The following is a 144179-nucleotide window of genomic DNA, read 5'->3' on the forward strand; positions in this document are numbered from 1 at the left end:
CAGCATATAATTATGCCAAAGATAAACCAATATATTAACAGTTAAATACATTAAAGTGTATTATGCTGTAATAAGTATTGCTGATCAATCCTGCCTAGCAGGGCCGTCTGTTTGTATGGGCTTAATGGGCACTTGCCCAGGCGACCCAGGCGTATAAGGGCTCTATGTTGATAGCTGAGGATCCCCTTTTTCCAGGTATACCAGAATTTTGAAAATCGGCCCTGGGGAACTGCAGATATCCAACTTCAAAGCAGCAGTCCACATCCGACCTGTTAATTACAATTTCCAGTCATATTTCTCAGGTTCTCTCTGACACTAGCGGCTTGTCTATATCATGCCCAGAACCAGAGATATCAGCCTTCAAGCAGCCGGTCCTTGCTCCAGCTCCAAACGTCTGGTGTAGTTTTATATTTTTGTCAATGGATTGCTCTGGCTCCTGATCTCTGATACCCAAGTTCCCAGCACCTCCTGAAAGTTGGGACTCTAGGTTTTTATACTAGGCTAAGAAATCTATTTCCAGATAATGGCGATATCTGCAGTCAAACAAGCTGCCCTTCCACCGGAAAATGCAGAATATTAAGCCCACTCCATTATCCAACCCTCCCCTGTGTATAAAACACCCCCTACCTCCCTGGAAGTAATTTACAAGGGACCCTTCATACAGCTCAGTGCCCCCTTCCACACGTTAGTGTTCACCCTCCCACCACCTGTGCAGTAAAGGAGTAATTAGCAGAAGTTACTGCTCCAGGTCCTACATGTTGAATGGAAGATAGAGCACCCCCTGCCACCCGTGGGACATCACAGCTGCTGCTGATAGCACCCCCCACCCCTAGGAGGGGAGAATGGGTAAGGGCCCCAGTGCATTGCTTTGCCCAGGTGCCCACACTGCTGTTAAGATGGTCCTGCTGCCTAGAAATGAACACAGTGATTGGCATATATGTACTGCTGGACACCACTCATAGAATGATTAACCTGTTATTTTTTGAATCAATGTTTTTGTTTTTTTTCCCCTAAACATTAGATGTATTTGTTTATTTATTTACAGTTTCTTATATAGCTCAGCAGATTCCGTTGCGCTTTACAATAGTAGACAGTGATAAAACAAACTGGGTAATGACAGACAGACTTGGGGGTTAGAGGGCCCTGCTGCAAGCTTACAATTTATTACATCATAATACACTTCAACGTATTTAACAGTTAATATATTGGCTTATCTTTGGCATAATTATATGCTGTAATGCAGCCCAATCATGTTCCCAGTATAGGGGATGCAACACTGTTTTTCTGTCAATAAACAGAAGTGATATGTAAAATTATACATTAGACAGTTTACACTGTTACTTGTAAAACTTATTGTAACAGTTACTGTTTTTCAATAACAGACTGCAACAGTTATTTCTTATTTATATACACAGGATTGTCTATCTTTGTATATGCACTGCAAAGAGAGCAGCATAAATCCAATTTCATGTAGTTCAGTGACACTGTGTGAAATATAACACTGCATAGTGGCCCTTAATCAGACCTGATCGCAGTACAAATTTGTTCTCAAGATGGGCAAAAAAAATGCTGCAGGTGGGGCAGATGTAACATGTGCAGAGAGATTTAAGGTGGCCATACATCTACAGATTTATTGTCCGATCTGTCTGGTTGGAACAAAATCCTGGTAAAAGATGAGAGCAAATGACAGTTGACCATTTGCTTTGAAATGCTGAAAAACTGTCATTCAGATATTACCAGCTGTTTGTTCCAACCGGCCCAATCTGACAATCGATCTGTAGATTTATGGCCACCTTTAGATTTGTGTGAGTTATTTTGTTTCTGTGCAAGGTAAATACCGGCTGCATTATTTTTACACTGTAATTTAGATTTCAGTTTCAACACACCCCACCCAAATTTAACTCTCTCAGCACGTTACATCTGCCCCACCTGCAATGCAGCATTTGTTTTGCCCATTTTGAGAACAAATTTGTACTGGGATCAGGTCTGATTAAGGGCCATTATGCAGTTATATTTCACACAGTGTCACCGAAATTCCATTTAAAGTATTTGTGCTTCTTCTATTATAAACACGTTCAGAGAAAACACACAATATTCACAATTGTGACCATGAAAATGGGTCAATTATTAGGGATTTTTTTCTCCAACCAAAGTCATTCACTTTGCACTAGGACAATCTCGTACTCTCTTTTACTATGCTAAAGTATATTAATGAACCACTCTAAGACATCCTGACATAATTTTACCAAGATCGGAGCATCTTCATAGTTTTCGTCATTTTCACCAAAAAAGTGAAACTTCAGGCCTCTTGCCAGAACAGAAGATATTGACTCAGATCAAAATGCTTTTGCACGTTTCTTATTCAAGTCAAGTCACAACTTTTCCACACTAGCCGATTTTGAATTTCTCAATTTCAGTTTTTCCACTCCGCCCTACTGATGATGTCTCCATCAGGCCCCGCCCCCAGAAGTGATGCTGACAGTCTCCTCTCCGGGGTTCTCCCGGAGAGGAGACTGTAAAAGTTGGCAACCCTGAATTGTTTACTGAAAATAATATACACGGGGGGTGATTCTGACCTGGCCCGAATTTGTGGGTCTGTGCATGCGTGAATATGCACCTGTGCAGACCCCCTGTGTGAATGCCGTCGGCGAGTATCACCTAGGCACTTTGTGAAGGGGGCGGGCAGGGGGCTAGAGATGTCCCCATAAAACTGTTCCCCTGTGAACACAATTGTGTCGATGCCTGTTTCAGGCGGGTGGCTGATATAACATGACGTCAGCACACGCCCCGAATTCGTCCACCTCCGTCGGAAATAAAAGTCAGTTAGACTTTTATTTGCGAACGGGAAAAAAAAAATGATTTGATGGATGACGACCATCTAATGATTTTTCACCCATACGGCCACATGCGAGGGGATATGCAAGTGAGTGTACACATCCCCTCGCATGCAAATGCAGAGAATTGCGCAGTGTGGGGGGTGGGGTTTACCTGTATTCTAGGCTGTGAACATACACAGCTGAGTGAACAGGTTTGAATCAGGCCCACAGTCTGTATCTCAGTACAATTAAGCTTCTAAAATGTCCTTTTTATGTGTATCCTGTTTGCAAAATAAAAACTGCACAAAACTCTTGGACGTTGCTGACTGTCATACATCTAGTAAGCAATTCCCTCCATGAGGAACAAAGGGTTTCAATTATTTTCCTTGTTATTTGTTTATGTCTATATTGAGATGGGTTTTTTGCCTGCTTTATAGATCACACAGCATGGCCGGCATGTACTAAAGTAATGCATGATAAAGGTAATTTTCGGACATTTATTTGCAGGGCCGTTTGATGACAGAATATGAGCTTCTCTCATCTCTATATAGGTTATTGCTGCTTGATATAGGCTCTCAGGCCTGCTCCCATTTGTTATGCCAGAGGATAAATTGTTACAGAAGTGCAAAGATGAAAGAAACTTTAATGAGAAATTATGTTTATTTCCATTAAGCATCAGTAGGACCCTTGCGGAACAGCCCAGACTTCCTAGATTACATACAGATATGAAACGGGATACATTCACTAGTTCTACCCTATGACGGTCAACATACATTCGGTCGACCACTGAAGGCCAAAAGGGTTTATAGGTCAACATGGCTAAGTTTGGCAGGGTCAGAAGGTCGACACAAGCATTAGGTCGACAATGAGAAGATCAACAGTCAAAAAGATTGAGTTTTTCACAATTATTTTAAGCCGATTTGTGCCGACAGGCGTTATTTCATACCCCTACCATTCACTAAGGCATGGTGGGAGAATATAATAGTGTGCCTAGTGCAGCGAGGCCCCATGCCCGAAGCATGGCAAGCGCAGCGAGCCATGCAAGGGGACGCGGTACACCCGGACGGTGTGCATGTCGACGATGTCAACACTCAGGACAAAAAATGTGAAAAACTCATGTCGACCTTTTGACTGTGAACCTTCCCATTGTGGACCTAATGCTTTGGTCGACTTTCTAACCCTGTTGACCTTAGCCATGTCAGCCTATTTCAGGTGTCAAACTAAGCCCTGTCGATCTCCAGTGGTCGATATTCATTGAGTCAACCCTATGACTAAGACCAACTCAATTTATTTATGGTCAAAGTGATAGGAAAACCCAGTGCTTGTAGCATCCAGTCATAAAATATGGGAACATACAGAAGCAAGAACGCTGGGCATTCCAATGCAAATTGCCTGGTGATGCGGGGGGTCGGCAGCTGTCGTAAACGGATGTCAGCTGCCCACCCTGTCCTCGCACAAGGTGCCCGCAGGTCCATAGAAGTGTCTCAGATCAGCGAGCGCTGAAGAAATCATTAAAATGATTTCTCCCCCGCACCCATAGGCGTGCGCACATTGAGTGTTAGGGGTGCACAGGCACCCCCTAATGCTGTGCCCACCAATTTGAACACCTCCCTGCCGCTAGCAATACCTGCAATACTTTTTTTTACCAAAGAATTGCTAATTAAAATCAGCACCCATCAATCAATTGTGTGTTTTGCATTGTTAATTGTACTAGACCATTGTCATATCTCTACATACCTGCGTCATCCATATATGTTTTTGACTTTATTTGCATTACTGTTACACAGATTAATTAGAATATTACAACTGAAATAGGCAGGAGATTATGGTGTGGCTGAGACGTTTTATATTGTAGTGAGTGCCAATAAATGATGGTAGACCAATCTGATGATCGGTGTTATACACACCCATTTGATGGTGCACCCTCAAATAAAATGTGCTGCGCACGCCTATGCCCGCACCCAAGGCTGCAAATGGATGATTATGCAAATCACCATTTGCATACCTGCGGGGGGCGGGCGGCCCTTGGTGGACTCGCAAGGCTGCCAAACTTGCAACCAGGATAAGGGCCATAGAGAATTGATTGTTCTGCTCCTGAAAGTATCCCTTGGTATTATTCACCTTCATCCCTAGTGACAAATAGTGTAGTGCAGTGGTTCCCAAACTTTTTTGCATCACGGCACATTATACTGTAGTATCAGAATTATATCCACGGCACCACTAGGCCAAAAGAAACTTATTGGGAAATTAAGAACAAAAATATTAATTAAATAAATTATGTTAAATGTCATCTTTAGGTTTAATTATGCAGTGAGGGATATGGCATGTTCACTTCTTTCCCCTGAAAAATTTGCGAGACTATCCACATAGTCATCCTGCCACGAGTACCGCCTTCATGACTTAAATAAGCCAAGGCCGTGTCTTTGTTGAATGTATTTGATAGATCTGGATAGATCTTTTCTCTGGACCACAGACCCTGAACACTGAGGTGCAGAATCATTACCTTCCCATGCCCTGAGACTGGCATTGGTCATGAGCGAAGAAACCGCCCCATTTTCATTTTCAGACTCCAGATCTGTCCCTCAGATCAATGAGCTCCTTGTCTCCTGAAACAGCAACAGAGTTCCCTGTTTCACGGTTTTCGGGTTCCCTGACCAACAGGTCAGAATGTTCCATGTAAAGGGCTTGAGAGAAAAACTCACCTACAGGCGAGTTTCCAAGGACGCTACCATATATCCTAACAGTTTTAAACCCTGCCAAATTTTTAGATTCGGCGAATGGAGAATCGACCGCACCAACCAGTGAAGTTTTTATTGTCTTGGACACCGTAAGGAACACACAATGAATATGTGTGTCCAAGATCACACCAAACAACAGAAATTTCTGAGAGGGTGTTACATTAGACTTTGCACCCGGCAGCCAGGAGGGGAGAGAGATGAAGAATCAACATCCACCCCTTATCTCTGAAAAACTGTGCCACCATTGTCAGATGAACCTGCAACTAATTCTGACCCAGAGGTCGTCCAATAAAGGAATAATCAGAATTTCTTTAGTCTATGAGCTGCTGTCATGACAGCCATCACTTTTGTGAAAAACTCTCGTAGCAGTGGCTAACCCCAAAGTTAGAGCCCCACACTGCAGATGAGTTTCTCCTATTGCGAAACTCAGAAAAAAATTGATCACCACTGTCTACAGGCCCAAGTAAATAAGCGTCCTGGACATCCACTGACGCTAGAAACCCTCGAGGCTCTGTGCTTACAAGCACCTACCTCAGAGATTCCATCCTAAAGAGAGAGTCATCCACAGAAGTAAGTTTAAAGACTTCAGGCTTAGAATGGGTCTGACGGAACCGTCCGGACTGGGGACTAAAGAAAGAGAATGGAATAAAATCCTTTCTTTCTTCCTCCTTGATGCACCGGGATCATCATCCCCTCTTGAAAAGCGACGTTGCCGCCCCCTAGATTCTGTAACTCTGAGAAACTGCAGGTGACCTCTCCTCCCCTGATTCCAAAACAGGGAGTCTCCACCCCATTCTGCTGAGGAATTAACCTCCTAATGGACGGGTGGTCCATTTTCCAGGTCCCAAAACATGATCTGGGAGCCTTTCCGGTACTCTTTACTTAGAAGGGCGCCCATCTCGGCCATCTCGGGCATTGAATGCACTAAAAAATCAGGTGCGATGCGACAGACGAGATGCCCGAGATTTCCCATAGGGAACAATGTTAAATGTCTCAATTGACCCGATTTTCCTGTTCAATGCCTCAATTGACCCAATTTTTCCATAGGAAACAATGTTAAATGGGCCACAGAGGCCAAATAGGCACCCTGAAGTGAATAATGGCCACCCGAATTGTTAACGCCACCCCACGATCAACGTCAACCCGAAGCGTGGCGAGCGCAGCGAGCCCACGAGGGGCGGCGGTACACGTCCTACGACCTTTTCATACCCCCACTATCCACGTCGGCGTGGAGTTGAGAATAGAAAGTGTGGCGAGCGCAGCGAGCCACCAAGCCCGAAGCGTGGCGAGCGCAGCGAGCCCCGCGAGGGGACGCGGATACCTTCACAGGTATCCGCGTCCCCTCGCGGGCTTCACAGCTGTCCGCGTACCCGCGCGGGGCTCGCTGCGCTCGCCACGCTTCGGGCTCGGTGGCTCGCTGCGCTTGCCACACTTTCTATTCTCAACTCCACGCCGACGTGGATAGTGGGGGTATGAAAAGGTCGTAGGACGCGTACCGCCGCCCCTCGCGGGCTCGCTGCGCTCGCCACGCATCGGGTTGACGTTGATCGTGGGGTGGCGTTAACAATTCGGGTGGCCATTATACACTTCAGGGTGCCTATTTGGCCTCTGTGGCCCATTTAACATTGTTTCCTATGGAAAAATCGGGTCAATTGAGGCATTGAACAGGAAAATTGGGTCAATTGAGACATTTAACATTGTTCCCTATGGGAAATCTCGGGCATCTCGTCGGTTGATCGCCCCCGATTTTTGAGTGCATTCAATGCCCGAGATGCCCGAGATTTTTTACTAACGATGCCCACGATCAAAATCGTGGGCGCCCTTCTAAGTAAAGAGTACCGCCTTTCCTATATTAGAAGGCATTTTTCCTTTACCTGTGTGTTCTTATTGGATGCACCCCTAAACACTGAATGCTTAGACATGGCCGGAAGGCAAGAGCTCTTTCCCCCTGTGGTCTGTATAAAGGTGGCCTAGAGTTCCACTCCAAACAGAATTGCTCCATAAAAGGCCAAAACCTCCAGAGACCTTTTGGCTTCACTGTCAGCTTTCCAAGCATCAAGCAGAGAGCTGGCAGCCCTTATGCCATATTGGCGCTTCTTTCGCAGCTATACAAAAGTACTCTGCAGCTCACTTTAACAGTTCGGTCAACACAAAAACTACTATGTGAGGCTGAAGTTGAGTACACCAGGCATAAGCCCACTGTATCATGGCTTTAGAATATCCAAGGAGATGTCTTGATAGGGTGTAAGGTAAAAAACCTACCCCTTTTCCCAGCCGTACGACAGCCTCCAATCTTTTTTTCTCTATAGGGTCCTTAAAAAACAGCACCCCCTTGTACAGATGAGGCAGTGAATAAACAATCGGGCCACAGGCTCCTCCACCAGAGGGGACTTTTCTCCCAAGTTTTTATGCTTTTATAGCACTATGGTATATAATTGCCACCTTTTGGGCATGAGAAACCTGATATCAGGCATCTTTTATGCTTTCCAAAGTGACACTACCATACTCTCATGTGAGGGCAAAGGTAACTGTATATCCCTGCGCAGTCTCTAAATTACTCTGCGCTGGCACTTATTTTTCTCCTCTGAGAGATTCAAAGCCTGCTTGGCTGCTAGAATCAAATACTCAATATCAGAGAAAGGATCACTTCCCTTAAGGTGTTCCCATGACACACACCTCATTATCAGAATTTAAATTCAGCAGGGGAGGTGTAAATAAGGGGTGCCTGGGGTAAATTACCCCAGGAGCCTTGCATACTGCTCCTTGAATGCAGTCATTTTAAGGACACACCAAGTAGTGTTCTGCATACCCTGCAATAAGCAGGAACTCCATGAAATGGAGTTTTAATAGAGGTCACCGAAGGATTGGGAGGAAAAAAGGCTGAGGAGATTTTTCTAAGTTATCTCTCTGCCTATTCCCAGCCTGTTTGTGTAAGGGGTTGCAATGGCAATCGTATCCTTCCTCAGGGCAAACATAGTGTAGGAAGAGACCCAGGGTAAGATTTAATAGGATGAGAGATTAAGAAAGTGAGAGATTTGGTAAGAAATGTCCAATTTTTTTAAAGCGGCAATCATTTACACAGCAAAACCCGTTTGATTTTGAAGTGTAAATGATTGCCGCTTTAAAAAAATCTGGCGATTTCTCACCAAATCTCTCACTTTCTGAATCTCTCATCCCATTAAATCTCACCCTAAGTCTCTGCTTCAGCAAGGAGGGAAACCTGTTGGCCCCCTTCCTCCATCAACCACTCCTACTAAGTGTTTCTCCTCACCTCCAGTGACTCCCCCAGACAGGGAACACTCTGAGTTGTCCAGCAGCGCTGGACTCCTGTAATAGATGATACCTCCCTAGTGGGATTTCAGTCTATAAGCCTTTCAAGATGGAAGCCGCTATCACGGGGGTCCATCCCCCACGATCCCCTTCTATGCAAGGACCCGGTTCAGGACACCCCCGGGGCCCAGGACAACCTCTCTGCAACGGAGGTTGAAGTGCCATGTAGGTAACGCAGCTGCGTCTAGACACAGCTGCGTCTCTCTTCACACAGAGCGCTGAAGCTTCTGTCAGCCTCTGCTGCGCTCTCAGTGTGTGTGAACTTCTAGTAGAAGTAACATGTGAACTTCTAGTAGCAGTAACACACTGGAAAGCCTGTACTAACTAGTGAATTAATAAAATAAAAAACACCTAGCTACTCTCACAAAATGGCTGCAGACAGCAGCCACTTCAGCACAGCACCCACTCCTGTGGGCACCTAAAACGAACTGAAGCATCATGGGATGCAGAAGGGAGGAGCCTGCTCTCAAAGAAGTCAGCATAGGTGCCTTGGCTCCTGCGGACCCTCCTACATCCCAAGGACAAGCTGTGTCACCAGGATGGACGAAAGAGAAATTTCAGTTATAATCGTCTAATTACTCTGTGGCAGGTACAGCATATTTCCTAATGAGGAGAATGTGGAAAATCCGGGTACTTCGGTTTCCTCCCACAATCCAAAAATATACAGGTAGGTTAATTGGCTTCCAACAAAATTAACCCTAGTAGAATGTCTGTGTGTGCGTGTACATGTGGTAGGGAATATAGATTGTAAGCTCCACTGGGGTAGGGACTGATGTGAGTGTTCAAATATTCTCTGTAAAGCGCTGCATAATATGTGTGCGCTATATAAGAAACTGCTAATAAATAAATAAAATCCAGACCAGATTTTAGAGCAGCAGCAGCAGGAAAACTACAGTAGATCCAGTTCAGGTTTCCTAACTTTCCTGTGACTTTCTTATATATTGTTTCCAGGGCAGGTGGTCATGGTGATGGTGGAATAGCTAGCCAAGTGATAGCTTGTGTGTGAGCCACTGGAACATACTAAGGAGTTTGTACTATGCTGTGACACCTGTATGCTGCAATGCTGTAACCGTCCCTGCCTATGCTGTTTACCTGCTCCAAAATAAAGACCAAGTTTTCATCTTATCCAGTGTATGTGATTCCTTGTCACAATGCAAATAAAGTCATAAACATATATGAATGACATAGGTATGTAGTGATATGGCAATGGTCTAGTATAATGCAAGAGGCTTCTTTGCGCTACCCCCGTCGGAGTACCGGCGATCGGGATTCCGATATTGGTATACTGACCTTCGGACTCCGGACTGTCGGACCGCCTTACCATACCCTTTCCACGCACTTGCCAGTTTATTGGGGCATATTTCATGGCACATATGTCAGCGTATGGAGAGAAGGGCACGCTCAGTGGCAAATTCCTTCTTAGATGGATAAAACCATGTGCGCTGCAGGTGGGGCAGATGTAACATGTGCAGAGAGAATTAGATTTGGGTGAGTTATTTTGTTTCTGTGCAGGGTAAATACTGGCTGCTTTATTTTTACACTGCAATATAGATCTCACTTTGAAGTAAAACCCACCCAAATCTAACTGTCTCTACACATGTCTCATCTGCCCCACCTGCAGTGCACATCGTATTGTCCAGCTAAGAAGGAATTTGCCAGAAGTAGTGAACCAAAATAAGGCCCTTAGTGTATGATGGCAGCATATTCCAGGGTACACATGTCAGTGTATATGGGGGGGATTTTCAGAGGCACACATCAGAGTTTGGGGAAGGCAGCATGGTACCAGACACACGTCAGTGTATGAAAAGCAGCTTATTCCCCTGCACACATGCAAGTGTGTAGGCCGGGGCTGGATGTACCAGGGCAAAAGTGTCTGTATGAGGGGATGCAGGACATACATATCAGTATATGTAGTGGCAAACATGTCAGTGGATGAGGGCAATTGTGTTCCCAGATACACATGAAACTGTATGCATGGTTTCTGGGCATGCATGCCAATGTATGAGGGGCAACATATTGTCCTGGCACATGTCAGTGTATGAGGAGCATTGAGTTCCTGGGCACTCATGTAGGGCAGCTGCAGCATATTCCTGGGGCACATGTCACTGTATGAAGGTCAGTGAGTTTCTGGGCATGCATGCCAATGTATGAGGGGCAACATATTGTCCTGCCACACGTCAGTGTATGAGGAGCAGTGAGTTCCTGGGCACTCATGTAGGGCAGCTGCAGCATATTCCAGGGCACATGCCAGTATATGAAGGTCATTGAGTTTCTGGGCATGCATGCCAATGTATGAGGGGCAACATACTGTATTGTCCTGGTACACATCAGTATATAAAAGGTTCATGGGTACACATGTTAGCATATGTAGGGCAGCATATTCCCCTGGCACACATACGTTTATGATGAGCAGTGAGTTCCTGGACACACGTCAGTGTATGTAGGGCAGCATATTCCCCTGGCACACATGTCAGGGCTTGAGGGGCAGCATATTGCCCTGCCACTAATATCAGTGTATAAGGGGCCCCTGGGAACACATCAGTGTATGAAGTGTAGCATATCCCCCTGGTACACAAGTCAGTGTATGTAGGGCACCATATTCCCTGGCACACATGTCAGTGTATGAGAAGCAGCATATTGCCTGGCACACATATACGTGAATAAGGGGTTCCTGGGTAAACATGTCAGTGTATGTAGGGCACCATATCCTGCCAAACATATCAGTGTATAAGGGGATCCTAGGTACACCTGTCAGTGTATGTGGGCAGTATCTTTTACTGGCACACAGACATCAGTATGTGAGGAGCAGTGAGTTCCTGGGCACACATGCCAGTGTATGAGCGACAGCATATTCCCTGGGAGGTGATGCCTATTCCAAGACACACATGTCAGTGTATGTAGGGCACAATATTCCCTGGCACACATGTCAGTGTATGAGAAGCAACATATTGCACTGGCACACATATTAGTGTATGTGGTAGGGAATATAGATTGTAAGCTCCACTGGGGAAGGGACTAATGTGAGTGTTTAAATATTCTCTCTGTAAAGCGCTGCGGAATATGTTTGCGCTATATATATAAGAAACTGCTAATAAATTAGTGTATTAGGGGTTCCTAGGTACACACGTCAGTGTATGTAGGGCACCATAATCCCTGGCACACATGTCAGTGTATGAGAAGCAACATATTGCACTGGCACACATATTAGTGTATAAGGGGTTCCTAGGTACACACGTCAGTGTATGTAGGGCACCATATTCCCTGGAACACATGTAAGCACATGGGGGGCAGCATACTGAACTGGCACACATTTCAGTGTATAAGGGGTTCCTAGGTGCACATGTCAGTGTATGTGGGCAGCATATTGCACTGGCACACAGACATCAGTACATGAGGAGCAGTGAGTTCCTGGGCACACATGCCAGTGTATGAGCGACAGCATATTCCCTGGGAGGTGATGCCTATTCCAAGACACACATGTCAGTGTATATAGGGCACCATATTCCCTGGCACACATGTCAGTGTACGTAGGGCACCATATTCCCTGGCACACATGTCAGTGTATGAGAAGCAGCGTATTGCACTGGCACACATATTAGTGTATAAGGGGTTCCTAGGTACACACGTCAGTGTATGTAGGGCACCATAATCCCTGGAACACATGTAAGCACATGGGGGGCAGCATACTGCACTGGCACACATATCAGTGTATAAGGGGTTCCTAGGTGCACATGTCATTGTATGTGGGCAGCATATTGCACTGGCACACAGACATCAGTATATGAGCAGCATTGAGTTCCTGGGCACACATGATGCCAGTGTATCAGCGACAGCATATTCCCCTTGGAGTGGTACACATGTCAGTGTATGAGGGGATGCCTATTCCAGGACACACATGTCAGTGTATGTAGGGCAGCATACTCCAGGGCACACATGCCAGTGTATGGGGGCAAGGTGTTCCCCAGGTGCCAGTAACAGGTGCAGTCCATGTTAGGATCAGGCGAGGCCTGTTTTCCCGCAGTGACCCGGGATAGCTCCAACTAGCTCAGCCCCATCCCGCAGTCTCAGCATGGACTCTCGGGGACGGGGACCCCGCGCTGCTGCCCCGTGTGAGTAAGAGCGGGCGGCGGGAGGCGGGGTGAGTGGGATGATGCTGGCGGGGCCGGCCTGGGATTGGCCGGGTGCTCGGTGCTGTGAGTGGGATGCGGGGGGTGTGCGTGCCGCGCCTGGACACGGGAGGATAGTGCATGCCGCCGCCGGCACACAGGAGCTGCTGCCCCGCTCGGAGAGTCACCTGCGCCGGCAGTGCCAGCCCTGACCCAGCTCCCCTGAATGACGGGCGGACGCTTCGACTTCGACGATGGCGGCACGTACTGCGGCGGCTGGGAGGACGGCAAGGCTCACGGGCACGGCATCTGTACGGGGCCCAAGGGGCAGGGGGAGTACTCGGGCTCCTGGTCGCACGGCTTCGAGGTAGTCGGGGTGTACACCTGGCCCAGCGGCAACACCTACCTGGGCTACTGGGCGCAGGGCAAGAGGCATGGGCTGGGCGTGGAGACCAAGGGCAGGTGGATGTACCGGGGAGAGTGGTCCCATGGCTTCAAGGGGCGCTATGGGGTCCGCCAGAGTCTGTGCACCCCGGCCGCCAGGTACGAGGGGACGTGGAGTAACGGGCTGCAGGACGGGTATGGCATCGAGACCTATGGAGATGGAGGTGAGCAGCATGGCAGCACTGTGTGTGGTTACCCTGTGCCAGTCTCACGGGCAGCACTGTGAAAGTCATTACTATGTATTCAATTGTGCCAGTCACCAGGGCAGTAGTATATTATATATGCTCCTGTGCCAGTCACCAGGGCAGTAGTATGTATGCTCCTGTGCCAGTCACCAGGGCAGTTGTATGTATGCTCCTGTGCCAGTCACCCGGGGGCAGTAGTATGTATGCTCCTGTGCCAGTCACCCGGGGCAGTAGTATGTATGCTCCTGTGCCAGTCACCCGGGGCAGTAGTATGTATGCTCCTGTGCCAGTCACCCGGGGCAGTAGTATGTATGCTCCTGTGCCAGTCACCTGGGGCAGAACTGTGTATGCTCCTGTGCCAGTCGCTCTGAGCAGAACAGTGTATGCTCCTGTGCCAGTCACCCGGGCCAGTAGTATGGATGCTCCTATGCCAGGCAGCCGGTCACCCTGGCACTATTTTTTTAACCCTTTGCCAGTTACCCTGGCACTACTTTGTATGACCCTCTGCAGTTAGTCTCACTACTTTAGTATGTCCCTTTTCTGGTTACCCAGACAGTCCCTAGGCAGTACTATGTAAACCTCTGCCAGTCACTCAGGCAGCTCTGAACCTGTGCCAGCCTCCGCCAGTCCCCCACCCTGCCTGGGGTCAATGTAAAACGCAGGGAGTATTATACACATTCTATCATCACTCCCTCTGACATTTAGTTAGGGGGTCACGACAATCGGTCCAAATATAAAACTTGGTAGGGACAATGTAGATGTTACATTGAAAAAGCAGCAGCGCAACCCCTCACAGAATTGTGCCCAGCACTGGAATGAGCATGGCCTACACAGATAGCAAACTGCAGGAGACCAGCCTCCCAAGTACAGCTGACACCTGTCACTGTGTTATTTCTTCCCACTCCCAGATAGGCAACCTATAGCCTTCCAACTATTTTTAACATTACAAGTGCCAGCATGCTCTGTCACCCCTTGCTTGCAGGCCATTATGAGACACCATGCACATTTTAAAGGAAGAGTTATGTTATTTGAATTTATTACATTAAATTTATATCTAGTCTTGAGACATTATGCTGTATATCACTTCCACAGAGAACCCTCCCTGATCCTATGATTTGTTTATGCTAATCTTTTTCAGATTGTGTTTCTCTGTGATTCAAATGATACAATTATGAATTTATTATAATGTCCTGAATGAATCTCTAAACTTAAAGTCTGTTGAAGCTGGTGCTATTATTACACAAGGATTGCGCATAAGTACATTTTCCTCATTAAAACTCCCGTCCCTACCAAAGCAATGCACAGCCGCTACTTCTGGTACTATAGTTGAAGATTTGCCCCCTCTTTCCTGAATTTACTGCTGTGGATTTGTGTGTGTGTGTTTGTATTCTCTGCCGGACAGTTGTGCTTCCTGGCAGCAAAGAGGTTACTTTCCATAATAAACTTGAATTTCTGGTATTTTTTGGGGTCTAGCAGGTGGCAAGTGATCAGGTTTCTGGAGACATGACACGGCTGAATGCTTAATCGCACATTTTACGCGTGTTCTAAACGTAAATAACCTATCCTTTCTATAATTTGTAAAATATAATTTGTGTAAATGAAAATATGTACTTGTAACTGATTTCATTGTGTGCAATTTATCTGCTGAGAGGCTGTACATAAGTGTTTATCAAGTGCAGTTGGCGTGTCGCTTTGTGAGATCATTGTATAAGTGCTGGTTTAGGTGGCGGTTATTTGCACAAATGTCTGTGTACGTATACAGCGAGAATTAATGTTATACAAGTGGACAACAATGTGCATTTCACATTCCTCACACTGACCTCCTTCTTCCTTTAGTAATACCTCTTTTACACCCGAGCCTCGACCCAGGTTATTACTGGCTGGGGCTTGGTGTAAATGGGGTAAAAAAAAAAAATACCCGGGTCCTGTTCTTTGTGTGTGTGACCCGGAAAATGCTCAGTCAGGGGTCGTGTAAATGGGTAACCCGGGTCATCCAACCCAGGTACCCATTCGCACCAGTTGGGGAGCCCATCCCACCGGTCCGCAGCGTCCTGCGGTCAGTCTGGAGGTTGGGCAGGGGCCGTGTACAGCCTCCGCTGCTGTCTGCGGTGTGTGTGCAGACAGCAGCAGAGGCTGGGAGGAGGTGAATGGATGTCGGTGTGCGGCAACCATTCACGTCACAGAACAAAGCTGGGGGCAGCCCAGCAGCTTTCCCGGATGCTGGGATTTTTCTAGAGGCCCTTTCACACAGCACAGTGAGAAGTGTGTGAGAAGTGAAAGGGGTAGCACTGATATAGTGGGACATTTATCAAAGCTTGGAGAGTGATAAAGTACTAACCAATCAGCTTCTAACTGTCATTTTACAGACTCTGGTGAAGTGATAAAGTGGCTGGTGATAACGCACCAAGTTAAATAATGAGTTTGAAAAATAACAGTTAGGGGCTGACTGGCTGCTGCATTATATCCTTCTACTTTAGCACTTCACCAGGCTTAATACATCTGCCCTTGAGTTTGAAAATTGTCAGTTAAGCCCCATACACCCTTATCCATATTTCAAACGATATTTCTCATTTTGGCCGGGTGACCTCACTGAACGATATTGTTCATGGTGTATGCACTGTATTGTGTGCCTGGGATTTCAAGGGAAATCACTGGCGATAACGTATGTAAACTATATCGTCTAGTGTTTATGGGGAGCTTATTGATTGCTACTTTTAGCTCTCTCCACATTATCTCGCTCCAAGCTTTGATAGATCTCACCCAGCGTTTTTTGGGGGTACCTTTAATAATAAAGTCTATGGGGTGGGACCAAGCAACCTAATGAGATTTATTGATTGTCCCTATCTCAGCTGACATTCTGGAATGGGAAATCTTTTTTTCCCTATCCTATACTCCAGAATCAGAGGACCCCTGGGACATATATTTACAGAGGTCTCATTAATGAGTACGATCAGGTCAATGAAAACTGAATGCGTTACATGGGATACTGCTTTATGAAAGTGGCTGTTGAAATGCACACCCTGAGTGGGGAGATTTATATATATATTTAATATATACAGTTTTCTACAATTTATATATTGTAGAAAACTGTTTATTTTTTTAAAGGAATATAAAAATAAGGGGTTAAGCCATTGCCTTTTATGTATGGATCTTGATTGTTTCAGACAATCAACTGGGGGGGGGGGATTCTGTGAATTCGCATCCTTATGAGTGAACCAGATCCCGGCTTGCAAATGGTGGTACGCCGGCCCACCAATCGCAAGGTGCGTACGTTCGCACTGGCTGTGAATGGACACCCACATCCTTCGATTGTCGTCGACCTTCGAATGATGTGGAATGTGCACGCAGATCTAAGGTTGCTCAGAGCAACCTTAGATCTACGTGCACATTCGGAGGGAAGTGGGTGTGCAGCTGACATCCGGTGATGTCAGCTGGCCGCCCCCCGCACCTGCGTCATGCCCAGCGCTCTCATGGAAACGCCCATAAAATGCTGGGCGTTCCCATTTGCTAATATACCACAGCACCTCTCCCGCCCTCCGTTTGCAAGAACAGTTTGTTCGCCGTGGTTGCACGCACCCAGCGCAAGCGCAGAAATGCGCAGTGCGAAAATATCGGCCCCGTCCGAACGCACACAGCCGTGCAAACGGACCAGAATAAGGTTCCAAAGGTCTTTGTATATGGACCTGGTTAGGATGTGTTAACATGTGGTGCATTCATGATTTATCATCAGTTTTGTTAAATATACCAATATTTCATTATTGGGTGAGGACTAACCACAGTTCTGTGTCCGGGCTAAATTAGGGTTGTCCAACGTTTGTTCCCAGAGACCAGGTGCAGCGCCGTTATTCCCTGATATCCTTCATAGTATATCGTTATTGCATATACTGTATACTGACATACTGGGCATGTCGTTATTGCATATACTGTATGCCGCCTTTCATTTATACATGGGCAGCACTAATTGGACCCAAGCACCGAACAAGATTTCAGAGTTTGGTAAATTTCCCAGACCGCAGTCCCCATCGGGAATAATTAAGATTGCACCGTTTGTTTGTCTTCACACAAGAGATCTCTTATATCTCCTGCATTAGGCTCTTCTTACATTGCCCTGGTCCTTATTCCAATTAAATGAATCCTGAAACAGGCCTAGATCCCTTAGTTTCCAAATGGATGGGTTGCCTAGGTTATATTCCCCTCTATGCTAAAAATGAAAGCTTAAGCTCCCTTTTATGTTTGTAAGGGTAGAAAATCATGGTATGACATCCGCTTGTTCTAATCTATGGTATTCCAGTTCATGCAGACTGAACACACGTCAAAGTAATAATCAGGAGAAATGTTGTCAATGGTCCTTGTAGCGTTTGATAAAATTGCTGTGCTATGAATGGCCATCTTGGCTGGGGCTCAAGCAGTGTGGTAACAAATGCCTGTGAACGTGTATTCTTAAATGCGTGACATCCCCTGTGTTTTATTAAAAAAATAAGTATTATTTAGCTTTTATTTAATTTTTTTAGGTGTTTCTTAAATTCCGCCTTGATTTCTGTACATGGAATGTTATGCGCTTCAAATCTATTGTCAAGATGATGCACATTACACTCAGGCTTGCTGCATTCAATTGTAGTGTACCATGCTTTTGAAATGTAAAAACTGGAATGCCAATTCATCCCAAAGTTTGTGCAGGTCTGAAAAGGAACATCATGGTTCATGTCAAATACATCATTTAGATTTCTCACCACTTTTTTTTAGCATTTTGTAGAAGCAGTTAATGCTAGTTTTTTGGGTGACCAGTATCAAGGCTCCAGAGGTGCGAGCAGATATCCGCTGGGTGTGCCTGAACTGCAGCACACTTAGCACAGGAGAAGCCACTTAACACTGCTAACCCCATGCATTTGGGGGCAAGAAAGCACCTGAAACAATTGAATAGCTCTCAGTCACTTTAGATGGGAGTGTCAAACGATTGAATCGCCCCCGAGTTAATGGATGTGAATACAATTAAGACTTCTAGGTGTAAAGTAGGTTACATGTAAGATATAGTTTAATATATTTTACGCAACATTAAGATTATATATAATGTAAATGCTCTTAAATAAAATGATTTTATTAAAAAAAAAAACTTTTAATTTGTTAATGAATGGTAAAGGCAGTGATAGGATGTCTGTTGCAGTAAACAATATGCTATATTATTAAGTAATTGATTTAAGTAACAGTGTATACATCAGGGGTGGCCAACCAATTATAGGCAATGAGCCAAAATATATGTTCTGGTGAGACTAAGAGCCGATACCATGCTGAAAATAAGTGCGGCCTATCTTCTACAAGGCTATGCCCCATTGTTGTATTCACAACTTTTATAATGACATTTGTTGGAGCATGACCCTATTGTTGTGTACACACGATCAGATGTGCCTTCAGATACTATCCACGATCCGATCAGATAGGATCGTGGATAGTATCTGAAGGCACATCCGATTTGCATACAAGTCTGACTATATAGTGCAGATCTGCACTATATAGTCAAGGCAGACAAGACTTTCTGCCTTGCAATACGTGAACGCGCATCGGAATTGGATCTGGAACTGAAGGGTTAAAACCCTTGCGATCTGCATCCGATTCCGATCCGATGTTGACTATATCGTCAACATCGGAAGGCAAAAAGTACCGTGTGTACACACCATAAGTCAAACTTCATCTTCCCAATATAAAACACTTTATTACCCTTTCACTTTGCTGTAATTTTTATTAGTGGAACTATTGACAATCCTTTTTAATAAAAAAAAAAAATCTGGCTTGTAAGAGAATCTACTCGCAGTTATTCTATGATGTGTATTTGTAAGAACAGATCAATGTTACGATTTAACTTATTTCAGTGTTACAGAGGTAATTAGACCGCCCCTACTCCCGCTCTGCTATGCAGCCACACTCCTGCTCTGATATCTGTACACCGCACCCACTCTGCCGTCTGGTCCTTGCACCCTTGGTCCTCGCTCACTACATTGTAGGGGTATATTCCATGGGGTCCTCAAACTATTTTGCTCTGGAACCCCATCAGACAATAAAATTAATGACAGGACCCCAGCAAGTGACTGCAGAAGGTCATCACATCATGTGTGTAGTCAGCAGGCAGCACATACATGACAGCATTGTGGAGACACAAAATGATGGGAGGAGTCTAATATAACAGACAATTCACCTGATCTTTCAGACTCCTTGAATCACTGACTGAGATTAGAAAAGTCATCAGCCTGATGATCAGCAGCATGGAGTCATGACCCCATGCTGAGAAGGTCGGAACCCACTTTGGGGTCAGTACACACAGTTTGAGAACCGCTGCACTATACCTTTACATGGGTAAAGGTATTTTATAAAGAGTACAATGTGCAGTGGACTATTGCGGAAACCTGGAAATCCCCCCTGAATAAATGTGTTGTGGGAAGTAAACCTTTCTTTAGTTCAGCTGTTTTGTTACCTCTGCATAAGAGTTATAAATCTGGCTTACTGCCCTAAATAAACAGATCAATCAACTCTTTTATAATTTCAAAGTGCCGTATTCAATTAGCGCATTAATTACTGCACACTAATTTATCTGCCGGGGCTATTCAATATTATTACGCAGCAACCTGTGATCTGCAGATTTGTGACCATACAGTAAATTTGTTATATAAAGTCAATTTGTTACTGCCCAATACACGCAGTTCAATTTGACTATTTTTCTATTTGATATATTTCTTTTGCCTGGAAAGTTGAAATCGAATCCAAATCGAATGATTTTCAAGCGCATTCCATCCCGATTCGATCCCAATATGCGGCATCTAAATTAGGCTGTGCAGGCAAGACTATATACAGGCAAGACTATATAGTACATGCATGCATTATACATCTGGTCAGTCATCACAGCGTTCTCTCTTTGTGACCGATTGCTCAGCACACATCGCTGGTACAGTACATCGCTGGTGCATTGCTGTATGTTGAGCAATCTGTGCTGAACTTGATTACACAGCACAAAGCTCTCGTCGCCCCGTATGTACAGGGCAATACATTTATTTTAGAAAAGTAAGGTTAAACAGAAATGTGTATAATGTAATGTGATTGCTGTGTTATACTGTACTTTGCCAGAATTGTAAGTCTCCTGGAAGAGAGAAGCAGCTGAGTGTGCACAGGATGAATGTTGTGTACTTAGTAAATAATTGCAGGGAAATGTTGTGTAAGTGTCCATGTGTAAACACACAGCAGCTGCGGATCACCTCTATTTCACTCTGTAAAGCAGCGATATGCATCCTATATACCTATACATAGGTATACATAGAAGCTGATTCTGCCTCTGGTCACTTGTTTGGAGAAAAAAAAAATGAAGCAGCAGCTTAAACTGTGGTACAAATAATGTAGAATCAGAACTGGCTCTCACTACACAAGCATGCACAAGTTATTTTCAAGCACAGCTGTGGGGAAGCGGCTGCTCAGTTCTGTACTAATAAAATACAAATACAGCAGGATACCTCTGCATACATCTGTGGGATCTGAGTAAACATCACTGGTCACAACTTCCGATATTTGCAGACTCGTTGTAGGATCCAGACCCCTAGGTCCTGGAAGTCTACACCCATTAACGAAGACCCTGGCACGACTACAAAACGTTGACATGCTGCAGCTAACAGTGACATGAATAAGGGCAAGACCCATTCTGTACATGTGCAGTATTGGTCTAGTGCTGGGGTAGCCAACTCCAGTCCTTGAGAGCTACCAACAGTGCATGTTTTCCAGATCTCCTCACAGAATCACAAGTGAAGTAATTAACTCCACCCGTGGATCATTTAAAATGTGTCAGTAAGTAGTGTTCATTCTAGCACCCGCTATCTTTGAAAACCCATGCAGTTCCTCTTACCTGCCTGGGGTGTTGCTGTGTACTGTGGTGTTTCTAGCACAGGTCTGGTTTGCCTTACAGCACTTATATGCAAACCAGACCTGTGCTAGAAGCACAACAGCAGACTGCGACACCCTAGGCTGGGAAGAGGAACTGCATGGGTTTTCAAAGATAGCGGGTGCTTACTGTAGGTAAGTAATGATTACACCTTTGCAGCAGCTAGGTTGTCTGGAAAATGTGAACTGTTGGTAGTTCTTGAGGACTGGAGTTGGCTACCACTGGTCTAGTGCCTGCATAGATTTCCAAACATTAGATTTATACATAAGCCATTGGGTTTGTGTACATATCCAAATCCGGCCCATAATGCAAGGTATCTGTGTGGTTGCCTACTTAGGCCTGTGTATTATGGACAGAATGTGCACGTGTTATTATAATACATGAAAAGTGTGTAGAAACTGTGAAGGGAAGATTTGTCATGCAATGAGACACATATATATGCCACTTTCACACCTCGGACCCGGGTATTGCCTTGTTGGTGAAGTATAGAAACGGATCGAGGTGTGGTTTGAAAGCACCACAGCTTCTAAAACTGGTAGACCATACAGTCGATTTGACCCGGGTTATAAAAAGGGTCAGACCCGGGTCGCCCTCTGTATAATGAAAGACTCAGGTTTAGGGAGTATTTAATCCCTGCCGCTATTTCCGATGCGGGAAATGGCAGCGGGAACCTATTCGCCTGTCATTTCCGACAGCATTGAAGAGGCATCTCGGCAGAACGGACCTGACTTTAAGAGCTGTCGGACCCATTTTGCTGAAAACGGTCATGGATTGTCGAGATCATGGCCGTATCTCGACAATACATGGCCGTTTACACAGCAATTCCCCCTTTTCCCCAATTGGAAGGCAGGACATTGACATACCTGCCGATAAACCAGCAAGTTGCTGAGAAAGGGACAGGGTCGTGACTGCCGGTATATCCTGAGATTGAATACCCCCCTTAATGTGAACTCCAGACCTGGGTCCGACCCAGCTTTACGATGTGAAAGGGGTAAAAGTCTGTGAGTATTAAACATCGTGTATTACAGTTTGCATTTTAAGACCTCTTCTACCTCAGTTGGTATAGCCTACAATCTACTGACAACCAAATAACTAAACCTGAAATTTTGATGACAGAATCGTATGTGGCCCACACTTTCTTACCATACAAACAGAAAAATTGGAACTAACAGACAATGGGGCGCAAAGTATACTTATGGAGGTCGTAAATTGTAGTCTTCCTTTATGACACAGTCTCTTTGGTGATGTTATGGTCCAGTCATGATGATCGGTTTCAAGTGAGATAAAGACATAAAAAATTCTTAGAACATGTGTGGATCAAAGTTGTATGTGCTTTTTTAATAAAGATGAGTGAGCGGTTTTGCGTACCGAACTCACGTTTATGTAAGTTGATACGAAGCTTATAAAGGTTTCTTTGGTGGGATCCTGGAATGTCCTGTTCCAAAGTGTGAAAAGCAGTTGAATCTTCTTACGTGAGCTCGGAAAAGGAAAACATACAAATCATGTGTAGACTTGTGATATAGGTTGTGTTGTTAGTATACGAGGTGCTGAAATTTACACAGCGCACCTCACTCACCAAGAGCACAAGAGTAACAAGTACATAAAGGTATCTTTACAGTATGGGCATACCCCAACTCACGGTAGTTTTTGTGGTATTCAAACTCATAAAGGTTTCTTTATGTATTCGTTATCTTCCAATATCCCACAGCCGTGCAATCTTCCCAGTGTTCTTGGTGAAAAATGAATATATCATGTGTCAGACAATTAAACCGTGATTATAGGGAGGAGGTTTTTCCACAATTTATGGTGTACCTCACGCACCCCGAAATATAATTTTTTTAGAAGTGCAAAGAAGGAGGGCGTACCCCAACTCACTCTTGGGTGTCAGGTGGTCCACACATCAAAGTTTCTTTTATAAAGGTGTCATAGGATGGCTTTATAGACTTCAGTTATTCGTGGTACATGTAAAAAAAAAAAGATGTGCCCAATGTGTAGGAGTGTTTAACTTTAATAAAGGTAGGCCGGAAATGATGGCGTACCTTACTCACCATTTATGGTGGAAGAGTAAAACTTATAACGGTTTCTTTAGTAACGAATCCCCAAAAAAACTTTCGGTACTTGTTTCCTAGCACGGCGCCTGTCGGGTTGATCGCATGCCTTAAGTTTAAGGTACTTAAGGCATGCGTTCGACGCGATGGACCCGATTTTCTGTCAATCACCAGTTTATTTGCCGGTAAAAGAGAAAATCGCGTATATAGTGTCCATCGCGGGACATTATAATGGGCCGCGATGCAATCAACGCGATTTTCCCATAGAGAATAATGTTAAATGATTTTTAAAGTTAAAATCGCATTATAATGGCCCACGATGCGATCAACGCGATTTTACATAGGGAAGAATGGGAAATGGGCCAACATGGCCAATTTCTCATTGTATATGGTTATAAAGTATGGTTAATGCCCCCCCATTGTTAACGCCACCCCACTATTGGCGCCAACCCGAAGCGTGGCAAGCGCAGCGAGGGGCGGCGGTACACGTCCTCCGACCTTTTCATACCCCCACTATCCACGTACAGACGCGTATACCTGTGAAGTTATGCTGCGCTCGCCACGCTTCGGGCTCGGTGGCTCGCTGCGCTCGCCACACTTTAGAAAATCAACTCCCATGCCGACGTGGATAGTGGGGGTTTCAAAAGGTCAGAGGACGCGTACCGCTGCGCTCGCCACGCTTCGGGTTGGCGTCAATAGTGGGGTGGCGTTAACAATGAAGGCCCATTTCAGCCATCAGGTGGGGTTTGCTATTAAAATACAGGGTTTGGCGGCTTTTTACATTGAAATCAATGTAAAATTGGGTCTCAGGGACCATTTTACATTGTCGTGTCCATCGCATGCGATTTGGTTGGCATGCGATGCGATCGACACAATTATTCCGACCCGATCAATACAATCAAAATTGCGGGCGCCGTGCTAGGAAAAAAGTACCAAACTTTCTCCTTAGCCAATATAAAAAATGTTCACAAACTTTTAACCCAGACAATTGATAAAACAATTGTCCGGTTTTAGGCACCCCCCACTATCCACGCCACCCCGAAGCGTGGCGAGCGCAGCGGAACGCATCCTCCGTCCTTTTCATTCCCCCACTATCCACGTTGGCATGGAGTTGATTTTATATAGTGTGGCGAGCGCAACAAGCCACCCAGCCCGAAGCGTGGCGAGGGGATGAGGATTACTTTACATGTATTCCTCGTCCCCTCGCAGGGCTCGCTGCGTTCGCCACACTATATAAAATCAACTCCACGCCGACGCGGATAGTGGGGGTATGAAAAGGTTGGAGGACACGTTCCGCCGCCCCTCGCGGGGCTCGCTGTGCTCCCCACACTTCGGGTGGCGTGGATAGTGGGGGGTGCCTAAAACCTCATTGTATGTCATACAATGATATTATTGTATAGCTAATGTAATGGCATCGTACACCCTATAAAATTGCATGCGATTTTGTGGGAGGTGCGATGCAATTCGATCCCCCAGGGCTAACAGAGCAGTGAATAAATAACATAGGAAAATTGCATCGCACGGCCCTTAAAATGGCCCATGCAATGTGATTTTCCTACGCAAAATAGCCCACTAAGCAAATTGCTTAGTGGGCGCCCATCTACTACATAAGTACCGTTTTGTTGCTTTTTAGTCCATTTTTAGTTTATTTTTACATTATTTTTTTTTTGTTCTATGAAGGGTGAAAAACAGATTTAGACCTTCAAATAGAAACCAAAGCACCACTGAAAGCAGAATGGACATAAATGATATAATAAGATTTGATTCCTTATTTGGAATAGAAACATTGTAGTTGATTTTTGTAGGGATGTTGGTTCTATTCTGATCGATTTTATAAGGGACTCAAAATGGACCTGCAGTAGATATTCCCCATAGTTACAAAGGCACGCACACCAATCAATCATACTCTCCTTTTTATATGATTTTATACATAAAGTCTTGTAAGATTAATTACCCAATTGATTCAAAAACATTTGTCTCTTATTTAGGTAATGTGCCTGTGTGAAAAATAAATTGCCAGCAATGCTCATTTGTTTCAGTGGTTTACACTATTCATTTAGCGAGATGCTTTGATTTTGTTCCAGATCCCTACTTCAGTACAGTTATCTTCCTTTACAACTAGATTTTTACTTTTAACAATTTTAAGAATACTTCAGGTGCACATATAAAGGCAAATTGTCTCCAGAGAATCTGCATATTTGATAAAAAGGAAATTGAACTTATTTTTAGGATTGGGTTTTCTCATTTGAATATATATGAAGTCTTTAAATATTGAGTGCCTTAGGTAAAATGTAAGGATTTTTTCATGAAATCTACATTTGACGATCTTCTGTCCTAAGGATATCTGTGGCAGAATGTTTCATTTTTATCTGTTTCAAGTAAATTTAAGTTTAAATATAAGATAATGCATTTGGCAGTGATACCATTTGGCGCGGAGTACCTTTGCGCCATGCAGGTCCACAACCCATGTAAAATCACTAACCAGAGGGTGAAGCATTATGGACCCAACAAGTAAAGGAATTTCAAATTGTCAATCCACAGTGACTGTGTGCCAAGCGAGTCTCCCCGCAGAGAATGTGCACTAAGCTATAAGACAACACAATGGTTTTAACACTTTATTTAGTGGCTCTGTTCCTGCGTGGACTTCCCCACTGGCTTTGTTCCTCTTTGCAAAGATCTGCAGCCAGAATTTGCAGAGGGACTTTTTGAATTCCCTGTATAAAGACCAGAGAGGCGGAACAGATGTATTCTCATGTGGGGAACATGTCTCATGCAAACCTGCAGTTAAGCGCTTTATGCCTGTTGATGATGTTGACTTGTCATCATCCACTGACCATGCAGATCTGTGTGCATCTCCAATATACATAGGAATTGTTGCAGAAATGTGCAATGTGTCCTAATTTTCCTACCAGCTCTGCATCTGGCACTGTGTGTGTAATAACTGCGGTAAAGTATTGTAAGCGAGTTAATTTTATTTTTTTCCCTAATTCTTAGAACGTGTTGTTCATTGAACACCTTTTGTGAGTGCATAATTCACTTCATTTCTTGGATAAGATTGATGTGTGTGGGTTGGTTGTTGCTTCAGAATCTTTGTGATCATGTGGAAGGGTTTCTATGGTAATGGCTCTTTTCATATTTGGTAAAAATCCAAACATATGAAGAGTCTTGAAGTGTCATTCATTAATGTAACATTTTAGAATTTACTAGCATCTGTTGTATAATGAATTGACGCAATAATCTGCCCATACACAAATGTGCTACTCATATTAACCTAAACTCTAGCTACCTGAGTGGCATGCCTTTTTTGTGTGTGTGGCATCGCAGCGCCGAGACCACAACTTTTTATCTAACTTCAGGCCTGATTCGGGGATGTACAGTAGTACATTGGTAACTGTGATCCTGTATGCACTGGATGGGCAAAAATATGCTTATACTGTAGCATTCAGTCCTCCTAAGGCTGCATCTCGGATCCAAGCAGCTGTGTACAAATGCGCAACTCCTGTCTCCGATCCTTTGATAATGTAGTCCTATGTGTAACCCTATGGTTGCACAAAATGAGGTGCTGGCGCCATGTTTGCGTATGGGATCGCATTTGTATTCTGCGAGACACCTTCAAAATGGTCACGATGTGCCTTTAGTTTTGCTGAAGCTTCCCGTTGGCTCCCCCAAAACAATCTCTGAATGTAAATCAGTTCCAGACTAAATCCGCAATGTGATGGACATCACTAAGGCACCATGTTACCTGCGCAGTCAGACGGTCGTTTCTGAACACAGTAATTATCCGCATTGCCTAAAATTCTTCATTTCCTTTATTTCGGCTGCAGAATTAAAGCTTATTCTAGGTGTCACTGCCGATAAGTGTTTAATTTACTCTGAGTGACAGAGTCTGCTGAAATAAAACATTGTAATAGATTTTTATTGAGCGTCCTGGATGCTTATCACGGCCTCTATGAAATCTGGCAGATTGGAGTGTTTAGACGCTGCACTGTTGTAGTGTGAAAAGGTCGCTGTTAGTATGCAGTCATATAGTGGAATTCAGTTGCTTAATGTAGTGTTCATTCTAGCACCCGCTATCTTTGAAAACCCATGCAGTTCATCTTCCCTGCCTGGGGTGTCACTGTCTGCTGTAGTGCTTCTAGCACCGTGTGGTCTGTATATTAGCACTGATATGCAAACAGACCTGTGCTAGAAACACCTCAGCAGACAGCGACACCCTAGGCAGGGAAGAGGAACTGCATCGTTTTTCAAAGATGGCGGGTTCTAGCAGGAGCACTAGCTTAATGGGTGTCCACCATCAGCAGTTCAAAACCTGACACTTCAGGATATGATAATAAACAATATGTAATTGCTCCCCCTGATCTGCCATCACTTTAGATGGGTCATGAGAGATATGCATAAACAATTGAATCCCACCATAATATTGACACTAACTTGGTGGTGTGATGTGGACCAAGGGCCCGATTCTGTTTTTGCAGGCTAGCGAGCAGGTAAATGCAGCCCTGCAGGGATGTGAACGCGTACACATCCATTTGCATGTGGCTGAACAGCTGAGAAATCATTTGATGATTTATTCTTCTCTGCCCAGCACTCGCTGCCGCCGCGTGACCCAGCAGTCACTCTATGTGATAAAGGCAACTAACTATCGTTAAGAATTTCCTTTGAACTCCCCAGAGCTACAGAATGAACAATATAGTGCAGGGGTGGCCAACCCGCGGCTCTCGAGCCGCATGCGGCTCGCCCCTTGCTGAGTTGCGGCTCTCTTGCAGCCCGCCGTCTGTCCCCAACGTCCCTAACTTCCCTTGTCCTGAGGGGAGGAGAGAGCGCATCGCGCATCTCTCCTACCCCTCACTGTGCATCCTTGTGACTGCGCCATCCGCCAATCAGAGCTCGCGGGCCGGCATCCAATCAGGAGCCGGCCCGCGAGCTTTGATTGACGGATGGCCCAGTCACAGGGAAGTGAGGGGGGAAGGGGACGCGCGGTGTGCTGTGCTCTCCTCCCCTCGTGGACAAGGCTGCAGGGGGACGCAAGTCTGTCCTCTCCCAGCCCGGCAGCAGCAGCAACAACGGTGAGTGCTGCTGCTGGTAAATTAGCACTGTGGGGGCATAGCATCTTTTTGGCACTGTGGGGGCAATGCAGATGGTGGCACTGTGGGGGCAATACAGATGGTGGCACTGTGGGGGCAAGGCAGATGGTGGCACTGTGGGGGCAAGGCAGATGGTGGCACTGTGGGGGCAAGGCAGATGGTGGCACTGTGGGGGCAAGGCAGATGGTGGCACTGTGGGGGCAAGGCAGATGGTGGCACTGTGGGGGCAAGGCAGATGGTGGCAGTGTGGGGGCAAGGCAGATGGTGGCACTGTGGGGGCAAGGCAGATGGTGGCACTGTGGGGGCAAGGCAGATGGTGGCACTGTGGGGGCAAGGCAGACGGTGGCACTGTGGGGGCAATGCAGACGGTGGCACTGTGGGGGCAATGCAGACGGTGGCACTGTGGGGGCATAGCATCTTTTTGGCACTGTGGGGGCAATGCAGATGGTGGCACTGTGGGGGCAATGCAGATGGTGGCACTGTGGGGGCAATGCAGATGGTGGCACTGTGGGGGCATAGCAGCTTTCTGGCACCGTGGGAGCATACTCGGCACCATGGGAGCATATGTGTATCTGGCACTATTGGAGGCATATGTGTATTACACCCACCGCAGGGGTCCAAATAGACCACTCCTATTTTTGGCGATGTTGTTGGCTCTTTAGCTTGACTAAAGATATTTTTCAGCTCTTTACCTCTGACCGGTTGGCCACCCCTGATATAGTGCATGCAAGCTGAACAATTTCAAACGGTAAAGCTAAAGCGTTTGCTTTACCACTGACCATCTATCTCTGTCTATCTTGTTTTTAAAAAAAGTACACAGTAACATCCATTCGCAGCCTAGGGGGATCCACCCACATCACTCGATGGTCAGCGATTATCGAATGATGGCGAAGGTGCACACATATAAAAGTGACTCTCAAGTAACTTACATATGAGTGGACGCTCAGGAGGAAGCCGCTCCCTGCACCCGCGTCATTTGTGCTATTGCATGAGAATGCCTAGCTGGGCATTCCCATATGTAAATGGGCCGGCCTGCCGCTCCACGCCCCCCACCCGCACACTTGGGTGCGTGCGCTCAGCGAACACCCTGTTCGCTGTGCCTGCACGCACCTTGCGTCTGTTTAAATAGACTGTCATCCTCTGCAGTATTCAGGTTTAATGAACAATTGTGTTCTACATTTCTTCTTGCATCTTTACTATGGTTTGATGATACAGCTCACTGCCACTAAACCCTCCAAAATGGATCGGCGGTGGCCACCCACATTGGAAAAGTAAATCTTTCAATGCTTCAGTGATGGCATTTGCACAGCAAAACAATACAGACTACATAGAACTATTTCCTGTTCTTAGCTTGTCCCCACATGTACTCTTTAGTGTGGATACATACTGTGTGCCACTAGTATGGAAGAAGGTTCCCAGCATTGCTTTCTCAGCATGAATCCCACTGCCCCTTTCACTGTCACTTGAAATAAATATTGATGCATGTGAATACTGTTAAGTTTATTTTTTAATATGTGTTTATTGTTTGTTTTTTTGGTAACTTTATTATTACTGATGTTTTGCATTGATTTGCAATGCTATATCCAATAAATAGACATACCCTCTGTGTGTGAAGAAGGAAAAGCTTGACCACTTTTTCTTTCTTTCCCCGTTTTTTATAAACCTTTTTATACTGTAATGTACTAGGATTATCAGTTGGAAGTTAGCATTACTTTGACAAGCAGAGGTCACAAGGGATAGGTATATTCTTAATGGGCAAGTATTGATACACACTTAAGTAGTGACTAGTGGCTGGTTGGTTTGGAAATGGCTAGGACTACAACTGTGTGTACTTAAAAAAAAAAAAAAAAAAAATCCGGTACTTGTGTATTATAGCGGCGCCCATCGCATCGCATACCATAAGGTATGCGATGCGATATCGCACAATGTCATACAATTTTAAAATTGTATGACATTGTGTATGGCATACAATGCGATGCGATTAAAAATTGTATAAGCACCCTAATGGGTGCTTACAATGTGAAATGCACCCCCCACGCCACCACCACCCCCCCCCCCCCCCCCACAATAAACGTGAACCCGAAGCGTGGCGAGCGCAGTGAGCCCTCCGACCTTTTCATACCCCCACTATCCACGTCGGCGTGGAGTTGAGAATAGAAGCCCGAAGCGTGGCGAGCCCGCGAGGGGATGCGGATACCTTCACAGGTATCGGCATCCCCTCGCAGGCTTCAAAGGTATCCGCGGGGCTCGGTGGCTCGCTACGCTCGCCACACTTTCTATTCTCAACTCCACGCCGACGTGGATAGTGGGGGGTATGAAAAGGTCGGAGGACGCGGGCTCGCTGCGCTCGCCACGCTTCGGGTTCACGTTTATAGTGGGGGTGCATTTCACATTGTAAGCACCCATTTGGGTGCTTATACAATGTTTCATCGCATAGGGGGCAAAAATCGCGTCGCATCGCATGCCATCGGGTGCATGGCATGTGATGCGATAAAAACATTGCGCGATGTACATCAGGGGCGCCACTATAATACACAAGTACCAAAAATCCTTATGTGGCCTTTTAATGGGTCTCTTGATGTGATGTTAAACTGGACGTAACCAATAGTGATATCTTTCTATTTGAAACGTTGGCTGCCCTTTTTATGACTACAAGTACCATGGAGTTGGTGTGACTGTCTGAGAATTTTCATGCATAAGTGTCAAGTAATGTTAGCTCCCACTTACTGAAATGTAACACAGAACGCTAAACTTTAACTGCTCTGTGCTGATGTGTGGTTTTTTTTTTGTTTGTTTTTTTGCTGTTCACTTACCAGATTTTAAAACTACAAATACTTACACGGATATAAACATGTACTGTAAGAACAGAAAATATATATTTTTTAAATATGCCATTCAGAAGAGTATGGCCATATACTGTATATTCCAGTCTGATAGTGATGCGTCACTGTAAGCCAGTTGGCCTCACACATGAAGACTAAAATCTTGCAAAACCAGTTGGATTCCATTTATCTGAAGCAATCCAATTTATATTGGCCACGCTAACCTCAAGATTATTAAATGTTGTGTGCTCATATTGAAAACTCCTTTTGAGGGCTGCATTCACCATATATTGAACACCTCATGTACGGGATTGCCATTGTTTTTTTTTTTTTTACCATCAATGATGAACTATCAAGTAAAAATTAATGTATACAAATAATTCAGTGAATTACCATTGATGGTTACACAAATTGACTGGCCTGGGCACAGGGCTTTGCAGGGGAGGGTATACATGAACCCTTGATGGTGGGAAACCTGGGTTCTTACTATAGGCCATGATCCATCGATTATTAGAAATCGTTGAGGGCCATCTCTACATCGTGTTACTCTGGGGGCACCAGTGAGTATGAGAATTTGAGGTAATGCCCAGTTGCAGACTCTCTTCTTCAAAGATGCTTCCCAACCACTATAGCAGACATTTGTTCTAAGCAAAACAAAATAAATTCTTACAAGGGAAACTGGTGGTTTCTCAAGACTTGGGAGATACAGGGTTCTGGCCTTTCCCCAGCATTTTCAATAGAAATTTGGCCTAACTCTGCTTGGTAAGTAGATTATAATTTATTTATTACCAGTTATTTACAGGTGGAGCTGGCTTTATCTGTGCCCGGTGCTTGCGAGATTCTCCTCTCTGGCGTGCGCAGGCGATAGACACTGGGACGTGCCAGGGGGGTCAGGGCGGCGAGGGGGACCGGTAGTGACGGCAGGGGAGGCAGCCGGGGACCCCCACCAAGCTCCGTTGCCACGGGGCGCGCGAGCGTCTCGTGCGCTCGTGCCCCTGGCGGTAGCTAGCCGCTGCGGGGGGATGGCGATAGAATCGCCATCCCCTGCATGGATTGAGCCGGCTCCATCTGTATATAGCGCACACATATTCCACAGCGCTTTACAGAGAATGTTTGAACACTCACATCAGTCCCTGCCCTAGTGGAGCTTACAATCTATATTGCCATATACAAGCACACACATTCATTCTAGGTCTGATTTTGTTGGGATCCAGATAACCTACCAGTAGATTTTTCGGAATGTGGGAGGAAACCGGAGTAGTGGGAATCGAACCCATGACCTCAGTGCTGTGAGGCAGTAACCACTACACCATCCATACTCACCTATTCTTCCAACTAGGGGACGATGTACAGTAGCTATTATACTATCTCAGGGTAGTAATAGGAATGACATGAGGGTTAGTATTTTATCCAAACACCATGTGAGCTTTACCCGGATTGATAGTGTGTACTTGTGGTTAGCCCTGGTATGTTTCTGTGCACCTATGCCAGTGGTTCCCAAACTGTGCGCCTAGGCTCCCTGGGGTGCCTCGGAGCAGTTGCAGGGGTGCCTCAGGGTGGTGGTCCAGAACCAATTAAAATTTTGTATGGCCAATGAAATAGGCAAAATCAGTGCCAATTATAAAATATGTGGATAAACAGAAGTGAATCATGTTCCTTACAACATAACTGGACCTAAGGATACAATTGAATCACAACTTATTTAATTTAATATTTATTTCTGAAATTCTCAGTAACATAACTTTTGGCCTAGGGGTGCCCTGAAAAATATTCTGATACTGTAGGGTGCCATGATTCAAAGTTTGGGAACCACTGACCTATGCATTTCATCAGAAGCCAGTATTTCAGCTTACATGCCTATTTCACTGCAGTAACAATTTTTTGTAAAAGTTCTGAATTATCGATCATTTGATTTAATTGTGTAGTAGTATTCTTTGTTTGGTTTCTTGTTTATATACTGTAGTTTTTTTTAAATACTGCATTGTACAAATGGGAGAAATTTATTCTGACAAATCCGGTCCATGCAACCTGAAATCTAGGGTCTGATTCTGCTTGGCTCGCTGAGCTGTGTAAAATCGCTGCTTACTGACCCATCTAACACCTTGCAAACATTCCCCCCACATTGTGAATGGATGTTTTACATAAACATCCATTCGCAGGGGAGCGTATGGGGTCAAAATCATTTGATGGTCGTCGACCATCGAATGATTTTTTTCCCCCCTGTTCACACAAATATAGATCAGTCTTGATTGACCAATATTTGCGGCATCCGGTTCGAGGAAAAGGGCGGGCAACTGACGTCCTGTGTCATCAGCCGGACGTCCCCATGCAAATGCCCCCGGCCGCCTCCATCCTACCACCCCTGTGCAAACGCCTCAGCGACTGTGCAAGTCGCTGAAGGCGTCCATACAGCAGCCCTGCACATATGCATATGCTAATATAGGCATGTGCAGAGGCTAAACATCGGTCCCCGGTGCAAATATGCCAGAGAATGACCGGAATCAGTACCATATTCTCTTGCACATGCAGGAAACCTACAGATTCAGTTCTCATAGCGGCCTAATAGAACCTTATTGTATGTTCCAAGAGTGATGAGATGGCAATGCATCGTAGCATTGTACCACTGTAGAATTTGGGCCTACGTAGACATAAAAGAATTTGGGCCTCATTTACAATGTGAGTAAAGTCCGCTACCCTGCAGCTGGACAAATCATGTAATAATAGAACTGATGCTGAAGGAAGAGGTTGCATGCATTTAAGTACAGGCTACTTGTACACATAGTACACAAATATTGTATAGTTGTAATTTAACGGTCATTAAGCATTGAGCTCAGATGTTTCATATCCCACATTTTAAATTCACCCTCCCTGGAGTACATCACGGTTATCGTTATATAACGTGAACACAAGTCTGTTCTTTCTCTCAGCCAAATGGGATTGAACTGCAGCCATAACCATTTTTGCACCCTATACAGAATGCCAAGAAATAACTCTGGATAATGTCTTACTTCTAAACAGAGTAACTCTTTCACACTATCCAGCTTATAACTGCTGGTCTGGGATCCCTCTTTCTGCCACTCCTTCATTCCTTTTTACACCAATATTGTCAGCCCAAGGTGCACAATGGAAACAATATAGAGTCATGGACAAATTTGTTGGTACCTTTCCATGAAAAAAGAATTCCTCTTGTTTTTCACTGAAGTACCTTGAAAGTGTCAAAAGGAATTGTTATCCAGCATTGTTTATTCAATATTTAATAGAAATCAGATATTACCTTGTTTCTTTCAATCAACTGAATCAAATGGAATTGACAGAAATAACGGGATCCCTAACCTCATAATCTTTAGATGATTGCAATAAAGCATTTCTGCAGCTCACATTGAGACTTCTGTGCTTGCACGCAGGTGGTTTTGACCACTCTTGCTGAGCAAACTGCTCCAGCCGCCTCGACGGGTATCTAGCCGATAGCTCAACAATCGTTAGGTCGATTGGGTAAGACAAAGGGTTGACCCAAACATTCTCCCAGAAACATTGGGGTAAATTTACTAAGATTGGAGTTCTTTTGAAGGTGGGATGTTGCCCATAGCAACCAATCAGATTCGACTTATTTATATAGCACCTCCTAGAAGATAATAGATAGAATCGGATTGGTTTCTATGGGCAACATCCCATCTTCAATAGAACTCCCATCTTAGTAAATTTCGCCATTGGGCCTATAGGAATTTTAGAAAATTCCAATATAGGTTTGTTGTTTTCAAAAGTGGAGTTCTCTTGGGTCATAGTCCATGGAGCCCGCTGGTACTCGGCACCATCCAACTAGGCTTACTATCAGAAACTGACATAACGTGACCTTGGATTTTAGCTTGTATATCTAAATTTTCCTTGCTTCTTTTTTTTCTGATTCGTAAAATTCTTTTGTTTGAATTTTTGGTAACTTTTTCTCTTGTGGCAGAGTCCAGAGAGGTTTGTACCAGTCCCATGAACTTTAGCTTTGTAATATTAAAAATTTGTTCTCCATTTCAATATGCTGAATGTCTTATTAGATATACATGCCTGGCCAACCAGTGGCTCTCTATTTGCTGTAAAAGTCCCTCGTAAAGCATTTTACCACAGCTTTAGAACCACAGGTTAACCAGGCCTGGATTAGAAGATTGAAGACCTATAATGCTAGTCAAAGAAACAATTAGTTTGAAATATCACTATATATACTATATAACATCCAATTGTTGTACTAAGGGGTACCAACACATACACAAAAAAAAGCTTTTAATTCCATCACTTTTCAGAAGGAATGAAGCATTGTTTTAATGAGCTGTTGGGGTAAAGTGCCAACAAATTTGGCCACGTCTGTATTTCCCCATAATGTATATAGAATAGTAATTATTGGTGCTCAAAGATCTGGTCACTGTTAGTTTCTTAACCATTGATCTCTGCCCTCAGCTAGACGTTTTCCGATAATAACTGCTCCCATAAGTCATGTACAATAGTTGATTGGTTGTTTAAGCTTACTGACACTAGTTTTTTTTTTTTGTAAGGTAGACTATTGTAAAAGTTCTTGTTCTCTGAAATTTTGGTGTTAAAATCTTAAATTCTACAAAAATATTATGTCATCATAGTTTATACGAAAAAGTAATCTTACATTTTTATTTTATTTATTTTATCTGAAAAATAACATCCAGTACACTTGAATGTGCGCCTTACTTTCTCACACCCACCTGTTCTGCCCCATGAGACCAGGACATTTATGACTTGTAATAATGATTCCCAAATTATCCCCCATTTTTTTTTATCCTCCAACAGTGTATTTCTACCTCAGTGTGCTTTTCCTGTAATGTATACCTCCACAGGTTGCACACCCTGCCAGCAGTGACTTACGTAGCAGTGACTAGCTGGTTGCCTCAGATGGTTCCTCTGAAGGCAGGATGTGTTTCACATGGGTGTTTCCACACACTGTGCAGCATCCGCTCTCCCATATCTGTGTTGGTTCTTTATATGGCTCATCTTCATAGTGCGCCCAACATGGCTGCCTCATCTGGTACTCTGGTGGATGGGATGAAAAATACACGGACCTGACTATCTATTGGGACCTTACTCTACACTGCAATCACCCCATTTTGTGTAATTTCTTATACGGGTAACCTATATCACCCAGGGAAATCCTACACAGTGCGCTTAAGATGGCTGCCTCACCTGGTACCTTGATAGGGTGGAATACACAACTCGTGGAATTTATTATCCAAAATGCCTGCACCAGCACTACATTGTGCCTACTGTGTTCGCAAGGTTTTCTTTTATGTCTGTGTGACTATGGCTGTACTTCCCAAATCCTATGTATGATGTGCATTGTTTAGATGTCTGTACAGCGCCTTGAGTCCAGTTGAAAATAGTGCACTATACAATTATTAAACATAATAATTGTACGTTTTTTTTTTGAAAAATTAATCAACAGTTTTATCATTTAAAGTTGCATAACTATTTAGGAAAGTTTTTAAGATGCAGAAAGGGTTCTATCCACAAGCCTGTATTCGGTATTGCTTTTCTTCCTGCCAGGCTTGGTTACTTGGGGTCTGATTGTGGACAGTTTTCCTACATGCGGTGTGTAGTGTAATTACATTACTGTAAAGACATCCATAGAGTGAGCCCGTTGGAAGCTGGGAGTCTCGTTAGTCTCATACTTGTCTCAGTTTTGTTCCCGATAAGACAAATCAGGCGTAAAGCTTATCATAGAGGCCCAAAGCAAACTAGTAGTTGGTTTAAGATCTATCCTCAGATTCTTCTCTGCGTCTGTGTAAATGTGCGTGCGGGTTACATGCATGTGTGAAATAGGATTATATGGAAAAATTAACATTTTGTAATCCGAGTTTTTATTAAAATTGGACTTACTCGCTTACATTTCAACCTTCATGATATTAAAAATAATATTTAAAATGCTTTTAAAAAATGCAAAGAGTATGGTCTACAGATAAAGTAGCTCCATTAATTGGTATTCTATAATACTTTTTTTTTTTTTAAGGCTGCATTGTTTTATTAGTTATATTCTAATACTGCTATTATAGTATAGTATTATAGTTTACTGGCAGTAGCTAACCTATTGCACAATAGCTTTCACGGCATGAGGCAATCTGCAATAGACCAGAGAAAGACTTATGAGAATTGAAACTATTGCTGTCTGAATGTAACCACTATGTTTAGTTTAACAATTTGTCCATTATTTTGCAGGTACATACCAAGGCCAGTGGATGGGAGGTATGAGACACGGATATGGTGTGCGGCAGAGTGTTCCCTATGGAATGGCCACAGTAATACGTTCTCCTCTTAGAACCTCTCTGTCTTCACTACGCAGTGAGCAAAGCAATGGCACTGTACTGCATGACATAGGTGGAGACAGTCCTGCTGGGACACGAGGAGGCTTTGTGTTGAATTTTCACAGTGACTCTGAGCTCATGACCGGCAAGAAGAAAGGCTTGTTCAGAAGAGGCTCGCTTTTGGGTAGCATTAAACTGCGAAAATCTGAGTCCAAGATCTCCATATCTAGCAAGCGCAGCTCTGTCAGAAGCGATGCGGCTATCAGTAGAATAAGCTCCAGCGATGCCAACTCTACCATTAGCTTTGGGGATGTAGACTCTGATTATTGTCCTGTAGAAGATCACGTCGATGCCACCACTACAGAAACCTACATGGGGGAGTGGAAGAATGATAAGCGCACGGGGTTTGGAGTAAGCGAGCGCTCAAATGGAATGAAATATGAGGGTGAATGGCAGAACAACAGAAGGCATGGATATGGATGTACCATTTTCCCGGATGGCACTAAAGAAGAAGGGAAGTATAAAAACAACGTTCTAGTCCGTGGAATAAGAAAGCAGCTTATACCGATAAAGAACACCAAAACGAAAGAGAAGGTAGACCGTGCCATGGAGGCGGCTCAGAGAGCGGCAGCTGTAGCGAGGACTAAAGTTGAGATAGCAGCTTCCAGGTATGTAGCTTTTTGTAGTAGATTATATTTGTGTACTTTGTCCCATTCTACAACTGCTGCCCATTGTATAGGGGCTGAAGGCAAATCTGCTTAACCTGTACATAGAGGTTTAGGAACTGCATCCCAGAAAAGCTTCAAAAGACCGGCTAGGGCCCTTATTCTGGCTCATTCGCAATGGCTGCACATTCACACGGGGACTGTTGCTTTGTGTATGCGCAGCAGCATTTCTGCGCATGTGTAGACGCTGGGTGCATGCACTCGGCGAAAAGCCTTGCGAGTGGGGGGTGGGGGGGGGGGGGGGGGGAGTGGGCCCTAATTCTGCCAATAATGTATATGCATTCATAGAGGGAGTGGTTTTTGCAGTGTAAATATGAATCTTTGCATTAAATGTATGTGGATTCAGGAAGAATAGCTTTCTTACCATGGCTAAATGTAGTATGTACAATATGATTACGTGAGCCTGTGACTTGTATGTGATCACTTGCCACTGTCACGCCAAGAGATGAAGTGTTCCAACCATGGAGCTTTCTCTGCATGCTGTATACTGATCTAGGTGCATCTGGTGGAACTGTACTTCGGTCTCATTTACAGTACACACCGTGTCCTCTCTGCTGCTACTGACTGCTAGTAAGATAACCAATGTGCATTTAGAAAATGTATTTGTTTGGACTATTTACAAATCATGTCCATATGTGGCTGCTGTCTGATCTGTGACACATCACAATGAAACCCATTATGTTGCTATAGTTGAATAGCTTCTATTCCTCTCATAGGAAGTCTAGCACTTCCTTTTTGCCCCAGGCTGTCTTAGGTGATAAGTTAGAGCAACAATAGATGCAAACAAACTTCTATCCAAATAAAATGATAATGTGACACAAGGCATCTTAAGGTAAGTCCAGGCTTTAGGGAAGGGTGGCTGGGTGTTTTTATTCGGGATTGGTTGTAAAAATGACTTCATGCTTAAATTCTTTATACAGGTGAATTGTGGACATTGCATTGTAAATAATGTACATTTGTCTGAGTTGTTTAAATACAGATGTGTCCTACTACATCTAGCCCCATTGCGCCATGCTGTCCGCGATGCCTGTTGTGAGTGAAGCCACCAGGTCCCATGCAACTGTAATGTTGTCACATTAGTGTGACTAGGATGTACAAGGAGAATCTGATTTAATAAGACACTTTTTTTTTTTCAAATTGAAGTCAGTTTACAGGGCAGAACAGAATGTGTATTGTGTGTAGCGATGCCAGTCCCAGGGCATTTATTTCAATCCCGGGATTTGGGATTGAAAAATGCTCAATTCCGGGATTGGCGTACCTAATTAAAAAAAAAACTCCCATGACCCCTCCCCCCCCCCCCCCCCCCCCCACCCCAACTGACCGCCGCACACATCTACTTACGTAGGTGGGAGTGGGGCAGGCGCTGCAGCTGGTAAGCTTGGTAGGGAGTGCGGGGCTGCCGCACTGAGCGGCCGGGGTAACGGGCAGGTGGCGAGTGAGTGCTCCCTGCGCAGCGTGACCTTAAACTTCATGTCTCACTGTGCAGAGGTGCGTGCCGTATCAGGAACAGCCGGGCAGCGTTTGAGCAAGTGCTCAGACACTGTCCGGCATTAGACTGCGTATGCGCAATCTAATCCCGAAATCCTGGTATTGGAAACTGTAATCCCGGAATTGAAATTCTAGTGATTTTGGGAGCAAATCCCAAAATCCCAGGATTGGCCACCCTAATTGTGTGCAATTCTGGTATTAATATGAATTTAATCTGCAGAGTCTCCTCATGCATTACGTTGTGACTAAGATGCATTTTGGCAAACAAATACCCTATGATAGCAGAGTTTCACGCAATCTGGTGTGCCAAGAGGGGCTGTTTGGGGTGACAGCAGTGAAAATGTATTGCATTGTATTACCAATCAAGTCAGTATGTTGGATAAAAGAGATGAATATTTATTTCCTTATCGCCCTGCACCAGAGCAGACATTGTTGAGCTTGCGGATGACCTAATAGACTTTGCAGAATATTCTTTATGAAGTTTGGCTTGTGACTAATTCGGATTTTTCTTTAAAGAAACTGTAGGAGTTGTATTTTTGCGGGGTCTGATCTGCTATTGCTGTGACCTGTTTCATACAGACACACTGGTTTGTCACTCTTTTGTACTAGTGCAGTTAAACAATAAAGCAATTGATAGTTTAAAAAAAATTCTACACGCTGCCAAGTGAGAAACCTGATGTGACAAAGTGAAACCTTATGACTGTGCCTGTGTTCCTTCAACAGCATATAGTGCAATTGTTAACTGGGTTCTGCAGTAGCGTCTCTGTCATACCCATATAAGGATTATCCTTTTGCAGCGAGTAAGATCCTGGAATGTTTTCCTTTATGAGGTTCTATGGAGACACTTCATAGCCATTCTGTATCCCAGCTGCATGGTGCAATAATCACTTTGTATTCACCCACAGTCTCCAGTTGTGGGTGAAAGGTGTGAATTGGTATTCGACATTGCTGCATCTTTCAAATGCTGACAACGACACCACATCTCGCACCCTTCACCCACTTGACCAAATTTTTGTGCCCCCTGCCACACGCAGCTCAGCGGTGATTACAAGCTGTGTGCATGTGCACAGCATCTATTCACGGGAGGCTGGGGGCATGTCCAGCAGCTCCATACAGTGCCGGCCATACCCTCCATAGTGACACAAAATAGGCATGGCTTCGCGATTGCAGGCATGCATAAATCCACGCCCACTTTTTCATCGAAGCCACACCCCTTTCTGGGGCCGTACATGGTGGCCTGCCTAGGAATCCTGACAAGTTTATTTTTGTTGGGCGGTATTGTATAGGTTAGGAGTACATTAAGTAAACCAGGCAGACACATTACAAGACACATGTAAAACCCTGCTGACATGTGAATATATAAATTTTTTCCATGCATGCAGTTTTGGAGCAACGTGCGCCTGACTTACTTCCTGCTGTGCATCACGCCCCTTGTCTTTACAACTTGTTCCTGATTCCTTGCACACAATAACATCCACTCTTCTACTTCCCACGATGAGAAAGGCCTCCCAGGTGACGTTTGATTGGCAGCCAAGGCAAAGTGTGAGGTCAGCAACTGTGATTACTGCACATTTTGTAAATTGATTCTTTCCCAAGTGCAGGGAAAGCATTTGCCTGTAAATTGCTAATGTTTAGCACAATACACTTATGGGAACTGGCAGTGCTGAAGTAGGCTATATATATGTAACAGCTGGCAGTATCCGTTGATTATCTGTAAGTTCTACACCTGTTAAGGGATCAATAACACTGTACTTATGCAATATCTAATGTAAGAAGTTTGACTTTGCAAGCTGTTTGGAAATACAATTCCCATTCTGCTGGATTGCCTAGCTCAGGGAAGCCACAATCATTCATTTTATATTTGCCTGCTAAGTGCTCTGTCAAAAAATTGCATTGCACTGCTTGTTAAGACAACCAAACATAATAAAGAAGTTGTTCAATGGTCTAAAACGTCAAGAAACTTTTAAGAATGACCAATATTTAGTGTCAAATTTATTTTTAATAGGCATATTTTCTTTAAAAATGTGACCCCTGAATCTTAACATTTGAATCTGAATCGGAAATACAAAATTCAGAAATTTGAATCGGAAATACAAAATTCAGAAATTTGAATCGGAAATACAAAATTCAGAAATTTGAATCGGAAATACAAAATTCAGAAATTTGAATCGGAAATACAAAATTCAGAAATTTGAATCGGAAATACAAAATTCAGAAATTTGAATCGGAAATACAAAAATCAAGTTAGGGGTTTCCTCTGGATCCACAATGAGTAGGACTATGAGTAAGGCAACACAATGAAATCTGGAAACTGAAATAACTGTAAATGACTGCAGAAAGAGGGCAACGAGGACATGATGGAACACAGGCCAGCACCTGAAATGAGTGGATGTACGGTAAATTAGGGTTAAAAAAAAAGTCTAAAAAGAGAGCAGAAAAGGCAATTTTACGTTTTTTTTTTTTACATTCACACCAGCATGTCAAGTAGCCGCACATCGTAAATTGTACATGAAATTCTATCCTATATAATGAAAGGCTAACCATGCTCCTCACCTCTATGGGGCAGAGCCGGCCCTAGGTATAGGCAAATGTCTAGGGCATTCCACATGCCTTGGGGCATGCATGCTAAGCCTAGGGTCGGCTCAGCTTGACAGGTGCAGGGGTGCTTCTGTCAATTGGCAAATGTCGTGCCTCCTATCCCAGGCTGACTCGAGGTGCCTGCTGCATGGTAGGTTTTTAAAAAGGGGATATGGCCATGGTGCACCATGATTAGGTCATGCCCCTGAGTTTGTGTGTGACTGGAGGGGGCAGCGTGTGTGTTTGGACTGGAGGAGGCAGACTGTATGTGCAAAGTGTTAAAGATGGGAAGGAAGCTTTGCTTGTCACAGGTACCTTGAGTAGCTGCTTATGGAGCACATGGGTCCTTCTTCCCTGGGGGGGGTATTCAATGAAGTGCATTTTTTTTCCCCTAGTAGAAAAAAAAGTGCACTTTTTTTTTTTACGTTTACGTCAACTTTAGGTTCAACCTATTCAATCAAAGTGCCTATTTTTCAACTTGTCAAAAAATTCTGCACGGGCAAAAAATACGTGGATTGGCAAATTACTTGCTGTTCCACATTTTTTTTTTTATGAAACTGTGGCCATTTTCAACTGGTTTTTAGTCATTCTACTGCCAATGCCATTTCAACAAAACACAAACGTGACTGAAAACCGTTCCAAGACTGATGCAATTGAATAGTAATGTTTCAAATTAGCCCAGTTTTTTCAGCTAGCTGATAAAAATGGACTAATTGAATACCCCCCTGCCATTTTGATGGACTGGTATTTGGTTAATAAGCTGAAAATAAGAAAATTTTTAATCTTAAATGGGAAAAAGCTAATTTTCCCTACTCTGTACAAACCGTCATAGACATAGATAGGGGTTTTTTTGTTTTTGTTTTTTCATTTTAAAAAAGTCTTTTGTTTTTTTTTGTGTGTTTTTATATGTATACAATTACCAGGGAAAAGGGTAAAAAAGCAATATCCTAAATAGCCCTATAAAGAAGCCCCCGCATGGGAAGATTTGTAAGATTTTTGTCACCACAAGAAAAAAGTCCTTATAGCATTCATATGTATGTCTACTCACCAGATTTGGGCAAAACATATATAATCTATTGACTGATTATAATATATGGATTAGCAGTTGGGAGGAAGGCAGCTATAAACTCAGAAAATAAGGCAGTATATGTAATGCAGCATATTCACAAAGTACTATTCAGCGTGGATGTGCAGAACACCTCCACAATGTCTCATCAAAGAAGAATGCTGAGTTTCCAGAACAAGGACTCTTCCTGGTCAACAATCTGTTGTCAAGTGATAGAATGTCAGTGGTAGTAGAGATGAATGGCTGCCCGCAGCATTTTTCTCTTCCCTCCCTAGTATCTCCACTGTTGCAATCTCCATATAGTAACAGCAGGATGGAGCACACAATGAGACCCAACCGTATCCTGGTGCATTTCCTCCTGCAGTGATTAGAAAAGCAATGCCAGTAACTGATAAGTCATCACCTTTCAATATTTCCTCCAGTGACTCTTAAGAATCTTAAGTACTCACCAGAGGTCTAGCTTGGAGGGGTTGGTGGGAAGGTCACAGGTGGAGGCAGAAAGTTGTGCTTTAACGGCCTAGATGAGAAAGTACAAGTGTTGTAGGCCGAAAAGGGGATGCTAAATCCAATTAGAAATGCCACGTCACAGTTGCCACGGTGAGGGTTTGCTTTCCCCCTGCCTGACGCCGACGGAGGGGGGGGGAGGACGGTGTTGCATAGCTGAGTGCTATGCAAAGCCGTCCTGAAAGCCGCTCATCTGCTGGTATAACCAGCAGATGAATGGCTTTCTCGGCGATGTTGTGGGAGCGCGCAGCAGCAGCGCTCATCACTGGGGCACACACACTGGGCGGCTTTGAGCTGAAAGCCGCTCAAACCTGCTGTTTTGAGCGATTTTCAGCTCAAAGTCGCCTGGTGTTTAATGGCTGATTTGGGCATCTTTTTTTAAGTAAAAAACCCATATAAAGCAAATGAAGTCTGTTTAATTACAAAAGAATTGACTGAAAAAAATTGAATAATGCATATATTCTGTAATATCCTGGAATGCAAGTGATACGTGGTGCGATTAGCCGTGAGAACAGCTCTCAAGACCAGACTCGCCCCTATTTGAATCAATGCCTAATTTGATTTAATATTTAAAGTTTTACTAATGTTAATTGCTAAGAAAAACACGTAGTTTGAATCAATATACCATGTGATGAGTCCTCTTTATTTTTCAGACCTAAGGGGAAAAAAATTCCCCTTTTACATATTGCTTGCAATAAAACAATATTTGCTCCTTGAGTAAAAGCAGACATTTCGGTACTTGTGACTTATCTGGGCGCCCGATGTTGAAATTGTATGCCAGTACCCTAAGCATGCGATTTGATGCGATTTCCCTTGAAGAGAAAATCGCTGTTGCATTGTATGCTATTGTATTGCATGCGATGCGATTTGATGCGATTTTAATATGTACAGGCACCCAGATGCCTGTTTCATATGTGAAATGGCCCCCCAGACCCCATTTTTAATTGTATACCCACCCTGATGGCTAAACGACCCCCATTATTAAAGCCACCCCACTATCAACGACAACCCAAAGCGTGGCGAGCGCAGCGGTTCGCGTCCTCCGACCTTTTCATACCCCCACAATCCACGTCGGCGTGGAGTTGATTTTATATAGTGTGGCGAGCGCAGCGAGCCACCAAGCCCGAAGCGTGGCGAGCGCACGTGGATACCTTCACAGCTATAAGCGTCCCCTCGCGGGCTTCACAGGTATCCGCGTGCGCTCGCCACGCTTCGGTCTCGGCGGCTCGCTGCGCTCGCCACACTATATAAAATCAACTCCACGCCAACGTGGATAGTGGGGGTATGAAAAGGTCGGAGGACGCGCACCGCCGCCCCTCGCGGGCTCGCTGCGTTCGCCACGCTTCGGGTTGGCGTTGATAGTGGGGTGGCGTTAACAATGGGGGGCATTTAGCCATCAGGGTGGGAATACAATTAAAAATGGGGTCTGGGGGGCCATTTCACATATGAAACAGGCATCTGGGTGCCTTCACATATTAAAATCGCGTCAAATCGCATCGCATGCAATCTGATTGTATGCAATGCGATTTGACGCGATTTTTAGGTGCGATGAAGAAAATCGGGCGCCCAGATAAGTCACAAGTACCGACATTTCAGTTAGCAAAGCATGGCAGCCTTTTTTCCCTGAAAGTAACAGCTGGGCTCTTTAAGCTGTGTACACACGGTGCAATTTGGGCTATTGATTTTGAATATATAATTCAAATTGATAGCAGTTAGTGCAAATCGCATCATGTTTTATCGCACCTGATCGCGATTTGATCCCGATTCTCGGCCCTGCAACATTGGAATCGAAAGTAGAAATAGTCTGTGCAGCACAGTCTATTTCTACTATCTCGGAATGCTGCTCTCCCCCCCCCCCCCCCCCCCCCCCCTTCCTCGCCATCCCTCCCCTCCCTGCCAGCTTGTTCCGGCACCCCGGATTGCACCATGTGTAAACACCACTAATCTGTGTATACACGGTGCAATTTGGGTTATCGACAGCACTGTGTTTTGCCACACCTGATCGCGAATCGAAAGGAGAAATAGACTGCGCAGCCTGTGCTCTGCCCCTTACCCCTCGCCGTCCCTCCCTCCCTGCCAGCCGAGGCCTCTAGGTCCTGGTGATCACCATTATCGCACTGTGTGTACACACCATTACACTTTTGTATATCGTGTCTGCTCCATATTTATTTATGGCTTGTATTTTCACAGTTGCTGTGATTTTCATCACAGGGAAAGCTGGTGAAGCCCATATACCTGTATACGAGTTTGGAGATTTCAGCTGATTGAAAAAAAAACTAATCAGAACCTCCCCAGCCTCATGTTGGGGGCAGCATGCACAGCAATAGCACTGCTTGTATAAGCCACTATTACAAATACAAAGTGTAAATGATCCCGAACATAGATTAGAATTGAAATTGTTCACTTCAGCTTGGCTGACTAGATTGATTGATAATTAGGAGCACTAGCCGCAGGGTTGCAGGCAAATCAATGAAACTTTTAATTAATTTATTTAATGAACCTATGGTATTTTTTTTACTAAATTCAGTTGATCATCCCAAATCTAAATCTCCCTGCACATTTTACCTCTGCATTACTTGCACTGTAACAGTTATACCCCTCTTGCACTACTCTAATAACCCCGGGTTATTGTTTGATTAACCCAGGACGTAGCTCTGTGTAAAAGGGCTGACCCAAGTTCAGTGACTCCACAATCTAGCCCAGGTAGCTACCCTAGTTGGTCCAGGAAGGTTATGGGGGCAGTGTGTCGGTGAATGTGACTCGGGTCATTTGACCCGAGTCACATTCACTGCCGCATTTATAGTGCTTGGAGTTCCCCATTTAAGGCAGATCTATGCCCGGCAATATCCCTGGTCCAGCCAGCAGTGTAAAAGTGTCTCTATCAACCAGGACATGGCTTGAAATAATTGTTCAATGACCTGGGCCGGACCCATATGTAAGTGCTTACATACTGTTGTACCACTTGCATGTTTTTGCTTCAGATTTGATAATCCTGACATAGGCCGTTCCTTTTTTTCTTTTCATTTCTGTTTTTACTATGCGTATAAATAAATCTTTTATAAGAAGAATCCTTTGGTTTCTGCTGCTGTGCTGTTTCTTTTGGTATTATATGATTGCTGATGTAGAAATGTTTATAAACCTTGCTATGTTTTGTATCGTAAGTCACTTTTCTTATTTTGTTCGGGTGCCAGACGCGTTCCCGACAGTAATTTACCCGACGTCTGGATCCCGACTGTCAAAACGCAGACAGCCGGGTGCCCGACGGCCACCCGCTATTTTCCCATAGAGGGAGAAATAGAATAGGGTGCTCGCGTAGCCCCCGCAAGGGGCTTTTTTGCGCTCGCCATGCTGTCTGAGTCCGGGCAGTCGGGATAATGACTGTCGGGATCCCGACTGTCGGAACCCCATACCACACCCTTTTGTTCATGGGGTCAGAATTTACTTATTTGCCGGGCGCCCAACGGAGCAATTACATTTTTGCTCCATTCGGGAGTGAATAGCCGCCGGTGACTGCATTCCCCATCTTCCAACTGTGTGAGTACGGTACGGGGCATTTCCGCATCCACTAGTGGTGACCCAGCTGACCGGGATCCTCCTTATATGAAAGGTGACCCTGTAAAGATACCTTTATGCAAATGTACACTAACCCCACTGTGTGAGTGAAGGTACGCATTTTTTTTCTGGGAACATTATACCCTTTTTAGGCATACCCTCCAATCAGTCTTTGTTGTTTTGTTTATTGTTCTACCCTCTATGAGAATCATGACACTGATCACCTCCTACTGACTGGTCTGGTTGAATCCAATGGATAGAACATTACTTGTGGGCTAACAGAATCCCATGCCTACACCACAGGTCTTCAACCTGTGGCCCTCCAGATGTTGTGGAACTACATGTCCCATAATGCCCTGACTGTTTTGTCATGCTCTTATAGGAAAAAAATGTGGCAATGCATGTTGGAACATGTAGTTTCACAACATCTGGAGGGCAACAGGTGGAAGGCCCATGGCCTATACAAACATTGTTTCCCTACTGGAGGATTTTGTGGCGGTCCTCATTTGAATGTGTCGCCGCAGGAATTAGGTTTGCACCTTGGGACTATTTCTTTCTTTATTCGTTTACTACAATAGTATGTCCATATGGATCTCATGGGTTAGTTACCAGGCAATACTTTAGGGAATACTGATTACTCCAGAACAACATATTCCAGGTCATTCAGTCTCTTTGCTACCAAGACCGCAGTAATAACGGGTCCAAAGCAATAAAAAAAAGCAGAATAGAAGTTTTAAAACCATATAGGGTATAATGATATGGCTGACCGATAATTGAGCAGTGGTAAGAGATATGATAGTCCAGAATATGTTATTATTTTCAGAAATGACAGATTTAGAAAACTTGCCAGGGACAAGGAGCTCAGAGATTCAGGATACTCGGAGAAGGTCAAGGAGTTTATTCCAGGAACCCTATGTAAATGCAGGAGCCTAGAGACTGGCTTCACTGAAGTGATGAAGCTAAGTATCCATGATCCAACCGATGGGAAATATCCCAGCAAGGTAGCTTGGCAGCAAATTTCTATTTAAAGTATAGTAATTAGCACCTAATGAGCTACAGCTGGGAAGGGAACCCACAGCTACTGACATTGCAAATGATAGTCACGTCAGCAAAAAAAGTGATGGAAATTAAAGAATTCCGTTCAACGCAGAAACCAACATTATGAATTCTGGATCGTGACAGGCTTGCCATCTCTCCACAGACAAGTTGGGAAGTATGCCTCATTGACCTGCACTGGTGTACGCGGCAATGAATCGGCATTTAGGTGGGCGGAAACGGTTGTATAGAACTTGTAGAGAGCTAGATATGGCCTTGGGGCAGTTTACAAATCACTTTCTCTATGCATGGATCAGAAGTGTTGGGCGGTTTTATTTGTCGTGTTTATGCTTGGAGCGCTCTATAGGTTTTCTCAGCAAGTTATACCTCTGGATAGAACAATATTTACTCTGCAATCGGTAACCGCTAGTGGCCACGGTAACACGAGAAACAATGGGTTCTAGTGTTTTACTTGTTTTGCTGGTATGGGGTGTGTGCAGTGAGCTTGTGGGGATCCTTCCATTGCTGCTATAGTTCACGTTCTCCTCCTGGCATTGGAGGAATAAAACCATTGATAAATGATTTCAGTATGTTTTACCTATTTTAGACAACTATGCAATCAGGTACCATCTTTACCACATACACATTTGTGTCTGATAAAAACCAAAAGGATAAATTCTTATTGATTTATTATAAGAGAACAGTGTTGTTCTATGTAGAGATGATAGAAACATAGAATTTGACGGCAGATAAGAACCACTTGGCCCATCTAGTCTGCCCCTTTTTTAAACATGTTACCTCAAACCATATTTGATCCTTATTTTTTTGTAAGGATATCAATATGCCTATCCCAAGCATGTTTAAATTGTACTACTGTATTTGCGTCTACCACCTCTGTTGGGAGGCTATTCCACTTATCTACTACTCTTTCTGTGAAGTAATTCTTCCTCAAATTTCCCCTGAATCTTCCTCCCTCTAGTTTCAGTGCATGTCCTCGTGTTCTGCTGCTCCTCTTCCTGTGAAGAATGTCTCCCACCTGTACCTTGTTAAAACCCTTGATATATTTGAAAGTTGGTATATGATGGTATCACTTTAAACCGTTACAAAACTGGTGACCGGAGGCAATCTGGAAACTTGGGTGTCAGCACAGGTTGCGTATCCCTTATCCAAAATGCTCGGGACCAGAAGCATTTTGGATAACAGATTATCCTGTATTTTGGAATATTTTTATATTTCAATTAGGTATCTTGAGTTTATGTTGTATAAACACATCAAACACATGAAATGCACACAGATGTATTTTATTTGTGCATGAAACAAAGTTTGTGTACAATCTCAGACCCAGAATTTGAATACTGAGCAATCATTTCTTGCACATTTATTGCCAGTTACAGATCCTGTCCCCAGTAGTGCCAGTTACAGATCCTGTCCCCAGTAGTGCCAGTTACAGATCCTGTCCCCAGTAGTGCCAGTTACAGATCCTGTCCCCAGTAGTGCCAGTTACAGATCCTGTCCCCAGTAGTGCCAGTTACAGATCCTGTCCCCAGTAGTGCCTGTACTATTTGGGGATTATTGTTCCACCAGAGTGCTCAGAATGAGAGAATATCCTTTTGCAGGAGGCTACTCATAAGATTCTGACCTTTATTCTTCAAGTGAGCAGACCACTCTCTCTAGTGTTATACACAGAATGGAAGTTGTTCAGATCCGTTTATAAACTGAAACAGGTGCTTGACAGAGCGGTGTTTCTTATGCTGTGTACACACGGTGAGATTTAACATTAGATTTTGACTATATAGTCAAGTGGGTCCAGCAAGCCACCCCTTGCACTGTGATCCTGCTCCCCATCAGCAGTAGCACTGAGCCGCTACCACCACGGGAAAGAATTCCCTGACAGCAGCTCAACATGCTGGCTTAATTTCTCCTGCTCCATGCATATGCAAGGGGGATGTGTTTTCATAACGTATCCCCTCGCAACCATGATTCGGCGGGGGGGCACCACAACTGCTCGGTAAGTTGCGAACTTTTTTGCTTTTTTTTTTTTTCAAAGTGCCGGGATACGGAGGATAGCGCCCCCCCCCCCCCCCCCCCCCCCCCCCCCCCCCCCGTGTTTTGATTGGCCCACAGGCCAATCAATCAAACTCAATGGATGACCATCGATAGGTAAAAATATTGATGGTCATCTATTGCATAGTTTATCACTATCGATGGCCAGTTGCAGTATTGCCATCGATGGCAATGGCAACGATGGCCATCCCTACATCAGAGACCAGCAATAAAGGAAAAAGCAGTTGCCTGCAGTGTATAGGTTCCTCAAGACCAAAATGACACTATGTACAGTAGGTTATATAAGGTAATGGAGAATTAAATATGACAGATGGTTAACAGCTGAAGACATACCACTGAATGGATGGCAGTAGGAGATACAAGGTAACCTTTTAGATTCAGCAGGAGCGCATTAAAGCAAATGTAGGGAAGAAAAAAAAAGTTATACGTTTTGGATTGTATCAATTAAAAAATCCAATTTGCATTTATTTGCCTAATCTCTAATTCTTTATGCAAAAGTCATCCCCGTCTCGGCCCCATTCCATGCCACTGGCTCTACTCCGTGTCGCCATTCTTCCAGCTGTAGAAGTGTCTGCCTGGGAATCTGTACTGGTATGCGCCCATTCTGCGTACAGGTCCAGGACATCTGAAATCAGATCCATACACACACGATCCAGTAGTGTGTGGGCAGAGATGCACATTGTCTGGGAGGTGAATGTTATGGACATAAGGGGCATTCGGCATATTATGCACTAGATGCAATTAAGTTGACATTCTGTATAGGTTACAGCAATTAACACATTTACATTAACAGCCTGCAACTTGATATACTGTTCTCCCATCTAGAGATCACATTGATTCTCGCACTGGCAGCTAGAACGCCTTGCAATATCTTGGCACTCCTCACGGTACGTGGGAGTTACTGGCAGAAATATATATATATGCCAGCACAATGGAACATGACATAAAACAGTGCAGAGATAACCTGTACCTAACAGGCCTGCACAGTTTTATGATGTGCAAGATAATCTATCCCTGCTGATCATTGTGTTTTCGTCATTCGTATTTTTTATTGTCATTTTAATTCTGTGTATCCTTTAAATTTGGTTTCAAAATGTTCCGTGTTTGAGTAGTAGATTCTGACTTTGAGCTATATGCTGTAAATCACTTCCCCTTCTGCTCACAAATGCGTATAAAGGTTTATAATGTCTATCTTTACCCGCTACAGCATGCACAAGGAGCCAGAGCGCTGGGAACACATAAATAAGCTTCAGCTGTCTTAAGCATAGGATAGATATACTGTGACAAAAGGCAGCACAGTATACATTGGGATCCATGATTGGTAGGTCAGTGTGCTCTATAGAGGGCAGACTGGCAGTCGGCGTGTCCTATCCACAATGCTTGTAAAATCAGATCATAAAACCTAGTGTGTAATAACAATCCTGTCCTGAAACTTGAGGCCAGGAATTATGCATTTAATATTCAGCAATGCAGGCGAGGCGTGAGACTTTGGGAGGAGGTGTCTGCGCAAATATTTATTTTCTTCACTTGGACACTGCTGTTCTCACAGACACATGTACCAAATACCAATACAATAAAATATGCCTATAGCTTGCATAGGTGAATATTTTGGATAGAAAATTATCCCATGTCTGTTTCCATATGGTGCTATAAATGTGTTTCAATGATGGTAAGATGAAAATTTATGCTGATATGCTGTCTTTTTGAAACCTCTAAGTCATATTTCCATTATGCAAACCTTCTGTGCTCATGATTAGTATTCTGTATTGGCAGTAATGATAACCTTGGGAAATAATCCACCACCGTGGGTCAGCTGCTTGGCCAGCTCCTTCACCACTCTTCCAGGCTTCACATTACTGAACCTAGATTTGAGCGGACATTGCAGCTTACCGAGCAGATCAAAATCAAGGTCTATGTCCCATACAGTATGTAATACCCCTTTCACACCAGCCTAAATTCCCGGGTTGGGTCTGGGAACAACCCGGGACTAGAGCTGGTGTGAAAGGTTCCAGGGACAAATTCCCAGGTAAAATTGCCGGCAATTCAACCCTGCTAGGTAGCAGGGCTGCTCCCGGGTCCTTCCAGGGTTGCTGGCTGGTGTGAAAGATGCAGGGACATGTCCCCCCTTCCTGTGTTGCCTCTGCTAATGCTGATTTGCTAGCAGGGCAATTTCCTGTTGTTGTGGACGCTCACAGACACGCCCAGAGGCAGAATACAGCATGCAGGGAGACACTGTGTATGTTCTCTGGCACCACAGACCCCAGAAGTGCGTTTTAACCCCTGAAAGCCAAGAATGTCTGCACTGGCAATCACACAGCATAAAGGAAGACACTGTGCAAGCTCTGTGGCACAACAGACCCCAGCAGTGCTATGTCAACCCTGAAAGCCTGCAATGTCTGCAAAGGCCCTCCCTCCCTCTCTCCCTTTACCCCTCTCCCTAATTACCTCATCTGTGAGCCTAAAAAGGCCATTTTCAATGATATTCTCATAGAAATGCAGGGTCATCCCGGGTTCAGTGTAAAAGGTGCTGACCCGGGTTGTCCCTGCTTCAAAAGCATGTGTGAATGTGTCCCAACCCGGGATTTTTCCTGCTTGTCCCTTGAATTTAACTCCCGGGTTGGTCTCTGCGTTTCTGGTGTGAAAGGGGTATAATTAACATTCCTGAAGCATTGCCTGTGATTTTTGTCTTCATTGGATACGTGGGTCACGTTATCTTGGTCACAAAATATATACCAGCACTGTGCAGGTGGCAATCTCTTTTACTAGAGATTTCATTTGCAAGTTGGAAGTATTTATGGTATTTTGTCCTGCACCGGGCTAGCACAGTATAGTGATCCTGCTAAGCGTGTACGTTATTATGTATCCACTGTTTGATTTTTCTCATCCAAGAGTCAGACATGGCTGCTGCTCTGGTACGATGAAAGGACTAATAAATCATACATACAGGATACATTTATTCTTGTAACACAAATATAATGGAATCAAATCACATGTGATAATATATTAAACTATAAATGCATTTATTTATTGAGAATGGGAAGTCAGGGGATTGTACATAATGATCTATTATCTTTGTAGAAATATTATTAACCTAAAGTTCGATTGATATATTTTATTAGTTTAAGTCAAATAAACACATTTTATTTCCTCGTTATTTGTGTGACAAATCCCACTGTGCACACAGCATAAACCTCCAGTGCTCAGAAAAGTAAGATCTACTGTAGGAGTCATCTAGGGCAAGCTCTACTGTAGGAGTCATCTTGTGAGGTTCTGTTCTTTAAAACACTGGAGTTGCAAACCCTGGGTTCTCATAGAACGGTCCTTCCTAACTGACCTATGTTTTGCTGATCTCACTGATTTGTTTTGGCTGCTCCGGTGTGGTCCGGCTGTGATTAGGTCCACGTTGTCTGTCTGGCATAAAATTATTTCCGCCAATGAAAAAGAATCTCTTCCTGGCCCTAATCTATCTCTCGTTACTGTTGCTTCCCTAATTCCATATCTCTGACTCAATTCCTGGTCTTCCCTTGGTGTAGTTCACTAGAAAGATTTGTTCCCTTCAGTAGCTTAATGACATTTTCTGAACTACGATCTAAATTTGAGATCCCTAAATAAGATTTCTTCAATTGAGACACTGGCTTCATGCTTACTTAGGTAGCCCTGGGGCTCACCCTGTGGTTCCCAAGTTGTTGTACTCCTGGCTATCCTTCCCTTACCATAAGGTTCAGATCTCTAAATGGTACCAATACACAGTTCTAAGAAAGGAAAGTTACCGGCACATATTAGGTGGGAAGGTGAATTATCTGTAACGCTTTCTGAGGATGAGTGGGATGACCTTTCTTATTTAAAGGTTTCTAAATGTTTAAATCGTTCAGAGATGTTTTATAAACTATACCAGAGGGCGTATTTCACACCCCATCGGCTGCATAGCATTTGGCTTTCTGTTTCCTAACTTTGTTGGAGGCGGTGTGGAGGGATTGGATCTATCCTTCATATATTTTGGGGGTATCCTTTGTTGCGTCCGCTGGTCTGGGATATTCTCTCTTATTAGCACTGTATTGTAAGTTCAAATTTATGCTGACCCCCTGTGTTCACTGTTACATCATGCACCTCATCTCCCGAGTGGTGATAAGTACATTCTCGAACATATCTTGCTACTAAAGCGTCTATTGGACATTTATGGAAATCTACCTCAGCTCCGAGTGTCCAGCCCATAGTTGACAAGGTGCATGAGCACCATCTCTTTGAAGTGGCTATTTGTACTTATTCTCTGCTTTCTCTATTTTTATGAGATGGATTAAGTGGACAGAGTACCACGAGTCGCAAGGTCAATCTCCCTTGACTACTGATACCATTGGTCTATCGTGACTCCATTGCCCTGGATCTGATACTGTCTAGGATCATTGCATATTATATTGTTCTTAGGATGTATACGGTATGGCTGCCCTTGTCCCCCCTCCTCTTGTTTCTGTTTGTCTTGTCCTTATTTTGTCTCACTGTTTTCTTGTTTATATATTGGGATATAGTAAACTGTGTTACTTTGTTATAATTGCTTTACCACTACATATGTGTTAACGTGTCTTTTTCTTGATAACTTGACGGACTTGTACTGGTTTACAGTGTGTATACTGTAGTGTGTACTCTTATACCTTAATAACAATTCAGTATTTTAAAAAATAAAACCACTGGAATTGCCTCAGGTTGAGTGTCACATTTACATTTATGCAACAATTTTTTTTTTTAAATACTTACGTCATAATTTGAATAAGGAGATGGATATTAATAAATGTTGTAGTGATTACATAAATAACATAGAAAATGTCAGCACAAAAATTCTGCTGATATCCATGAGATATAAAATGGTAACAGCTACGGGAAGGAGAAGACCAGGCACTAAGGGGTCATTTAGAAGCTTTAAAGGTGCCCAGACATTGATACATATCAGATCCAATATCTATCCAATTTCCTTTGAAATCCAGAACACACTTAATCATGATCCATGTTCAGGGGTGTTCGGGGTCTGACACTCCGCCCACTACCACACCCCGCCTCCGCAACCCTGATATATTGCATGAAAAAGGATCCTGCCGCCCGGAGCGCTGTGTGCAACTTTTTCAAGGGAAGAAGTAGCCACAGTGTATGGGGGCCTTTAGCTACAGTATGCCACGCCCGATTTTGTAACAAACCTCTAAAGTATCTTGCAAGAAAAGGCAAGTAACTGCACCTGGTAGCAAAAAACTAAATCTAAATTGCAGAGTAAAATAAAGATGACAACTTTTTAAGCTATGCTATATCCGGCATTGTGTGTTGTTTTATCTAGCTTGGTATTACTTCACACTTTCATTTTTACATTAATTTTGTGTTTTTGATGTGTGTAGGATAAACCCAGCTGCAGCCATAACACCAAATCTATAACTGTTCTAAGGTGTTAATGAAATGCTGACCTGTGTACATGTGAATCTTGCTATAGTAGATAACACATTGCTGGTCTATTATCGGTTGCATTCAGCAGCTGCCAAGAAGTTATGTTGTCCTGTGCTGAAGAGGGAGTGTGGGGTGTGCGGTGCACATTATTCACCTTACTAAATGTACTACCAAACAAAACAAAAGACACCATGCCAAGAAAATACCCATTCTGTTTTTTCTTGTTTTACTTTGTTTGTTACATTATAGAAGAATATCCGGTACTCTTTACCTAGCACGGCACCCATCGCGGGCATTGAATGCACTAAAAAATCGGGTGCGACGCGATGCCCGCGAGTTCCCATAGGGAACAATGTTAAATTTCTCAATTGACCCGATTTTTCTGTTCAATGCCTCAATTGACCCGATTTTTCCATAGGAAACAATGTTAAATGGCCCACAGAGGCCAAATAGGCACCCTAAAGTGTGAAATGGCCCCCAAATTGTTAACGCCACCCCACGATCAACGTGAACCCGAAGCGTGGCGAGCGGCGGCGGTACGCGTCCTACGACCTTTTCATGCCCCCACTATCCACGTCGGCGTGGAGTTGAGAATAGAATAGTGTGGCGAACGCAGCGAGCGGACGCAGATACCTGTGAAGCCCGCGAAGGGACGCGTTTACCTGTGAAGGTATCCGCGTCCCCTCGCCACACTATTCTATTCTCAACTCCACGCCGACGTGGATAGTGGGGGTATGAAAAGGTCGTAGGACGCGTACCGCCGCCCCTCGCAGGCTCGCTGCGCTCGCCACGCTTCGGGTTGACGTTGATCGTGGGGTGGCGTTAACAATTGTGGGGCCCATTTCACACTTCAGGGTGACTATTTGGCCTTTGTGGGCCATTTAACATTGTTTCCTATGGAAAAATCTGGTCAATTGAGGCATTGAACAGTAAAATCGGGTCAATTGAGAAATTTAACATTGATCCCTATGGGAAATCGCGGGCGTCGGTCGCGTCGCACCCGATTTTTAGTGCATTCAATGGCCACGATGCCCGCGATTTTTTTACCTGCGATGCCCACGATCAAAATCGTGGGCGACGTGCTAGGTAAAGAGTACCGAATATCCAGTAGGGCATCTAAGGCTATTTCCCAGTAAGTATCACTTGGTCATAGACAGACTCATCATAGACAGTCATATGGTCGACCACTAATGGTTGACAGGGTTTAAAGGTCGATATTGAAAAGGTCGACAGGGTCTAAAGGTCGACAGGCAATAGGTTGACAGGGTTTAAAGGTCCACATGCATTTTTTTTACAAAATTTTCAGCCAACATGTGCCGACCGGTGTATTTCATGCTGTACCATCCACTAGGGCATGGAGGGAGAATAAAATAGTGTGCCGAGCGTAGCGAGACACAGAGCCCGAAGCAGGGCTCAAGGGGAAGCGGTACACTTAGTGTCCATGTTGACATAGACACCCTAAAAACATTAAAAACTCATGGCGACCTTTTTCCAATGGCGACCTTTTTCCAATGGCGACCTTAAGACCCTGGCGACCTTAAGACCCTGGCGACCTTAAGACCCTGGCGACCTTAAGACCCTGGCGACCTTAAGACCCTGGCGACCTTAAGACCCTGGCGACCTTAAGACCCTGCCGACCTTAAGACCCTGCCGACCTTAAGACCCTGCCGACCTTAAGACCCTGCCGACCTTGTGACTGTTGACCATTAGTGGTTGACCATAAAACTGTCTATGATGAGTCTGTCTATTTATACCATAACCGTATCACTTACACCCCTTTCAGATCGCAAAGCCAGATCAGACCCCGGATTTCAGTTTGGGGTCCAATCAGAGCCTAGCCTTTCACATTAGACCCTGGTTTAACCCTTCTTATGCCCGAGTCGAATTGCCAGGTTGGTTGACAGAGTTACAAGCTTTGTTGCTTTCACACCACACCTTGATGTGGGTTGACGCATCGGCAATAATCTGGTTCCGAGGTGCGGTGTAAAAGGGTTATAAATTCATTGGGGCGAGAGGTAAAAAAAACTTTATGTACCTTGTGCCCAATTTTGATTACTGCGGTTATGCATGCTGCCAGATACCGGCGGTATCCAACTTATAATAAATGCTTATATATTATATGTAAATTTATACTTGACCAGTGGTCTCACCTCCATCTTCAAACTGGGGAGGTGGCTGCTGGGCCCACACTCACTCACAGATGCTCACAAAATACTCACCACTGTTGCAGGAGTCTGTAAGCCAATGCTGGAAGAGAAAACCTTGCTTACTGACTAATCCCCCACACAAAATTACTGGGTTCATGCCGTTCAACCCGGTAATTGGTGCGATGTAAAAGGGGTTACTGGTTACAGCTAACTGGTAGCAATACGTACGGGGTAAAAAGAAGCGTTCTTACCGGTTCATTGCTGTGCAGTGTGATCGGGTTAAACGGGACGAGCGACCCATTTCCGGTTCACACTAGCTGCCGGGTGGCTTATGCGATCTGAACCAACTGCACATGCAGGGTCTCACCGGGACTGAACAGTTTCAAAGTCCCGGCGCGACTCTGCATTTGCGGTCTGAAAGCGGTATAATAAAGCTACTGGAAACTTCCTATGGCTTAATTAGTCCTTAGGGTGGGGAATAATTAGCCAAGGTGCTGCCAGGATGCCTGAGTGAGTCCTGGTGATTTTTCCTAAAAAAAATAATTATTTTTGTTAATTTCAGACCTGCTCAGACTGGAGGAGTGAGAAGAAAAATACAGTGATTTCTATAGAAGTTGCTGCATCTCATCTTTCAATCCAATAAATGAATAGGTAAAAACTGCAGTGTTTTTATTTCCCACCGTCCTTTGAATTCCCACTAAATGTCTTATCAAGTCAATGATACAGGAGATATTATAGTTGCCCTCTGCATAAATGTCCGGTTGCTGCCCTATACAATGTAGGGCAATGTTGGCATTATGTACCCAGCTCCAAAAACTTAGAGAGAGCTTTCTGGTCTGGTTCCAGTCCCCCAGCTCTCAGTTTCCATGCAGGGGACTTAGGGTTGTGCATACAAAGTAACAATGCCATGGACCTTTTGTTGCAGCCAAACTAAAGGTTTTGCGGCTCACCAGGATGGATGTGCCATGAGGGCACTGTTAAATTGCCACCAAAACTCATTGCCTAATTACTGCAATTCCAGATTTCAGGGCATCTATGGGAATTTTAATAAATAGGCCCCGAACTGACATTAGCTTAATCACTTAGAAAACATTGTGCTACTTTGTGTGATTAAACGCTTGAGATTAACCTCTCTGATCTGATTACACTGGTCAAATTAGCATTTCTTACACAGTGTTCGCATGAAAGAGTCTGTAATTGCTCTCTCATTGTAGTCAATGGACGCGATCAGTCGCTTGACGTTCAGGTCATGCAGTCAAACAACTTGGCCGCTCTGTGCAGCAATATAATAATAAGCTCCCTTTTAGATCACATCATGAGAAATGAGACACCGGAGAAACAGGCAATTTGTGTTGAAAAATTCATTGCTGTCAAAAGCTCGCAGAAAGCATTGAATACACACCTTAGAGTTCCAACCTCTTTCATTATGATGAATAAAAAGGTTTGCTCTGCAATTTTTACACCTATTTTTGACAAACATCAATTGGCACTCAAAGGGTTAAAGAGCTCTTCTGTATATTTACGTTTTGAAGGTAAAGCATTTTAACTTCTCATTATTACATTTATAGTTTTTAGAATCCATATTTATCTCCTTAGTATGTTCATTCATACCTTTGGCGAAGCAGATGGGCACAGCACTGTCTGAGCATAGTGCACCTGTCCAGTCAAGCTCATTTAATGCTGAGCATTTGGGACATCTGTACATATATAGTACATGGGATTTCAAAAAGGAGACCTGAAAACTGTCCTTGATACTGCTCACTGACTGTATTTCTTTATTTTAATGAATTGGTGAAGTTTTACACTAGATATGGTCTATGGCACAAAGGGAAGTAGGACGTAAATCCTCACTTGGATGACCTTTCTGTTCATGTCAATGTTAGATGTAGCTATCGATGCAACAGTGATATTACCAGGACACTGCAGAGATAAGGCGTACAGATCAAAACAACCTTTTGGAACGGTTATTGAAAATCTGTCTATGGGGATACAACCCACAGAATAGAAAGGAGGCAGCTTCTACGACATTGAAGAAAGAAGATCTGCAGAAAGCTGTTCCGTTACACTTAAAGATATGTCTCTTTTTGTTCCAGAGATTGTTGCAATTTAGACACCAACAATTTTAATTGGGACCTTTCCCAACTCTCCCTACCGCATACCAATGTCAGGAGTCCGCTCACCAAAGACAAGTCTCTGAACTATGCTGGCAAGATGTGATACAGCAGAGATGCGTATCGGCATTGCATGTGGCCGAACACTGTGCCATTTTGACTCTGGGATATATTCAATTGCTGTTGTTATTCAATAAAGGCATTTTTTTCAGACAGCTCGTGTTAGCCGCTGGATGGCCATATGTTAAATTCCCCCCCCCCCCCCCCCCCCCTAGATGCCCCAATCCTTCTAGACCAGGGCTGGGCAACACCGACCCTCCAGATGTTAGTGAACTACACATCCCAGGATGCTTTGCATTAGTTTCAGCATGGCCACATAGCAAAACTAATGCAAAGCATCCTGGGATGTGTAGTTCACTAACATCTTTAGGGCCGGTGTTGCCCAGCCCTGTTCTAGTCTGTTCTTTTAAAATTCTCCACAAACTGCATCTAGACCAGTGGTTCCCAAACTGCGCCTAGGCTCCCTGGGGTGCCTCAGGACACTTGCAGGGGTGCCTCAGGTTAGTGATCCAAGACCAAGTCACATTATTTATGGTCAATTATTTATGGACAAAACCAGTTCTGGTGACTACCATCATAAAATTTGTGTACAAACATAACCCTTTACCATGTAACTGAACCTAAGGATCACATATAAACACAATTCATTTAAAATTAATTTTAATTTTATATATTTTTCTACTTTTTTTGGCCTAGGTGTGTGAAAAAAAGCTCTTGTATTCTAGGGTGCCGTGATTCAAAAAAGATTGGGAACCCCTGATCTAGACAATATAATATCTGTGTGTTCTATAATTGTAGTAATGTCAATTTCAGGGGATGCGTAAGCATCACCATAGTCTATCCGCTTTGCATTGCACTACAGAACCCATGTACAGTATAGTAGTATTCATTCTAGCACCCGCCATCTTTGGAAACCCATGCAGTTCCTCTTCCCTGCCTGGGGTGTCGCTGTCTGCTGTGGTGTTTCTAGCAAAGGTCTGGTATGCATATCAGTGCTGATATACAGACCACACTGTGCTAGAAGCACTACAGCAGACAGCGACACCCCAGGCAGGGAAGAGTAACTGCATGGGTTTCCAAAGAGGACGAGTTCTAGAATGAACACTATATAGAGTCCTTTATAAATGGAAGATAAATAAAAAGTATACCTTTTTTCTATTGTGTGGATTTCTAAAAAGTTATAAGGTTTATCTAGAACTGGTGATTCTGCAAAAAATACTGTTTGACTAGAAATAAACAAATGCAGAATGTCATTCTCTCAACATGGATTTATTAAGGGCAATTCTGTATTACCAATAGTGCATTCCTGATATTATCATGCATGTGCTAGCAGTATTTACTACATATATTTTTATCAAGGGGCTGAAAACAATGCCTGGGTCCCTACCACTTTATTTCCCTGGTGGGCCCATCATGCCCCAGTCTGACACTGCTACCGGGTACTTTGCCGCTGGCTGCATTACCACCTTATTCTCAAATCATTTACATTTTGCCATTTTAAACTTTTACTGGCATCCAATGGCCAATCAGTCTGTGATGCTTCTTGTGCTCTGATCACCCCTCTACATTGTCACACAGGCCCTAGAAACTCTGATTGATGACACACTTGAAATCTTGCATTAAGTAGAACTGGTAGACTATTCTATTTTATTTATTTTGAGGGGTAAGTTAACATGCAGATAGTAATGCAGTCATTTTAAGTCATGTGATGATTGACTTTAAAGTGGTTACGGTATAGATGGTCGACAGTAAATATATGGACACCGAAAATGGGTAAACATACCTTAGGTAGATACTGCTAAAAGGTCAACACAAACGTAAGTTCGACAGTCTAAAAGTCGCCATGAGTTTTTTTATGATTTTTTGGTATCTATGTAACCGTACATCGACATGGACATCGTATATATGTACCGCGTCCACCCGCATAGCACCCTGCGATCACCATGATGTGCTCGGCACACTGTTATAGTCCCACTCTATGTCCACTTGGATACTAAAGTATGAAAAAAAGAATTTTTTTTTTATTTTATTTTTTTTAATCATGAAAAACTTATCTGGATCGACCTTTTGACTGTTGACCTTGCCTACGTCGACCATAAGCTTGTGTGGCCCTTTTGGCAATGTCGACCCCTTTTAGGTTTCGACCTAGTGACCGTCGACCTAGATATTTTCTATCCACTGACTGCATACCCTTTAAAGTCCAGATTTTACTAGCATTTGTGTATTTGTGCTTCTCCGTGTTTTATATAAATCATACAGTTCCAATGTCTATGATGGAAGTAAATAACTTGGTTAAAGATCACATCTCATTCTAACACCCTGCACCTTTCAAACCCTGTGCAGTTTCTCTTTCCTGCCTGGGGTGTCGCTGTCTGCTTTTGGTACAGTCTGATCTGTATAGACACCACTGCAGACAGTGACACCCCAGGCAGGAAAAAGGAACTGCACAGGTTTTGTAAGATCAAGGGTGCTAGAATGAACACTAAAGGCCTGGTTCAGACCTGATTGCTGGGCTGCTATCTTCGGAGCCCAGTGATCATTTAGCCACCGCTCGCCAGAATGAAATCCCGCCCATGTGCGAGGCTTCGAATGGCATCGAGGGCTTGAGACAATCTGTTTGCAATCACTCACTGTTGAATGATTGCTTCTGTGTGTGCGCAGTGACTGAGTAGTCTGTGACTTGCTCGGCATCTGTGAAGAAACTGGAAGTTCGATCTGGAATGGACATCAGATGGCCTCCTTGAAAACTCCTGGATTTTTCAATAAAACTCCCAGGAAACGGGCGGATGGCACCTCCAAATGACCAGCGATGAAAAGCCACTGACCTTCTTCGCAGGGAGACCTCGCCCATGCACACCATGATCTGTGCGTACTTGTTTGATAATCCAGCGATGGGGTTTAAATCAGGCTCTAGTATTCTCTTAGTATTCTTGTATAGCTGGCTACGCACACGGCCAAACTGGCCAATATCCACTGTTTTCTGATATGACTCCTGATGTTGAAACAACTCTTCATTGTGTTGTTATTATAATAATACTCATTTTTTGAAGTTACTCACGTTTAACTGGTATTGCTGCAGGGAATCCGCTTTATACAGATGATTTGATTAAAGAATATCACTTTTTGATGTATCAAGCTTTAAAAAGTAATAGTTGAAAGTGATCTGTCATTTTTCAAACCCACTTGTTGGCTGGACACACAGAATAACACATACACCAGGAGCTGGGAATGGTTTACATGCAACTTTAAAAATCCTATAAAGCGGTTGGTTCACCTTGAACTTTATAGGATAGGGATCCATTTAATAATTGGTCCTATTCATCCATGAGGCCCGTTTCATCTTTCTTGCTATAATTATCATTCAAACTATTGAAGGTAATTACTTACCATTTCTTTACCATAAGAAATGAGACCACCCGCAATAGAGATTTGGGCCAGTATTCAATGAGAAAAATTTGCCTTGTTTTATGGCGAGTTTGTGCTGTTTTCGCGTTGGAAGGAGCATTTGTCTTTTTAAGTGATTTTTGCCGTGTCTCTCCATGTAGCAATTCTCCATCTTTTCATGGAGAACTGGAATGTGAACTTTTAAACTAAAAGGTTTTTTTTTTTTAATTTTGGTGTGAAGGGGCATGTTATTTTTATTCATGTGCTTATACACAGAGCAGCCAGCAGGGGGCCGGAGCTCTCGAGCCGCTCATTAGATATTCATATATTCACTGCATCCGATCATTACATATGCACGATCGGGTGCAGTGAATACTGGGTCCCCCGCTGGCTATAGGGGGGGCAGCTTGTGCTGCCTGGGTCCCGGGGAGCCCACCTCCCCTCCACATATGTTCTGGGGCAGCCAGGGAGACTTTAATCTCCCTGGCTGCCACCGTCCCCCGGCTCCCTGCCAGCTCCCTGCTGTGGACGCTCGTCCGCGAGTGGCGGCGAGTCTTAACCACATTGAATAGTGGGAGCAGGAGTGGCAGCGAGCCCTCCGGAACAGGGCGAGTGCATGGCGAGAGAAAAAAATCTCTCGCCATGCACGGAGAATTTTTCACGTTGAATACTGCCCTTAGTATTTCCTTCTCTTTGTGGTAAAACAGCCACCGACTTAGAATTGCCAATTTGCTTCAATAGTTTAGGCCTATAGGGCCCAACTTCTATGCAGATAAAAAAAAAACCCAGATGAAGTCTCTTTCGGAGACGAAACGCGTATGGAATCTGTTACATCTTTGAAAATAATCAAAAAAATAATTTCAGCAAACCATTTTGCCCGCACTACTAAAAGGAACTTTCAGATTGTATCATTTAAGGGCCCTTATCTCCCTGGCCAGCCGGGACACCGGCATTTTATATCCTACCATTAGGAACTTGAAATTAATTGCCTATACTTACCTTTGAATGTCTACAGGCTGCCTTTCAATCCTCCATTTGACGGACATACTAAAAGGATTTCACTAGCCAATTGTCGTGTGTGATAGCAAACAAATGAGCCCGTTATTAATTTGTGTGTATTTCTATATATTATGTTTGTGCCTTTTTAGATTGAACTTTATTCAATTGTTTTACAAAGATCATTCTATTAATAAATTACAAAATCAAGTTTTATTAATTTATCTTCCCAGATGCAGTGTTCTCATTTGTTGTTACTGTATTACTCAAACCCAGCCTGTAACATGGCAGTTAAGAGCTGATTGGCTGGCTGTTTATCCCTCTTTTTTTTTTTTTTGAAGCTTGATACATTTAGCCCTTTGTCTCTTGCTTATATACATATCACAGGCAATATGTAATGGTCAAGCAAAACAGAATACTGTACCATCCTTCCGAGTGGCCATTCACTGTTTGCTTTTGTTTTTGTCATCAAACCATTGCATGTCAGAACAATTACAGTACTGTAATATACAGGAACATTGTTGTGCGCATATTACAATTGAGCAATAACTTTTCATTCCATTGTAATGGTTTGCCCACATTCAGTGGCGTAACTATAAATTTTGCTTCACCCTGCAAAAAAAATTCTGGCGCCCCCCTAATATTTTAGAAATATATATATATATATATATATATATATATATATATATATATATATATATATATATATATATATATAAACAAACAAAAATAAATTAAAAGTATTTATAAATAAAAGTCCAATGTTAAGACAAATGTGTGTGGGGGAGAGTGATTGGCAGGAAGCAGCAGTCATGCAATGCACACTGAACTTAGCCAGGATCCACTGTAGCCTTACTGGGTACAACTGGTGTGCCATGGCAACCTCCAATCTAATGCCAGCAGTGCCCTCCAACACCACAACAGTGTACTGACCACAAAATCCAACAAGTGGCATACACACATATAAAATCACACTTACTTTTTTAGGTACTGTGTAACGTGCCTTTGGTCTGTCTCTGCTTTTAAAGTTGTGGTGGTGGTAGGTCGAAAGATTGGGACTGGCAGCTTGACTGGCTGGAGTTGGACTGACTGACTCCTCAAAGAAGGGCCATGGGAGGAGGGCTGCTACAGCGGCTGCCCATGCACAGCAGCCTTCCTAAAGGACCAGCGCTGAGAGTACATATTTTTAAGGGGAAGCATGCAGCAGCTTCCTTCTCACGCTGCCGGCTCATCTTAGCTATAGTACAGCAGAGCGTGCAGCTGCGGCTCTGTCTGTCATGTTCCCCCCACCGCAACTGAGCCGCCGCCTGCACTGCTGTCGGCATCCAGCGCTAACGCTGTCGGCTGACCTCAGCTTTGCTAGAGCTGAGCTGTCAGCGGCTCCTAGGGCCGGCTCTGAGGAGGACAGTCGGAGCCGTGACCCATGGGAGGAGCTGCCCGCGGCGCAGCAGCCCACCTACGGCCATCTTGTTTTCTGGCAAAATGCCAGTTCGCCGCAGCCCACCAGCTGACAGGCGCCCACCACAGCGCTGCTCCTCCAAGCCACCGCGGGGGCTGCCTCGCGGTGGTTACACCACTGCCCACATTGTCATTATTATCAGGATAAAGATCCCACAGATATGGGACCTTTTTGAAGATTCATTTTTAACCCCCCCCCCCCCCACCCCCCCCCAAAAAAAAATGGATGAATGATAGGATTGTTCTAGCGGAATTCCTAAACCAGTCTATTGTTTTATCCATGTATTTTCTAGGATGTGAAGGGGTTTCCCACATAAAGATGAATGTTGCTAAATCCAGAGTAGAAACCCCCATTACTTCACCTGATAATTTACCCTTTATTGCCAAACATTTGGAAAAATTGGCACACATCTATTCAATACAGCCATTTCCAACCGCATTGATTCTTCTTTTAAAACCATTGAAACTGCATGGTCAAAAACGGCCGCGGGCTTGTCGAATCTGCATCCATTTTCGTCAATCCGCGTGTTTTCTGACGGAACATTTCAGACAGTAGGAATACAGACAATCAGATTGGCTATGCTTCCGACTGTCGGAAATGTTGGAATCAAACATTCAATGCCCCCTTAGCCTGTTCTATACTGTTTTTGTTGTTACCCTGTGGTTGGTAGTATTTTCATGTGAAAATAGTCGTACTGTGCATCGTTAAACTCAATTCAAAACCATTATAACTACAGTATAAAAAGCAAGAATGCAGTGTTGTCCGAATGCCTTGCATTGTGACCTGCAAATCTTTTGTGTCCTAAGATCACCTGTTACCTGCTCTGTGCATTCCTTAAAAATCTACCTGTTATGGTTACTGTATGTGGGATTTCATACATGTGCTGTCATAGTAATACCCTTGAGCATTGTATAAATCTGACTTAAAATTGTTTACTGGGGCCTTTAGCAAAAGATGAGCTGCCCTTCCCCCGTTATTTTTAAGAGCTGCATTGTTGCTATGGTGATCGCTCTTTCCAACTCATCTGCTATAACCGGGTTTTCCACTTCAACAGAAATGCTACAAGCATAGTGTGATCTTTATTCAAATTTCATATGTGTAGTAATGGCATATATATATAAAAATATAATTCTAGTCAGTCTATGTATATAATTGCAAGGTGCTTTCCCATACCATAATTCTGAGTAATAAATCTAGGAGCTCAAGTAGATATCAACGCTTCAGTTTCATTTGAAATTGTCTTTAGTATCCTGAAATTCATATCTACTATTGATTAATTTCTCAGCATTATGCTACGAGTGCCGCACCATGCAATTCTACACTGACTCTCCTAGTGAAGGCAGAGGCTGCAGCTATATTTATTTCTTGGGAATGCCGAATATTAGCATTGGGGACTTCAACTAATCCATATTCACTAATGGTTGCAAGGTTTTATTTAAAAAAAAAAAAAATATATATATATATATATATATATATATATATATATATATATATATATATATATTTATTTATTTATTTTAAAATGTATTTATTTTAAACCTTGCAACCATTAATGAATATGGATTATTAAAAGTCCCCAATGCTAATATTGAATTAGTTTCCATGCATGTTTCATCTACAAAAATAGCATCAGGAAATATTCTCTCTGATGGTGTCTAAAGAGTTAAAGAGATTGTGTTTCCGGTATATCATGCAGATCAACTTTTGTGATGTCAGCTATATACACTGAGGGATGTATATGAACCAAAAAGTGTCACAACGGTGTATAAATTAGCTAAAAAAAAAGACTTAAATAGAAGTGTAAAATAGCTATACCTAAATACAATTTACACAAAGCTCTATCTTCAATAAACCGCTACCCATAATACCTGTTTTAAACAATATCATGAAATAATACCACAATAACAGAGGTTGATGGAGTGCCGCAGTTTATTGGACCTATACTGTATACTACAAATTGTGCCTGGAGGCACCCACATCTGTTTAATACAGTATTTCGGAGTGCCGGACTGAATCAGCTATATATAAAATGTGTTCATTCTAGCACCCGCTATATTTGAAAACCCATGCAGTTCCTCTTCCCTGCCTGGGGTGCCGCTGTCTGCTGTGGTGTTTCTAGCACATGTCTGGTTTGCATATCAGTGCTGATATACAGACCACACTCTGCTGCAAGCATTACAGCAGACAGCGACACCCCAGGCAGGAAAGAGGAACTACATGGGTTTTCAAAGATAGCGGGTGCTAGAGTGAACACTAGATAGATAGAGATATATATATATATATATATATATATATATATATATATCATATATATTGTGTGTGTGCACGAGCGAGGCATGAGTAGGACCAATACAATTGAAATATCTGGTTGATACTTCTCATCGTGCCAAAATGAATGCCTTTTGTGGTCGCCATTACTTCATCTATTTGCGATATATTTGCTACAGAGCGAGGTTTAATTACTATCTGGTATTGCCAGTCACCAACTTATGGTTCTGCCAGAATAATCACCAGAATTGTCATCTGCACGTACAGTGGCCCTTATTCAGATCTGATCGCAGTACAAATATGTTTTTAAAATGGGCAAAACCATATGCTCAACATGTGCTGGGAGTTAAATTTGGATGGGGGGTGTTCATACTTAAATCTAAATTGCAGTGTAAAAATAATGCAGCCAGTATTTACCCTGCACAGAAACAAAATAACTCACACAAATCTAACTCTCTCTATACATGTTACATCTGCCCCACCTGCAGTGAACATGGTTTTGTCCATTTTGAGAACAAATGTGTACTGCGATCAGATCTGAATAAGGGCCAGTGCAATGTTTCACATTTTCCACATTGTGTTATGTTACAGCCTTATTCCAAAATCCTACACACAATACCACATAATGATAACGTGATTTGGAGATTTTTACAAATGTATTAAAAATAAAAACTAAGAAATCACATGTATATAAATATTCACAGCCTTTCCTCAATACTTTGGTGGTGCACCTTTGGTAGAAATTACAGCCTCAAGTATTTTTGAATAAGATGCCACAAGCTATGCACACCTACTGTATCTTTGGGCAGATTTGCCCATTTTTCTTTGCAGCACCTCTCAAGCTCCATAACAGCCATTTTCAGATCTATCCAGAGATGTTCAATCTGATTCAAGTATGGACTCTGGCTGGGCCACGCAAGGCCATTCACAGAGTTGTCCTGAAGCCACTCCTTTGATGTATTGGTTGTGTGCTTAGGGTCGTTGTGCTGCTGAAAGTTGAACCGTTGCCCCAGTATGAGGTCAGGAGTGCTCTGGGGCAGGTTTTCATCCCGGTACATTGCTGCATTCATCTTTCCCTCTATCCTGACCAGCCTACCAGTTCCTGCCGCTGAAAAATATCCCACTGAACCATCAGGAGCACTGAACCGAGAGTGGAATATCTATGAATTCTATGTGATTTTATTTATCTATTGTCATGGAAAAACATTGACAAACCTTTGATTTGAGAGCCTCAGCTATGCCAGTAGGTACCACTTTACCCTTCAGAATGTCTGTGGCCACATTATCTTCATTGTACTACTGGCCCCAGCGTGTTCATTTCCGGGTAAGTTTCAGCGCCACGTATGAATATCATTTGCATACTTGTGCTCCTATTATACTCTAATCGGGATATCCAATTGCCCACAAATTACATTGCTGGGGACTATCCAATTAGCCTCATTAAGCTGGCACATTTTCCGGCTTATGATGGACTCTGTTTTAACTGTCTTAGTTAGGCATAGCAAACTCCCTAAAGGTATCACAGTTTTTAGCTATAGTAGTGAAAACATACAGCTTTCACTGAACCTGTGTGTTTTTTTTAATGGGCAATGCAATTGGATAGTATAAAAATCTGAAAATCGTAATAAGCTGAAGTTTTTTACTTTCCGATGTTTTATCAGGGTAATTGGACACCACCCTATATTTCTCACTGGGTGGGGGAGGCTAATTATACCCATTTACTGCAGGTGAGGTGGCATAAGGTACTGTACAACATTGATTATCCGGTACCTCTTCTTTTAATCTGGTGCCTCAGAGTGTTGGGAGGGCTGCGGGGTCAGACTGCACCAGGTTTAAATTCTTTGGGGTGGATTTAGTATGCAGGAGGTGTCCGGCTGCAACAGGGATTCAGACTGTGGGGTAGCAGGCGGTGTATGTACCACCGATACTTTGGAAAAATTGGTACTCCAGCACTGTGCTGGAGCCAAGGTTGCTGGATTGCCACTAAGTAGGATACATGACGGATGACTGGCAATGGGGATGGCGGCGTAGAAGCAAACTACAATATATGACACACAAGATGAAGATGATGCTGCCCATAAGATTACCCCCTAAGAGGTGGTGGAAGGAAGAGTAGTTGACAAGCACCTGCTTGCTGGCACTGTCCTAAAGCTTGGCACCTTGATGTATACAGGTACAGGGCTGGCTCTAGGAAACTGCCAGCCACAGGAAAAAGCGATAACTGGAATAGTGGGAAGGTTCCCATACACTCTTTGATCGGACCGCGCTGAATTTGGTCCAGACCACTCTGGCATTTCTTCGTTCAAAAGCAGGGATATGGGCGGGCAGCTGGCATCCGGCTATGTCATATGTCCGCCCCCCACACATGCGTCACGGCCGCATTACCATACCTACGCCCAGCGTTTTCATGGGAACGCACATGAAACGCGGAGCGTAAGCATATGGTAATGAGCCCAAACAGCCCTCCACGCCCCTCTCCACCCCCTTTTTCGTTTTCTGTACAGAATTCACGCCGTATTCGGACGTGCGCGGCGTTCGCACATGCGCAGATACGCCTCTGCACATGCGCAAACACCAACCATCGGCCGTCCGTCCACATTCGGAGGCATCCGACTCAACCAGAATAAGGCCCCTTGTGCAGGCATTTACTTCATGTAATAAGTTTGTAATGACCGCAGAAATAAGAGAAATTACTTTTTTTTTTTACAGGACTCGGGAGATACGTCCGAGTAAGGCTCTTCTGTAGTAAAACTGTTACATAAATAATGTGGAAACTGACGTTTTCTGGGAAACCGGTTCTCTCTGTGACCTATAGTAAAGAGGTTTGTTTGTGACTTATGTGGTATTTTATTTTCACTCTTTGTAATCAAACTACAATAATTGCTGTTCTAAACTGGCAGCTACAATTACATTACGGCTGTCCACATTATATCGTCCCATAAAATAAGCCCCAATGTCCACAAGAGAATGTTTTTAAACCCATTAAAAGAGTTAAGAGAATACATAACACACACCGCACTTTGGGGCCGCTTCTGGATAATTTGCAGTGATCTGAATTCAGCCCCTGCCCCGATGGTTGGGATTTGCATGTTACCAAGGAGCATGGGTGGCAGGGGTCAGGCTTTCGGACGGGCAGCGTCTCTGTTGTTCGTTAAGCTGCGATGTTGCCGCAGCTTACCAAGCAAACCAGAATCAAGGCCCTTCTCAGTTAAGGTGCGTACACACGGGGGGAGATATATTGCTAGCAATATATTGCTCAGTGTCTCCTTTTCATCAGCGACCAGAGATGGTCGCTGATGAAAAGGAACCTCTGCTGGGGGAGCCGCAGAGGTAATCAGCTGGTTGCAGGAGCAAGCTCCTGCGACCAGCGATTACAATGGGGCTGAAAACGGGAGCGCGCACCCGGCGATTTATCGCTGGGGCACACTTCCATCACTGGCAATATGGTCACCTGCGACAATATTCCCAGCGATTATAGCCCCTATCGCCCCGTGTGTACACAGCTATATTGCTGTTCTAAGCTGCCATTGCAGCAGTTCTTTTCAGGGCATATTAATAAAAACCTCTGAGAGCCATCCTGGCCAAGAGTAAGTTTAATACCCCTTTTACACCGCCGAAAAATCCGGGTCAGCGGCGGGTCAGACCCGGATCTTCGGCGGTGTAAATCCCTAACGCCGTGTCCCTTTACACGGGACTTCTACCCAGGTCCTGACCTGGGTAGAACACGGCTAGGACCTGGGTAGAGGGCGGTGTAAATGGGAACGCCGGGTCGGATGACCCGGCTCCCATTTACATGAATGGGGAACGTCCAACCTGCGGACCGCAGCGTCCGCAGGTTGGACGGGTTCTCAGCCTGACAGTCACTGACAGCCGGCGCTGCTGTCTGCTATACCCTGCAGACAGCAGCAGCAGCGGCGGCGGGGGAGGGAGGTGAATGGATGCCTGTGTGCGGCATCCATTCACCTCCTGTGCGACGGCGGGGGGAGTGTGCGCGGGGACTGGGGTCAGCCTAGCAGCTTACCTTAGTGCTGGGCTTCCCCCAGCAGCGTTCCGGTCCGGCGGCGGCACGCGGCGGTGATTGGCGCTTGGAGATGACATCGCGCTGTCATCTCCAAGCTCGGGGGGGGGCGGGCGCGGGGGGGGGGGGGGGCGGGCGCGGGTCGGGCTGTCCGCCCGGTGTAAATGGCAATAAACGCTGGGTCACACCCGGCTTGAACCTGGGTCTAAAAAAGCTGTGTGCGACCCGGCGTTTTGGTGTAAAAGGGGTATAAGGCTTTGGGATACTTCGCTTTATGTTAGCTTGGTAAATTGGACTACATCCCTGTTTCCATAGAGGGCTATGAAAATGGTGTAACTTCATTAACGTACAGTATGAGATCTGTTTATATTACTGCTTTGGTAAATGGTGTTCATAGTACAGGTTCTGATGAAAGCAGGCGTTACTACATGTTCTTGGAATAAAGTATATTGATAAATAAGCCCTTGCTGGTGGGTACACACTGGACGATTTCCCTTGAACCTCTCAGGCTTCTTGACAAACGATACTGAGCCATTTCATTGACGATATCGCAAGTGATGAACGATACCAGCAGTCATCCAGAACTTGTTTTTTAGCCTTGTAAAATGGAGATGTGGGAATATTCAGGGAGTGGCTAATGATGAGTGTATCGTTAGTTGTTCGTCATTGCGTGCATACCCGCTGCGCTATATACACTATATTATGTGTACTGGATATTGAGCTGCATGTACAGAGGTCCGGTTCATTCACGACCCACGGGTGCGTGCATCATTAATGATATTGAGTGTACACACTGGCTGATATGCACATGATATCATCAGCGATATTTATATTGTCCATGCCATTTGGAAAATATCGCCCAGTGTGTGGCCATCATAAGTCTTATGCGCAAGGCCACAAGAAAGAAAAAACCCTGTGTTTCTGTCTGCAGAGGCAGCAGTGATGACTGAATGGAGAACGAGAAAGATTTATGTATTGATGCGTACAGACTTCCTGTCATGTGACCTGTCTGCTGTATAATATGTAGGACTAGAAGCAGTGTGGGCACAGTTTGCTTTGTGCTTCACTTAAGTCAATAATTCTCAATACGACATGGTACATATTGCTAGATCCTCTCGGTTGCCAGTAGTTTCATGTCAACTTCTGATAAAGTATATAGATAATCTAAAGGATTAAGGGGCAGATTTATTAAGCTTGGAGAAGAGATAAACTGGAGATAAAGCAGAGAAAAGGTAAAAGGAGATAAAGCACCAGCCAATCAACTCCCAACTGTCTTTTTCAAACACAGCTGATTGGCTGGTGCTTTATCTCCTTTTACCTTTTCTCCGCTTTATCTCCAGTTTATCTCTTCTCCAAGCTTAATAAATCTGCCCCTAAATCTTCTGCTTTGGTCATTGATCCTCTTTGCAGCCTGCCAACCAAAATCCTGCTCCTTGTGTTCCTGCTCCTTGTGTTCCTGCTCCTTTGTTCCTGCTCCTTGTGTTCCTGGTCTTTTTCCATTTGTTAGGTCTGAAGTTTGTAAAAGGCTGTTCAGAATCGGGCAGGTTGATTCCAATCCAGTAACCGAGCAGACCTATTTCCCTGTAGAGGCTGCTGATTCGATTTTGGCTGTATCCCTTGCGTTTCTCAGTCTCTCACAACCGCTGCATCTCTGTGCCTGGCCATCTGTTCTCTGTCCTTCTTGCTGCATGTCCTACCCATTGCCATTTGTTGTAAGGATTTCATTCCACGCTATTTTTATACTAGACAAGTTGTAGCCTCGGAGTGTGTTCGTAAAACATTTCAGCAATGTTGGTGGTGATGTGGCTCACGTTGTGCATTTTGGAATACGCCTATTCTGATCTTTCTCAATGTAAGGCTGTTAAGGGTGTTAAATGCTGTCCCCAGTCTACTTTTTTTTTTATGAAATAGATTGTTTCCATGTCTGTGACAATAAAGATATAACTTTTATCAATGATTTTAACATGGAATCCATCTGGCCGCTCCCCTGCCTCTTTGTGTATACAGATGTATGGAGTAAATATTCTGTACGTCCCAACTTGGACAGGAAAAATAATAAGTATACAGGTGAGTTAAGTCGCAATGAGATTTTGCTCACGCTGATTCCCATGACTTAGTGGTAATGCCTGAAAGTGCCGGTTAACAGCAGTGCTTGCAGTATAAATTAGCTGGCTCTATTCAGGTGACATTATCTCACTTACATCAGTGAAACAGACAGGTTTGGGGTCTATGGGGGTTCAATCTCCCGCAGCTATCTCCCGACAGGGGAGATGGCTGCGGGGCCCTAGTCAATGCTGTGTTCCCTGATAGCATTGAACAGGGTATCTCGGCAAAACGAGCCCGACTTCACAAGCAGTCGGGCTCGTTCTGCCGGGAATTGATGAGCTCCTGGCTGCAGCTCGCCGATTCCCGGTCGTAGCTTGCGGCCACGCCCCCTTCTCGTCCCACCAGAATCCCGCCTGCAAATTCTCGGTCGAGCAGACCGAGAACGGGATAGGGTCACAGTTGTCGGGCCAGCTCGACAGCCGTGACCCAACATTGAATATCCCCCTAAGTCTGGTGGGTTGGAACTGGTAATCGTGACCACCACATAAGCAGCCATGGCTGAACCTAGGTTTAAAGTGATAGGGTCATATCCATTTTCATTCTTGTTAAGTCCATTTTTTTACACTCATGTCATTATAGATTTATATTTCTATATATTTGTATTTTTGGCTGACTCATGAAATATACTGTAGGTGAATCCGGACTTACTGGTCTTTGCGAGCGTACGTTTTTCATAGCCTGTGTATAAAGTAGCCTACTTAACCAGTAAATAAAATTATACACAAATGCAATAATATTCTAATAAATAAAATCTGCCAATTAGTAAACAAGAAAATAACATGTTTCACTGTTAATACTGTGGATGGAAATAACGCTAAATTACAGCAGATGAAAAAGGATGCTAGCCATGGGCTTTAACGATTAGGGCTATTCAAATGTAGTCCCTTTTCCTCAAGAACTTTTTTAATGCCCATTAAACTGATGTGTTAATTGGCATTATCGCACAGAATCTGTGATAAGTTCCATGCGATCACAGGGTTGCATTGTCTTTTAACCCTACATGATGAGGGGGGGGGGGGGGTTTTCGCCTCTGTTCAGACATTGAAAAAAAAGAATCCTGATAAGTACTGCTGGTGGGCTTACTTTGGGCAGCTGATTACAGCCAGTACCATGATCTAGCACTTGCAAAGTACTACTATCTCGCAGTAGAAATGGGAAGTCCAGTAAGAGCATTAGGCAGAATCTTGGAGACTAACACAGGAGCTGATGCAGAGATGAACCCATGTCATTATTGCAGATTGACCTTGCATGTTTCTGCAATGCAAGAAAGAAAATCACATTACAGTATTTCCCCCAGCACATTGAATGATACCAGTAACCCAATTTAAAAACCACACAATAATAGATCATTATCCAAATGGGGTAAAAGAAAATTCCTGAGGGTAATGGATGGTTGTGCTGCCGAGACACAGCCAGGCATGCATATGAATCCTATATGCATGCCCGTTTGTGACGTGGCAGCACTAACGTCCATTACCTCCAGTAATTTCATTTGATTGCATATTGAATCTATATATATATATAGCATGCATATAGAATCTATATATAGATTCTATATGCATGCCCGGCTGTGTGTTTTACAGTACTGTAGTATACAAGGTCCTGGTGCAGTGCAGAGCTTCAGACCCTTGTGTATAACCCGCTTCCCTGCATGATGCCCTCGGCCCCGCCCCCAAGTCTACCGCTTATTCAGTAGAGTCGACTAGTTGCTGTCCCATCTCAGCAGCGCACAGTCTGTACTGCCGCTATGGCGCGGAGTTTCTTTGCTTGTTATAGGCTCCTATCATGGTATACCCATCTCTAGTCTAGGGGGAAAATGTGCACTGACGGTCACTATATCATCTTGAAATACTGACCATAATAGTTGCCTGGACGTTCCATTATCAATAGCTATATCACACACAGCCTGGCAGCCATTGATGATGATGATGATGATTACCATGTATGGCTGTGTGTGGTGCAAATTTTGTAACACGCACAGTTGGTGCTAACCCCTTTTGCGCCTGTTGGGGTTGTATCGTCAAATATCACACGTCAGAATAGGCAGTGAATTGATATCAATAGCTATCCCTTTACTGTCAATGGACTCACCAATAATAAATTGTCCTCCTAGGATGGCATTTATGATGTTATTGCATTGTCTATGTGACACATCCCGCCCCTTATCACATGCATTGCAGTGTTTATTAACGCTAGAGCTGTTGCTGTGCCTCACAATGTCCCAACACCTGTAGATGATGATTAATTTGTGGCACAAGCTCAGACCTTGATACATATGGAGCCGCAAACATCTGAAAACTGAAGTTTTCATGGGGTTGATGGCATTTTTGTGTTTTGTACATCCCACCCTTAATCGATCACAGGGAAGATTTGCTGCTGGACTTTGCTGTGAATTTGAATACATTTATCCTGGCAATACAGGAGCAGACTTACATGAATATAGAAAACCTAGCTGCAAGTACAGGTTGAGTATCCCGTATCCGAGTATCCGTTATCCGAATTATTCCAAAAACCATACATTCCAGAAAGTGGGAAAAAAAACTATTTTTTTTGCTAAAAACTCACTGGGGACATCTGTAACAGCACTACTGAGGGACATGATATGTAACTGCCATTATATATGTGCAAGACAATGATTGCTTGGCATTCAAATTCAATATCTGAGATAGTACACACATTTTGTTTCATGTTTTGAAACCTTGTTTTTTGAACAAATAAAATATATTTGTGTGTATTTTATGTGTTTATACAGCATACATGCAAAATACTTCAAAATACATAATTGAAATATTAAAATATTCCAAAATACGGAATAATCCGTTATCCAAAATTCTCCTGGTCCCGAGCATTTTGGATACGGGATACTCAACCTGTACATGAATCCAATTGAACATAGCACCACACACATGGACAGTCCTGAGTTAGCATGCTTCAATTCCATATGTGTGAGTGTGATAATAGCAGAAGATCTAGCATAAGACATGACATCGGGGTCATTCGAGGTAGACCTGACTCATAAGTTAGAGTGGACCCTGTCTGTGAGAGATTACACTCTAGAGCTTTCATTCAGACTTGTCTATATAAAATGAAATGTTCACTGATTATTGATATCCTAATATAGATTGTAAGGGTGATCTCTGTTTTATTATAGAGAACTAATTCTAAATAATAGAATGGTTCTTGTGAAAGCATCAGAAAAAAATAGAGATTCTAAACCTTCCTAACATCAAAACATCATCACTTTGAATGACTTTCAATCACCACTGCAAATCACTTTAATAGAGCCCATGTTAGGCACTTTGGAATCTTCTATCATTACGTGTTATAGTCATTGTCCAAAAGACAGGCACGTGCTGTAAACACACTCAGTGCAAGTGTGAGTGATTGTTATCAAATGTTAATAAAAACATATCAATTTTAACCCCAGTGAGTAACTCGTACTTAAATACAATTATTACTATGAACATCATACCAATTGGTGTTACACCCTCCTTGTATTTCCTGGTTACGTTATGTAAGTAAGTTTAATTCATATAGCGCACTTTCTCCAACAGGACTCAAGGCGCTTTACAGACATTAAAAAACAATGCACATAATACAGAGGATGGTGGTGGTACAGTAACAGACAAAAGAAACCCTTGAGCACACAGTAAGCATAATGCAGGAGTGGTGCAGCGTTTTGGATAATAACTTCCATGGGTTGTGTACTCCACCCTGACAAGGTACCAGGTGCGGCAGCCATTTTAGGCGCTATGCGTAGGATTACCCTGGGTGGAATGGATTACCCATAAAAGAAATTACCCAAAATGGGTGATTTCAATGTATACTTAGGTCCATGTATTTTTCATCCCATCCGAAAGTGCACCAGATGAGGCAGCCATGGTGGGCGCACTACGAAGGTTACACTGTAGGAGGCGAGCCATACAAGGACCCAATGCATACATTGGAAAGCAAATACTTGTGTAGTAGTATGATAAACCCTGCACAGAAACATCCACGTGACCCACATCCTGCCCCCAGAGATACCATCTGAGGCAACCAGCTTGGTGCACTGCATAGGTCAGAGCTAGCAGGGTGTGCAAGGAAAAGCACATGGTGGGGTAGATGTGTGCTGCAGGAGGGGGGGGAGACATGAACACACCTTTGCAGGGGAATGATGGGTAATTGTTGCTACATAGGCTGGATGGATGATATACAATGTCTACGTTGACATTCACTTGGTCAACCACTAATGGTTGACCATGACTAGTTTGACATTGTCAAAAGCTCGACATAAGCAAGGTCATCAGTCAAAAGAGTGACTTGAGATTTTTATGGGGCGTCAAGGAGTACTACGTTAAAAAACAGGGGCATGTTGCCCCATTTTGTAGGGTGTGCTGTTTTCAATGCATATTTTCTGGGCCTAGCTGAGAAGCTCTGTCACCCAGTAAGATGTCAAGTGAGCTGATAGGTAACAGGTATTTTTTAAAGTGTATTAATTCCATTTTATTTGTAACTTTATCTTGTCTAAACACTTTATCTGACATGCCAAGCTTTGTTACTGTGCGGAGTACGGATGCACACTTTAAGGCCTCTTGTTGTAGTTCTCTAAGGTGCACCACTGTAAATGTATGAATGACAGGCATTCGCCATGCCTGCATTCACATAGGGATGCCCAGTGTTTTTCTGGGCACATCCACCATTTTTGTGGGCACGCCCAGGAAACACTGGACATCCCCATGCTCCAGCTCACTGTCTGCCCACTGCGTGCCCCCTTACTACTTACATTTAAGCTGTAATGTGTATTGAACTGCGGCATTCATTTTACCTGTACTCTATTTCTGTATTTATTTACTGTAATGTTAAGTTTTGTCTCCCTGTACTGTTCCTTTCACTTGTGGCGCCTTATAAATAAAATATTAATAATAATATAAACCTCTGAGCCCATTATGTTGTATACACGTGGGTGATAATCGCCAGGTACGTTAGCCAGCTGACTTTTGTGTTTGTAAGGTTACCAGTCTAAGGGAACCCCACTGGTATGAATGGATATTGATAATAAAGAAGAACAAATCTGCGAGGGCATAATTGTAACAAGTGGGCAGCATGGGTCCCATCTAAAATGGTGATAAGATAGGTTCTCTCTACTGGACTGGTAACTTTCCTCAGTGACTACCAACACTATGCTAAGAAGCACGAGAGCTCTTCTGGATTGTTGGCACCACAACAATGAGACTTTTTGGAATTCCTGGAGTGTGTAATTCTGACAGTTAAACTATTATCTAAATAAAAGGTGTAAGTAAAACAAATATTGTGATTGGCTAGATATGAAGTGGAGTCCCCAGCACCTGTTTTTTCCCCCTGTCAATGGAGATTAATTAAAAGGTCTACTGATGGGGGAGCGGATTGCAATTACCATTGCTTTTGACCATGCATTTTAATAACCTGTTTATTTAAATGGCTTTGTACATATAGTGCCCAACCACATTTAAATAAATTAGATTTTAAAATCATTGGGAAAATTAGAGCACAACCTATATTAAACTGCTCGTGTTAACCCATAGTGGGTATGTACACCGTGCATCAGTTGACCATTTCATGTATGGTTACGTGCTTTGAAAGCACTGAAATTGAAAAAGAAGTATCTACAAAATCCCTTTAGACACAGCTATAAACACTATTGGTTATTGATATATAGGATGTACTTTATTATATACGTACTTTGCATTTGCGTTGGTAACCCAGACATGGAATTTGAATACCATGAAATAGTTACTGTCCTGAAAAAGTAGCAGAGGTAATCTTCATGAGGTATGTAGTTAACATCCCAGCAGTCAGGAAGCCGGCAACCCAACTGCCCTCAGAAGACCGGTGGCCTAGTAGATCAGGATGCTGACACCGGAATACCGACAGTTGGTAGGTATGCCTGGCTACCTAGCGTGCAGCCGGAGAAGGGGATCTATGCACCAAGACGATGGGGTCGGGGTTTGGCTGAAGGGTGGGTGATTAGGTGTAGGTGGTGTGGTGCGGAGTTTAGGGTTAGGCACTAGCGGGAGGGTTAGGCATCATGCTGTGGGGAAGGGGGTTAGGCTGCTAGAAGGGAGGTTTGAGGGGGCAGGGTGAGGGTAGCATACTTACCTGACCCTTGTCGGGATTCCCTCCATCGGGATGCTGGGGTGGGTATTCTTGCCACCGGTCGTCCATATGTATCCCCTTCATGAAGCAGTTTGTAATAGCCATTGATAGTTCATTCTGAACAAGTTCTGTTTTTTATTCATGACCAGGGTCATCTTAGCTGCATTGTAGGGCCTGGACAAAGCAATACCATTCATTTATAAGAAGAAAAACAAATTTACAAAGCATAACTTGCCCCTTTTGCCTGTGCAGTCTCTACACATGCTTCCATGCATTGAATGGCTGTCAGCACTCTAACTGGTGGATAACTTCATCCATCAACCAATCAGCATGTTGTTAGCCACTCACTGCCTGGCTGCATGATAAGAGGCAGGTAGAGACTGCTGCCCAGCCACTCTTATAGTGTGCAATTTACAATCAGACAGGTCAGGCAGCATTCTCTTCCTACCTCTTAAACAGTAGTAGTAGTAGTAGTAGTAGTACGTTTATTTACTACTTCAGAGGCACCAGCCTGGGAGACAGAGGCCCTTTGGCCCAACCTACTGAAAAGCCCATAGAATGGTGGGGACCTGGGCAGCTGCCCGTGCGCCCATATGTTAAGATGGCCCTGCTCACAACGAATGGGATCGCTCTAAGCACTGCAGATTCAGATGGAGTGATATCTACCTAAACGTACTCTCCCTTACAGGGGACTGGCAGGACTTGCTAACATCATCACAGTAGTCTCGCGGGTGCTGGACAGTTTCCCGACAGTCATTACTCCAACACTCGGGGTCCCGACGGCCACCGGCTATTCTCCCAGGTGGGGGTCCATGACCCCCATAGAGGGAGAATAGAATAGGTGTTGAGCTCGCCCCGCTGTCTGAATCTGGCCAGTCGGGATCCCGAAGTCGGGCTAGTGACTGTCGGGATCCCGACGTTGGGCTAGTGACTGTCGGGACCATATACCACACCCAGTCCCGCAATAGCATGATTATGCCCCTTCCCCTCATGAGAGCTCGCAATTTAAAGAAGAACGAGTCTTCTATTTCAGATGGCATGAGAAGTTACTCTCTGGTAATCACCAGGAAACACCTCTGCTCTGCAGGAATGATTATGAAGTCCAGGGATGGGGGAATGTATTCACATCCTGGCTTTAAAAGCTCTTATTTGAAAGGGGAGAGACCCTTTTTTTGAAAATAAAGTTTCCTATCAGTGGTTACTATCTGATGATTACACTGATCAACACTCAATTTATTGCCAATCATATTAGAGCGATTTTGGGGTAACTCTGTGGTGTTGATTTTGAGACACATAAATGAGAAATAGAAAAATACAATAGACAAAGAAAAACGCTCAATTAAATGATCACCTAGAACACGGGTGTCAAACACAAGGCCCGTGGGCCAAATCCGGCCCGCCAGACCTCGTCATGTGGCCCGCGCGAGGAGATAGCACACAGGGGCAGTGTGTCCCAGCTCCTGCTTAGGCCACCTCCTCTCACCCACCCCCCACCCCGCGCGCACTCGCTCGCTGGAGCTGCGGGGTTGGTTGCTGGGACTGGGACGTCACGCAGGGACTGGGACGTCACGCAGCTGGCGATCCGTGCTGGACTGCTGGTAGTAGCGGTAACCGTGTGTGCGAGGCGGCTGACTGAAATAGGTTAGTAGTGTATAGCTCGGGCTGGTCGCTGTACGTGGGGATCTCTGTCACTGAGGGTGACATTTACACACCAGGCCATGCTCTCCTCTAGTCACTGCGTGTCTATCTTGCTAGCCCACATTAAAATGTCTTTCCCAAAATGGTGTCACCTCCTCTAGCATCCCTAAGGCAGCTCTGTACCTTCTGTCCCTGTCTACCACTGAACCCTGCACCTCAATATAATTAGTACTGGATGTGGAATTAAATTTCTGCAGCATAGCTCTGTGTTTGATGGCCCACCATTTTTGTTATCGCATTATTGTTATATGCATGTCCTGTTTCATACTGCTTTAAAGTACACCTTGTACAAGTTTTCTGTCATTTGTACTTTTTGGGGGACCGGCCCTTTGAGGGTGACCAAACTGCTGATGCGGCCCCAGATGAATTGCCCCAGTGTTCCATCTTCTTTAACATGCATGGTGTTGTTAGTGGTGTCATTAGGTTTAATGTGTAGCACATCGAACCTAGCATTGCCACGACTGACAGCGTGAGCATATCGCGCATACACAGTGAGGGATATACAGGTCTGATCGGACGGTGTGTCGCTCAGATTCTGATTTCAAGACATTCAAAATCTTCTGGATAATAAAATGAATGTTTGGGTGCTGTATATATAATTACTGGTATTTATGTTGGAGTATGCAAATCCCCCAAAAGTGCCAAAATAGGCTTCTGCAGTCAATGGGTTAAATACAATAGGATGACCACATCAATTTGTGCATTTATGTAGAATTACTGGCAGAGCGTACATTAGCATGCCAGTCCCTGTAATTTCTCTAGCTGAGCATGTGGACGAGTGTGCTCTTCCCATTGTGTACCGTCAGCTAGCAGGTTATACATCAGAAAAGCGTAATGTCAGCTGTTTACTGTCAAAGAAGATTCCAAGAAGCACAGATTGTTTTCCAGCTCAAACAGGATAGTTACAATGTACCAAGCAACCAATATGGCAATTTACGTCATAGTCATATTTAACTTGTAGAAGTCATGGTAATTAGGCTCTTAAAAGGAAGGGAAAAAACATAAATTTACATCCCGGCAAAGAGGAAGTTTGAGTTGCTAGAAAGAAACTTTTCAGGTAATATTTACCTAGCAATGTTTTTGTTGTAAGCGGTGTTACAGCAATGCGCAACCAGCAACCCCGCGGAGAGGCAAGGGTCAGAGAAAGGTGCTACTATTGGTCTTAAATAAATCTATATAGAGACAGAAAATGTGTGTATAATAATGGTGTGTGTATGTGTATAATAATGGTGTGTGTGTGTAATAATGGTGTGTGTGTGTGTGTATAATAATGGTGTGTGTGCACTGTATGTGTGTATAATAATGGTGTGTGTACTGTATGTGTGTATAATAATGTATGTGTGTGTGTGTGTATAATACATATAACATGAACAGAGCACCATTTCTGTTTGCATTGGGCATTTTGAATGGTCGGGATATGGACGCTAGGCCGACACTATGAAGTTCGACATACATTCCGCCGGCCGTTAAAGGTCAACACTTGAAACAGGTCGACCTGGCTAGAGTCGTCTTCTTCTTTCGCCGACTGGTGCCGACAGGCAGTATTTCATACCCTACTGTCCACTAAGGAGCGAAGGGAGAAAATAATAGTGTGCTGAGCGCAGAGAGCCAATCCATGCAAGGGGAAGCTGTACACTGATAGTGTCCATGTCGATACCTTGAAATTCGAGACAAAAAAGTAAAAAAACCTCATGTTGACCTTTTGACTGTTGACCTTCCCATTTTCGCTTGTTTCGACCTTCTGACACTGTTGACCTTAGCCATGTCAATCTTTCATGTGTCGATCTTTAGTGGTCGACTTAATGTATGTTGCCCTTTATAGTGTCAACCCTATAACCCATACCCGAATGGTCTGTGGCAAGTTGTGATGCATTGTGTGTTCTGACACCATTCTATAATAGCCAGTATATTATCTTCATCCACCGTATGTGCTACACTATCTCTCCGGCGGCATGTGGCCAGATACACTAGCCTTTGCTCCCCATGCACTTCGCTGGGCCATGACTCTCGCCAATTCACCCATTGTTGTCCTTACTTCAACCACTTTTAGTTAGGTAGTAACCGCTGGTTTTTATCACCGGCCAATCGGCTCCTACCTGTGAAGTTACAGGCTTGGTTTGAAAAATGACAGGTCGGAGCTGATTGGCCGGTGGTGAAAACCAGACATGTTAACACTTCACTGAGCTTAATAAATCTGCCCCTCAATTAGTACCCAAAATAGAAACACAGAGAAAAAAAACACAATAGTTAAACAACTATGTAATTGTAATTTATTAATTAAACAAATTTATTTTTAAAATAGAGGAATTTTTGGGAGTAGTTGAGACTCGTACCCTATAAGGTGGTCTACTATTTAAAGCAGACACTTTCGTTTATTCGGGAGCGGTAACGTGTGGTGCTAGACCAACATTTCAGAGCCCCACTGCTACCCTGAGGAGAAAGCTGGTGGGGATATATCTCTTTTATATATTTAGCCAGATCTTTCACTCTTCCCCTGTGTAGCTAACGCTTCCGCCCAGCGGCATACACAAACCACCCCCCGCGCCCCTCCCGCGATTCACGGACCTCCACAACCCCCCCTCACGCAATTCACTGACCCTGACAACCCCCCTCCCGCAATTTGCGGACCCCCCTTCCAGCGATTCAAGTTCTCCCCCCCCCCCCCCTCCCGCGCGCCCCCTCCCACGATTTGCGGACCCCCGCCCTCTCCCGCTAATCGCGGATCCCCACACAAACACCCCCTCCCGCAATTTGCAGACCCCCCTGACCCACTTTCGGCAATACCACCCCCCGGCAGACCCCCGCGACCCCGCTCCCGCATTTCACGAACCCCCGTGACAAAGGGGGATCCTGTACCGCCACAAGCAGGTGCCGTCCCTAGGTAGGAAATCCAGCCCTGGCTGCCGCGCTGCAGGTTCCCCCACTGCCAGAAATGTCCTCACGGTCCTCTGCGCCAGCGCCACAACTTTTATCAATGTCTTGCCCACATACCAATATTATACAGCCTCCTGCTCTCATGCACGCTCACTCCCTCCCAGTGGGAGGAGACGCTCCCCCACTGCCGGGAGCTGCATACTGTCCCCCATTCTCCTCCAGTTCTAGGGATGCCCATCGACCATCAATGATTTAAAATAATCGATGGTTTATGGCCGATGTTGAATACTTTTGCCATCGATGTGGGTTGACCAGATGGTTTCCCTACATCAATGGCAAAGGAGAACCGATCAAGTTTCAATTTTTTTTAAGGTGCCGGGACACGGAGCATAGCTCCGCACCCCACACCCGGAAGTCCCGCCACCACGGCCTATTCAGTCAGATATAATGGATGACCATCGATAGCTACAACAATCGATGGTTATCCAAGTAATATGTTACTACTATCGATGGCAGAGTGCAAAATCGCCATCAATGCCAACCATCGATGGTGTCTGCACTAATGCCTATCCCTACTCAGCAACAGCCAAAAACCTTTACTACCCCTCATGCCCACACACCTCTATCACTGCCCTGTCTCCTGTTCTCCTGCCCCGTAACTTCCGCCAGTGGGGACCCGCTCACCCTGTGTTGCCCACATTCCCCTATCATGCTTTACCACCCAGCCTCCTGCTCTCATGCACCCTAACTCCCTCCCAGTAGGAGGAGACACTGACTCAGGGGCACCGTCCTGTACTCCTGTACTGCCACGCTGGACCCTCACCCACTCGCAGAAGCTGCACAGTGTCCCCCACCCTCCTCTTTAGTCCCCCGTATGCCCACACACCACTATTACTACCCAGCTTCCTGCTCTCCTGAACAGTAACTTCCACCACTGGGGATTCGCTGAGGCTGTGTCGCCCACATACCCCTATCATGCCTTATAGCCCATGTATATAGCCCATATATATATATATTATATCCCATATATATATTCTATCCAAGAGAGAGTGTTTTTGTTTTGTTTTTTTCAGTTCCCATGTATTTCTCTTAATGCAGTATTTAGTGTCTTGCTGATGCATCAATCCTTCAGTGCTGTGGCAGGAGTTGGGACATGACATGTTTTTCTTATCCTAGTGACAAATGTCAGATTTAGGACCTTACATGTACATCGGTGTGTGAGCTCTGAGCTGGCGATGTTTGTTCTTGTATCACACCGGTGACATCTGTCCTTTGTTTTCTTTCTGAGTAAACAGTTTATCACTCTCCTGTGGCACCTGACAAGCTGCTGTGTAATAAGGAAACACAAATAATGGAGTATTACTGTAACCCTTTACACTACCGTGCCTTCACTGCAACCAGTGATAACGGTAACGTCTTGTTTCTGGCAGTATGTTGATGTGCACGCTAATGTTGTCTTTCCTTTTGTATAGAACAGCACACTCTCGTGCGAAAGGGGATGCGGCTGACCAGGCTAGCCAGGCTGCACGTCAGGAGTCTGATATTGCAAGGGCTGTAGCGAGAGAGCTGTCCCCAAGCTTCCACCAGCCAGGTTAGTATCCAGATTGTTGTGATAAAGAGATTGTACCTAGTTACTTTTGTGTCCTACCTTTTTTAATTTTTTTTTATTTGCTCAACATAAGAAATATGATTAGAGTAGAGTACTGGGGGCTGCCATGTCACCTGCCTATCGTGAATTGACACGGTGGTCTGTGGTGATTTCAGATCTATGGAATAAAAGGTACGGTTACAGTCTACAGTACCTGTATAATACACAGGGGCTCGCATGAGGAATAAAATAGCCTCTTTCTGTTTTGTAGCTATAACCATTTCTTTTTTGTAGAAAGTTCAAGTTTACAGAAGGGAATATGTTGTCTATTTAATAATCTTAACTTTGTCTGGGAACTACCAACAAAGGTAGAAAACGTTCTAATGTGAAAAAACACAGCTGTAACTATATGTTCTCGTTTCATGGTGTGGCAGTACCTGGACTTATACCTGCACTAGGTGGCAAAGCACAGGCCTCAGGTGCCATGCCTAGTGCCAAAACCTATTTGGCAAAACACCGGTGGGTGAGTGAGAGTACAGCGATAACCCTAAATTGGCACCTTGGTCTCAAAAAAAAACCTGATGGGAACAGCCAGGGAAAAATAAACTTGAATATAATTGATAGATTTGCAGGTTGTAGCTGTCTGCATTAATCGATTTCCAATAGACTTGGCTCCAAACACAGAAGCACAATGAAAAAGCTTCATCTTTACTCCTGGAAGTGCACATTAGAGAGATTAATGAAGACTTTTGTGGAACATTACAGACAAGAAGTTCCATGTGAAGCAAGGGAGCAGGGGACACCCTTTGCTAAAATGAAAATTATGAATATATATATATATATATATATATATGTGTGTGTATATATATATATATATATATATATATATATATATATATATATATATATATATATATATATATATATATATATATATATATATATATATATATATATATATATATATATAAATAATGGAGTGGGCACAGAGTTCTTATAGACCAGCAAAGGAAAGGAGACGTAGAGACAAGTTCCAGGAGGCTGAAGAGGGAAAGCAAAGACAAGAAGTAGAAGAGGAGATGGTGGCACTGACAGGAAGCTAGGAGTACGGAAGTCAAAGTACAAGGAGGAGAGGTTCATGAGAAGAGTAGGACCAGGTACCTCACATGTAGGACCAGACCTGTGGTGGTGGTGGTGGGGATTGCTGATCACTTATAGAGCATACACACGGTGAGTTATGCACTATTTTTCAATTCGATTTTGCTTACAGAAGCAACATCGAATGGTTTGTCTACATTCAAAGTGGGTTTGATCCGAATGCGCACTCCCGTGTAGTGTAAATCAAATGTCCATCTCCTGGCTGAAGCCAGTGTTGATCTAATAGTAAAATCAAATGGAAAATCACATCGAAAATAGTTGATATCGAAAAGGGGTAGACTAAACTTCAGAGCAGGTCGAATAGTCCATCTCTAATAGAAATCAAATCAAAAACATATTCGAACCATGTGTACGCACCAAGCCCTGAACACACAGGACGATTTAAACCATTATCGCTGTGCGACCATATCGCCAGTGTGTTTTTTGTGTTGTGGGAGATAAATCAATAGGAGCGTGCTCCTGCAGCCAGCCCTTAATGGTCGCTGGTCACAGGAGCTCGCACGATGCACTGTGCACCAGCGATTTCTAGCCAAAATGAGGTAGAGATAGATTGAGATAGAATAGCTTGCAATTTTCAGCCAAAATCTCTGGTCACTGATGAAATTGATACACTGAGCAATATATTGCTGAGAGATATTAAGCCAAATTTGCTCAGCGACCATATTGCACAGTGTGTACATCACCTTTTGGTGATGTCACGCTCTTTGGTCACCACATACATGGGAGCACCTATACACTTTTTCTATGGAGCCCACAGATAATCAAGCTATGCCCCTGATTATATGTGACCTAAGCATTGGATCCTAAACTTGGTCTTCAAAGCATCGATCGGTGCTTTAGCATAGATTACGTCATTAAGTCTTCTGAGCTCAAACAAGGAGAGATGAAAAACCTGCCATGTAAGTGTATATTGAGTGACCTAATTTATACACTGCAAGTTGTTCTTTGGTCCCGGCCATTTAATTCTGACAACGGTTCCCTGCCGTATCCTTCAATTAGGACTCTTGACAGGAAGTCTGCGTGGCATCTTTCTGTAACTATTGTATAGATATATTATTAGTGACTTTTATACACGGCAGCCTGCAATGTTTATGTCGCAAAACAACAATATATTCAGATCTCATTGTGCAGGGTCCCCGGCTTCCTTGCGGCCTAAACCTGATCAGACTGCTCTTTGATGGCAGTATTTGTTTACTACATGTTGTGCATTTATAAATACGGCCATTGTTACTATTGTGTCACTTTCAAGTTAAATTAGACTGTTAATTAAGCTTGCCAATGTGGGTACATTGTGATCCTTTATAAATAGAAAGCTTTGGCAGCAATAGAAAGGGACTCATGAATGGGGTATAGCAGGTGAAATGTAACACTGTTAGTGATGCAAGAACACTGCACCATATGCACAAAGATATGAATTGGGTTATACATGCTTATAAAAGCATATTTGTGTCTGATCAAAATAGAGAACACAATCGGTACCTGGGGACTGTTGGCAAACACTGTCAGAATTTGTGTCTATAGCCAGGAGCCTTTGTAGTTATTGTCCTTATTTGCACCTGACACAGAAGTATGTGGGTTACTTTCCTGGTCTGCGTGCATTTACAAACCAGCTTTTACTCACATTAATACGCCATTATCTTACTGCGTTCACATATACGTGAGCACTATTGTGGGCATACATATCTTAGGCAAATGCAGATTGGGTTGGGGGGTTCCTGTTGCCCAAAAAACCCTTTCCCCCCCACAGCCTCGCCAGCAGTTTAAAGGGTGGTATGGAGCTTTTACACAACGGCAGTGGAAGCTGATTTTCCTACCAACTCTGCTGTGTGTGCCTGTGAATCTGAGCGCTCAATCATCACACCAGAGAGGGAATCTGGGAAGTGGCTCTGTGGTCCCTCCGCCTGCATATGCGTGAAGCAGGGTTGGCCTTGGTGTATGAAGAGCCCACTTGGAGAATGTAGTGGTAGAGGCCCATGCTTAAGAGGTGTGGCCAGTTACCGAAGGGTGAGATCAGCCCATAGAGCATCTTGGACAACCATTAAAGACCACATATCTGACCCTCTAATAGAGTAACCATGTTAGAGTGGGGTGTGGGGTCCCCTGGAGATTACCCTATACCCATATGGGCCAGTCTGGCCCTGTTCTGAAGTAAAGTATTGTATCATAATAATTATGCTTCCTTTACGGGCTTGTGCCAGTCACTCTAAAATACTGTGCATTACAAATTCACACAAATGCTGCTACCCCGGCAGGTGTACTACTGACTTTGCCGCAGAATCATAATTATTAATAACTACCAATCCAACCGTAGCCGCTCTACATACGCTTTACTCTTGTTGTACTTTGTGGCTGCCATGTTTGGTGCCTGAAATAATCAATACTGAGCATAATTGGACCACCATGAGAGCTTCTTAATGAGTAAAATGGAGGGACTGTAGCAATTGTATGGCGTCATTTTCTTATCAGCACTAGTCTGCTGTCCTGTCGGGGGAAAGGGGATATCCCATTATATGACTCAGTCCTACCCGCCACGAATAACACCAATGCACCGATGCCTGTTTTCTATCAGAAGCTGCCTAAACAAATTGCATACAAGGAGGCGGGAGAATCTGAGGAGGTGCGCTGCACACATGTGGCAGTTCTATTAATGTCTGACCTCCGACCCCTTTAGAACCCCACTTTTTCATTAGGTTTAGATTTTTTAATTCTACTTAAATATTGGTTATTTTTTATTTGTTTTTAAAGAAGAGGAAACTTCTTTAAAAATGCAATATATGTGTAGCCTCCTTTTCCTCTTTTGTGCCAATTTGTTCTAGAAATGTAGTTATTAGAAGGTACAAAATGCTACCTACTTATATGCACATGGTGACAACTGAGCCAACGACAGTTTCTCCCATCTTGCTCTGCAAGTACAATATCATGTTTGCACTGTTACCAAAATAACAATCATATATATGTGCCCTTACTCCATGCATGACAAAGCATGCCCTACTACACCCAACTCCTCCTAGAAAGCCGGGGAGAACCCAGGAGGGCTGTCAGAAATCTAGTTGCACAATTGCAATTTCAAAAAGATTATCTGGTTTTATTATACATAAATTATACATTTTCTTGGTTTATTCCTTACATCCAGTTCCCTGTTCTGCTGATCCGATCAGTGATTTCTAGGGGAATCTGCAAAAAATAGTATGTTTCAAATCGTTACAATTATTGTATACAATATTGTATACACTATCGCATCTCATCGAATCTCGGTTTTGCGATAAGATGAGATCTAGTACAAAAAGTATGTGCTGCACATAATTTTTGTACTAGATCTCATCTCATCTGATCTCATCGCAAAACCGATATGCAATGAGATGCGATATTGTAACGTGTATGGGCACCTTTAGACTCGCCGATCCCGGTCATATCTTGGCCAGAATCAGCAGATTTCCAACATGTTTAATTTCCCTGTTCCTTTGACCCATGCATAACCAGATCTGGGAATTGCCCCCATACCTGCCTGTGTATGGGCCCCTAAGGGTGCTCTACATGGTAAGATCAGCTGTTCTTCCCAGACTGTGTAAATACCCGGTCCGTGCTGATTGCAAACTTAGCAAATAGTTGTTTTAGTTTAAAATACAACTGAAAACCTAAAATCTGACTTTTTTTATTTGCAGGCTTACATTATTTGGTTTGCATTTTTTAAACTAAATGGAGTTAAGGCCCCCATACACTATGCGATTTGGGCACGATTTTGCCCGATTCGGATGAATCGGGCCGTAAAATCGTCCCAAATGGCATATGGAGACATGACCTCCGACCCGATGCGCGGCCCCGTGCACATCGGATTGGAGTCGGCAGGTCGGACGGGCTGCACATAAGATTTTCTAAATCTTATGTGCTGCCCGGAGCCGTGCGGGGACTGCAGCTGGCGGGGGGACCTACCAGAGCTGGGCGGAGGGATCAGGGGAGCGGCGCAGGGAGCCCGGCAGAGGAGGAGAAGAAGCTGCCGTCAGCGGGAGCAGGGGGAGCGGCGCAGAGTACCAGTGAGCCGGCAGGAGAAGACGCTGCCAGGCAGCGCGAGTGGCGCCGGGAGCAGAACACTTTAAAAAAAAAAGCCCATACAAACGCATAGGAAGCCATTGATAGGCTGAGACCTCTCTCAGCCAATCGCTAATTGGCTGAGAGAGGTCTCAGCCAATCAATGGCTTCCTACGCGTTTGTATGGGCTTTTTTTTTTTTGTAAGTGTTCAGCTGCTCCCGAGACCCGCCGCTGCCCGGCAGCGTCTTCTCCTGCCCGGCCCGGCTCCCTGGTACTCTGCGCTGCCCCCACTGCTCCCGCTGACGGCAGTGGCTTCTTACACGGCTCCCTGCGCCCCAGCCCCAGGATCACCGGCGCCCCGCCTGCCCCCTGCTCCTCACCACCCGCAGCTCCCCGTTACATGTGGTAAATCGCAAGCGATTTATCACATGTAAATTTGGCACATCAAGTGACAAATTGTATGTGAGCCTCCCGGGGAGCTGCCGGGCGGCTCACAGGAGAATTGGGTCCGACTTGTCCTAAGGACAAGTCGGCCTAATGTATGGGGGCCTTTAAGGTGCCTACACAAGGTGAGATGTGTACTCTGTGCATTTTGTACTAGATCCCGCTAAGATACGCTAAAACTGCGTGAGATTTGAACTAAATGCAATGCAATCCAGTACAAAAAGTACTGCATGCACAAACTCTTTCAATTGCGATGTTTGGGGTGTGCATTGCAAGCTAAAAGAAACACGTGCGATGTGCACTGCATGCGATGCGTTTTGAACTAAAAGTTCAAAACTCATCCGACCATCGCACCGCGTGTGGGCACCTTTGCAGTTGGCTACTGCTCCTTTCCTGAACGTTTTGCTGAAATTAGAGACGTGCAAGTGATTCTTTCCCCAGTCTGTTTGGGTTGCATGGTGTTCAGGCCTCATTTGTACATTTCACTTCAAGCAGTTGTGTCCTCACTTGTAATTTCACCCTGTCCCGTCTCCCTGCTGCAGAGACCACATCGGCATAAATCCATGAGAAGTACAGTGACGGTCTTTGTGAACCTTCTTTTGGCTCATGTTTGATTGTTTACTTTACATGGTCATGGGCCAAAATCTCTGGTGACCGGTCCATTGTCCTCTTGTGCTGGTCTCACAACTTCACAAATGTTGTATGAGCTAATCCTATCCTAAGCCGTATGTCAGGTATTTGACACATACATTTGTCCATTTTTCTTAAACTTTTTTCAAATTACAGTACTATAGACCAGGGATGAGAAACCTTCGGCCCTCCAGCTGTTGTTGAACTAAACATCCCAGCATGCCATGCAAATGTTTTAGCATGGCCAAATAGCAAAACTTTAGCAGGGCATGCTGGGATGTGTAGTTCTTCAACAGCCAGAGGGCCAAAGGTTCCACATTCCGGCTATAAACATATAGTCACAAATCTTTGTTCTGGGTAGTAAAGAGCGTTTTGATCGAGGGGATATGGTCATTAGGTCTACAAGCAGATGGTCGACATGCAGGGAGGTCAACATGACTGTAGGTCAACATGGGTTAGGTCAGACAGGGTCATTCGGTCGACATGGGGAAAGTCACCAGTCAAAAGGTCGACATGGGGTTTTCCACATTTTTCTTAGAGCCGACATGTGTCGACAGGTGGTATTTCATGCCCTACCATCCACTAGGGTGTGGTGGCAGAATAAAATAGTATCCCGAGCCTAGTGAAGGCACTGTGCCCGCCCGAAGCATGGCAAGTGTAGCAAGGCACTGTGCCCGAAGCATGGCGAGCGTATGCGGTGCTACATTTCAGTGTCCATGTCGACTGTGTCAAAATTCGGGACAATTTTCTTTAAAAAAAAAACAACAAATGACCATGTCGACCTAATGGTGTCGACCATTTTGCTGTCTACCCAATGATCCGTAACCTGTTTGAGTGCTTTTACAATTATGAAACAAGCAGGATCATAAAAGAAAATAAATGGTATAAACTGCCTAACAGCAGATGCAATCTGAACATTATCAATGCACATTAAAATCAACAGTTTTAATTTATTTGTTATTGCCATTCATTCCATGAGCTAATAAATCATCCAGGTTCTTAGTTTCTAGTGCCAGCGCCTGAGACCAGAACAAACATATCTTTGTCTTGAACGGAGTACCGCTACAAAGCTTCCGCAAAGGATCAGCCTTATCAATCATAAGCTGAAATCGATATCGCTGAATAGCTTGTGGTTTATCAGCTTCTTAGTTGCTTATTAGCTGCATGAGTGACTTCCCATCGCTGACCTGACTATGTTCACTGTACAAAGAGTCCTTGTAATTCCTTACAACCATACTCTAATGGAGAAAATTGCTTTAGTCTGGCCAAGATATAAACCCCTCTGTCACTGCATACAAGCCTCCAGTGTACTAGGTGTCACCGAAAGAAGCGCTGCATACCATAATAGGCTATGGTGCTGCAGAGAGGGCTCGGAAAGTACAGAAGGCTATTGAATATGATATTGTGTGAAGATTTTATTAATAACTGTTAATAGAATGTGACAGCTTGTAAGTCACAAGGAGGAATTCATGTACGGCTAAGTGGCGGGTAAAATGCTGCTTTTTTGTAAGGCATTGTTCTGGGGAAATGTGAGTGGATAGCCGTTACGCCGAGGGTCATTTGCACTGTGGCAAGACTTCACGCAACTAGCTCATACCAATGCGCTTTGTATGAAGCAATGACACCGATTTTTTTTTTTTTTTCTAAAAAAGTTTTATATCATTCATAAAATAAAAATAAAAGAGATGTGTGGTTACATATTATACAAAGTTTTACTACAGTCAAAACAAAAGGCTCAGTGTGCCTGCATTAAAGTGGAACCCAGGTACATTACTCAACAGAATACCAGAATACCATTGCATGAACAGATATGACCACAGTTTATTAAGAAGCCAGGCAGCCCGTCTTCATACAGTAGATCATAACGAGGTTTCTTTATTAGATCTATGCAAGAGCAGGATCCACTGTCTGCACAGAATACGATAACCGAACACACTCTAGAGCAGGCATGTCCAAGCTGTTGCCCTCGAGCTGTTGTGAAACTACACATCCCAGCATGCCTTGCCATAGTATTAGCATTCCCTGTTAGCAAAACTGTGGCAAGGCATGGTGGGACTTGTAGTTGCACAACAGCTGGAGGACCATAGTTTGGACATACCTGCTCTAGAGGATTCAGAAGGTCCCTGAGAACTTGCTATTCTCATCAGTGCTATATAGTGTTAGAGAAGGTGTTTATAAAACTATCCCACATCACAAAAAAAAAAAAATTCCTTCAGTTGGCATCTCTATGTGTAGTGATGCCTCCACCCATTCCATGTGGGATACAAAGAATATCTTAAATACTGTACTTAGGGCCTATATGCTCGACTGGAGGATACTTTTATCTGCTGGTTATTAAGTCACTTCTTACTGCCAGTGGTTCGCTTCATAGACAGGTCAGCAATTCCCAGTATTGCACAGCCAGGAGAAAGCGGAGCATAAAGCAGCTAGAGAGTGGAGGTGTAAAGTTTCATTTGTCTCCAGAAATGTTTTATTAATGGTCAATGTCTGTATGCAATGGTTAAACAAAGCCTGGATATTTATTTTATATATACATTGGAATAAATGTTGATGGCAGGGCATCGCTGTGTAGACGCAGCAATAACCTATGCAGTATTGTGGAACCTCTCCCTGTAAGAACTGGCAGTGCCTATGGAGCATGAATAAGACAGGGACTGGAACACTTGATCCAGGGAGACGTCAGTAAATACCATGAGGGAATAGGATAGTCCAGAGTTTACCCAAACAAAAATGAATTTGGGCTCAATAGTGGACATGCCTAACCACAGCTATTCCCAACTTCAGTCCTCAAGGCACAATTAATGGTGCCCATACATATGTGCGATTGTATGCAATGTCGTGCTGCAATTTCCCTTGAAACTCCCTGTGCAATAAATCGCATCTGAAGTGCTTTTATTCACATTCGATGTGCATACAATCGTGTGATACAGATGGAGCCGGCCTAGTTCCAGCGGCTGGCTCTCTGCCCGTCTCCCTGAAGTGGAGATGTGCAGGGACCCGCAGCGGCACCGTCCGGAAACTGGGACACGCGTGCGTGTGAGGCGCACGTGCGTCTTATTCAGATGGAGTGCCTCTGCACCGGCGATTGCCAGCGCAGACATGCTGGCGATCCCCGGACCAGGGGCACTCCATCTGTAAATTGCTTGGGATGTTGCTATGGCCAACCAATCGGATTCTATTTAAGAAGTAGAAAAAGCAAAGGAATACAGCGCTTGGGTTTGTACTGAAAAATAATTACCTACAATAGGCTATATAAAATAAACATTTATTACATTCAAAGCGGTACATACAACCACATTAGAGAATTCTCTAAAAAAAGTAGAAAAAAGTGGGGGGTATATCAAAAGAGGTAAAAAAAGGATGTATTAAAAATAAGTCATTGTGTGCAAAGTTGCTCCAGTGGGAGAATTGTTCATCCGTGGGTACCCATTTAAGAAGTAAATTCGGTACTTATGTATTATCTGGGCACCCGATTTTTTCATTGCATGCCACTACTTAAGGCATGCGATGCGATTTTTCATTGCAAAGACCCGATTTTTAATTGTATAGTCAACCATGGGTGATTTCATACCCCCCACTATCCAACTACGTATGGAGCTGATTTTATATAGTGTGGCGAGCGCAGCGAGACACTGAGCCCGAAGCGCGGCGAGCGGACACAGATTACTTTACATGTATTGTGCGGCCCTTCGCGGGGCTCGCCACGCTTTGGGCTTGGTGGCTCGCTGCGCTCTCCACACTATATAAGATCAACTCCATGCGTAGTTGGATAGTGGGGGGATGAAATCACCCATGGGTGACTATACAATTAAAAATCGGATCTTTACAATGAAAAATCGCATTGCATGAATTGTATGCCACTATATTGCATGCGATGCGATGAAAAAATCAGGCGCCCAGATATTATATAAGTACCGTAAATTCTGATTGGTTGCTATGGGCAACCTCCCATCTTCAATAGCACTCCTATCTTAGTAAATAAGCCCCTTAATGTGCCTTGAGGACCATGGTTGAGAATGCCTGCCTTACCGGATATTTTAAAAAGAAACCAAGCAGACCATGGGCCTTATTTTGGTTCATTCTTTCTGACAAAATCCTTCTTAGATGGGCAAAACCATGTGCACTGCAGGTTGGCAGATGTAACATGTGCAGAGAGAATTAGATTTGGGTGGGGTTTTACTTCAAAGTGAGATCTATATTGCAGTGTAAAAATAAAGCAGTCAGTATTTTCCCTGCACAGAAACAAAATTACTCACCCAAATCTAATTCTCTCTGCACATGTTACATCTGCCCCCCCTGCAGTGCACATGGTTTTGTCCATCTAAGAAGGATTTTGTCAGAAAGAATGAACCAAAATAAGGCCCCATGTTAGCTGTAATATCCTCTCCACATTTATTGTCCGTTCTTCAGTCCTGATCTGTTCTCTGATGAAAAATAGACGTTCAGGTAATTAAATTGGTGAATTGCAGGTTTATAATTAATTGTTCCCCATTCCATCACTGCCATTTTATTTTAGTAGAATAATAAATTTCCAGTGATTAAAAACAAGAAAGTAAAACTACGTAATGTGACTGTTTTATATGCTTGAGTACATTTCCTAATGCAATCTATTTATCATGCCCATAATTAATGGCAGACTTTCTGTAATCCTGGAGATTAGCATCAATTGTGCCTCTTACGCTACATCTCATTTTGGCTGGTTATGAGTGTTGTCCTCTTTAATTAAGCTCTTTTGTTTAATTTATATCTGTGCAGTTTAGGCGCCTTGTTGAAGCGATAACCCAATTTAACACAACTGTTATGTCTGCGTATCTTAAGGGCTTACAGATTGACTGAGGACCATGTACTTTTTCATCTGTCTTACCATTTTTTTTTTATATTTTTGTGTATCCTTGTTTCATTTATGGTAAGTATAATGTACACCTGAGTGCCAACATTGGAAACTTGTGACGGGGGATCCGCACTAACGGGCTATTCTCCCTTGTGGCGGTCCGGTTCGCAAGGGGCTTCTTTGTGCGCTCGCCCCTGTTGGGGAACTGGTAGTCAGGATTCCGATATCGGTATCTCGATTGTCAGGCAGTCATATCACACCCATAATTTTAGATATAGCTGCTGTATATTTACAATGACAAAGCAGTGCATTTTTTAAGAGTAAGGCACTGATTTCCAGGCAGCCACTGCATCTTTGTACACAGAAGCTGTGCGGAATTATGAAGAAGGTGCAAGAGGTGTCTTCCCTGCGCCTTCTTCATAGGCTGCACTCTCCATGCTTCAGGCACGGTACCTCACTGAGCTTGGTACACTATTTTATTCTCTCACCACACAGTAGTGGATGGTAGGGCATGAAATGACGCCTGTAGGCACATGTCCGCTCCAAAAAAAGGTGAAAAACCCACATCGAGCTTTTGACTGTCAACCTTCTTGTTGCCAACCATGTTGACCTTCAGTGGTTGAGCCAATACATATCAACCTAAATAGGGTCAACCTAATGTAGGGTACACACCAGGAGGACCCGCTCACGATGCACATCGTGAGCGGGTCGTCAGTGTCTCGTCCGACCCGCTCACGGTGACGCGGGGGGGCACGACCCGCTCACGATGTGCACCGTGAGCGGGTCCGATCCGATGGCGACCCGCACCCGGCTGTATGGTCGTCATTGAGATCCTACCTGCAGCAGGTAGGATCTCAATAACGACCGACCGACCCGCGGGACCGTGCATCGGATCGGTATCGGTCCACACCAGGTCAGAAAAGGGCCCAATCAGCACACAATCTACATCCAATTGATCGGAATTGGATCTAGATTGTGGGGATCGGGCCCTAGTAGTCCTGATGTGTACCCAGCATGAGGCCCGTATCCCCAAATTACTAAGGATGTCTGGTGCTGCTCTATTTTCTAGAGTGCTGCCAATTACGCTGCGGATTTTGTGGCCCTGTGTGCAGCATCGCAGACCCAGATCTGCCAATGCGCAGTACGGCTTCTGTGTATGAGCAGTTATTAAAACTTCAAAGATGCACATTTACATTGAATGATCGTACATCTCTGAATCCAACCCTAAAGCTAGGCACGCACTGGGCGGTACCATGTGCTAATCCAATAACTGTGCTGATCCGATAACCGCTCAGATCCAGCAGGGATTATCTGATCGGTGGTCACCCAAACACAATGACCAATTTCTTACTCAGTGTGCCTCTGGAGGTGCGTATTGATGGGATTTTAGAACTTGCAGATAAGAGGTAAAGGTGCCCATACACTTATACAATTTGGGCACTTTTCACCCTATTCTGATGCATCACCAGAGAAATCGGGTAAAAGTGCCCAGATCGTATATGTAGATAACCTCTGATTCTGAACCGATGCACATTGGATCGGAGGGCTGCATGTAGATTTGTGGAATCCTGCAGCCCTTGCTGGGATCGCATATGTTACATTGACCGCAATCCTGGTGGGCAGTTAGTAGGGTATTGCATGTGATACCTCGCATAAGTGTATGGGGGCCTTTAGTGTTTATCCAGCACTTTAGAAATTTCAGGGAAAACACTGGAAAAAATAGTGAAGACCTTTTTCTGTTTTTCAAAATGCTGAAAAAAAAAAAAGATTTTGACCGGTATTTGATTAAAAACCTCCTGTATTTCCTGTATGGCCACGAGCAGCCTTCTATGAGGTCTTGCCATCTTAATTGTCAATTTTGATGATTTGATAGTTTCCCCATTTGATAGTGTCATCAATTTCTACCAAGTCACATTTTGCAGAAAAGCCACGCAATCTCACAGAGACCACTGTAAAGTGGCATTTCTAATTGGATCTCTCATATCTCGGGTGCGCACATTCAGGTGGTGTATGCCAGTTTCAATACTCTAAGGCACTGTTCACATTATTTTAGTACCCCTTAAATGCAAATATTTTTTGTAAAAAAAAAAAATGCTCCAAACTCTTAAATTCACATTCTTTAGTCAACCAGATCACCAAACTTATAATGTAAAATGCAATTCCATAATTGCGCATGGTCTGTAGCCAAATATATGCACCTCCAGGCAATTCAGAGCTGTCCTCTGTCATGTCTCTACTAGTGGCTTACATTCAATTAATGGACAGCAGCACAGGTGGAGTTCAGTAAGGCCATGTAGTTGGAATTCCGAGTTATGGTTATTTGTGCATGCAGACACCCATTTACAGTAAGTGTGAATTGCAAACAATATTCATTTCGCATCTGGGCATGTATTCTAGCCCCAATTTACCATCATTGGATAGACACCAACTTGGTCGACATGACTGAAGGGTGGCATGGTTTATGTTAGGGCGACACGAGCATTAGGCCAAAATTCAGGAAGGTCAACATGGGTTAGGTTGACCGGGTCATTAGGTTGACACAAGCATAAGGTCGACATGGGGTTTTTCACCTTTTTTTGACCGAATGTCAACATGGACACTGAAACGTAGCTCCGCATCCCCTCCCATGGCTCACTGCGCTCGCTATGCTTCGGGAACGGTGCCTCGCTACGTTGGGCACACTATTTTATTCTCTGACAATGCCTCAGTGGATGGTAGGGCATGAAATACCGCCTGTCCGCTCAAAATAATGTTACAAACCTGTGAGAGGGTAAGTAGGTCCATAGTGGCTTTGCTGTTTTTTCCTCAGAGGTGCTGTGGACTGTCAGGCTAACACTTTGGGCGGTATCTTACTTAGCTGCTGTTCTAGTGGGGCTATACAATTAGCCCTGTAAGAACGCACTTATCAGGGATTCTGCTTCGTGTGCCGGAGGTGTCCCGTTTTTCGTCTGGTGACACCAAGGTGTGGGGACTTATCCCGGATCCGAAGAGTTATCGCCTGATAACAGATCATTTACCTCACAGTAAAAATGAGCTGTAATTGGTTAGCCCAATAGTACGATCTGGCTAAAAAGCCTGTTTTTACCATGCAGTAAATTACTGCAAGTAATAGGATACCCCTCTAAATAGTTTATTCTATCTCCATGACTCTTATCTGTCATTTTCTGGATTATTCTGTGTGCTGTAAAGAGCTTACCCATTGTAGATACATGATTTTTACTTGTTTCTATAACACATAATGATCATGCAAGATAAATGTTCTCAGAATAGAGCTGGTTGCCAGGAGATTTTCGGAGGCATGCAAGTGGGGGTGTGTGCGGGTTGTAATAAATTGGCATGTTAATATATGTTAATCATAAGCATTATCATAAATCTGATGCATATTGTGCAAATGTGTATTCAGAAAAATAATAATCTACAGTTTTAGTAATTAAGTGCTGTTTTATTGCAGCAGTCAGTATGATGAAGCCTTGATGGCACAAACCTGCAATCAGTAATATCAAACTTCCTTTCAATATTTTGATGTCCAAGGAGTGACACTTAGCAGCAGTTATACATATCATACATACTGTAACCTTTGTTTATGCCCTATTGTGCTGCTGCTGCTTAATGACTATACTCTGATCAGCCACCACTGGCGGGTGAAGTGAGTAGTGTTGATTATCTTGTTACAGTGGAACCTGTCTTGGTGTGGGATATAAAGCACAACGGAATATGCTGCGCTATATAAGAATCTGTAAATAGCAGTAAATGAGAAGTCAGTTCTTGATGTGTTGGGAGCAGGAAAAATGGACCAAGTGTAAGGGATCTTAAGCCCTGTACACACACATCAATTTACTTTTGATTCGATTTTCTATTAGATCTGGCATTAGATCTTTGCATGGAAGCGGGACCATTTGTCTACAGCAAAAAGATAGACAACCATTAGGTCGACATGCAAAAAGGTTGACACTGCCATTAGGTCGGCAGTCGAAAGGTCGACATGGGGTTTTTCACTGTCTTTTTACCCAAATGTCGACACATTCGACATGGACAACGTTTGCAGTGAACCGCAGCTGGTGAACCGGTGACTCTCTGCGCTCGGCACACTACTTTATTCTCACACCTCGCCCTAGTGGATGGTAGGGCATGAAATACCGCCTGTCGGCACATGTTGGCTCAAAAAACAGTGGAAAACCCCATGTCGGCCTTTTGGCATGTCGACCTTTTGGCATGTCAACCTTTTGGCATGTCGAACTAATGGTGTTGACCTAATGGTTGTCTATCTTTTTTTTGCTGTAGACAAATAGTCCGGATACCCTTTGCATTCGATCTGTACTTTTGCATTCGATATCGAATTCGATATACATTTATGGTACATTGTACATATTCGATTTACTAGATCGAATTCGATATTTCCTTGGCTGCACAGTGGATTTTTCTGTTCGATTTTGTGAAAACGGGAGTGCGCATCGAATCGAATGTAGATCGAAAGTGACACAAAAAACATTCGATTTCGTTTAGGATTCGATTCGATTTTGCTTCTATAAGCAAAATCGGGAAAAATCGATGCATGTGTACAGGGCTTTAGGGGCAGATTTATTAAGCTCAGTGAAGTGATAAAGTGTCTGGTTTTTATCACCAGCCAATCAGCTCCTAACTTTGAAGTTACATGCTTGGTTTGAAAAATGACAGGTAGGAGCTGATTGGCCGGTGATAAAATCCAGTCACTTTATCACTTCACTGAGCTTAATAAATCTACCCCTGAGTTACTATGACCAGGAATAACACGTGAAATGTGCTGTTGAAAATCAAAACACCACATCTGATAAGGCAACTACAATAAAAATAATATCAGGACATGTGTAGATATATATATATAATGTGTGAATCTGAGATGTGAGGTAAAGTCATTTGGTGGGGAGGTTAGTATCTGAGCCAGAATTAAACACATAAATTAACCCAATAGGTGGGCATTATCCAAAGACCGTAGTGTGATTAGGCGTGTGCTAATGTCACACTCTTGAGGGGTGGTACCAAAGTGATAGGTGCCAGGTTCTGCACTGTAATGTTAAGTGCAGCACATTATGTATCACTGTGTAGGAGCCAGCACTGCAGACTAACTGGTCCCCGGGTGCAACCCACATCTCAGGACCTTACAGTGTTTGAAAACTGAGGGCTCAGCCCTCAAGGCCACACCTCTCCCCTGCAAGGTCATGCCCGTTAACGCATGATGTCACATCAACATTTCTGCACTAAATATCCCCACATTGGATGTCATTAGAGATCAGGATGCTGGTCTACATAGGTGCAGCATTATATGCTATGTTACTATATATATATATATATATATATATATATATATATATATATATATATATATATATATACACACTAGTTTTCAAAAGTGTGGGGTCACCAAGACAATTTCATGTTTTACATGAAAACTGACCTTTATTTCTTAGATGAATAGAACATATAGACAAGACATTGGCATGGTTAGAAATAATGATTTTTATTTGAAATAATAATTTTGTCCTTCAAACTTTGCTTTCATGAAATAATGCTCCTTTTCAGCAATTACAGTATTGCAGACCTTTGGCATTTTAGCCGTTAATTTGTTGAGGTAATCTGTAGCAATTTCACCCAAAGCTTCCTGAAGCTCCTCCCACAAGTTGGATTGGCTTGATGGGCACTTTTGCGTACCATACGGTCAAGCTGCTCCCAAAACAGCTCAATGGGGTTGAGATCTGGTGACTGCACTGGCCACTCCATTACAGACAGAATACCAGCTGTCTGCTTCTTCCCTAAATGGTTCTTTGGAGGTGTGCTTTGGGTCATTGTCCTGTTGCAGGAGGAAATTGGCTCCAATCAAGCGCTGTCCACAGGGTATGGTATGGCATGGCATTGCAAAATGGAGCGATAGCCTTCCTTATTCCAAATTTCTTTGACCTTGTACAAATCTCCCACTTTAGAAGCACCAAAGCAGCCCCAGTCCATCACATTACCTCTACCATGCTTGACAGCTGGCATCAGGCAATCTTCCAGCATCTTTTCACTTGTTCTGCATCTGACAAATATTCTTCGCCAGCAGCCAGCTCCGCCCCACACATCATGGCTTCCTTTGTGCTCAAATGGTGGGGCTACGCTGCGTAACCTCTGCCAGCAGAGGCTGTGCGCTGTGGTAGCCTGGCAGCGTCTGTGGTTATGCTCCAGGCAGTCAATCCGCATCTGTTGCTGTGTGCCGGGAAGCCCAGCAGCGCTAGCACTGCAGCTGTGTGCCGGGCAGCATCTGAAGCTGGGATTCAAATCCTGCAGATTTTAGCCTCAAATCCTGGGATCCCGCCGATCCCAGGATTTGCCACCCTAATCACATGCCCCTCGCAGTGACTACCTGGATGTCTCATGTTCCCACCCCCTGCTCCACACCACCAATACTTCACCTGAAGGTATAGCCCAAGGGTCCACAAGTATCTTTTATGGAAAACCTCTAAAACTGCTTAACATAATAACCTGTGTATTGGATGCTATAGCTCTTGTGATGAGCAACAATGCAGGAGGAGTAAAGCCAGGTTTCCCCGGAGCTTGCTGTAGCTGATTATCGCATGTTTACATACGCTGCAGAGTGTTTACTAAAAACATTTTAGCAATCTTTTCCATTCTTATGAAACCAATCAGCCCATCAGATCAGATGTAGCTACACGTGGGGCTGGGAGGAGGGGGTGAGAGAAAATTCACCGGAACCAAATGACCACCTCCGTAGTAGATATGTTGCTTTCCTTTTTTTATTTATTTATGAACAGTTTCTTATAGAGCGCAGCATATTCCGTTGCGCTTTACAAAGCAGACAGTGATACAACAAACAGGGTATTTACAGACAGTCAAAATGTAGGAGGGCCCTGCTCGCAAGCTTACAATCTAAAGGGAAATAGGCATTGATACATAAGGATAGACACTGTATTCTTTATTGCATCGGTTCCACCAGAATGCAAGGTTCTGTGACTGGTTCTGGAATTTGATAAGCTTTTTGTTGTGAAACGATAATTCACATTTTTTGCTTCTTCTGCATAATGATAAATTTTTTTATTCCTGTTTGTGCTCTGTAAGGTATACGGTCTTCAGGCCAACACATATTCGGTCGACATGCTTTGTGTCGACCACTGAAGGTTGACATGGCTCAAGTGAACACATGGAATAGGTCGACATGGCTGAGATCGTCAGGAACACACGCATTAGGTTGATAGTCAAAAGGTCGGTGTCCCGTTTGTTTGTTTTTCCGCCGACAGGCAGTATTTCATGCCTTTCAGCGTGGAGGGAGAATAGAATAGTGTGCCTGAAGCATCGTGAGCAGATGTGGTACAGTTTGACGGTGTCCATGTCGACCACGTTGACATTTGGGCCAAAAACCACATGTTCACTTTTTGACTGTCAACCTAGCCATTGTCGACCTTTAAACCCTGTCGGCCTTAGCCATGTCGACCCATTTCATGTGTCGACCTTCTGCGGTCGACCCAATGCTGATATGTGTTGACCCATATACCCCTCTGTATTAGACCTAGCTTTAGGGCATGTATTCCATTACTGTACCTGAAATGACCTGTATTTCTGCACCTCATATTTAACTTACTACCAATACTTGGATACCTGGAGGTTTATTTGTCACTGTATAGGGATCGGTGCATCCCCTTTTCTTGCTTCCTGTGCACTGGGTCAGCAACAAAGGTTTTGGGGCCTAGCACACTAATATCTCTGGGTCCCGTCCCCCGATACACATGTATCGGTATATATTACACAGACTCGGATTAAGATACCACTAGGCAAGAGACCAGTTTAATTTATCCAGGTGATATTCCTGTAATATAGGGCCTTATTTTGGTTCATTCTTTCTGACAAAATCCTTCTTAGATGGACAAAACCATGTGCACTGCAGGGGGGGCAGATGTAAAATGTGCAGAGAGAATTAGATTTGGGTGAGTCATTTTGTTTCTGTGCAGGGAAAATACTGACTGCTTTATTTTTACACTGCAATATAGATCTCCCTTTGAAGTAAAACCCCACCCAAATCTAATTCTCTCTGAACAAGTAACACCTGCCCCACCTGCAGTGCACATGGTTTTGCCCATCTAAGAAGGATTTTGTCAGAAAGAATGAACCAAAATAAGGCCCATAGTATTGTGCACTGGCAACCTGTTATCCAGACTAGACATGCAGTCTCTGTGATCCTGGAAGGTGTAATGGCAGACATCTCTGCATGTGTTCTAGCGAATGCTCAGGATCGTGCATCCAGCCTGTGGACGTCCTGCTGATTCGTGCTGTTATTCCACTTTGTATACTTGCCAGTTACTGTACATATAGTGGAGGCAGCCTCCACCGGCGGTGAGCTGAAATGCGCCAAAGTTATTTGTTTGGACACCAAATTAGCACTTTTTTGCGTTGTGCCCATTGCTTTAAAGGGGTTTAGCCACCTTTACACAGCTAAACCCAGACATGTGGGGGGGGGGGGGGGGGGACGGGGGACGACACATTTGAATATCCCCAGCAATGTCCTGTTACTTTAGATGGGAGATCAGGAGCGAAATCCAGTTGACTCTCCCCCCTAGATTGCTAACAGAAATGGTATAAAGCATAATAGTGCATTGCACAGTTGTTCATATGGGAACTCGGTATTTTGCCTCTTATTTCCCAGAGTAGCAGATTAGTCGCACACAGTTAGTGTGCCTTTACACTGTAGTTTTAACGCATTGGTGATGCAAAATAAATGCATATGTTAAGAAAAATTGTTATGGTGCAGGTACAGTAAGTCACAAACTTACAATGATATACAAAATGGATATTATTATTGTAATTATCTCTGGGCAAAAGGTATAAATTGATGTCTATGTAGCATTTGATGCAAATGGTAAAATCAGGGAACGTGGTGAGAATATTGCCCTTTGTTACCATAAGAACCTGACCATTAGGTACGTTCTTCACCTCAATTCCTTTCCATCTTCCAAATTGCTATTTTTTTTTAATTGTTTCATTTCTTTGCATACAATTTCAGGGCCAGATTACATTAGGCAAAAGTTTCAAGAGGTTGTGGAAGTTAAAGAGAATATCGAGGAAAAGTTGCCCGTTAAACAGCCTTCTCCGAAAGAGTCACCACATTTTTATAGGAAAGGAACAACCCCACCTGGAACGCCAGAAGGAAAGCGAAAGCAACAGCCACAGACTCCTTCAAAGGATACAAAGAGGAACACTCCTAACGCGGTGCCCGTGCCCCCTCCCAACAGTGAGAAAAAATGTCTATCCATTGAGAATCTGCCTGCTTCTTCCAATAAATCCTCACCTCCTAAAGCTCCTGTGAAAGAGGAGGCCATTGCCAAGCCATCGCCAAAAGCATCACTCAGTCACAATCTGAGCAGTACCGGGAATGGAGAACTGCACTCTGACTTCCATAGCTACCTTGGGAAAGTTAACCCATTATTGCCTTCAGGTGTAAAAGAAGACTCCAACACAAAAAAGCAAATAACAACAATAGCAAATGTGCCACCACCCCAGAAGCAGAGTCCCAAGAAGCTCCTGATAAATCCAGAAGCCAAAGAAAGCAAGCCTCAGCCAAACGCTAAGAAGCCCAATCATGTGACACCAAAGAATCAAACCAAGAATGATTCACTTTCACCTGTTGTAACTGAAGTTAACTCGGTAAGTAGGAACATACAGTACATTGTAATCCCAATAATGTCATTCATTAGTCTGCATGTTTCCTCCTTAAACAAGAGGATTTACCTTTTTACCGCTTTCACATCTGGCACCTTTACATTAAACAAAGGTCAACTATTATATACACAGGGTGACCCCGGTTTAGCCCTTATTATAACCTGGGTCACCCTGGCAACAACCGGCAGTAACCCGAATTTCAGGTGCAATGTGAAAGGGGTATTTATAACCTTTATGTCCAATAAGTTGAGTTGAATTGTCTGTTGATACAATGCAGAATGGCTCTGCTCTGAGCACAAAGGTTCCTTATCGTTTTCAAGTATTTAATGGAAATAAACAATCCAGGTTGAAGGGTATAAATGTGGGTCAAACTGAATTGGCATGAGCTGCTGCCAGATCGTCTTTCGTCTATTTTTCTGAATGTTTTTCTGAGCTGTTTTCTGCTTGTAGCATATGGAGGTCGTGTTCATTTTAGCACCCGACATCTTTAAAAACCCATGCAGTTCCTCTTCCCTGCCTGGGGTGTCGCTGTCTGCTGTGGTGTTTCTAGCACAGGTCTGGTTTGCATATCAGTGCTGATATACAGACCACACTGTGCTAGAAGCACTAGCGTAGACAGCGACACCCTAGGCAGGGAAGGGGAACTGCATAGGTTTTCAAAGATGGCGGATGCTAGAATGAACACTATGGAGGTATGACTACTACTTCAATTGAGACATTTTTTTGTTTTACACTATTACTCCCATGAGTCTTCATGTTTAACAGGTACTACACTCTCCAGAATTGTCACATATTGATGAGAGACTTGGGGGGAAATTTACTAATGTCGGCCGTATATGGCAGACCCCGTATGGACGGGTACGATCGGGATCGGCCTCAGCCCTATACAGCCTGAGAATACGAATGGAGAATACCGCAAATTTACGGAGCTGCCATATTCTCCAGATTCAGATTTTCCAATGTCTCAACCTTTCGTATTTGGCAGCCGTAAATTTACTGCCGCCAAATCTGTACAATTCGGCAGCATTGAAGTCAGATCTCTGCAATGCTGCCCTGAAAAAATAAAAAATAAAACTGGCATGCACTTACTATAACCACTCCCGAGCTCATTGACCCTGTCCTGGTTGCAAAAATTCAAGGGGCCAAAAAAGTGGTGTCCCCCCATATTTCTATAACCAGCACCAGGCTCATGGGTCGGCCCTGGAATTCAGTGTGTAATTCTGGGCAACACACCATAGAAGGGATATTATTGAATTGGAATAGCTACAGAGAAGGAAAACTATTCTGATCAGGGTTCTAGAGTCCTTGAGCTATAAGGAAAGGTTAGCCAGGTTGGGTATGTTTACACTGGACAAAATGCAGAAATAGGGGACATGATCAATCTCGGACCTGCAGGCATCCGTTAAGATTAGAGGATAGGAGATTTAGTACCCTCTGAAGTAAGGGAAGTTAAGGTTTAGCATTCTCTGCCAGAAGAGGTTTTGGCAGACTCAATATATACATTTAAGAGAGGACTAGACAAATTTATAGCAGAGAAAAAGATACCGGGTTACATTAAGAGGACACTGTATATACACTGGCCGCTAAATAAGGGGTCGTCTGTCTTAAAATTACTCAGTTAAGTCACGTATATTAATATAATAGGTTGAACTCACATGTGATGTTGCTATGCGCAACCAATCGTAATCTACTTATTTGTTTAGCTCCCTCTAGAACAGGGATGGGGAAACTTCGGCCCTCCAGCTGTTGCGGAACTACACATCCCAGCATGCCTTGTTACAGTTTTGCTATGTGGCAACGCTACAACTGTCGCAGGGCATGTTGAGATGTGTAGTTCAACATCAACTGGAGGGCCAAAGGTTCCCCATCCCTGCTCTAGAAGATAGTAGACAGGATCTGATTGATTACCCCTAGCAACATCACATCATGTGAGTGACTTTTTTCCTTATTTGTATTTGCTATGGAGGTGTGAGCAGAGATCAGCTTACCCCTAATAAGCCGTTCTACATCAGCTTGTTGACTCAATGCAAACTGAATTATTCACCATTGCTGATCGTTCTGAAGCTGTATGGTGCAGAAAGTAATCATGAAAATATGCGTATCGTAAGACTATTTCTAAATATCTGAATCACTCTCTATGACAGACATGCGACCACTCTGGAATGTTATTCAGAATACACGGTTGGAAGCTGAGATATGCTCATAACACATACACGTTAAACCATGTAAGGTTTCTTATTCGTCGGCAAGAGGCCACAATAGTGATCTGCAGGCCATGAATAGAATTCAGGCCGAATACAAACATCCACCTGTCTCTCTTAATAATAACAGTCTAGTCTTCAGAATTTGTAGCTTGTGATGCTAAACAGTGTATAGTAGAGTCTTATAAACAGACACGGGATAGTGCAATCTGTCCTAATAGCAGGCTGACATGCAGTGTTCTAAAGTGCTTTCTATCTTGGGACGCTGGTCTAAGACTATAAGTGAGTAAGGAATCTAACCATATTCCATTGCTGAAGTGCTCAAATGACCACAGTAGTGATTCACAGACCATAAATGATAGTAAAGTCATTTGTGTAGTCAGTCTGCTTACCCTCATCTTGGCAACATCAGATCATTAACATTCTTGTGATTAAAAAATATATATATATATTTAAAAGCGCTGGCTATTGTAAGCTGCACCAGTAGCACTAGCGGTAGTAATGTAGGATGATGTAACAGCATGAAATGTCATTTTCCTGACAACAGTGGAAATGTCCACATTTTATTTATATACTGTTGGTAGAGAGAGCTGCACATTAAAGTGGCCAGAGTTCTAACAAAAAGACGAGAGATTTGTAGGATTAAACGTGTAAATGTTAGAAGGTCCGATTTTAGGAGTTTATCAATTTGGGAAAATCCTTTCCTCCTGTGAAAACAGAAAAGATATAAGGCGAAATAGAGTGCGAGAATTAGAAAGCGCGAGATTTCCCTCTCTTTTTTTTTTTTTTTTAAAGCGCCAATCATGTACCCTGGAAAAAAAAACAGGTTGATTTTGCCATGTTATTGATTGCCGCTTTAAAAAAAAATGGAAAACTCTCGCCCAAAATCCTCACTTTCTCACACAAAATTACATTTGGCCCATAGAGTCTAATTTTTAAAGGCAGGCGCTGAGTATCACCAGTGGAAGCCATTGTTAGGGCTCTCTGTGAACACCTCTCCCTGCACGGATAGGGAAGCCTCTGTACTAAGGACAGTGGCAACACAAGTACCAATCACTCTCCGCAACAGGATGCCAATAGCCATGCCAGGGCATAGCCAATCTTCTGCTTATAGTTCCCGGTCAAATTACTGCACTGAATCCGCCCTGCTGGGCAGAGCAGGGTAGCCATGACTAGTTGTTTGAACTTGGTGAACGGGTCTTTTTTTTTTTTCCTCAGATTACATTTTTATTAAAGTTTCAAAAAGAATGGGTGGGGGGGGATATAGAAGAAACAAAAGGGAAGGGGAAATGAGGGGGGGGGGGGCAAGTATACATAAGATCTCGTATATTATTGTACAATTCAATACAGTCAAATTATTACTTATAAACAATTGTATAAGAAGAGCTTTTCGTTAAATGGTTTGAACACGTCTGTTTTTAATGTTCCGCTTATAACTGGTTTGCTAGAAATAAAGAGCATTCCGTCAAAATATGTCAGTTATATAGTTCTTTTACCTTAAGTTCAGTGAATGGTATTATCTAACATATAATGCTGCTGTGTTCTTCCTTGCAGAGACCCAATTCAGTCATGATTGCGCTAGTCATGCTCCTAAATGTTGGGCTTGCAATTCTATTTGTCCATTTCCTCACCTGATTGGAAGGCTGCTGGTACAGGTGAGCATTTCCTCTCACTGTGGTTCTACGTTCAGGCTCTGTAGCCACATACGCATATAGCAATCATGTCCTAGCAATTATCTGATAACTGTATACTACTGTACATGCTGGCAAGTCACCTACAAATAACATGTTGTGGGACTTGCTGGGCTCTATCTGTCCCTCTCTTTTTGCTGATAAAAAAAACAATTTCCCCCTGGATATACAGTATGCTCGTTGTAATGGTGGCAGCCCTTGTGTTATCCCAGGCTGGCCTGATGATGCAAGGTAGTTATTCTAATACCACATGGGAAATCTGCACTTATAAAGTTGATGGGTGACTGTGTGCTATGTACCTAGTCCACTGGTGGCTGAAGGGTGATTCTGGGTGCTAACGCACTCACAGCAGAACTGCAGGCTATGCGGACTGGTGCATAGGAGTAAACTATAGTACTGGTGCATATGGGCCCTGATGATGATGGCAGCTATGAAACGAAACGAAGCGTACAGAAAATAATTTGTCAGCTCTGTATACAAGTAATAATGCACAAATATTACCGTACGTTCAATGCAAGCGTAATCTGCATCGACCGCAATCTGGTAAATGCTGGCCCTGAACCCTCTAGTTTTCCTTCTGATAAATTCCTGTTTGAGAGTTTACAAAACCACGAAGGAGCAAAATGACATATGATAGTCTATATGCACTAAGGGGGGTCATTCTGATTCACTCGCTATATAGCAAGTTCGGCCCCGTCCCGATGTTTTGGGGACTGAGCATGGTCTATTATGCGCATGTGCATCTCTCCTTTTAGAATGGCTTTGGCAACTTGTATAGTCGCTGAGCCACTTGCAAACATCGGGATGGACGGCGGCGGTAATGGGGCTCGCCCAGCGTTTTATGGGCATCCCTATAAAAACCGCTGGGTGTTCCCATGGTTACGCGGGCAGGCCGATGCCTGCCGGGGGCAGACGGCTGACCTCACAGGACGTCCCTATCCTGCCCCGCCTTCGGCCAGGCACACGCAAATAAAAGTCCGTTTTCACTGGCTTTTATTTGCAAAGGCAGGAGATATTCTATAATTAGTTGGTCGGTGACCATGAAATGATTTCTCCTGCAGCGGATGCATGCCAGGGGATGTGTTTTTGTTACACATCCCCTCGCATGTTACCGAGCTGAATCGGAGGTGGGCGGGTGGCGTCTCAGGCACTCAGTAAGCTGCGATGTTCATTGCTTACAGAGCCAACCTGAATCGGTCCCTAGGTTTCATTCATTGGACATCCTTATTTCTGGGGAAAATTTACTTCATTGTATACTAGCGCATATATGTGGCATACTCTACTCTTCAGCATAGCCTATTCCAGTGATGGCTTAACTTGACACTCCGGCTGTTGTTGAACTACACATCCCAGCATGCCCTGCACCAGTTTTAGCATGGCCAAATAGTAAAACTGTAGCAGGGCATGCTGGGATGTGTAGTTCATCAACAGCTGGAGTGTCGAGGTTAGCCATCACTGGCCTATTCCGTCACCCCTCTCCTGCCACGTCCCTGTCTTCCCTCTTCTGTGACCTTGTTTGCTTGCACCATGCCGCCTTTCTGTCCTGTGCACCTGGTCACTGCTAATAGCCTGCGGATCCCATGTCATTGTCTATCTGGCTGACAGACAACTTCCAGTCACCGATGATGCTTCTTCGTTCCTTTTAATTCCCTAATGTTAGCATGTTCCCAGTTGCAATATATACATTTCTGTTTTAGTAATACTTTACATGAATATAAATCGTTTTTAGGATAACATGGTCGTTATGGTGTGGTGAATGCTGCCTTCTGTGTTTCCCCTTATTTTAGTTCCGGTTTATTGCTATACTGTCTCTCTCTCTTTATAGTATCGTCTGGACAACCGGAGATGTCGGCACGCAATTCCCGTCACTTGTGTCATAAGCCGTTTTTATGGCACTTATCATATATGGATGCGGGAAAAAGAAGGCTTGGACTTAAGTTTGAGAAGCAAGATCGTTGAAACTTAAAAACAAAAACAAAAAAAATTGTATATGTATGTGAGCCTGTGGGCCTCGGGTCTTTTGGTAGTGATTTACTGCTCTTCAGTTCCACAGAAAGGGGGGAAGTCGTCGGCCATGATGGAAAGGCAAAACAAAATGTGTTGAAACCGCCTAGTCAGTGAAAGTGGCCGCTCTGTCTGTCCCAGCAGAGTGTGATTGAACTGGAAATGTACAAACCAGCACTTTCCGTTGACGGAAGCAAACAGCTGCCTTACTATTTTGCCACCTGACGTTTATAGAGTGGAGATAGGGATACGACTGCCAGAGGAATGTGCTCAGAGGATTTGCTGTGGATGCGGTTCCAAAGCCTTGCTCCTATCTCAGAAGAAATAGTTAGCAGCATCACTCACCAGTCTTATTCCATTACCTGCTGCTTTTAACATCTCCTGCAGCATTCTGGAAGATAGTGTTTCATGTGCTTGTGCATGTAGGCTAGTTTCTCTCTTCATATAAACCTTACGGATAGCCATAATCTCTCACCCCAGTGACAGGGGAAACAGGGACAGAGTCTTCAGACTGACACACACACACACACAATCTGCAAACTATTGCGGATTTCTTTAATGCTTCGTTCGTACAATTGCACCCTTCCTTTACGCACAGCGTAGATATTCGCGTTGAGAGCGTGAACCCGTATGCATTTGAGCACCACCGGGAGTTTGAGGCATGAGTCACAATGTGACCTCATGTCGATGTGGTGGTGCTCGTTCCGATTTGATTATATTTTTTCCAATGTCAATATTGGTATATTGGTCTAGCCCACAGACTGGCTGCCTCTGCTGCAGCATAGCGGTAACTGTTGCGGGTTGACGACTTTCAGCTTTATTTTCATTTCTCCAGTACTCCATTGACCACATAGAAGAAAACATATATTCACAATAGCTGTCGGGCCTCCTGAGCTACGTAGTAATACCGTACTCTCTTCAGCGTATGTACAAAGGTGTACATAATTAAGGGCTTGACCAATCCCAAGAGCCACGGCTAGCACCTAAAGTCATACTGCCACTATATATATATATATATATATATATATATATATATATATATATACATATACACGTGGGGGTTTGACCCTGAATGCGCTTCCAATACTAGATAGCGGCCAACCTCTACAAAATCCCCCCTGTTAGTGGGAGATGAGGGACAAGACACGAGAAAAAGATGTAGAGGGCGCTGTAGGAATTCCCACCACCTTATTGTGTGCTCAAGTTTCAAGCAGATAGGTAGAGTAATAATTCAATCACATTTATTAAAAATACAAATGTATGACATTTACAAATTCATATTCTTGTGAACCGCAAGGAAACGACCCGACGCGTTTCGTCTCCGAAGAGACTTCCTCAGGGGTACACGGTAGAATGCGGTATGTTGTAAAAACAATCTTTTAAAATTCTTTGTAAGAATCAAACAGAGTTCGGAAAGGACTTTGTAAAATTCCAATGTAGACAGGCCTTCAATAAGGGCCCTTTTGGCAGAATAGGGCGCTGGAAAAAAGGGGGAGGAGTGTACCAGAATTTGGTGAGCACAACTGAACTCTCCTGCACCTTTTCCAGAATGGAAAAGGTGCAGGAGAGTTCAGTTGTGCTCACCAAATTCTGGTACACTCCTCCCCCTTTTTTCCAGCGCCCTATTCTGCCAAAAGGGCCCTTATTGAAGGCCTGTCTACATTGGAATTTTACAAAGTCCTTTCCGAACTCTGTTTGATTCTTACAAAGAATTTTAAAAGATTGTTTTTACAACATACCGCATTCTACCGTGTACCCCTGAGGAAGTCTCTTCGGAGACGAAACGCGTCGGGTCGTTTCCTTGCGGTTCACAAGAATATGAATTTGTAAATGTCATACATTTGTATTTTTAATAAATGTGATTGAATTATTACTCTACCTATCTGCTTGAAACTTGAGCACACAATAAGGTGGTGGGAATTCCTACAGCGCCCTCTACATCTTTTTCTCATATATATATATATATATATTTATATATATATATATATATTTCATAAAGCTCTATTATAAATAGATGTTTTTGCATCTATACTAGTCATTTAGAGAAACTAGGCTGGCTCCTAAATTCTGTTCTTATTTCTACGTCCCTGCAGTTTACAAATAAATAAATATATATATATAATTCTATACGGATTCATTGTTACACATGCAGAATACATTATTTGGAGACTGGTACACACACATATACACAGGTGGTGCATGTATGTGCAATAGTTTTTGTGTAATACTGTAGTATAGTTAAATGAATTGGACTATGTCCCATCTTATTTTTCAAGATTTAGCTTCATTTTAATGGTCTGTCTAGAACTTTATTTTATGCCTAGAAGGGCAGTTAAAGATAAAATGTGAACACTTTTCAGTGCGGAGATATACACAACGAGGTCCTAAATGAGACCCAAATAATGCCCTGTTGATTCTTCCATCGTCTTTGTAATTGGTAGACAGTTAGCACAAGAACTTTTCTTAAACATTTAAAGGGACATGGGTCATCTATATTTAAATGTAAATTTAATATAACCTGTAGAAGCGCATCACTGCTCGCCAATTTTACTATAAAGAAACTGCATGATTGAATGAATGGCGCAAGAGCTGTAAAGCGAGAATCAAGCTGGTCATTGGATTTGCACGCACAGGGATTCCAAACCAGTACATCAGGGAGAAAATTTTAACTTGAAATGTTCTTGTAACATTGACAACAGACAGAGCCCATTGTTTACAGGTATAATGGGAAATCCATTATGATGTCCCTTTAAGCAGTTTGTGTGGGGGGAAAAAAATATTGACTCTATTTAGTGAGTAGTGTAGCATGCCATAAACATTATCACTGTCCAAGCTGTAGGTGTGGTGTGCCCTCCTTAGTGTCTTAAATGGATCTTTAAACCCAAGCTTCAATTGCTGGTTTAATGTGCAATTGGTTTCACAGCACATATAATATTTTTATATTTCAAAGCATGTTTGTTTTTGTTTCTTTTTACCTTTTGTTTTTTGTTTTTACCACCTTTTGGGGTTTTTTGTTTATGGAAAGTCATTTTTAATTTGAACCACTTTTCAGAAAAGGGCTTGGATATAAAATTATATAGCTTTTCGCTATAGAGAAATTCTCCTAGGTTGCTCTGTAACACTTGTAAGTAGTCTGCATGGCTTAATGCAATGCTGAGTATTACTGGTATTCTTTTGAAGTGTCATATTACGCATGGTGTGACTGAAACAATACTGTAGCATTGTTTGTTTTTTATATTAGTTGTATTTTAAAGGAAGGGAATTTAGTTTATTTTTGTTTTGTTTTTTTTTATTTTTTTTCCTACCCTGTGTGATCAGCCTGTAATAAACACTGATAGAAATTAAAATGTATATTAAAATATTGTTCTATATAGTTTTAGTAAGAGTAATACAAACACTGAATTGTTGTTTTAACATCTATATATTCGCCTCCTGTATAGCCCAGATGCCTCTTCAATGGGAAGTCTACATTTCTTACTGAAATATTGTTTCTTATGAACGTCTCCCATGTTTTCTTTTCCTTTAGAGATAATGGGTGATAAACCACTTCTAACATTGTTTATAAATGAAATAAGCATGTTGGTTAAATTTCTATGTATGATTTTTAGGGCTTTTTTAATAACAAAGCTGTAACAGAAAATGTTGGTATTTTTCTAAAGATGTGCACAGCTGTATTTTACATAAAAAATGTTATTTATAATTGGTTGTTATACTGTATACACTACATTTTGGACAGCGACAGACTGCCAATGTTACTACCAATGGAATGTTATTTAATTTCCTTGCTTGATAAGTTTCCCTTATTTATAAACCTGAAACTAAAATGTTTTAACTTATGATTTTCAAAATGTCACTTGATCCAATAAAAATGTTCATTATACCCCCTACTTGCCTTTTCTTTGTGTGTTCTAACAAGGTGTACGTAGTACATACAGTATACTGATGATCAGCAGACGTCCTAAGTGCAAAAGGCGAAGAACATTTTACTAATTTCCTGTTCGCAGCAATGCTTATGCTGTATAAACCAGTGGTTCAACAGGGTCTAGGTCAACAGAAAAAAAGGTGGACCACTATCAATATGCAATAGGTCGACATGGATAATAGGTCAGCCCTAGCAACATGGAAATGGTCGACTTTCGTTTTTCACGTATTTTGGGTGTCTGTCACCCAAAATACGTGAAAAACGAAAGTTTACCATTTCCATGTTGCTTGGCTGACCTATAATCCATGTCAACCTATTGCATATTGATAGTGGTCCACCTTTTTTTCTGTTGACCTAGACCCTGTTGAACCACTGGTTTATACAGCATAAGCATTGCTGCTAACAGGAAATTTGTAAAATGTTCTTCGCCTTTTGCACATGTTGAAATTGATCACAAGCTTGTTGGTGGCAAAGTAATTTAATCCGACATTTCAGGGAGTGGATACCCCTTTCTCAAGATGTATAGTGCACTGTACACCTTGAGAAAGGGGTATCCACTTCCCGAAACGTCGGATTAAATTACTTTGCCACCTTTCTTATCAATTACCTAGCTCCCCACAGGTGATGGCAATCATACATTACCAGGGAAGTCCAGGTATTTATTTATTTACAGTTTCTTATATAGCGCAGCAGATTCTGTTGCGCTTTACAATAGTAGACAGTGATAAAACAAACTGGGTAATAACAGACAGACATGGAGGTAGGAGGGCCCTGGTGCAAGCTTACAATCTATAGGAACATAGGAGGGAAACACAAGGACAGGCATCAGTAATAGCATAGCAGTCCCACCAAGTTACAAGTCCAGAAGGGAAGCTATATAATACATAAGTGCCTCAGAGGGTTATGCGTGTAGAACTTAAATATGATAGGCTTGCCTGAAGAGGTGAGGGAACGCTTGAAAGTTCGGAGGCTAGCGGAAAGTCTTATTGTGCGTGGAAGGGCATTCCATATGATGGGAGCAGCCCGGTGAAAGTCCTGTAATAGTGAATGGGAGCTAGTGATCCGTTCAGATGAGAGACGCAAATCTTGTGCAGAGCGGAGTGGTCGAGATGCGAGATATTTTGTGATAAGTAGAGCGATATATGCTGGTGCAGTATGGTTAATAGCTTTATATGCTATTAGAAGTGTTTTATATTGAATACGGTAAGATACAGGTAACCAATGGAGGGACTGGCAGAGCGGATCAGCAGACGATGAGCGTCTTGTAAGGAAGATCAGCCTAGCAGCAGCATTTAAAATGGATTGTAGTGGTGAGAGTCTGTTCTTGGGTAGACCAGTTAGGAGACTATTGCAATAATGAATTTGGGATATAATGAGTGCATGGATAAGAGATTTAGTAGTGTCTTGTGTGAGATACGGTCGTACTTTGGATATGTTTTTTAGATGCATGTAACATGATTTGGAGACAGATTGAATGTGGGGAACAAAGGATAGGTCAGAGTCGAGGGTGACCCCTAAGCAACGAGCTTGTGGGGTAGGGTAGATTGTCGAGTTGTCAACAGTGATGGAGATATCAGGATGGTAACTGTTCTTAGTTGGCGGGAATATAAGTAATTCCGTTTTGGAAATGTTGAGTTTGAGTTGGCGAGAAGACATCCAAAATGAGATGGCAGAGAGACATTCAGAGACTCGGCCCAAAACCACTGGTGACAACTCTGGGGTTGATAGATAGATTTGAGTATCATCCGCATATAAGTGATACTGAAATCCTAAAGAGCTGATTAGTTTGCCAAGCGAGGAGGTATAGATTGAGAAAAGCAGAGGACCTAAGACTGAGCCTTGCAGAACTCCGACTGACAGGTACAGAGCATTTTCTCCCTGAAGGGAGAGGGTAAGGTAGGCAACCCTGATATATATATAGATATATAGAAAGGGTACACAATGTTGAAGATGAATAGTATTTATTCAGAGCATCAGTACAAAAAAGTATCTCTCTTAATTTGATGATTCTGATAAAATGTCAATAATTGATCCAACATCTGACTTAAAACAGGATAAACGACCCTACGCGTTTTGTCCCAAAAGGACTTCTTCAGGGGTGAACTGGATCTAAATGTGAAGTATCCAGTTCACCCCTGAAGAATTCCTTTTGGTAGTAGAACCATTCTGTCACTCATGGAAGTGTCATTGGCACATAGCCAAGGCGTGTGTATGCCAAACGGACACCTATTTCAGACCGCTATCCTGAACCCAGAGAAGGGAAAAAGAACTCCAGATAGTAGTGTTGACAAATGGAAATAGTGTGTGTGTGTGTGGTGCAAAATTCAGCCACATAGGGGGCTGTCTACAATTTAGTCAGGATCATCATTAACCATTTTCATGAGAAATCTAGAAAATTAGCTAATACAGTCCTACGGCATGCCCACTCAAGGTCTGCCCTTTGGGGGAGATGTATCTGAGCTTGAAGACAGAGAAAGTATAAACAAATAGCTTGTAACAACAGGGGTCCCCAAATGCAGTCCTCATGGCACCCAAATGGGCAAGGTTTTAACCCTTTCAGTTGTGAGAGCACCACAAAATATCCACTAAAATTGCCAGCGCCGCTCACAGCGACTGTTCTTTTAGTATAAATAAATACAAATACAGCCAAGTCAATTCATTGACGTTTAGTTAAATTTTGCACCCAAAAAAAAAGTCAATGTGAGGGCGCTGGCATTTTTAGCAAATATTTTAAGGATCTCTCACAGCAACATTGGCACTGAAGGGTTAAATATATCCATGGCTCAGCACAGATGATTTAATCAACTTGACTGATCTAGTGATTAAGTCACCTGTGGCCAAGCAGGTATATACTGGACTGCAAGGGAGCTTGAGGACCATGTTTGGAAACTCTGCTATACATAATACCTGGGGGGGTTAAACTATACAAATATGGTAAAATACTTCCATATATTCAGTACATCACCTTAATACAGGCATGTCCAATGTTGGCCCTCCAGATGTTTTGAAACTACACATCCCAGCATGCTTTGCAATAGGTTTAGCATTCTCTAATAGCAAAACTGTGGCAAAGCATGCTGGGATGTGTAGTTTCACAACATCTGGAGGGCCAACGTTGGACATGCCTGCCTTAATAGAACTTTCTGCATCCAGAATGAGGAACATGCAATTACCGTATGATTTCATCCATCATCCTATATGATGTGGTCTAATATGAACTATTATGTCCTTCGTTACGTACCAACTAACTAGTATCAGAAGAATAAGACTCGATGAAATGAGTGTAGATGAAAAATGCAATAAACATTATGCATTTAAGTAGATTTCCTGTCATTGAAAAAATCTAATTTGCGGTCATTCTAAAATAAAAGGAATGTAAATGAAAGGTCAGCGCTGGCTGGAAAAATACATCGAGAGTTCATTTGGGACCACAAGGAATATTTCGGAGTTGAATTCACTGGATTAAATCCAGTGACCAAATAATGACATTGGGTAGAATGTTCTCTCTCTTTTATATAACACCAATCATTAGTAATCAATAGCAATGACTTGAGGGCAGAGAGAGCAATAAGCAAATGACACAGACAGGATGTGTTATGTGATCTGTGACTGACAGTATCCGTTCTCTTTCAAATGATTGATTTTCAGCAGTAATTTGTAAACCTACAAATAAAGGTCTACAGTACATGGGAAATAAAATGATATGGGACATATGCTACTCACTCCCAGCAAAGTCAATGAGGACATACAGATTCCTTTCACATGAAAGACCTTTATGTGGTGAATCATGACTGTGTCGTAACAGGTGCATGTTATTCTCTATAGCCTATAGCAGTGTAAATTGTGTTAAAATATAATACTGGTCAGCATTCCAATAGAATTCTGAAATATGCCTAATTTAATGCATTTTATGGTCTTACAGTATTTATGTAATGATGCTGCTGCTTATACTGAGACTGGAAGAGAGAGTGCTGCACGGGACTGGGCTGCAGAGTCTAGCACGCGGGACTGGGCTGCAGAGTCTAGCACGCGGGACTGGGCTGCAGAGTCTAGCACGCGGGACTGGGCGGCAGAGCCTAGCATGCGGGACGGGGCGGCAGAGTCTAGCCCACAGGAAGGAGAGGAGGTTACTGTGTTTGTGGGTGTCGCATAACCTTAACTACTGACTCATCTTATATAATCTTTGTGGGTGTTTAAGTCCCTACAAGTAGCCCACCTGTGTGAGGGTGTGGTAAAGGCTACCGACGTCGGGATCCCAACTGCCCGGACTCAGACAGCATGGTGAGTGCAACAAAGCCCCTTGCGGGGCTTGCCACGCTACGTGCACGGTGGCTGGCTACGCTCCCCACCTATTCTATTCTCCCTCGTGGGGGTCGTGGACGTCGGGCACCCGTCTGTTGGAGTTTTGACAGTCGGGATCCCGGCGTCGGGTAAATGACTGTCTGGATCGCGTCCAGCACCCCTGTGTGAGACCCTCAGCTCTTTTAATTGTTTCGTGAGTCACTTGTCTCCAATATCATAGATTGGGGAAAATTAAACTGTAGAAACCATTTAAGTGGCACCAAAGGGTATGTGTCAGGTCAGATTTGCCAGCATTGGAGACCATATCAGTGCAGGAGCAGAGTGACAGTTGATCCTTCGACTCACTGCTCTTCTGTTGGAGCTCTGCCTGCCCCTCACTGGTACATAGAAGCCTGTGCCTTCAGATCAGTGCAGATTTCAGCATTGGAAGACATCTTGAGCAAAGTTGCTTAAACCAAATTTAAATTCAAAAGGGGGTATTCAATCTGTGCCAATGTTTCCTGACAGGGGAAATATGGGCACTAGCCTATGCAATGCAGCCATTACTGACAGCATTGAAGGCTGTCGGATCTGACTTTTTTTAAAGTCGGATCTGTTTTGTCGGAAACGGCCGTGGATTGCCGAATCCGCATCCGTTATTGCAGATTTCAGGACTTTCCGACACTCTACTGTCGGTACTTTGAATACCAACAGTGGATTACTGTTGGCAGCCAGAGAAAATGGACAGGATTCCGACCGTCAAAACATTCTGACGGTTGGAACCATGGATTGAATAACCCCCATAGTCTATATGGACTAGTTGGTGACCACAAAAGAGACCATTTTTTTGGCCCTGATGAAGTTTTATTGATGGCAAAAGCCTAATCTGGGTCTAACCACCACCATGCCAAATTTGATGGACCTACAGTAGATACAAAATTCTGGCTACGCATAAAGAATAAACAAACAGACGCACAATTTCTCACTTATATACATACAGATGTATTAGCCCTCATCTAACATGCCTATAATTGCACCCACAATTAGGTTATCACAGATAATGAATAGCACAAGCAATAATGCGCACGTGCGGCCCATAAGTAATGCAGTGTCTAATCCAGAATCGCACCCGGTCATGGCAAACTGCTCTCATGATTTACGTCATGGGTTAGATGGGAACTGCTACTTTAAATAAGACAATGGGCCAGATGCACTAAGCTTCAAAAGTGATAAAATGGAGAGTGATAAACAACCAACCAATCAGCTGCTGCCTGACATTTTTCAAATACAGGGGCAGATTTATTATGCTTGGAGAAGAGATAAACTGGAGATAAAGCGGAGAAAAGGTAAAAGGAGCTAAAGCACAGCCAATCAGCTGTGTTTGAAAAAGACAGTTGGGAGCTGATTGGCTGGTGCGTTATCTCCTTTTACCTTTTCTCCACTTTATCTCCAGTTTATCTCTTCTCCAAGTTTAATAAATCTGCCCCTGTATTTGAAAAATGTCAGGCAGCAGCTGATTGGTTGGTTGTTTATCACTCTCCATTTTATCACTTTTGAAGCTTAGTGCTTCTGGCCCAATATCTGTACTCATACTGTATATAAGTTATTTCATTTACTTTACAAACTACTGTAAGTCCTACATTTGAGTTACTATGTGATAATTATGCCAACAATATTATAATCCTATTTCTTTTCAGACGGAATGTTGTGAAACTGTTAATAAATAATATTTGGCAAAGGAATAAAAAGCTACAAACAGTGAAACCATCAGGGATGGAATAATCTTATTATGGAAAATTCTACGGCAACTAGGAAAATGCATATTATTGTTAATTTGGAACAGTTAACATAAGTGATGGGCGCTCACAGCAGGAGCACAAGTGTTTTTGTTATTTCTTAAAATAGAATAATTCAAACTTCCTGGTAGTACTATAATTTTACACATGTAACCTTGAACATTTGGCCCTCGTTCCATAACCTTACATATAAAAATCACTGAATCTGTTTTGTTCTGCATAAGCGGCACCTGGGCTACAGTACTGACTACCTACATAGGGAAAGGCCGCTAAGCACATAGAAACATACATGTGAAGATGTATGCAATGTATGTGTTGGCAGTGTATTCAGGATCGGCAGGGTTGTGTCGATCACAGCAGACGTGGTGAACCTGGGACTAGGGAGGCCAATCCCGGGATCGGGATGGGTGGAATTTTATGATTTGGCCCCAAAATGTTCGGGATTGGGGTAGTATGCTCTTCCAGGGCTGTGGAGGACTATCCAAAAATATTTTGTATCTTACAGCTTTCAGGAGGGTACACAATTATTAGCTGATGCTTTTTGGGGGGACACTTACAGAAGAAGAGTTGCATGCTTCTGGCCCCAAATCTCTCAGGGTTCCAAATGGAATGTAGGAGTCAAAAGACCGTGGCTCAGTCTTGCCCCTGCTCACTTTTGTTTTGCACACAGCCCTATGTGGTTGTGAACAGAAAGCTGTCAGTTTGGAGCTACGGTAATTGTAGCACACACACACTCAAGGTGCATACACACTGTACAATTTTTTTGACCAATTTATTTGAATTTCGGTCATTTCGGGCCATTCTGAACGAAATTGGTCTAAATATCTTTCAGTGCATTTGCGACAAATGACGAATGATGATGCGCATACCAGCCAGTTGTTCATCAAGATTGTTTGTCAACTGTGCACGCAGCTCAATTTGGATACCTTTCAAAAAGATTGTATATAGGGAAATACACACTGTGCTGTCAAACAGGACAGTAGTTAAAAAGGATAATTGGAATATATGGCACACCAAGCACAATGAAAGAGGACACGCTGTAATTAAATATAAAACATTTTTATATAGACACAAAACAATATATTTAAGAATATAGGTGGGTAATAAACTAAAATTGGAGTATAATTACCACAAATACATATACACGAGTATATAGACACAAATGATATAATAAGAATTAGGTGGGTAATAAACTAAAATTGGAATATAATCAGCACAATTGTATGTACATGTACATGAATAAAACTACTATTATCTGGACCAGTTGATTAAAAATAAAAACAGCAGACTTGGTATTTTTCATATAGCATAATTAGCTGGCGTCCCAGCGAGAATGGTATAGTGATATCAAATGTTGATAGTCCCCTCAGAGGGTTGCCGTTGAAAGTACACACAGTTAGAAGCCTTATAGCAGCAGAAAAGTCAGTAAGCCAAGTGAACCTGGGTTAGCGAGTAAGCTGACACGCACAAAAGTTCATGCAGGTACTGGCAGATGAGGCAAGTAGCAGGCGTCTGCGTGTTAGTATAGCAGACACAATTAGTAATGAGCCCAAACTGCAGGAGTCACGGATATACGCTTCGATTTGCGGGTATGGAAACACTCACTGCGTTTTGAGGATGGATGTTGTACCTCAGTGGGCTGCTTGAAGGTGGCGTGCCGAGGGTGAGCACGCTGATGGCGGATTCCTGTGTGGTATTGGGCGCCCAGCTGCGTGTTGGAAAGTAGCAGTGGACGTCCAGCCAGGAGCAACAACGGCAGAGATCCCTGGGGCTGAAGATGAGGGCGGAAGTCTATCACAAGTCTGCTGTGTGAACTGGCGGAAGTGGGGCAACGCGTTTCGTCTCCCAAACGACTGGAGACTTTTTCAAGCTTTATTTTTAATCAACTGGTCCAGATAATAGTATTTTTATACATGTACATACAATTGTGCTGATTATATTCCAATTTTAGTTTATTACCCACCTAATTCTTATTATATCATTTGTGTCTATATACTCATGTATATGTATTTGTGCTAATTATACTCCAATTTTAGTTTATTACCCACCTATATTCTTAAATATATTGTTTTGTGTCTATATAAAAATGTTTTATATTTAATTACAGCGTGTCCTCTTTAATTGTGCTTGGTGTGCCATATATTCCAATTATCCTTTTTAACTACTGTCCTGATTGACAGCGCAGTGTGTATTTCCCTATATACAACCTTTGTGTGAAGAGAATCCGTTTTCTTCTCCACCTTTCAAAAAGAGCCTATAAACTGTAGCTAGATCTTTCGTCTGTCTTCAATATCTTTCGTTAACATCTTTCGTCCAAGACACTGGGTTCAAGGGAAATGTCTTTCAGCGAAATTGGTCCAAAAAATTGTGCAGTGTGTACAGTGCCAGATTAAGCCTTCGGGGGGCGCGGGGCACTTTAGACAGGGGGGCCCCCTTGCACTTGTCATTACTGGCCGCAAACTGCATGGGAGACTATTACACTGTCAAAACACAGAGTAAAGGCAGTATAAACTTAGTCAATGGGTAACTGCAGGGGATAGATAGATAGATAGATAGATAGATAGATAGATAGATAGATAGATAGATAGATAGATAGATACACACACACACTCATAAATACATATCACACGAAAAGCCTGTGTTTGTCCCTCTGCACCTTACTCTGTAGGAGACCTCACAGTCCTAGTGCTGCCTCTGATTAAAAACCCTCCCATGTCGGCTGCTGCTGCTGTTCTCCATGGGCCTGAGAAGCATGTAATGAGCTCCACCAATCAGAGCTCAGCACAAATGTCTCAGCCTCTGCCCTCTGGTGCAAAGTGTCATTAGAGTCAACTCCCAGTAATGCACTGCACACTTGTGCACTCAGTGTGCCTTGGCACCCAATTCTTAGCACCATTAATCATTGTCACATTGGCAGATAGGTGCAGCTGCAGCACTACCCCACTGCCATGCACAAAACCTTTAGTTCAAAAAAAAAAAAAAACATGCCAACCACATGGGGCCCCTAGCTAAAGGGGGGCCCAGGGGTACTGACCCCTTGTACCCCTATTATAATCCGGCCCTGAGTGTGTATGCACCTCTACTCTCAGTACAAGCCACCTCATGGCTAATTGAATCAACCCCATACTAAAGAATCACTGGTGCACACAAAAGGTTTTCATGTTTATTTGTGTAATACAACACGGCTGCTATTGCAATTTCCCTCTAAAACATGGGATTGGAATGAAATGAAACTTATCTCTTTTTTAAACTTTGCTATAGAATCCTAAATTCAGATTCCTGTAGCTCCAAAGCCCACAAATCAGATATGTTACATGCAAAGCTTCTCTGTGTGCAGTGCGCGCTACAAACCACATGCAAACATGAAATACACCATCTTTATTTTAACATATGGTCACATGTCCAAAAATAGCAAAGCCTGCAAAAGACACCACTGTGTGGATCTGCCTGTGCGAGACACAGGACTGCAAAGCAGCATTTACTACAGTGATGATAGGGGTAGCATGGAATGTGTACCACCAAGGCTGCATTCACTGTAGCACAAGTACTGCACAAGTCATAAGGCCAGTGATATAGTTATATTAAGATAATAGTTCGAAATTACACCAAATACCACATTATACTTACTGACTATTCGGTACTTATGTAATATCTGGGCGCCCGATTTTTTGATTGTATGCCTTAACTTAAGGCATACAATCAGATGCGATGGACCCGATTTTTTCGGAAAAATCGGGTCGATCGCATCGCATGCAACCAAACCGATTTTTACATTGGATCCAATGTTAAATGGTCCCTGAGACCCGATTTTACATTGGGTCCAATGTTAAATTCCCCCCATACCCCATTTTCTATTGTATACCCACCCTGTTCATACCCCCACTATCCAAGTGGGCATGGAGTTGATTTTATATAGTGTGGTGAGCGCAGCGAGCCACCGAGCCCGAAGCGTGGCGAGTGGATTACTTAACATGTATTCCGTGGCCCCTCGCCGCGCTTCGGGCTCGGTGGCTCGCTGCGCTCGCCACACTATAAAAAATCAACTCCATGCCCACTTGGATAGTGGGGGTATGAACAGGGTGGGTATACAATAAAAAATGGGGTCTGGGAGGCATTTAACATTGGACCCAATGTAAAATTGGGTCTCAGGGACCATTTAACATTGGATCCAATGTAAAAATCGGGTCGATCGTATCGCATTGCATGCGATTTGGTTGCATGCGATGCGATCGACCCGATTTTTCCGACCCGGGCACCCAAATATTACATAAGTACCGACTATTCTACCTTGTACGGTCGGTTTGTTTCTACCCAGCTTGTTTAATCACTGTTTTTTCCAATTGTAAATCGCAACGGAATATGCTGCGCTGTATAAGATACTGTAAATAAATAAATGTTGCAGAACAAAGGAAATATATTTAGATCCTGTTTTCCTTTTAAAAAGAAAATATTGCAAAAATGAAGCAACTTGCTTTCAACACAAACACCAGTTGTAACATCTTTAATAACTTTAGGTGGTACTCTTTACCTAGAAGGGCGCCCGTCGCGGGCATCGCGGGTACATTTATGTATGGCCGCGACTCGACCGACGCGATGCCCGCGATTTCCCATTGAAACCAATGTTAAACTTTGAAATCGTGTCGGTCGCGTCGCGGCCGTCCATAAATGTACCCGCGATGCCCGCGACGCGATGCTCCCGATTTCCCATAGGAATCAATGTTAAAAGGCGCGATGGACCCGATTTTACTGTTAAATGCCTCAATCCACCCGATTTGGCCATAGGAATCAATGTTAAATGGGCCACAGAGCCCATTAACCCTTAAATGTCCCCCCAAATTTTTAACGCCACCCCACGATCCACGCGAACCCGAAGCGTGGCGAGTGCAGCGAGCCCGCGAGGGGCGGCGGTACGCGTCCTCCGACCTTTTCATGCCCTACTATCCACTAGGGCGTGGTGTGAGAATATAATAGTGTGGCGAGCGCAGCGAGCCACCGAGCCCGAAGCGTGGCGAGCGCAGCGTGCCCCGCGAGGGGACGCGGATACCTTCACAGGTAGACGCGTCCCCTCGCGGGCTTCACAGGTGTCCGTGGCGAGGTGGACACCTGTGAAGCCCGCGAGGGGACGCGTCTACCTGTGAAGGTATCCGCGTCCCCTCGCGGGGCTCGCTGCGCTCGCCACGCTTCGGGCTCGGTGGCTCGCTGCGCTCGCCACACTATTATATTCTCACACCACGCCCTAGTGGATAGTAGGGCATGAAAAGGTCGGAGGACGCGTACCGCCGCCCCTCGCGGGCTCGCTGCGCTCGCCACGCTTCGGGTTCGCGTGGATCGTGGGGTGGCGTTAAACATTTGGGGGGACATTTAAGGGTTAATTTGGCCTATTTGGCCCCAAATCGGGTCCATTGAGGCATTTAACAGTAAAATCGCGGTCAATCAGCCGTTTTAACATTGTTCCCTATGGGAAAATCGCGGTGATCGCGGTCATCGCGGCCATCCCGATTTACCCGCGATGCCCGCGATGACCGCGATCACCGCGATTTTTACCCACGACGCCCGCGATTTCAATCGCTGGCGCCGTTCTAGGTAAAGAGTACCCTTTAGGTATTAAAAAGAAAGAAAACAATATAAAATTCATAAACACAACCCAAATGACTCATGTTACATATCAATAATGAAGCATTTCTAATGATATATAATACAAATTATATCCTTATACAGCAGAATACATGGCATTCTGTAATGCATAAAAAAAATCACTTTTATTGCATATACATTTAAAACTATGTCTATCCAATAGATACATACAGCCCAAGGTACTTAGAAACAATTAACAGAACCCAACCAATTTAGCACAACAAGTCTCCTATGTCTGATTTACCTACATACTGATTTGGGGGGGTAATTCAGATGTGGATGGAGTTGCATTGTGCATCACAAAGTGCCGATTATCAGTACTTTGTGCATATGCATGACATGTTCCTGGGGCGTAACTTCCGAGGCAATGGAGCCGCCTGCCTCTGGGCTCTAAGCCCTGATGGGGCACCTATATACACAGCAACACCTGTGTGTTTTACAGTGCGAGCCAACAGTGACTACTGCTCTTCTAACAGTGCACACTTCTGCTGTACAGTTAATCGGCTGTATCCCAGAAGCCCTGCTAACACCAGCAATAGGGGACAGGACAGCTCCCACCTGGTACCATTGCTGCTGATGACCCACTGGCCATTGTCACACAGCATAGCCAAAGCCCTGCCCATTCACTGTGGGCTCCGGTCCCTGTAAACAAGTGCTAGCTCTTCTGTTTTTTGATTATTTTTTTTAAAGGGGGGGGGGGGGGGGTGCACCAAACTACAGTTTACAGATCAGTAATGCTTCAATGTAAGTAGCAGCGATAGCTACTCCAACCACATCTGACTGGGAGTCTTGGTGGATTCATTTATTTACAACAAGCACGGGCAGGGTACAATGGGCTACCACCATATCAGAATGGCGATAGCCCAGGGGTACGAACACATCGGACAGCTTCGCATCCCCCATAGAAACCTATGGGGGATGTGGCCGGTGGCGCTGCAGGGGGGATCGCAGCAGGGATCGGAGTAAATGGGTATCAGATAACCACCATAATTTTTATAGATTGATTACTTAACTAGAATGCACTTAGGGCCTTATACAGATCTGAGCTCAGTACAAATGTGTTCTGGAAATAGGCAAAACCATGTGCACTGCAGGTGGGGCAGATGTAACATGTGCAGAGAGAGTAAAATTTGGGTGGGGTGTGCTGAAACTGAAATTGCAGGGTAAAAATAATGCAGCCAGTATTTACCCTGCACAGAAACAAAATAACTCACACAAATCTAACTCTCTCTATACATGCTACATCTGCCCCACCTGCAGTGCACATGGTTTTGCCCATTTTCCGAACACTTTTGTACTGAGCTCAGATCTGAAAAAGGCGCTTAGTTACCAACTTAAAATTCGATTTCTTAAAGCTTCTTAAAAAAATCTATGCTACTCACTACAACCAGACATATTCTAGATATAATTTTCTAAAATGTAGTAGATAATAATAGCTAATATCTGAATGGTTGCTATGGCGAACAACTTCAATATCCCTTTTTTAGAAGCTTAGTATATCTATCCCTAAAGGTGACCATACACTAGGGCGATATACGTGCGATTTACTCAATTGCATAAAAAGCATCCAACTCACAGGCATCAGGGAAATGGCTGGGATGCTCCCTACTCTGGCGATTATGCCCTATACTCCACTGCCTGCAGGGCCACATTAACAATGGGGCGGATGGAGCTGCAGCACCAGGCCTCTACATAAAAATAGGCCCATCACCATGACAACATAATAATCTTCAGCTGGTCATATTGTTGGTCATTATCATAAGTATTAAAATTGGATTCCTATTTTACACATTTATGCAATTTTTTTTACTTGTATATATTTATGTGACATTGTGGGGTATAGTTGTAAGGGTTCAACATGGCATTGGCCTCATATCCTCATCTCATAATAGGCCCTTGAACACTTTCAGTTCCAGGCCCATGAGGCCCTTAATCCGGCCCTGACTGCCTGTACTCCCTGTACTCCTGTACTGCCTGTACTCCCTGTACTCCTGTACTGCCTGTACTCCCGTACTGCCTGTACTCCCTGTACTCCTGTACTCCCTGTACTCCTGTACTGCCTGTACTCCCTGTACTCCTGTACTCCTGTACTGCCTGTACTCCCTGTACTCCTGTACTGCCTGTACTCCTGTACTGCCTGTACTGCCTGTACTCCTGTACTCCCTGTACTCCTGTACTGCCTGTACTCCCTGTACTCCCTGTACTCCTGTACTGCCTGTACTCCCTGTACTCCCTGTACTGCCTGTACTCCTGTACTCCCTGTACTCCCTGTACTCCTGTACTGCCTGTACTCCTGTACTCCTGTACATTTTAATACATTTTAATATAGATTCTTTTAATGATGTATTAAAAGTTACATTTTATACTTGAGACAGTGCTGGCTGCTCTATCCTTTGGATCCTTATGGGCTGATGGATGGACTTACACCACTGCGCCTATGTGCCCACAATATACAACTGTTCACTTGAACAGCCGATATATTGCAATGCGATCAGACCTGATTTTTAATTGTACAGGCACCCTGATGGGTGATTACTATGTTAAATGCACCCCCATTGTTAACGCCACCCCCACTATCAATGGCAACCCGAAGCATGGCGAGCGCAGCGTGCCCGCGAGGGGTGGCGGTACGCGTCCTCCGACCTTTTCATACCCCCACTATCCACGTTGGCGTTGAGTCGATTTTATATAGTGTGGCGAGCGCAGCGAGCCACCATGCCGAAGCGTGGCAAGCCCCGCGAGGGGACGCTGATTACTTCACATGTATTCCGTGTCCCCTCGCGGGGCTCGCTATGCTCGCCACACTATATAAAATCAACTCCACGCCGATGTGGATAGTGGGGGTATGAAAAGGTCGGAGGACGCGTACCGCTGCGCTCGCCACGCTTCAGGTTGACGTTGATAGTGGGCATTTAACATAGTAATCACCCATCAGGGTGCCTGTACAATTAAAAATCGGGTCTGATCGCATTGCATCGTATGCCATTGTAATGGCATGCGATGCAACGCGATATCAAAATTGTACAGTGCGGGTCTTACGACCCGAAAATCGGGTCCCATCGCATCCCTTAATTAGTGGTATGCGATGGCATACAATGGGCGCCGTGCTAGGAAACAAGTACCTATGCCAGCAGCCCACCGGGTCCCTGTCCCTGCCAATATTGCTTGGTACACACATAGAACAGTTTTTAATGCTCCCATTTCAAGTTTTTTTTCTGGTGAGGTTCACTTATTTTTTTGGGGGGCGAGAAGGGCAGTCCTCTCTCCAAAAATTAAACGCTCCCGGTTCGCCAGAAAAAAAACCAGCGAGGTTTACCCTGGTCGCCGCTTGGTCATCTCCGTTATTCGCCGTTGCTTTCTTATGGGAAATTTGTGTACCTCGCCATTGGTGTATTCAATGAAAAAATGTAGAACACTGCTCACTGTTTTTTTGGCTTGCCTCTCCGTTTTGCTCTTGCTTTTTTAGGTGAACTGAAATTACGTACATACAAAAAAAATATATATATTTCTTTTCTTTTTGGTGTCTGCAAGTGTATTTTTTTTTATTATTTGAAGGATCTATATTATTTTTTTTCTTTAGAAGTGCCACATTAATATATTTGTATTTTTTGTGGTATTTTTCCCCCCATGATGCATTTTTTATCACTGTATATTCTACCCATGATTCACCTCTTCTTCCTCACTGTTCATTTACACAGCTTTTCACACAGATTTAGGGTGGGATGTATTAAGGGGAAAATGCAGTAAAACCCACGTTTTACCGCATTTTTCCTATGTACTAAAACCCCACCGCCACGCTACCGCATAGTAGGGTATCTCCACCTTTGAAGTGCAAAAAGAGGGGGGGATAGGCTTCTATAGGGTATTGCCACCTTTGGGTGGCAATACCCTATAGAAGCCTATGGGCTTCTTTTCGCTGCCTCCGCCACAAACCCGCCAACCGCCCTCTCCACCTCCCGCTGGCTTACCTCAGTCCAGGTCCTCCTGGACCCGGAAGGTAAGCCCTTCCTCCCCCTAGTAACGCAGACGGACGTGCTTACGGCTACAGGGGGGAGGAGGAGGCACCAGGGACAGCCTGCTTAGCTGTCCCTGGCGTGAGGGGAGCAGGAGGCGGCAGGGAGGTGATGGAGACCCCCCACACACCACATTACAGGTTTCGCGGGGGGCCTCCATCACCGCACTGCGATGCCAGCCGCATATATTAGTACACTAGCTGATCCGCCTGGCGTTGCCCGGGAAAACTTTGGGGTTTTTTTAATTTCCAAAATTGCTGCGTTAAAAGCTCAAGATTGTAATTAATTAAAACCTCCACCATAATGTTAGAATGTGTTTGCATTGATACTCAATGCCAGCAATGAAATCAGGGGTGTTGTTGTTGTTTGAAACGCACCACTCCTGATTTCATAGCTTGGTGTGTTGATGAATTCCACATCCACTCCTGAGATTTAGCACCTATGATGCATTTATTTTTGTGTGTTTGTGTGCGTTGTACTGTTTGTGTGTGTCGTAGTGTATGTGGGTGTGTGTTGTGTTGTATCTGTCCAATGTGTAAGTGTGTGAGGTGCGTTACGTATAAATATGTGTGTGCAATGGTCGAAGTGGAATTTTTTAAGTGGGGGTATTGGAAATTGAAGGCTGAAGTTATGTACACACTCCAGAAAAAGAGGGTGCCGCCACTGAAAAGTGGGCATGCCCTTGAGTGTAGTATACCATGCTGTATGCCCCTTATACACATTATGAAAACAGTAGTAGACCCCCTTACACTTGCCCCTTAAATATTATGCGACGCGGAAAGAGCCAAAATTCCCCTTACGCGACACAGAATGAGCAAAAAAAATCACATTATACCACCCGGATTGAGCCAAAATTCACATTATACCACAATGAAAGAGCCAAAATTCACTTTATGCGACAAAGATTGTGCCAAAATTCCCCTTATGCGACACAGAATGAGCAAAAAAATTCACATTATACCACCCGGATTGAGACAAAATTCACATTATACCACACTGAAAGAGCCAAAATTTACTTTATGCGACAAAGATTGTGCCAAAATTCACATTATGCCACCCGGATTGAGCCAAAATTCACATTATGCCACCTGGATTGAGCCAAAATTCACATTATGCCACATGGCGGGGTGACGCATTGACAGAGACGTTGGGGTGATACAGGGACAGAGATGGTGGGGTGATGCAGGGACAGAGATGGCGGGGTGATGCAGGGACAAAGATGGTGGGGTGATACAGGGACAGAGATGGCGGGGTGATGCAGGGACAGAGATGGCGGGGTGATGCAGGGACAGAGATGGCGGGGTGATGCAGGGACAGAGATGGTGGGGTGATACAGGGACAAAGATGGCAGGGTGATGCAGGGACAGAGATGGTGGGGTGACGCAGGGACATGCACCTCTATGTCACACTATATGTCACATTCTTTCCACCTGCTACCTGTCTCGTTCATCTGACCCGGCTCCTGTTTACATCAATGGGGAAGCCCAACCTCCGGACCGCAGCATCCCGTGGTCAGTATGGAGGTTGGACAGGGGTCACACACAGCCTCCGCAGCTGTCTGCTGTACTCTGCAGACAGCAGCGGAGTCAGGGAGGAGGTGAAAGGATGTCTGTGTGCAGCATCCATTTACCTCACAGACATGAGCTGGAGGGGTGCACAGGGGCTGGGGGCAGCCCAGCAGCTTACTTTGGTGCTGGGCTTGCCCCCAGAGCGATGATCGGCAGTCCTGGCGGAGGTGATCGCGGTCCCAGCGCTTGGAGATGATGTCATCTTCAAGCGCCGTCTACACTGCAGATAGGCACCACAGTGTAAAAGGTGCAAATCCCGGATCTGACCTGGCTTGGGTCCATGTTCCAAATGCCATGTCGGATCCAGGATTTTTGGTGCAAAAGAGGTACTGTATAAGTGTGTGTGTGTGTGTTCTGTGTGTTTGTGTGTGTTGTACTGTTTTTGGGTGTGTTGTAGTGTATATGTGTGTGTTTTACTGCTTGTGGTATGTTATGTATGTGTGTGTGTGTGTGTGTTTTGTGTATCTTTCCAATGTGTAAGTGTGTGAGGTGTGCTACGTATATATGTGTGTGTAGTGTGCTGTGTGTGCATATATGGTGTACTGTGTGTGTGTGTACAATGTGTACATGTGTGTGTGTGATGTGTGGTCTATGTATTTCCCCAATAATTCCCAATTGTTGAAAGCCTTCACCATATTGTTACAATGTGTTTGCATTAGAGATGTGCACCGGCCACTTTTCGGGTTTTGGGTTCTGATTACCTTGAGGTTTTGGGTTCTAATGGGTTTTGGCAAAACACCTCCTAAGTGTTTTGTGTTTGGATTTTTTGGGTTTTGGGTTCTGATTTTTTGTTAAAAAAGCATAAAAACTGCTAAAATCGCAGAATTTTGGTTTTTATTTTTTGCTCCTACGCTATATTAACCTCAATAACATTTATTTCCACTCATTTCCAGTCTATTCTGAACAGCTCACACCTTACAATATTGTTTTTAGGGCAAAAGGTTGCACCGAGGTAGCTGGATAACTATGATAAGCCACACAAGTGTGCGGCACAAACACTAGACTGATATGGCAGGGGCAAACGCAGGATTTTCAGAAGGGGGTTTCCAGAGGGGCGGAGCAAAGCACAGAGATGGACACTTAGGTGACCCAGTATATGCCGGGTCAGTTAAAGTATTATAGATAGACCAAATGTATATAAATAATAATAAAAATATAATATATATATATATATATATATATATGTATACATACAGAGGAATCAACAGCAGGCATCAACAGCAGTGTAGGCCCCTGGGCATAACAATGTATTGGGGCCCCTACCGATCCTCCAGCGGTAGGGATGGGGGAAGCTTTGATGACCCGCGGGTGGTAGGGGTATTATATCAACCGCTCAGCATGTAGGGCCTGGATCAGTAATTTCCACTAATTACCCCTTTACTGCACAGATGGTGGGAGAAGAGGGCATTGGGCTGAATGAAGGGGCCCTGATACATAACTTCCAGGGTAGGAGAGGATGTTTAATATGCAGAGGAGAGGTGTAAAGTGGAGTGGGCTTATTATTCATAATTTTCTGGTGGGAGGACAGCTTGCTTGACTGCAGATATCTCCAGTTTCCGGAAATAGATTTCTTAGATTTTAATGCAATTAAAAACTAGAGAATCCCACCTACCAAATGGTACTGGGAACTAGGGGATCAGAGTTCATAAAACTACATACCAGTTGTGTGGAGCTAGAGCAGTAGCCAGTTGCTGGAAGGCTGATATCTCTGGTTTTGGGCACAGTAGAGACAATCTACTAGTGGTTATCAAATGGGGAGAGTCCCAGCTTTTGGAATATACCCTCAGAAAAACTCTAAGTCAGACAGAACCTGAATGATCTGACTGGGAAGAGCAATTAACAGGCTTGGATGGGGACCACTGCTTTGAAGTCAGATATCTCTGGTTCCCAAGGGCCGATTTTTAAAAATTCTTGTGCCCATGGAAAAGAGGGGACCCTCAGCTTTCAGCCTAGGGCCCTTAGACTCCTGGGGGGGGGTTCTGGGTACTCAGAAACCCCCCCTGCGTGCGCTACTGTATGGCACACTTAGCATCCCCTCTAGGCTGATACTGCACACCTAGAATTACCCCTGGACTGATATGGCACAGGTAGCATCACCCCTGAACAGCCCCACTCAGTTTATGCAGCCTCTATTTGATCCCCCATTAGTTGCACCTCCTTAGTATATCCCCCCACAGTGTTTTTTTGTCCCCCATAGGTTTATATTCTGTGCAGACAGCACGGCAACATCCGTGCTGTCTGACTTCTACATGCAGAATGAAGATGGCGCCGGAGCCTGATCTTTTATAGAGATCAAATCCGACGCAGGATGATGACGTTTTGGCCTCGATTTGGATTCCTGAAAATGGCGTGACCCGGCGAACTCCTCAGATCTGTCCTTGGATAAGGTAAGTTCGTGGGGGTTCGGATCTCTAGGATCCGAACCCGCTCATCCCTAGTTTGCATTCATACTCAATGACAGCAATGAAATCAGTTGTGATGTTGTTCCTTTGTCTTCGGTTTCTAATCATCAATCTTTTTTCCAGATCATCAATTAAGGCAAATTGAACCTTGGTGTTTTTTACATTTCTAAGTGAAATTTCCCCAAAACGGCTTTGAGGTGCACACCAGCAGGTCCAGAGGTACCTTGTTGCTGAATTTGGCGTCTCTGAGTGCCACGGTGTGCCCGCAATGCAACAGACACGCACGCACACACACTCTTCAACTTATTATATAGATATGCGCTGGCATCACGGCGGTCGGGCGGCGATGTATATTAATACATCCCGCCCTTAGTTGCTTTGAAATCGTTTTTTTAGGCTAATTCGTGTTTTTCTGCATATCTCTGCTATATTTGAACACTACATACAACTATTAACCCCTCATATGCCGCATTGGTCAATGCTTGCTGTCAGGAGCAATGAGCAGCTGACAAGTTGAATAGGTTGAGCAGGAGGCTTGGCGAGGGGTAGAAAAAAATGGAGAATGTGCCATGAACGAAAAATGGAGAATGCTCGCCGGAGCATTGCATACTGCTCATAGCCTAGTGTGCACCCAGATTTAGACTGTTCAAATTTCTAAAATGTTAACAATTGACAATATATAGATAATCTGGCTTCTTGGTTACACAGATCATTAACCTAGCATATCAGTGACATTTATGCTGACTTTCAGATGCGGCATTGCTTGGATAACCACAAAGTTAACGAAACCGGTATGTTGGGTAAACAAGTCACTTTCTGCCCAGTAATATAAAAAATACTTAAAAACCATCTGCTATTAGAGCAATAACGTCCATATTTATGTTTGATTGACTATATGGTCCTTTTATTACTTATCTGCAACATCTTACTACTGTATAACAGGACTATGTAAATACCGGACCCGGACAAGACGTGGGGTGTCCCATCCTGGGGGTCTCTTGTCTGGAGGGATGCCTGTGATAGCTTCCACCAGGGACGTGGGGGAGGGGAGATTACAGCCTCCCCGTGTGGTCCGGACTGCTCCGGTTTTGCTACATGCCCGGACCATACAGGGATACTTCAGTCTCCCGCTCCCCCTCTCCCTGGTGACAGCTGTTATGTGAAGCCCTACAGACAGGACACCCCACGACGGGACATCGCCCGGACCGGCCACACTACAAGCACGGGACTGCAGATTTTGATGTCCGGTCTTGTCTGGGTCCGGTTTTTACCCATACCCCTGTATAACAACCTATACAGCTAAATAAAGTGGCAAAAACCGTACTGCTTCCCTGCATGTGCCTGTTTACCCACTCAGGCACAAAATTGGCTATAAAATCAGACAAAGCTACAGTGTGTCGTTATGTTTTACTTCATATTATTTCTCATTCAAATGGCGTGCTCTAGCTGTCCTTACCTATACATGCCCTTGCTGTGAAACAGTTAAACACGCTGTACATAATTATCTCGCGCCTCCCGCTATTGAACAAAGGTATAATTTAAAATGAGGGAAAAAATTAAAACACTCCACCAAATGATCCTGTTTGGGGAAGAGAATTACCGCCATGTAAGTGAGCGTAAGCTCAGCAAACACAAACCTATCTTCACACAGCTTGATCTCATTCATTTTCAAAAGCTGTTTAAAACTGTTCCTGGCATCAAAATGAATACTATTTATAGTGAGGCTTGTAACATAATATTTACTTTAGCCTCAACTGGGAATTCTTTTTTTTTTAAATGTCATTGAGCTATTTACTATGCAAAGTTATTAATCAAGTAACTATGCCTCTCTTGGAGATAATTTTCCTTTTTCAACTATTTAAGTCTTGTATAAATCTCAGGGCTTATTTCCAGAGCGGCCATAATGTGCCGCTGATCTATGCTCCGAACATTAAGGGACCACTTGTACCGAGCTGAACCTATGAAGTGTGACGGTGTTTCGCTGCCTGGAGACGGGGGGAGGAGTTTTCTATATTTGGGAACTTTTCACTTCTGCAGGGTTACACGGAAGAACACATAAATAGAGCAAACAGCTCCGAAACAGAATTATGGCTGATGGGAAACTTCTGAGCAGTCGTTACTTTCTATACCCTCCTGTAAAATTCAATTAATATTGAGATTTTTGGACTTGCAAATTCTAAATAAAGTGTAAGTTCTAGATTTTATTTTCAAATGACATTGGGCCTTATTCTAGTTCACTCTTTCTGACAAAATCCTTCTTAGATGGACAAAACCATGTGCACTGCAGGTGGGGCAGATGTTACTTGTGCAGAGAGAATTAGATTTGGGTGGCGTTTAACTTCAAAGTGAGATCTATATTGCAGTGTAAAAATAAAGCAGTCAGTATTTACCCTGCACAGAAACAAAATAACTCACCCAAATCTAATTCTCTCTGCACAAGTAACATCTGCCCCACCTGCAGTGCACATGGTTTTATCTAAGAAGGATTTTGTCAGAAAGAGTGAACTAGAATAAGGCCCAATGCCTCTGTACAGATATGGGTCAAGGTAAAGGTCAACATCCATTAGGTCGACTACTGTAGGTTGACATCTCAGAAAAGTCAACATGCTTAAGGTTGACAGTGTCTAGGGCGACAATCAAAAGGTCGATATGGGGTTTTCACTTTTTTTTTGTCCCGAATGTTTACGTGGTCGACATGGACACCGTATTGGTATACCATGTCCCCTCACATGGCCCGCTGCTCTCACCATGCTTCAGCACACTATTCTATTCTCCCTCCATGCCCCAGTGCAGTGGTGTCAAACTCATGGCCCTCCAGCTGTTGTGGAACTACATGTCCCAGCATGCCCTGCCACAGTTTTACCAATCCATTATATTAAATCTGCGGCAGGTCATGCTGGGAGGGCCATGAGTTAGTGGATGGTAGGGTATGATATACCGCCTGTCGGCACATGTCGGCTCAAAAAAGTGAAAGACCCCATGTCAACCTTTTGACTGTCGACCTAGACACTATAGACCTAATGCTTGTGTCGACATTCGCCCAATGTTGACCTTAAGCATGTCGACCTATTTGAGGCGTTAACCTAAGCCATGTAGACCTTTGGTGTGTCAACCCAACAACCGTATACCCTCTGTAGACCTAGGAATAACGGTACTTCTGTAGTTTCACGGCGCCGCCGCGCGCACACTCTGGCTCAGAAACTTGGCAGACTGCCAGAAGCTCTGATTAACCGTGCGCGTGCCGCTCTAGCTCAGGCAGAGTGTGCTCGCGCCGCTCTAGCTGTACTGACAGCTACGTAAACAGCGTGGCGGCCGGGCAGCAGCAGCAGCAGCAGCAGCGCGCTGCCCAGGCGCTGGCAGGTCACTGTGGTACTTGTAGTTCCACAGTGAAATAGGCAGCGCCTGGGCAGCGCTGACAACAGCGGGGGCAAGTGGACACACCCCGGGCACAACGCTGACGTGCCGGGGCTTGTAAAGTACTCACCCCGGCACAGCGCAGTATCCCCCATGTACACGCTAAATCCAATGGCTTGCAGCCTAGATCTAGGCGCTAATGCCCCTGGATTCACACTCCCTGCAAGCCGCTAAGAAGGAGGGGGGCGCCTGGATTTAGGCGCAAAACCCTCTGAATCCAGGCGCCTTGCGAGCCGCTAAGAAGGAGGGGGGCGCCTGGATTTAGGCGCAAAACCCTCTGAATCCAGGCGCCTTGCGAGCCGCTAAGAAGGAGGGGGGCACCTGGATTTAGGCGCAAAAGCCAGGCTCCCTGGGAGCCGCAAAGGTGGTTTAGCATCTAAATTTAGACGCTAAAGCGCCTGGATTTAGTTGGGTGGAGGGGTACATCTAAATTTAGACGCAAAAGCATCTAAATTTAGCTGGGTTTAGGGGTACACTATTAAAGCCCGTCCACAGTGACGGTACGCGTCCTACGACCTTTTCATACCCCCACTATCCACGTCGGCGTGGAGTTGAGAATAGAATAGTGTGGCGAGCGCAGCGAGCCACCGAGCCCGAAGCGTGGCGAGCGCAGCGAGCCCCGCGAGGGGACGCGGATACCTTCACAGGTAAACGCGTCCCCTCGCGGGCTTCACAGGTAAACGCGTCGCTGCGGACACCTGTGAAGCCCGCGAGGGGACGCGTTTACCTGTGAAGGTATCCGCGTCCCCTCGCGGGGCTCGCTGCGCTCGCCACGCTTCGGGCTCGGTGGCTCGCTGCGCTCGCCACACTATTCTATTCTCAACTCCACGCCGACGTGGATAGTGGGGATTTGAAAAGGTCGTAGGACGCGTACCGCCGCCCCGCGCGGGGCTCGCTGCGCTCGCCACGCTTCGGGTGGGCATGGATAGTGGGATTTACACAGTCGACAGCTGTTGCATCGACTACTGCCACTGTGGACGGGCTTTAATAGTGTACCCCTAAACATAGCTAAATTTAGATGCTTTTGCGTCTAAATTTAGATGTACCCCTCCACCCAACTAAATCCAGGCGCTTTAGCGTCTAAATTTAGATGCTAAACCACCTTTGTGGCTCCCAGGGAGCCTGGCTTTTGCGCCTAAATCCAGGCGCCCCCCTCCTTCTTAGCGGCTCGCAAGGCGCCTGGATTCAGAGGGTTTTGCGCCTAAATCCAGGCGCCCCCCTCCTTCTTAGCGGCTTGCAGGGAGTGTGAATCCAGGGGCATTAGCGCCTAGATCTAGGCTGCAAGCCATTGGATTTAGCGTGTACATGGGGGATACTGCGCTGTGCCGGGGTGAGTACTTTACAAGCCCCGGCACGTCAGCGTTGTGCCCGGGGTGTGTCCACTTGCCCCCGCTGTTGTCAGCGCTGCCCAGGCGCTGCCTATTTCACTGTGGAACTACAAGTACCACAGTGACCTGCCAGCGCCTGGGCAGCGCGCTGCTGCTGCTGCTGCCCGGCCGCCACGCTGTTTACGTAGCTGTCAGTACAGCTAGAGCGGCGCGAGCACACTCTGCCTGAGCTAGAGCGGCACGCGCACGGTTAATCAGAGCCTCTGGCAGTCTGCCAAGTTTCTGAGCCAGAGTGTGCGCGCGGCGGCGCCGTGAAACTACAGAAGTACCGGAATAACTAACAAACTAAGGGCCTAATTCTGGTTGACCAAATAACGCAGAACGCCCGCCCCCGCCGCGGTGCTAACATCCATTTGTAGGGGATTATATGGGGGAACGCTATCAAATGTGTTAAATCATGAATGTGGACACAATATACCTTGTTTGCCCGTTCGCACCCAGCAGTGCGGGTGGGCGGCGGCGGTGGCGGCGAACATTCGTGCTCATGGTAATGCCCAGTGTTTCATGGGCCCTCCCATGAAAACATGTGGCGTTCCCATGTAAATGCGCCCATGACGCGGGTGCCAGGAGCAGACAGCTGACGTCAGCGGATGTCAGCAGTTCGCAGACTTTCTGCACAGGGTCGAAAGACATAGAGGTGTCTTTCCTCAGCACGTGCTGTAGAAGTCATTTGATGTTTGCCGACCATTAAATGATTTTGCCCCCACACCCAAGGCTGCAAATGGAATTTTCTGCTAATCAGCCATTCGCAGCCGTGCGGGGGGGGAACTCAGCGATGAAGGGGTGGGTGGCCGTTCTTGCGGGCTGCGGGCGGCGTTTCATCCACATGCATTCACAGCTTTGCGTGTGGACCAAAATAAGGTCCATAATGTGGTTCTATGCCCAGCTTCAGCTGACCTATCACACATCTGCCCCACTGTAACACATGCGGAGCAGGAAATCTGCCGCTTAGTAAAACCCCTTTTAGACCAAAACGTCGGGTCGGACCCGGCTTTTTGGACCCTGGTTGAAGCAGGTGCGACCCGGCGTTTAGGGGCATTTACACCGGACGGGCTTAAACGCCCGCACCCCCCTCCTGCCCCTTCCCGGCGCTTGAAGATGACAGCGCGATGTCATCTTCAAGCGCCGATCGACGCCGCCGTACCCGGAACGCTGCTGGGGGCAGCCCAGCACTAAGGTAAGCTGCTCGGCTGCCCCCAGTCCCCGCGCGCACCCCCCCGCCATTGGACAGGAGGTGAATGGATGCCGCACACAGGCATCCGTTCACCTCCCTCCCCCGCCGCCGCTGCTGTCTGCAGAGTATAGCAGACAACAGCGCCGGCTGTCAGTGTCAGACTGACAATCCGTCCAACCTGCGGACCGCAGGTTGGACGTTCCCCATTCATGTAAATGGGAGCCGGGTCATCCGACCCGGCGTTCCCATTTACACCGCCCTCTACCCAGGTCCTAGCCATGTTCTACCCAGGTCAGGACCTGGGTAGAAGTCCCGTGTAAAGGGACACGGTGTTAGGGATTTACACCGCCGAAGATCCGGGTCTGACCCGCCGCTGACCCGGATTTTTCAGCGGTGTAAAAGGGGTATAAATCTCTCCAAAAGTGTCTTACTAAGGAGAAGAAACAGAGCAGTTTAATTACACTGTGCTCTGTACATGTGACACAGCGGGGGAAAGCACATTCAGCACAACAAATAATAATAGTAATTAATGGGTTTGTCATGTGTGATGTGTGAGGCTTTGTCCCGCGCTGAAGCAATTGTTTAATTAAGTTGTCTCAGCTTCTTTTTCCCTTCCTGGCACAACATGCTGAGCTTCCTGCAGCGCATTACCTTTATATGTCTTCCTTAGCATTTACCTTACAGCTATTATATGGAAGTGTACAGTACAAGAATAAGAATGAAACCAAACAAGATTCTCAGATATCATATAATATACATGGAAATATCATTCCACGTGTATACTGTATAATGAATGCTATATTAATGTGAGTAAACTCCTTATACAGTAATATCTACATAAACAGTAAGTTCTACGTCATTACTTGCACTTGGTAGGA

At 44.1% G+C, this 144179-nt stretch overlaps 1 protein-coding gene and 1 long non-coding RNA gene across 4 annotated transcripts; one reads left to right on the top strand and one right to left on the bottom strand.

Moving 5' to 3' along the window:
• Window positions 1–12939: 12939 nt before the first annotated feature.
• On the top strand, window positions 12940–114935 carry JPH1 (junctophilin 1). 3 transcript variants are annotated; one of them, XM_083187310.1, is made up of 6 exons: window positions 12945–13598; window positions 37705–38458; window positions 86930–87048; window positions 107158–107798; window positions 111569–111669; window positions 113531–114935. In XM_083187310.1, the coding sequence occupies exons 1-5, from the start codon at window positions 13217–13219 to the stop codon at window positions 111647–111649; spliced, it is 1977 nt and encodes a 658-aa protein (XP_083043436.1). In that variant the 5' UTR covers window positions 12945–13216; the 3' UTR covers window positions 111650–111669; window positions 113531–114935. The 3 variants fall into 3 exon arrangements, with proteins under 3 accessions (XP_083043437.1, XP_083043438.1, XP_083043436.1); XM_083187311.1 differs by lacking the exons at window positions 86930–87048; window positions 107158–107798; window positions 111569–111669; window positions 113531–114935 and adding an exon at window positions 58932–59017 and having other exon boundaries at window positions 12940–13598; XM_083187312.1 differs by lacking the exons at window positions 86930–87048; window positions 107158–107798; window positions 111569–111669; window positions 113531–114935 and adding an exon at window positions 41386–41922 and having other exon boundaries at window positions 12940–13598.
• On the bottom strand, window positions 43461–44343 carry LOC146079461 (uncharacterized). The gene is made up of 2 exons (XR_014474544.1): window positions 44096–44343; window positions 43461–44004 (listed from the first exon to the last, which is right to left on the bottom strand). It is a non-coding gene; the product is annotated as an uncharacterized LOC146079461 (long non-coding RNA).
• Window positions 114936–144179: the final 29244 nt, after the last annotated feature.

This window comes from Crinia signifera, chromosome 5, assembly GCF_055691185.1.
Source record: "Crinia signifera chromosome 5, ASM5569118v1, whole genome shotgun sequence".
Classification (NCBI taxonomy): Eukaryota; Metazoa; Chordata; class Amphibia; order Anura; family Myobatrachidae; genus Crinia; species Crinia signifera.

What these genes read in the sequence shown, in the direction of transcription:
- JPH1 (XM_083187310.1), top strand. Translation starts at nt 13,217, where the DNA reads ATGACGGGCGGACGCTTCGACTTCGACGATGGCGGCACGTACTGCGGC. An exon ending in CGAGACCTATGGAGATGGAG is followed by an intron (nt 13,599 to 37,704) that starts GTGAGCAGCATG and finishes ATTATTTTGCAG; the next exon opens with GTACATACCAAGGCCAGTGG. An exon ending in CCCAAGCTTCCACCAGCCAG is followed by an intron (nt 87,049 to 107,157) that starts GTTAGTATCCAG and finishes ATACAATTTCAG; the next exon opens with GGCCAGATTACATTAGGCAA.